The 144,179-nt window shown below is 40.9% G+C and overlaps 1 protein-coding gene and 3 pseudogenes across 1 annotated transcript; 3 read left to right on the forward strand and 1 right to left on the reverse strand.

The window, feature by feature from the left end:
• The first annotated feature begins 9,538 nt into the window (after positions 1-9,538).
• On the forward strand, positions 9,539-85,258 carry LOC126086264 (zinc finger protein 112-like). The gene is given in 12 exon segments (XM_049902426.1): positions 9,539-9,604; positions 10,556-10,764; positions 23,136-23,183; positions 26,451-26,577; positions 33,638-33,733; positions 41,802-44,319; positions 53,330-53,408; positions 56,040-56,102; positions 60,169-60,295; positions 61,015-61,110; positions 81,768-83,739; positions 83,741-85,258. Coding segments are annotated over 11 exon segments (5,268 nt in total). The 5' UTR covers positions 9,539-9,604; positions 10,556-10,698; the 3' UTR covers positions 83,817-85,258.
• LOC126085111 (Y-box-binding protein 2-like) lies at positions 31,700-32,781 on the reverse strand (annotated as a pseudogene).
• A 24,471-nt stretch (positions 85,259-109,729) lies between the features above and the next one.
• Positions 109,730-111,426, forward strand: LOC126086265 (tigger transposable element-derived protein 1-like; annotated as a pseudogene).
• A 19,553-nt stretch (positions 111,427-130,979) lies between these two features.
• LOC126086266 (vomeronasal type-1 receptor 4-like) lies at positions 130,980-132,486 on the forward strand (annotated as a pseudogene).
• Positions 132,487-144,179: the final 11,693 nt, after the last annotated feature.

The following is a 144,179-nucleotide window of genomic DNA, read 5'->3' on the forward strand; positions in this document are numbered from 1 at the left end:
TATGGGGCAGTTCTACTCTGTACTGTGGGGTTGCTATGAGTCAGAATTGACTCAGTGGCAATGAGGTTTTTTTTTTTTTTTCTGATATAGGCACCATTTTACAGATGGAGATATTGAAATGATGAAGGAATTGTTTGAGCAACTAGTAAGGGATGAAGCCTTGGAATTTTAACGAGGCAATCTGCCTTTTAACCTTGACACTGTGAATAGATAGATGAATGTGCCATGTGCCTTGAGAACACAGAGGACCAATTTCTTATCAGTCCTGGAGGAGTTAGTGATGTTGCAATAAAAAAAGGTATATTATTCAGAGCATGTTTGTGTTGGAGAGAGAAATGACAGGCAGTTATCAAACACTCTTGGAACTAAATTGATAAAACTTTTCTGGGGCATTTGACAACATCAGTCAAACTGTAAAATGTGTATAGCCCATGGCCTAACAATTACAGTTCTAGAGACTTACCTATAGGAATAATAACAAATGGCATCAATTAAAGTACAAGGATTTTTTTTTTTCCCCGATTGCTGTACTTTTGGTGTGAATGGAAAGTGAGGTGCAATGGATCACTTTTATATGGCCTTGTAACTCCCACCAAATGATTGGATGGGACTATGCAAATAAGGTGCTTGTGGCCCACTAAGGGGATTGGACAGCTTGCTAATAATGCAAATAAGGTGCATGGCACCCTTGTGGGGGTGGGTCCATGCAAATAAGGTGTATGGAATCCTAACGAGGGGGTTGGTCAGTTTTGCTATCCTGCTAGGCTTAAAATCAGTCCTCCCAGAGGCAGAAAGGGAGGATCTCACTACCACCAAGAAGAAGAGACAGAGGGAGAGCACGTTCTTTGATCTGGGGTCCCTGCGCTGAGAACCTCCAAAAACCCAGGAGACATAGAGCTGTAACACCAGAGACGGTGCATGATGGAGAGAAGCATCAGCAGAGAAACAGTGGCAGCAGAACCAGGAGACCAGCACAAGATGGTGTGGTGGGCTTCCCGGCTTATAGCAAGGTGGCTACAGTGGGTGTGCCAACCCAAGGACTGAGAGGGCAGGAGGCTTCCTGGAGGAGTGGAGTGCCTCCAGGCACTTGTCGGCAGAGCTAGGCTTGCCAACCCACGGAGCGAGAGAGCTGAGCACCTTTGGGCAGGAGGTTTACTGGCAGAGTGGGGTGCTTCTGGATACCTATTGGCAGCACTGAAGACTTTGTAACACTTGCCTAATCAGGGCAGAAGCCAGCCTGAGGGTAGAGGGCCAGAGAGAGGCCTTGCCTATGGGCATGGTTGAGAAGAAGCTGTCCTGATCAAAGAAATATATCCTGAGTCATTCCTGATCCTGAATTGTAACCTGCTGCTTCCCTAATAAACTCCATAACTATGAATATTGTCTGAGTTCTGTGTGGCCATTGCAACAAATTATTGGACCCATCAGAGAAGTAGAGAGTACTGTGGGAAGGACGGCTGGTATCAGAACTGGTAAAAAGTTTGGAAGTACGTTTGACCTCCACCTCATAGGAATCAGCCTTGGGCTGATGCTGATGATTCTTGCCTCCTCCTGAAAGTTAGAGAACCTCTGATGCCACTGTGCCATTTTACAGAAAGTCATTGTGTGGATTGGAAGTAAGGATTTTGCATTTGTTGTTTTAATTTGCATTTCTCTGACAACTAATAATGTTGAATATTTTTTTAATGTGCTCTTTGGCAATTCATATGTCTTCTATTTTTAAGTATATTTTGAATTTTTAACCTATTGTTTCCATTGTTTTCTTATTATTGAGTTGTAAGAGTTCTTTATATATTCTAGGTACAAGTCTTTAATCAGATATGTGTATTCAAATATTTTCTCTTATCTGGGGTTTTTGTTAAGTATTTCTGTTGCAGAGCAGAATTTTTTAATTTTAATTTTTAAATTATGTAGTCCTGTGTATCAATTTTTTGCAAATGGTTGCAGCAGTACATCGATAGGGAACTGCCAGAAATTCAAGCTGGTTCAGAAGAGGATGTGGAATGAGGGATATCATTGCTGATGTCAGATGGATCCTGGCTGAAAGCAGAGAATACCAGAAAGATGAGTACCTATGCTTTACTGACTATGCAAAGGCATTCAACTATGTCGATCATAATACGTTATGAGTAACATTGCAAAGAATGGGAATTCCATTCTTTGTGCAGAACCTGTACATAGACCAAGAGGCAGTCATTCAAACAGAACAAGGGGATACTGCATGGTTTAAAATAAGGAAAGATGTGTATCAGGGTTGTATCCTTTCATTGTACTTATACAATCTGTATGCTGAGCCAATAATCTGAGAAGCTGGACTGTATGAAGAACAGGACACCAGGATTGGAGGAAGAACCATTAACAACCTGAGATACGCAGATGACACAACCTTGCTTACTGAAAGCGAGGATGACTTGAAGCACAGGCTGATGAAGATCAAAGACCACAGCCTTCAGTATGGATTACACCTCAACATAAAGAAAACAAAAATCCTCACAACTGGACCAATAAGCAAATTCATGATAATCAGAGAAAGTGTTGAGTTGTCAAGGATTTCATTTTGCTTGGATCCATAGTCAGTGCCCATGGGAGCAGCAGTCAAGAAATCAAACGACGTATTGCATTGGGAAAATCTGCTGCAAAAGACCTGTTTAAAGTGTTAAAAAGCAAAGATGTCACTTTGAGGACTTAGGTGTGCCTGACCCAAGCCATGGTATTTTTCAGTTGTGTCATATCCATACGAAAGCTGATAATGAATAAGGAGGACCAAAGAATTGATGCCTTTGAATTATGATGTTGGCAAAGAATTTTGAATATATCATGGAGTGCCAGAAGAATCAATAAATCTGCCTTGGAAAAAGTACACCCAGAATGCTCCTTAGATGTGAGGATGGCAAGACTTTGTCTCACGTACCTAGAACATGTTATCAGGAGGGACCAGTCCTCAGAGAGTGACACATGCTTGATAAAGTAGGGGGTCACAGAAAGAGAGGAAGACCCTCAATGAGATGGATTGACATAGTGGCTACAGTGATAGGTTTAAGCATATCAACGATTGTAAGGATGGCACAGGACCGGGCAGTGTTTCGTTCTGTTGTACATAAGGTTGCTGTGAGTTGGAACTGAATCAGCTGCACCTATTCCAACAACAATCCATTGTCACTCTCCTTATTCTGTCATACTTATGAACAGGCGACAGCAGACTATTGTAAGGGCTTTGAGCCTGTGAGATGCATTGCTGTGTGATTTCCTGGTGCCCTCCTGGAAACCAGTCCTGCCTTATGTTTATTATTTTCTGGGGTTGAGGCAGCTCTCATCTAGCCCAACCCCCTAGAACCGGCTTTATATTAGTGGCCCTAGATCCAAGTGGAACTCTCCCAGTGTTGCTTTTAGAGGGCTGTGGTGTGATTAATTACGTTTGTGTGTGGCCTTTCTAGCAATGGTCTTGTAAATCCCACCCAGGTGATTGCGTGATAGGGTAATTGTGGCTTACCAAGGGGATTGGTCAGTTTTGCTTTAAAAGCCAATTCCAGAGTAGAGAGGAGGAGCCCACCACCACCAAGGAAGGAGAAACCAGCAGGAGAGACCCAGCAGCAGGAGACGGTGTGGTGGGCTTCCCGGCCCATGGAGAGAGAAAGCTGAGTGCCTTTGGGCAGAGGCCTAGGACCAAAGAGAGATGGGCCTTCGAGGATGATTGGGAGGAGGCTGTCCTGATGGAAAAACTGTATCCTTGACTGTTCCTGAGCCTGAATTATCTGTTACTTTCCTAACATGGCCTGTGAGTTCTGTGTGGCCATTTCAATGAATTATTGAACCCAGGAGAGAAATAGAGAGTGCTGTGTGTGGGATGGTTGGTGTCAGAATTAGTAAAGGTGGAAGAGAGAGGAGGCTTGTGTGGCCTCCACCTCATGGCAGTCAGCCTTGTGTTGTTGATCTAGGTTCTTCTTCCCCCTTGTGGAGTTGAGGGAGGTCAGACACTGCCCCTAGCCATTTTTAGAGTCCAGCCCTCACCACCTCACCTAATGAAAATCATGGTTTCACTGGTTTCAGCTGGTTGCCGTATTCCTAAAACCACTTGTCTGTCAGTTTGTCATACTGTGCTGGCTTGTGTGTTGCTGTGATGGTGGAATCTATGCCACAGGTATTTCAAATACCATCAGGGTCAACCACGGTGAACAGGTTTCAGTGGACAGGTTCCAGACTGAGGCAGATTAGGAAGAAGGAGGTCCACTTCTGGAAATATTGGCCAGTGAGTATCTTATGAATAGCAGTGGAACATTGTCTGATGTAGTGCTGGAAGACACTCAAAATACAACTAGGGAAGAACTGCCTTCACTAAGGCAGAAGTATAGTTGCCCTTAATGACATGGTTGGAGTCGAGCTTTCCAGACCTTCATTTGCTGATGTGGCACCACTCAAAATGAGAAGACACAGCTACAAACATACGTTAATATTCGGAACGCAGAAGATACGAAGTATGAATCTAGGAAAATTGGAAGTCATCAAAAATGAAATAGAATGCATAAAGATCGATACACTAGGCATTAGTGAGCAGAAATGGACTGGTATTGGCCATTTTGAATCAGACAGTCATATGGCATCGTATTCATCATCAAAAAGAACATCTTAAGATCTGTCCTAAAGTACAGTGCTGTCCGTAACAGGATATTATCCATATGCCCACAAGAGACACCAGTTAAAACGACTATTACTCAAATTTATGCACCAACAACTAAGGCCAAAGTTGAAGAAATTGAAGATTTTTACCAACTTCTGCAGTTTGAAATTGATTAAACGATACAATCAAGATGTATTGATAATGACTGGAGATTGGAATTTGAAAGTTGGAAGCAAAGGATTGGTAGTTGGAAAATATGGCCTTGATGATAGAAATGATGCTGGAGATCACATGATAGAATTTTGCAAGACTGACAACTTCTCCATTGTAAATACCTTTTTTCACCAATATAATGGCGACCATACACGTGGACCTTGCCAGATGGAATACGCAGGAATCAAATCGACTACATCTGTGGGAAGAGATAATGGAAAAGCTCAATATCGTCAGTCAAAACAAGGCCAGGGGCCAACTGTGGAACAGACAGCCAGTTACTCATAAAAAAAAAACCCAAAAAGTTACTCATATGCAAGTTCAAGTCGAAGTTGAAGAAAATTAGAACAAGTCGACAAGAGCCAAAGTACGACCTTGAGTATATCTCACCTGAATTTAGAAACCATCTCAAGAATAGATTTGACATGTTGAACACTAATGACTAAAGACCAGACGAGTTGTGGAATGACATCAAGGACATCATACATGGAGAAAGCAAGAGGTCATTAAAAAGATAGGAAAGAAAGAAAAGACCAAAATGGATGTCAGAAGAGACTCTGAAACTTGAACGTCAGGTAGCTAACACAAAAGGAAGAAATGATGAAGTAGAAAGGTTGAATAGAAGATTTCAAAGGGCAGCTCAAGAAGACAAAGTATTATAATGACATGCAAAGACCTGGAGATGGAAAACCAAAAGGGAAGAACACACTCTGCATTTCTCAAGTTGAAAGAGCTGAAGAAAAAATTCAAGCTTTGAGTTGCAGTATTGAAGGAGTCTATGGGGAAAATATTAAATGACTTGGGAAGCATGAAAAGAAGATGGAAGGAATACACAGAGTCACTATACCAAAAAGAATTGGTCAGGGTTGTATCCTTTCACCATACCTATACAATCTGTATGCTGAAGAAATAATCTGAGAAGCGGGACTATAGGAAGAAGAACGGGGTATCAGAATTGGAGGAAGACTCATTAACAACCTGTGTTACACAGATGACACAACCTTGCTTGCTGAAAGTGAAGAGGACAGAAGATCAAAGACCACAGCCTTCAGTATGGATTACAGCTCAACATAAAACAAAAATCCTCACAACTGGATAAATGGATAAAATATTGAGTTGTCAAAGATTTTGTTTTACTTGGATCCGCAAGCAACACCCGTGGAAGCAGCTGTCAAGAAATCAAAAGACGCGTTGCACTGAGCAAATCAGCTGCAAAAGACCTCGTTTATTTAAAGCGCTGAAATGCAAAAATATCACCTTGAGGACTAAGGTGTGCCTGACCCAAGCCATGCTGTTTAAATCACCTTATATGCATGTGAAAGCTGGACAATGAATAAGGAAGAGCAAAGAAGAATTGATGCCTTTGAATTATGGTGTTGGCAAAAAATATTGACTGTACCATGGACTGTCAAAAGAACAAACAAATCTATCTTGGAAGTTACATCTAACATACTTTGGACATATTATCAGGAGGGATCAGTCCCTGGAGAAGGACATCATGCTTGGTAAAGTACAGGGTCAGCAAAAAAGAGGAAGACCCTCAAGGAGATGGACTGACACGGTGGCTGCAACATATGGGCTCCAACATAACAACAACTGTGAGGATGGTGCAGGGCCACACAGTGTTTTGTTCTGTTATGCATAGGGTCGCTATGAGTTGGAACTGACTGGATGGCATCTAACAACAACAACAACCAACCACTAACCAACCACCACCACCAACAACCACCGACGACAGCCACCCACCACCCACCACCACCACCACCCACAGCCACCAACCACCCACCACCACCACCAACCACCACCACCAACAACAACCAACAACAACAACAGAGTGGAACAGAGGATTTCAAAGGGTGGCTCAAGAAGACAGAGTATTATAATGAAATGTGCAAAGAACTAGAGTTAGAAAACCAAAAGGAAAGAACATGCTCAGCATTTCTCAAGCTGGAAAAACTGAAGAAAAAATTCAAGCCTCAAGTTGTAATATTGAAGGAGATTATGGGCAGAATACTGAATGACACAATAAGCATAAGAAGATGGAAGGAATCCAGAGTCAATGTACCAAAAAGATTTGGTCGATGTTCAGCCATTTCAGGAGATAGCATATGATCAAGAATTGATGGTATTGAAGAAAGAAGTCCAACCTGCACCGAAAAAAAAAGCACCAAAGGCATTGACAAAAAACAAGGCTCCAGGAATTGACCAAGTACAAGTTGAGATGTTTCACCAAATAGATAAAGTGTCAGAAGTGCTCACTCATCTATGCCAAGAAATTTGGAAGACAGGTACCTTGCCAAGTGACTGGAAGAGATCCATATTTATTCCCATTCCAAAGAAAGGCGATTCAACAGAGTGCAGAAATTATTTAACAATATCATTAATATTACACAAGTAAAAATTTGCTGAAGGTAATTCAAATGTGTCGCAGTTGTAAATTGACAGGGAATTGCCAGAAATTCAAGCTGGATTCAGATGGATCTTGGCTGAAAGTGGAGAATACAATAAAGATATTTACCTGTGTTTTATTGACTATGCAGAGACATTCAACTGTGTGGATCGTAACAAATGATGGCTAACATTGTGAAGAATGGGAATTCCAGAACACTTAATTGTGCTCATGTGGAACCTGAACATAGACTAAGAGGCAGTTAGTTGTTCGAGCAGAACAAGGAGATACCGTGTGGTTTAAAATAAGCAAAGGTATACGTCACGGTTGTATCTTTCCCCATACTTATTAAATCTGTGTGCTGAGAAAATAATATGAGAAGCTGGAGTTACCAAGAAGAAGGTGGCATCAGGATTGGAAGAACACTCATTAACAACCTGCCATATGCAGATGATACAACCTTGCTTGCTTCAAAGAGGATTTGAAGCAGTTACTGATGAAGATCAAAGCATACAGCCTTCAGTATGGATTACACCTCAACATAAAGAAAAATCCTCACAACTGGACCAATAACCAACATCATGATAAATGGAGAAAAGATTGAAGTTGCCAAGAATTTCATTTTACTTGCATCCACAATCAATGCTCATTGCACCTGCACCAGCAGTCAGGAAATCAAATGACGTATTGCATTGGGCAACTCCGCTTCAAAAGACCTCTTTAAAGTGTTGAGAAGCAGAGATGTCACTTTGAAGGCTAAGGTGTGCCTGACTCAAGCCATGATATTTTCAGTAGCCTTGTATGCATCTGAAAGCTGGTAAATGAATAAGGAACACCGAAGAAGAATGAATACCTTTTCATTGTGGTGTTGGCAAAGAATATTGAACATACCATGGACTGCCAGAAGAATAAACGAGTCTGTCCTGGAAGAAGTACAGCCGGAGTACTCCTTAGAAGTGAGGATGGTGAAAATTGGTCTCAAGTACTTTCGGCATATTATCAGGAAGGACCAGTCCCTGGAGAAAGGTGTTGTGTTTGGTAAGGTAGAGGATCATCGAAAAAGAGGAATACATTCAACAAGCTGGATTGACACAGAAGCTGCAACGATGGCCTTAAGCATAGCAGTAATTGTGGCACAGGATAGGACAGTGTTTTGTTCTGTCATACATAGGGTAGTTATGAATTGGAACCCAATGGCACCTAAGACACTATTGTATCTAGAACAGGCTGGACATAGGTGATATAATGCCTGAATTGAACAAAAAGAATTTTGGTAATTTAGTTGTCTTTTTATATTAAAATTTTTTTGTGTGTCACTGCAGGTCCTTCCACTCGCCTAATGCGCCGCATTTCATAACGAGCAATTAAAGCCAAGGAAAAGCCAAAAGCTTTTGCTGCTTCACTTTATAATCTAATAAAGTTTGCATCACTTTTTGTGTGGCTTCTGGGGATCTTGGAATAACGGCTTATGCCAGGTAACACTAGTAGAGTTCTAGGTGCACACAGGCACATACTCAATAAAAGAGGAAATCCAGTCAAATGTTGTGATCCCCTTTTAAGATCTGCATTTTTGGCCCATGCTTACCTTCCCCTTTATAATGTTTTTAATTTTCATCTCATTTTTCAAGCTTCGTTCTTCTCTATTTTACATTGGTATTTATTCCTTTTGCCACATGTGAAAAAAAAATCATTGAGAAAAAGGAAAAGAAGGGCTGAGGCCCACTAGCTAGAGAGATTCAGAGTGAAACTGTTTGTCCAAAAGACGAAAAAGGAAAGGCCTGCCTGCAAAGGGTCCTGGGTACCCTTGTCAAAGGGATCTTAAGAGTCAGAGACATCTCTACTCCAGGAAAGGTGGCTTTAAGGTTCAGCCTGCTTGGGGGAACCCAAACCCAAACCCATTGCCATGGAGTGGATTCGGACTCATTGCGACCCTATAGGACAGAGTAGAACTGCCCCATAGAGTTTCCAAGGAGCGCCTGGTGGATCTGAACTGTCCACCTTTTGGTTAGCAGCCATAGCTCTTAACCATTACACCACGAGGCTTTCCGCTTGGGGTAATGTGAAGTATAAATTAGTGTCCCGGGCTTTTAGAAATGTTTCGCCTCAAAGAGGGGAAAACTATGGTATTTGTGTTCACACGAAAAAGTGTGAAATAGGATCAAAATAGTACCCAGCACTTCCGCCGTTGGAAGGCAGAATTTTTCGTGGGAATTCTGGGAAGCGTAGTCCGGGAGCACGGTGTAGTGGGAGAACTTCCGCTCCCAGGGGCCGAGGTTGTGGCCTGCTCCTATCGGGAATTCTGGGAAGCGTAGTCCGGGAGGTTTGGGTAGACAGAGTCACTTCCGCTTCAGGTACGCGAAGCCGCGGCCTTCGATTTTCTCAGAAAGGTGAGCCCTCCCCTTCTCTCAGAAAGGTGAGCCCTCCCCTTCTCTCAGAAAGGTGAGCCCTCCCTTCCCCCGTCCCTCTTCCCGCGCACAAACTGACCTTTTCTTCGCTTTCTGTGGATCAGTAGCCCCCAGGCTTTGGGGAGGAGAATCTTCGGCCAAAGGCAAAGGGGCTTATGTTCCCTCTGAGGCTTCTAGAGTGTGGGGTGGTTCACGCACCCCCGGCTTAGGGCCCGACCGGGTTCTGCATCGCTGGAAGTGAGGGTCTCCGGTTCTGCGCTCCCCTAACCCTTTTCCCAACCACCAGCCAGCACTGCCGCTACCTGGCAGTGTAATATTCGGCAGCATCTTAATCCCTCTGCCTGCGTTTCCTCTTCTTTAAAATGGTGCTAGTACCTACCTAATAGAGTTGTTTTGAGAGTTAAATGAGGTCGTACAAGTAAAATGGTTAGAACAGACTTGACATTTGGTAAAAGGTAGGTCTCTTGTTACTAACCAAAAAAAGTAGAACTGCCAGAGTGAAACTGCCCCATAGGGTTTTCAAGGCTGTAGTCTTCATGGAAGCAGACTGCCACATCTTTTGTGGAGCACAATTTGTCAGTGAAAACATCTAGGTTTGCATCTCCATCCGTCTGGTTAGCAAACCAGCGCTAACCACTGCACTACTGGGGGGGAGTCCTCTCTCCTTAGACTAGTTTCTGGAGAAGCACCCAGTGCCCTGAAAGCTGCCATAAACCGGGAATGAAGTCAGCTCCAGCAGTGTGAGCCCCTGGCTCTTGTCTGATGCCTGAAGGAAACAAGGGTGTACCTGGATTCCTAATGACTTTTTTTTTAACTAATTATTTTTTTAATTTTAGGAGTGGGTCACTCTCTATTCTTTTCTGGGAATGTCCACCGTAATTTTTGAAGGAAGGCAAGAGTTCTTATTTCTCCCAACCTTCTTTTCTTCCCCAGCCTTGACTCCTTGAAAAGCCTGTGTGTGACCCTTGACTCCTGACTGCAGAGATCTGAGTAGGATTCAGCATCCATCTTCCTCCTATGTCATCTCTGTTTTCACTGGAGATTATTTTTCCTTCAGCAAACCCTTCTGCCACAATATGTGCAAATACTTTTCAAATAAACAAAGGAGCGGGTGTGAGGAGTCCTTGCAAACGAATAATAATGTAAGAGTTAAACATTTAGTGCTAAATGCCATACTAAGGGTCTTATAAGAACTTACCTTCATTTTACAGACAAGGAAACAGTTTAATGAAAGTATCATACAGTAAAAATTGACTAGTTTTTCCCTTTTGATGTGCAATTTTATTACTTTCAAAGAGGTGTAAATTCATATCAGTAGCAGATAATCAGGACACAGAACAGTTTCATCACCCCAAAAAACTTTTCCTCTGCTTTTTCTTTGTAGTCACTCCTCTCTGCAGTTGTAACCACCAACAACCACTATAATCCTATAGTCTTGTCTTTTTGAGAATGTCATATTAATGAAAAAAAAAAAAAACAAACAACCCTGTTGCTGTCCAGTTGATTCTGACTCATAGCAACCCTATAGGTCAGAGTAGAACTGCCCCATACAGTTTCCAAGGAGCACCTGGTGGATTTGAACTGCCAACCTTTTGGTTAGCAGCCATAGCATTTAACCACTACACCACCAGGGTTTCCTATTACATTAATAGTCATACCATATGTGACATCTGAGACTGGATTCTTTCATTCAGCATAATGCCTTTGACATTCACTCAAGTTGTTGCATGTGTCAGTACTTCATTTTTTTTTAAATTGCTAGTTTATATTCCATTTTGTAGATCTAGCAGTTTATCCAGTTGCCCGTTGAAGGATATTTGAGTTGTTTCCAGTTTTGGCAGTTACAAAGAGAGCTGCCGTAAGCATTCATGTACAGATTTTGTGTTTATGCCTATAAGAGGGATTACTGGGTCATATGAGAAGTATATGTTTAGCCATATAAGAGACTGCCAAACCCTTCTCCCAAGCGGCTATACCACTTTGCCTTCCCACCAATGATGTACGAGAGTTCCAGTTGCTCCATATCCTCGTCAGCACTTAGTAATGTATATGTTGGATGCAATTTGCTAATATTTTGTTGACAAGTTCTGTAACTGTGTTCATGAGCAGTGCTGGCTCTAGTTTTCTATTTTTGTACTGTCTTTGGTTTTGGTATCAGGGTAATTCTGGTCTCATAAAATGAATTGGGAAGTGTTCCTTCCTCTTCTGTTTTTAGGGAGAAATTGTGAAGAATTAGTGTTATTTGTTTTTTAAATGTTTGGTAGAATTTGCTAGTGAGACCATCTGGGCTTGTTGTTGTTGTTAGGTGCCGTCAAGTCGGTTACAACTCATAGCAACTGTCTGTACAACAGAATGAAAGCCTGCCCAGTCCTGCGTCATCCTTAGAATCGTTGCTATGCTTTAGTCACAGTGGCTACTGTGTCAATCCACCTCGTTGAGGGTCTTCCTCTTTTCCGCTGACCCTGTGCTCTGCCAAGCATGATGTCCTTCTCCAGGGACTGATCCCTCCTGACAACATGTCCAAAGTATGTAAGACGCAGTCTCGCCATCCTTGCTTCTAAGGAGCATTCTGGTTGTACTTCCTCCAAGACAGATTTGTTCATTCTTTGGCGGTCCATGGCATATTCAATATTCTTCGCCAACACCACAATTCAAAGGTGTCAGTTCTTCGGTCTTTCTTATTCATTGTCCAGCTTTCACATGCATAGGATAAACCCCAGCCATTGCTGTCTGGTCGATTCTGACTCATAGTGATCCTATAGGACAGAGTAGAACTGCCCCATAGAGTTTCCAAGGAGCGCCCTGGTGGATTCGAACTGCCAACCTTTTGGTTAGCAACCATAACATTTAACCACTACGCCACCAGGGCTTTCGTGCATATGATGCAATTGAAAATACCATGGCTTGGGTCAGGCACACCTTAGTCTTCAAGGTGACATCTCTGCTTTTCAACACTTTAAAGAGGTCCTTGGCAGCAGATTTACCCAAAGCAATGTGTCGTTTGATTTCTTGACTCCTGTTTCCATGGCTGTTGATTGTGGATCCAAGTAAAATGAAATCCTTGAGAACTTCAGCCTTTTCTCCGTTTATCATGATGTTGTCCATTGGTCCAGTTTTGAGGATTTTTGTTTTCTTTACATTGAGGTGCAATCCATACTGAAGGCTGTGGTCTTTGATCTTTATTAGTGTTTTGAGTCCTTTTCACTTTCAGCAAGCAAGGTTGTGTCACCTGTGTAACGCATGTTGTTAACGAGTCTTGCTCCAATCCTGATGCTCCGTTCTTCTTCATATACTCCAGGTTCTCAGATTATTTGCTCAGCATACAGGTTGAATAGGTATGCTGAAAGGATACAACCCTACTGCACACCTTTCCTGACTTTAAACCTATCAATATCCCCTTGTTCCGTCTGAAGAACTGCCTCTTGATCTCTGTAAAGGTTCCTCATGAGCACAATTAAGTGTTCTGGAATTCCCATTCTTCTCGATGTTATCCATAATTTGTTATGATCCACATAGTCAAATGCCTTTGCATATTGTATATTTGAAAGATTTTAAAATATGAAATAAATTTCTTAAATAGTTATAGGACTATCTGCTTTATTTTATCTTGGGTACATTTTGGTAGTTTTAAGTTTCTAGGAATTGGCTTATTTCATTGCTGATTTCTGAATTTGTGTAGAGTTGTTCATGTTGTTGTTAGGTGCTGTCGAGTTGATTTAAACTCATAGCTACCCTATGTGTCAGAGTAGAACCGTCTCATAGGGTTTCCTGGGCTGTTACGGGAGCAGAGCACTAGGTCTTTTCTCCCATGGAGTCACTGGGTGAGTTTGAACTGGCAGCCTTTTGGTTAGCAGCCAATCACTTAACTGTTGCGCCACCAGGGCTCTCCTTATTATTCGTTCAATGTCCACATGTTCTGTGGTGATAAACACTTTTTCATTTCTAATATTGGTGATTTCGGCCATCTCTTTTGTTCTTTAAAAGCCTTACTAGAGGTTTATTAATGTTTTTGATCTTTTCAAAAAAACTTGGTTTCATTGATTTTCTCTACCATATTTCTATTTCATTGATTTCTACTCTTACGTTTATTTATTTTTTTCCCTTTGCTTGATTTGGGTTTATTTTACTCTCCTGATTTCTTAAGGTGGACTTACAGACTTCTTTTAAAAGGTTGATCAAGTCCCAAACAGGATAAACTCAAAGTGTTACATACCCAGACACATCATAATCAAGCTGCTGAAAAGTAAAGATGAAGAAACTTAGAATCAGCCAGAGAAAAACGATGTACAGTGAGACCTGTGAGAGCCAGAACTTGACAGGACTCCTTGGTTTTCCAGGTGTCACAAGTTTTCTGCCTTTGACAGGGTGCTTACTATCACTGTCTATTAAGAATCCTACCTCCTTTTAGTGCTGAGTTTTCCATCTCTGACAGGATCCCACTTTATACAGGTTCCGGCTTTCACAGGTTTTATTGTATTACTTTTATGTGCCGGTTGTCATATATTACATTTACATACATTGAAAACCCATCAAACAATGTTATAGTTTTTGCTGCCAACAAATATTTTAAATAACTCAAGAAAAGAACAACAAAAAAAAACAAAAACCAAACCCATTGCTGTTGAGTCGATTTTGAACTCATAGCGACCCTATAGGACAGAATAGAACTACTGTATAGGGTTTCCAGGAAACCCTGGTAGTGTAGTAGTTAAGAGCTACGGCTGCTAACCAAAAGGTCGGCAGTGTGAATCCACCAGGCACTCCTTGGAAACTCTATGGGGCAGTTCTACTTTGTCCTACAGGGTCACTTATGAGTTGGCCTTGACTCGATGGCAGTGGGTTTGGTTTGGTTTATAGGGTTTCCAAGGAGTGGCTGGTGGATTCACACTGCCGACCTTTTGGTTAGCAGCCTGAGCTCTTAACCACTGTACCACCAAGGCTCCACAATATTATACAAGATATAATTTTGTTGCTCCTTTTCCTTCCTGTTGTTCCAAGTTTCTTTCTACTATCATTTTCCTTCTGTGTGAAGATTTTCCTTTAGCAATTCTTTTAGAGGAGGTATGCGGACATGAATTCTCTTAGTAGATAGCCACTTTATTTCACTTTCATTCTTGAATGTTATTTTTGGCAAATATAAAATTCTAGATTTACAGTTCTTTCTACTTCTTTTTGGCCTCCATGGTTTCTGATGAGAAATCTGCAGTCTTTCCAATTGTTGTACCTCTGTAGGTAATGGATTGTTTTTCTCTGGCTATCTTCAAGCAGCATTATCGCCTGGAGATCAGTACAAAGGCAGATTCCTGGGTTCAGTCCCAAACATACTTACTTAAATTTTGGAAGTGGGCTCAAGAATTTTCATTTTAACAAGAGCCCCAAGTGATTATGTACTTGTACAACAGCCTCACTTACTTTCTTAACATTTATTGTTTAACTTTCTTAGTTATATAGTACAGCTGTAACAGAAATACCACAAGTGGATGGCTTTAACAAAAATTTATTCTCTCACAGTCTAGGAGGCTAGAAGTCTGAATTTCAGGGTGCCAGCTCCAGGGCAAGTCTTTCTCTGTCAGCTCTGGGGGAAGGTCTTTGTCATCAATCTTCGCCTGATCTAGGAGCTTCCTCAGCACAGGAACCCTGTGTCCAAAGGATGCGCTCATTTGCTGTTCTTGTTTCTTTGTGGTATGAGGTTCCCCTGTCTCTCTGCTGACTTCTTTCTTTTATATCTCAAAAGAGATTGACTTAAGACACAACCTTATTTTGTAGATTGAGTCCTGCCTCATTAACATCATAGAGGTAGGATTTACAACACACGGGAAAATCACATTAGATAACAAAATGCTGGACATTGACACAATACTGGGAATCATGTCCTAGCGAAGTTGAAAAATATTTTTGGAGAACATAATTCAATACATGACACTTACATACAGTAGAATTTATTCTTTTTGGTGTACAATTCTAAGTTTTGACAAATGTGTTGTCGTGTAACCACCACGATCAAAATATGAAACAGTTCCATCACCCTCCCCCCCCCAAAAAATTTCATGTTATCCTTTTGTAGTCAAACTCTTTCCCCACTCTTAACTCCAGGAAACCCCTGACCTATTCACCTTGCCTTTTTCATAATGTCGTATGAATGAAATTGATGCAGTATGTAGTAGTTTGAGTGTGGTTTTGAAATTTGACGATTTATCAGTTTTTCTCCTTTTCACGTTGTGCTTCTGATGTTGTATGTAAGATTTTCTTTTATAAGTTTTATAGTTTTACATTTATGTCTATGATATAATCCATTTTGAGGTAATTTTTATATAAAGTATGGAGTATAGGTCGATGTTCACTTTTTCTTTTTCCTTTCTTTTTTTAATTTGGTTATTCTATTCTTTCAGCTCCCTTTATTGAAAGGACTATCTTTTATCCATTGAATTGTTTTTGTATCTTTGTAAAAAATCAGTTGACCTCAGTTTATTTCTGGGCTCTGCTCTGTTCCATTGATCTGTGTGCCTGTTTATAGACGCCATGTGGTCTTGATTACTGTTACTTTATAGTAAGTCTTGAAATCATTGTTAATTCATCAAAGTTGTTTTTTATTTTTAAATTATTTTTACTGTTCTAGTTTCTTTGCCTGTGAATATAAATTTTAGAACCAGCTTAATATGTTAAAAAAAAAAGTCCTGCTGGGTGTTCCATCTAGTTGGGATTGTATTTAATTTATAGATATAGTTTGGGGAGAATTGATATTTTAACAATATTGAGTCTTTAAACCCAAGAAGTGTTACATCTTTCCACTTACGTGGGTGCTCTTTGATTTGACTCATCAATATTATATAGTTGTGTCATTTAAGGAATTAAGTTATTTTATCTACCATATTGAATTCATGAGTGTAGTTTCTTATAACATCCCCTTATTATTCTTTTAATATCTGTTAAGTCTGTAGTGATGTTCCCTCTTTCATTCTTGTTTTTGGTAATTTTTGTCCTGTATTTATCAGTCTGGCTAGAAGTTTACCAGTTTTATTGATATTTTTTAAAAAACTTGCTCTTTGTTTAATTGATTTTTGTCTAGGGGTCAGCAAACTTTTTTCTGTAAAGGACCAGATCGTAAATATTTTCAGCTTTGCCACACAAGTGGCAAAATAAGAAGTATTATTTAGGTACTTATGTAATAAGAGAAAACAGATGTCCACAAATTTTTATTGACAACATTTAAAATATAATGATTGAGTACAGCTTTTTTTTTAAATACAGGTGTGCTAATAAGAAGAATGAAATTCTTTTTGTGTGGATAACATTTTGCTTAATTGAAGATCAAGGTTAGTATTCCCTATCATCAAAACTGCCTGCAAATGTTCATCTGATCCGTAATGAGATTTTATGTATTTTATCTTTGAAAATGTCCTTTTACATGAATAAGTACTACAAGGATATGATTTTAATCAAGCATACAAATCAGTCAGAAGATGTGGAAGGCTGAATAATGGCTCCACAAAGATGTCCATGTCCTTAGTTCCCAGAACCTGTGAATATGTTATCTTACATGGTACAGGGGACTTTGCATATATGATTAAGTTATGGATCTTGAGGTGAGGAAATTATCCTGGATTATTTGGGTGGGCTTGATGTAATTACAAGTGTCCTTATAAGTGGAGGATGAGAGGATCAAAGTTAAGAGAAGCAATGTGATGACAGAAGCAGAGATTGGAGTGATATGGCCCAAGCTAAGGAATTCCAGAAGCCTTTACAATTTGAAAGAAGCAAGGGAATGGATTCTCCCCTAGATAGAACCAGCCCTGCAGATGCTTGACTTTATAGCCCAGAGAAACTAATTTCAGCTCTCTGAACTCCATAACTGTCAGATAATTGTCTTATTTTAAGCTACTAAGTTTTTAGTAATTTGTTACAACCAGCAATAGGAAAGTAATAACAGAATTCTCTTAGATTTTTCTCTTGATATGTGCCTTTTAGAATGTCATTACATTACCGATTAATCATTTCCAATTGCAAGTTAGGAGCAAGCTCTTCAACTGCACAGTTAGATGGATTTTGAAATATGGAAAATTGTTCTGCCCTTGCATCAGATGCTGTTTAAGTTCAGAAAATGTATACAGACAAATTTGTGTGTGAATACAGATCTCATTTGTTTTAGCTTTTGACAACATTGGAAATATAGAAAGTAGCTTGTCATTACTTGGAACTCAAACAGTGCTAGTTATTGTTTAAATGATTTTACCACAGTATAAGTTTCAAGTAAAGTACTCTTTTGCCTTGTAATTTTAGGTTGAATTCACTAAGAAACATTATCAAGTCTGCAGTAAAAAGCCAATTTCCAGAGCTATTCAGCATTCAGTAATAGTGGCTGAAGGCAGTTCTTCTCACTCAGAAATGGTTCATTCGCAGCCCTGCACAAAAAAATCACAATTAGACTTCACTGCTGCTAAGCCTTTGAACTGCTTTGTGGTAGGGCAGATCAGGATATTCAGCTTCTATTTCTGACAAAAATGCACAGAATTGATGATGGTTAAGTCCATAAGAGTGGATGAATGGTTCAGTAACACATGACAGATTGAAATATTTTCTACAGAGTATCTGCTGATAAATAATACAGTCAATAACCATAGGCTTTAAACACCTTACAGTTTCACAATCTGTATACACTTGTTCAACTAAGTTGCCTTTTTCTGCTCTACACACGTTTTTCCCACTATCAGTTATAGCACATCTTAGCAGATTCCACTTCAGATTTTACTGAGTTAGTGTTTTTTCAACCTCTTTGGAAGAGTTTCTGCCTGTATTATTCCATACAGACTATTCCCTGTGATTTGTATGGTGCTTAGCAGCAGTGCAAACAAATGGGAGTGCCATACAAGTCTCTTTCACAGCAACTCAGCTCTGCTGTTGTAGTGTGAAAACAGCCATAGATAATACATGAGCAAATAAGAGTGGCTGTGTTCCAGTAAAACTTTATGGACATTGAAATTTGAATTTCATGTTATTTTTATGGTTTATAAAATATTATTCTTTTGATCTTTTTTGACCACTTAAAAATGTAAAAATCATTCTTAGCTCACAGACTACAAAAAGAAGCAGTGGGCTGAATTTGGTCCATAGGCCACAATTTGCTAATCCCTGATGCTATCTAGTATTTTTGTGTTTTCAAGTTCAGTGATTTCTGGGTTATGTTTATTTTAAATTTCATTGATATCTTTCTTATGTTTATTATGTGCTCGCTTTAGGTTTAATTTGCCCTTTTTTCTAGTTCTTAAGTTGGAAGCTTAAATAATTGATTCAAGGCCTCTCTTCTAATATATACATCATTGCTATAAATGTCTCTATAAAATCTGCAGTAACTGTGTTGCATACATTTTGATGTTGCAGCTTAATTTTGATTCAATTCAAAATGTTCTGTAATCTCTTTTGTGACTTTCTACTTAACCATGGATTGCTTAGAAGTGTACAGTTTAATTTCCAAATGTTTAGAGATTGTCCAGGTATCTTTTTGTTACTGATTTCTTGTTTAATTCTATTATGGCCAGAGAAAATGCTTTATATGACTTCATTTCTTTTAAAATTATTAAGGTTTGTTAAAATGCAGTATCTAAAATAAAGAATTTCCAGTAGCAGATTAGAAATGGAAGAAGAAAGAATCAGTGAACTTGAAAATTATGCAGTCTGAACAACAGAGAGTAAAAAGCATTGAAAAAATGAGCAGAGCCTCGGGGACCTCTGGGACAATGTCAAAAAGTCTAATATCCATGTAATTGGAGTCTCAGAAGGAAAGGAGAGGAAGATTTGTGTGGAAGTAATGGCTGAAAACCTCCAAATTTGGTGAGAGACATTTACAGATTCACAAAGTTCAGTGAACACCAACTACAATAAACATGAAGAAAATCACTCCTGGCTAATCATAATCAAAGTTCTGAAAATCAAAGATAAACAAAAATTCTTGAACGTAGCTAGGGAAAAAATGACATATCTGGCAGAGCAATGAGTGAGATGTCCGCAGATTTCTTATAGGAAACCATGTTGTTGTTGTTAGGTGCCATCAAGTTGGTTCCGACTCATAGCGACCCTATGAACAACAGAATGAAACACTGCCCGGTCCTGAGCCATCCTTACAATTGTTGTTATGCTTGCGCTCATTGTTGCAGCCACTGTGTCAGTCCACCTCGTTGAGGGTCTTCCTCTTTTCCGCTGACCCTGTACTCTGCCAAGCATGATGTCCTTCTCCAGGGACTGATCCCTCCTGACAACATGTCCAAAGTATGTAAGACTCAGGCTCACCATCCTTGCTTCTAAGGAGCATTCTGGTTGTACTTCTTCCAAGATAGATTTGTTCATTCTTTTGGCAGTCCATGGTATATTCAATATTCTTCGCCAACGCCACAATTCAAAGGCGTCAATTCTTCTTCAGTCTTCCTTGTTCATTGTCCAGCTTTCACATGCATATGATGCGATTGAAAATACCATGGCTTGGGTCAGGTGCACCTTAGCCTTCAGGGCATTATCTTTGCTCTTCAATACTTTAAAGAGGTCTTTTGAAGCAGATTTACCCAATGCAATGCATCTTTTGATTTCTTGACTGCTGCTTCCATGGCTGTTGATTGTGGATCCAAGTAAAATGAAAACCTTGACAACTTCAATCTTTTCTCCATTTATCATGATGTTGCTCGTTGGTCCAGTTGTGAGGATTTTTGTTTTCTTTATGTTGAGGTGCAATCCATACTGAAAGCTGCTGTCCTTGATCTTGGAGTAGTGCCTGGCACATACGAACTTATAAGTAAGTGTTAACTTTACATGACAGAGGAGAGTGTATACATTGCACGAGAAAATTAAAACTCATTAATGTTGGGCATTCACAGATGTTTTAAGGTGGTCCACTTCCAGGTTTAATTTTTTTGTAATCTGTCAAACACATGAAGAAACATGAATGTTCTTTCTATAGGATGACCCCTGTTTAAATGCGTATTTAACATGAATTACCTTGTCTTCTGTATTCTCAAAGTCCCTTTGATGATCAGAGTGACCCCTGTTGCTGAATTAGACAGGTCTAAACTCGTAGCCCATGTTCATACTGAGTGTGTGCATACAAAGTCATCCACAATTTTTTCTTTCTTTTTTTGCTGCTCTTTCCTCTTAGAGACGGCTCTAGAAGCATCACAATGGAGAGGAGGGGGTAGCTGGGAATCAGGAAGCCTGGGTCCAGGCCCAGCCTTGCTCCTCATTGTGTGTCCTTCTGAGAATTCTCTTTACTCCTTGAGAGACTGAGTGGCCTAGTGGTTAATTTTATGGATTGTGAACTACCTCTGTTCCTCTAATGGTTTGTGGTTTTTATCCCTTCCTGAAAACTGTAACCACCTGGAAGGTGGTAATAAAACCCCTTCCTCCACAGAGCCTGACGTGTAGCTCTGGACAGGGACCTGGGCCTTAGTATTATTTTCTAAAACTCCCCAGTGAGACCAGTGAGCTGGCCGGTTGAGAGCTCCTATCCTAGTAGTTAAGAACATGGGCTCTGGGCTAATAATTCTGCCCGTTCTGCTGGCTGAATGGATAATCATGAGCAAGGAACTTAAAATCCCAATGACCCAATATTTTCTACCATCAAAAAGAACCCGCCCAAACCAAACCTGTTGCTGTTGAATCAATTCCAACTCATAGCGAACCTATAGGACAGGTTACGACTCCCCCATAGGCTTTTCAAGGAGCGGCTGATGGATTTGAATTGCCAACCTTTTGGTTAGCAGCCTGAGCTCTTAACCACTGCGCCACCAGGGCTCCCGACTGTCAAAAGGAGTTAAAAATTGTCCCAACTTTTTGGATCGTTGGGAAGGTGGGATAAAGTCATACCCCTGAAGCACATGGTTTGGCCCCTTGCTTTCTCACCACCTTTTCTGCTTCCTCTTTTGCCCTGGGTACCCTCTGATTCTCAAGCTGTTTCAGCGTTGTGCTGACTCCGCTCTTTTTAAGAACTGAGATCAGGCCCCATTTTCTCTGTTGGGCATGTCCGACTCACTTCCTCACCCGGTCTGCATTTTGGGACCCCTTTTTTCTGTGTACCCCCAGAGGACCCTGTGCAAACTCTAGCATTTATGAGCGTGTAGCCTAACTGCTGATTTTCTCATTGACCTCCCACACTGGGCTGTGAACAACTAGAGATCTGGAAACCTTATCCCTTTCAGGTGATCCGTAAATATTGGGTAAATGAAAGAAAACTTGACTCTTTCACTGCTGATTATGCAGCCAAGTCAACACTTGTTGGGATAGTTGTGCGTACATTCTGTGGAGTCTGTTACAGCAGCCCATGTGGCAGGGCCTTGGGAGGACACGAGGGCCCTACCAGAGTAGCAGGAGGCCCCTCTCTAAGATGGTGCTAAAAGGCTCTGTCTTATGTGAAGTCCATGCTTAGCCCTTATTTGAGTTCTTTCTCCTCCACGGATGACCTTGAAGTTGCTTGAGAATGTTAAACAAGGTAACAAACCTTGAGGAAGAACTCAAGAAATTAAACTTCTGGTATCCGGATCCTCTCAAGCATCAAGCAGGCAGCCAACACTTTACACGGATAAGTACACAATCTCCCAGCCAGTGAGTTGGGTGTGACTTCATTAAATTGAGACAGAGGGTTATACTTTTTTTTATATGTCCATTTGTTTTTCTTTTTTTTTAGGGTCATACTTTTTGTTTAACCTGAGATATATAGTAGCTTACAGTTTTCCTTGGTCTTTTCTTATGTCCATGTGCATGGGGGAAGTGGGATATGTTATTGAGCCTCTCTGGCTTCAGGAAGAATATTCACCAGCCGTTAGACTTTTTAGAAGAATGATCTCAATGTCTAAACAGAATTTATTACCAGGGCAACAACTTGTGAAGTAAGAAGCCAGAGTTGCGGACATTTCAGGAGTTCTAGGTGACTTGCCATGGGCAGAGCAATACTCTCTGCAGTCCAGACTTTTCACAACACGTATTTGCAAGGACAGTGTTAACGATGCAAAGTAGTACCTGCGTCTCTGCAGCTGCAAGGAAATAGAGAACCCAAGTATAGTTATAACAGCTTTCCCCCAGTCCTCACGCGTACAGCCCTTAACCCAAAACCCTATAATGTTGGCACTGTTACGACCCCAAGTTTGCAAATGACCCAACTGAAATATAGAGGTTAATTAACTTAACCAAGCCTACTCAGCAAGCTTAGCAGTGCCAGGTTTTGAACACAGGCGTTTTGTCTTGAGTCCACTCTTAGCCAGTACATTCTATTACCTTTCCTACCTCTTGCAGGACCAGAATGAGTACCCTGGGAGCGTCAAGGGGCATGGGGGCTGCTGGCACAACTGGACAGGTTGTTCCCAGGCACTAGGGCACCCAGCCAGAGTAGCCCAGTGGTAGCTGGAATCTAGCCACACTCTGCTCCATATGCCATGTGTGGCTGTGTCTGCCTGGGAGAAGCAGCACCGTTTCCTAGTTTGCATAAAGATTTGCCTTTCTCTCATGGCTTCTTTCTTATTTCCCTATTTTGCCTTCCCAGGTCTCTGCCTTTCCCTCGAAAAAGGACGAGAAAATGACTAAGTTCCAGGTGAGTTGGGTTTTTATTTCTGTCACTTAACATGTCATCTCATTTCTCAGTGAGTGGACACATCTTCTCCTTGCCAACGGTTAAGAATTTAATAGCATTTATGTGCCTGTCTCCTGCTTTTGTTTTTTTTAATTAGCTTTTTAATTTTTATTTGTTCTTAATCATTTTTATTTCTCAAGTAATAATCTGAAAGGAGTCCTGGTGGCACAGTGGTTAAGCGCTCGGCTGCTAACTGAAAGGTTGGCGGTTCAAACCCACCAACTGCTCTGCAAGAGAAAGATATGGCAATCCACTTCTATAAAGGTTTATAGCCTAGTAAAACCGATGAGGCAGTTCTGCTCTGTCCTGTAGGGCTGCTGTAAGTCCGAATCGACTTGACGGCAACGGGCTACGTTGGATTAATGTAAAAGAGAATAGAAATAAAAAATGAGAAAGACCCAGACATTGTTATCCCACTTACAAATCACTTGTTTTTTCCATGGTTGTTTTATTCTGTGCATTCGTAACTATACTTGTAATAATAGATACTATTTTTGTGCTCTTTTAAGAACTATCTACAAGGGATCAAATTGATAACAGCAACTCAAAAGATTAGATAGGAAACTTAGGGGGCAGTGAGTTTATGTTAACGGAGAACAGTTTGGAAAAGGAGAGTGAGAATGGTTGCACAACTCGCAGAATGTAATCCATGTCACTGAATTGTACATGAAGAAACTGTTGAATTGGTGTATTTTCTGTGGCGTATATTCTCAACAATGACAAAAAATAAAATAAAAAGCAAACCTGTAAAAAAATAATTTTGAATTTTTTTTTACTTAATGTTATAGTACTGAATCGTTATCACTTGATATTATATCAGTGAATTATTGTACCTTTTTATTTATTTGTTTGAAGAAGCCTTGGTGGCACAGTGGTTAAAGCGCTTGGCCGCTAACCGAAAGGTCAGCGGTTCGAACCCGCCAACTGCTCTGTGGGAGAAAGATGTGGCAGTCTGCTTTTGTGAAGATTTACAGTCTAGGAAACCCTATGGGGCAGTTCTACTCTGTCCTATAGGGTCGCTATGGGTTGGAATTGACTCAACAGCAATGGGTTAATTTTATTTCTGTGAATGATTTTACCTTTTTGTTTTCTTTACTATTCCATGTTCACAGGTTTGAGGATTCTTGCAGTTTTCCACTGTATATCCATTTTCCTATATAGAATCTTTACTCAAAAAGCAATTCTGAAATTATTTGTCTTTAATGTTCTATGGACTACAAACTGAAAAAATTTTTTTTTATTTTCTTAAGTGATGCCTTAAAGTACTTTGTAAAAAGAATATGTAAAATATGGTTTGTCTAATAGGATCAGACTGAAGCTGAACTCAGAAAAAACTAGTGTTAGATTTTTTATACAAGAAGTGCTAAAGTCTTTCTTCCTGAAGCTTTCAGTGTATATGTCTGTGTGTCTGTGTGTGTATTTCATTATTTGTGTTTTAATTTTTTATTAGAGTAATACATGTACTTAAAAATTTAAAATTTTTGGTCATGTTATAGGACATGCAGGCACTTTCCATCTGTGTCAGTATTCACTGCTCTGAACGGCTATCTGAGGGCGGACTGGAATCCTCTGCACTGTTAACGTGAAGATAAGAGGTTCATGTAGGTTCAAACCCTGCTCAAGTTCCTACAGGAAGACAAGTGTCCACCCAACACCAAAACCTTTGCTTTCTAGGTCAAGAATATCAGACACACCATTTGGGCAGAAAGAAAGCCAAAAAAAAAAACAAACAAAAAGCACCCATAGTTCTCCATTCAGACACCTGAGAATGTCATGCTCAGAGCTCCAGCCAGAGTAAATACAGCGTTGAACGGGTCTTCATTTGCAAATTTTAAATTTCCCTGCAGCAAAAAGTTACAAGACAAATGGCAAAAGTGCGATGAAAAATATTTACAAGATACATGGGAGAAAAAGCCTCAATAGCCCCCAAATAAATGTTATGAAAAAGCCTCAATAGCCCCCAAATAAATGTTATCACAAAACAAGAAGTAGAGATGTGCAGCAGGGAAAGAGGATGTTTGTTACACATCAGCTTTGGGAAATGTCTTAAACATAACTTGTTTTAACTTCTCAAATTTACTTCTAGATTATCAAAGATTTTAAAAAAGTGATTATGTCCAGTGTTGACCAGGGTGTAGAGGTTTAGGGATTTATACTTTCTTGGAACAATAAATTAGAAAAATCTTTTTTGGTGGGAAAAACCTGCCGTTATGATTACAAAACTTTAAAGATCAATATTCTTTGACATTGACATTCCTACATTTTGGAGTTTATTTTAAGGAGCTAAGCAGACAGAAGTGGGATGAAAGCGGCGATGATGGTGGTTATAATAATGCCTGATACTTACTGGGCACTTACTATGTGGCAGGTATTTTCCTGAGTGTTTTACATATAGTCACTCATTTTATTGCTGGTACTGTATGATACAGACAACTGGTTGCTGTTGAGTGGACTCCAACTCACGGTGACCCCATGTGTGTCCGAGTAGAACTGTGCTCCATAGGGTTTTCAATAGCCGATTTTTTAGAAGTAGATTGCTAGGCCATTTTTCTAAGGCACCTCTGGATGGACTCGAACCTCCAACCTTTTGGTTAGCAGCTGAGCTTAACTGCTTGCACCACCCAGGGACTCAAAGATACAGATCTCAACGTATAAATGAAAAGAGGATAAGGAGCTTGTCCAAAATCGCACAGCTACTACAGGGCAGAGTATTCAGATGTGAACACAGGTAGGCAGGCTCCAGAGCTGTGCCCGTACCATAACCCGTGAACACTGTAACGCACAGATGTAGCCCAGAGGATGAACCGCTACATACGTGAGCAGTTAGGGTGCCGGATAGCCTGTGAACGTGATAAGTAATAAGTGATGTGTGTGGGAAAGAGGGAAAACAGACAGCATCAGACACTGTTGGGAGTAAACTGAGAAAGCTTCTCTGGGATAAATGCCATTATTCATAAGATTTAAAATATTAGTAACCCAGGATGCAGTAGAGTTCCAGACCCTTACCTGTAGGCGTGCTAGCAAAAGGCAGCATTTTAAAGTGCAAGGATTTCTTTTCTCGCAGCCCTTTTGGAGAATGGAATTGGGAGTATGGAAGGCAAACAGAAGGCAGCTACTTAAATCCTCAGAACCCAGAGCAGCTTCCCATCCTTTAAACTCGCCCAGTGCTGCTCTTATTCCAGTAGATGTTGGTTGTAAGATTGAGGTTGTGTGTGTTTGATGTTGCAGGAAGCAGTGACGTTCAAGGACGTGGCTGTGGTCTTCACTGAGGAAGAGCTGGGGCTGCTGGACTCCACCCAGAGGACACTGTACCGAGACGTGATGCTAGAAAACTTCAGGAACCTGCTCTCAGTGGGTGAGGAAGGCGCCCTCTGTAACTCACTATGAGCCTCCTGGGGTATCTTTGTGTGCTCAGTTGTTCGAAGCTCTAACCCATTGCCATTGAGTCGATTCCAACTCATAGCGACCCTATAGGATAGAGCAGAACTCCCCAATAGGGTTTCCAGGGATGTAATCTTTATGGAAGAAGACTGCTACATCTTTCTCCCGCAGAGTGGCTGAAGGGTTCAAACCACCGACCTTTCGGTTAGCATCCAGAGCTCCTTTTATAAAGCTCTACCCACCCAGTGCTGTCGAGTTGATTGCGACGCATAGCGACCCTATCGGACAGAGTACAACTCGCCCCATAAAACTAAAACTAAAGCTCTAGGACTCATAAAATGGTGTTCTGAGCTTGGGCATCTGAGCATCCTAGCAAATCCTGTGCAACACAGACAAGATGTTTCAGGTGTTCTTCTCTAGAAGAGTCCATCTTTTTAGCTGTAAATGAGTAAACTGGGGTCCTTGGCTATTATTATGAAATCAAGTTAGTGAGTTACTCCAGGTTTTTTTGTTTTTCAGAATGACAATAACTGTTGAGTAACTTGATTTTTTTGTTTGTTTTTTAAGAATGTATTTGTAATTTCAAACTTACAGAAAAATTACAAAAGTAAAAGTATAATACAAAGAACACCCACAGGCACCTTTTATCCAGTTTCACCTATAATAACATATTATCCTATTTGCTTTACTGTATATGCTCATGCTTTCTCTTTCCACATGTATTTATGTGGATATAGGAAGGAAAAAGTGTGTGTGTATATGTACTCATACTTCTTCTGAACTGTTTAAGGGTAATTTCATACAACATGGCCCTTTACCCCTGGGAAAAAAAAAAAATGTTGCCATCGAGTCGATTCTGACTCATAGCGACCCTATAGGGCAGAGTAGAACTGCCCCATAGGGTTTCCCAGGAGTGCCTGGTGGATTTGAACTGCTTACCTTTTGGTTAGCAGCCATAGCACTTAACCACCACACCACCAGGGTTTCCTACCCCTAAATATTCACTGTATATTTCATAGGAATAAGAATATTCCGTTACATACTCATAGTACAGATATAATACTTTAATCTTTTGTTTGTATTCTGGTTTTCTCAATAGAGCCAGTTATATTCCTTATGGCATATATTCTCCCTCTAGAACAGGATCTAGTCTAGGATCTAGTTGTGTCTCTTTAGCCTCCTTTAATCTAGAACATTTCCATGGCCTTTCTCTGTATTTTACGACAATGACTTTTTTTTGATTGTGCTTTAAGTGGAAGTTTACAATTCAAGTCAGTTTCTCATTCAAAACCTTATACACACATTGTTATGTGACCTTAGTTGCTCTCCCTATGATGTAACAGCACACTGCTTCTCTCCACCCTGTGTTTCCCGTGTCCGTTCAACCCGCTTCTGTCCCCCTCTGCCTTCTCATCTTGCCTCTGGAGAGGAGCTGCCCATGTAGTCTCATGTGTCTACTTGAGCTAAGAAGCTCACTTCTCACCAGTATCATTCTATGTCTTATAGTCCAGTCTAATCTTTGTCCGAAGAGTTGGCTTTGGGGATGGTTTTAGTTTTAGGTTAACAGAGAGGACAATGACATTTTTTAAGAATATAGTTAGCCCCGCCTCCATCATTTTTAGTAGAATATTTCTAATGTTTCCTCATAGTTAGATTGAGATTACCCATTCTGACTGGAACACTTCATAGGTGGTGGTATGTCTTTCTGAGGGCATCACATCTACCCCATTGCCATTGGGTTGGTTCCAGCTGATAGCGACTTTATAGGAGAGATTACAGCTGCCCCACTGGGTCTCCTAGGCGGTAGTCTTTATTGCAGCAGATGACCAGGTCTTTTCAGCTGCAGACCTTTCGGTTAGCAGCTGAACCCTTAACCATTGCACCACCAGGGCTCCTTTGCATTACCTCTAGAGGCCCCAGTGTCCATCTGCCTCTCATTGGTGCTTTTAATTTTGATCGCTCAGTCAAGATGTCCAGTTTCTCCACTGTATAATTACTGTTTTTTTTCCCCCCCTTTGAAATCATGGGGCAACACTTTAAGACCAGCAAGTATCCTCATAAAAGTCTCCTTGTAGATTTAGCATCCCATGATGATTCTTGCCTTATCCAGTCATAACCAGGAAAATTACAAAATGATGATTTTCTAAATTAGTACTTCCTTCACATTTAGTAGAGCCCTGATGATGCAGTCCTTAAGAGTCGGAATTGACACAGTGGCAACAGGTTTGGTTTGGTTTCAGTTTGTCACATTTAGCAGTTAGTGTTTAGCATTCCATGGTAAGCAAGAGCCCTCTCTTCTCAGCCATTTATTTACTTATTTGTTACTTGTTGAGGTTTCTGAATTCTTTATACTTTATTACTGTAGTTAATTATCTTGGTGGTAAAGTTGTCCTAGATTTGGCCAGCATAAGCTTTAAGCTAGCTCCTGTATCTTTGTGACTGGACCCCAACATTTTTTTGGACCACTTCCTCATTTTATGGCACAACATGTTATATAATTATCTTTTATTTACTTTGCCCCAGCTCTGGAATCATCCATTTTTCTAAGGAGCCCTGATGGCTTTTATTAGGGAATGGTATTCAGCACCAAGGTTAGGTCTGTTTCAGGGTACAGAGCTAGGAGATCTCTGTCTCTCTGTTTCTCTTTCTCTGTATGTGTATATGAATGTATTTAGGTAGGTATACCCACAAAACCTGTTGCCATGGAGTCGATTCCGACTCATAGCAACCCTATAGGACAGAGTAGAACTGCCCCATAGGGTTTCCAAGGAGCACTTGGTGGTTTTGAACTGCTGACTTTTTGGTTAGCAGCCACAGGTCTTAGCCACTGTGCCACCAGTGTTTCCTAGGTAGGTATGTAAGTATATATTTTCATACATACATACATATATGCACACACATACGCACTATTATTATTATTACTTTGTACCCTACAGTAAGGTAAGGTAAATAAAAGGTACATCTACATAATTGGTATATATACATTCCTGCACAGATGTACATATAAATATGTATCTATATAAATAGATGTTCTGTTTCATTCAAAATAAGAGAAAGGTAAATTAAAATTACAGTGCAATATCATTTCTCACCCATGAGATCGACAGTATGCTATTTTGGCAAAGTGTGCGGGGAAAAGCACTTTTCTACATTGAAAGAAGGAATGCAAAATGACATATGTAGTTACCTTTCTCCAGCAATCCACTTTTAGGAGTTTTTTTCTAAAGATAGCAAAATACAAAAGAGCATTAATTGTATACTACATTTTGTGTAAGAAAGAAGGGGAAACAAATGAATATGTGTATATCCGAGGTGGATTTGAACTGCTGACCTTTTTGGTTAGCAGCTTAAGCTCTTAACCACTACGCCTCCAGGGTTTCCAGAAGAAGCACAGGAAGGATTAATTAGAAAATTATGAAGTCTTATAATGTTGTTAGGTGCTGCTGAATCAGTTCTGACTGATAGTAACCCTATATACAGTGGAATGAAACTGCCCAGTCCTGTGCCGTCCTCACAGTTGTCGGTATGCTTGAGCCCATTGTTGCAGCCACTGCGTCGGTCCATCTCACTGAGGGTCTTCCTCTTTTTCGCTGATCCTCCACCAAGCGTGATGTCCTTCTCCAGGGACTGGTCCCTCCTGATAACATGTCCAAAGTCTGTGAGACGAAGTCTCGCCATCCTTGCTTCTAAGGAGCGTTCTGGCTGTACTTCTTCCAAGACTGATTTGTTCTTTCTTCTGGCAGTCCATGGTATATTTAATATTCCTTGTCAATGCTATAATTCAAAGGCATCAATTCTTCTTTGGTCTTCCTTATTCACTGTCCAGCTTTCACGTGCATATGAGGCAATTCAAAACACCTTGGCTTGGGTCAGGTGCACCTCAGTCCTTTAAGTGGCATCTTTGCTTTTTAACATTTTAAAGAGGTCTTTTGCAGCAGATTTGGCCAAAGTAATATATTATTTGATTTCTTGACTGCTGTTTCCATGGGCATTGATTGTGGATCCAAGTAAAATGAAATCCTTGACAACTTCAGTATTTTCTCCATTTATCATGATGTTGCTTATTGCTTCATGTTGAGGTGCAATCCATACTGAAGGCTGTGGTCTTTGATCTTCATCAGTAAGTGCTTCAAGCCCTGTTCACTTTCAGCAAGCAAGGTTGTGTCATCTGCATAACACAGGTTAATGAGTTTCTCTAGTCCTGATGCCCCATTCTTCTTCATATAGCCTAGCTTCTCAAATTGTTTGCTGAACATACAGATTGAATAAGTATGTCGAAAGGATACAGCCCTGATGCACGCCTTTTCTGACTTTAAGCCATGCAGTATCCCCTTGTTCTGCTCAAATGATTGCTTCTTGGTCTATATTATAAAGGTTCCCCGTGAGCACAATTAAGTGTTCTGGAATTGCCATTCTTCGCAATGTTATCCATAATTTGTTATGAGCCACACAGTTGAATGCCTTGCATAGTCAGTAAAACACAGGTAAACTTCTTTCTGGTATTCTCTGCTTTCAGCCTAGATCCATCTGACATCAGCAATGACATCCCTCGTTCTACATCCTCTTCTTAATCCGGCCTGAATTTCTGGCAGTTCTCTGTTGATGTACTGCTTTTGAATGATCTTCAGCAAAATTTTACTTGCATGTGATATTAATGTTATTGTTCGATAATTTCCACATTCTGTTGGATCACCTGTCTTTTTTTTTTTGCCTGTTTTTGTTTTTACTGGAGGCTCAGGTGGCACATGAGAGTTCATAAAGTGGCTTCAGAGGTGGGTAGGTAGAGGGGAAACAAAAAATAAACCGGGGTGGGAAAGAAAAACAACCAGGAGGTGGTAAGAGCTGGCTGGTTCCTTCTCAGCCTGATTTAGGAGAGGGAGTTGGTACCTCTGAATGATGATGAATCCATTCCTTCAGCCCTTGGTAGGGGAGAGAAAAAAAAGCAAAAGGCTGTTGCTTTGGCCCCCCTGAGTCTCAAGGAAACCGGGAAATGCTGGTGTTTTGATGTCACAGATGATGGGAAAGGGGGAGGGAGAAGGGTGCAGGTCGGTTGGAAAAACTGGCAGATACCAGATGCTAGCTAGCTCTGGGTGTCCTTACTCCAGTTTGGTGGTGGGAGGATCCCCACTGTTGATGGGGGCTGAAGTTTCTGGGGCTGTGGGCTGGCGGCCAGGGGGCTGCTGCCGTCGCCGCTGAAAGTAGGGGCGGTTCTGTGGGCGCTGGGGCTCAGGCCGGGAACCATCAGCGGGGCCTTGGCTGGGCTTGGTCTCACCATCCCCACCTTCTGTCTGAGGCTGCTGGGGGGTTTTGGGGCGGAAAGGCCTTCGGTATCTGGGCCAGAATCTGGGTGGGAGGACCCGCTCATCCCCCTGCTGTTGGAACCCCTCCAGTGGGGCTGTCTCTTTGGGTTCTACGCCATCAGTGCCCTCTGTAGGCTGCTGCTAGTTGGGGGTCCGAGGGCCTCGCACAAATCGCTGTCGGTAGAAGAAGGGTGGTGGGCGCCGCCGTCTGGGCCGTTGCCCAGAGTTTTCGGCCCTGTTTCTTTGGCTGCCTGGTTCCGTCCCACCTGAAGGAGCCTCTGCCACCATGGGTGTTGGGGCAGCTGGGCAAGGCCGGGGGATGAATTGGCGGAACCTACGTCTTTGGGGGCATAGCGGCTGCCCTTCACTGGCACCCCCCCCGCCAGGCCCAGTGACGTTAGCAGCTTCTGCACCCTTCTCTCCATCCACGACGTTAAATTCCACAGTCTCTCTGTCGCCAACGCTGCGCAGAAACTTCCTGGGGTTGTTTCGTTTAATAGCTGTCTGGTGAACAAAGACATCCTCCTTGGTGTCATTCCTATTGATGAATCATAACCGTTCCGGACGTTGAACCATTGGACAGTGCCCAGGACTTGGATTGCTAGCACCTGCTTGTCCGCCTGACTCCGGGCCGGGGGCATGGGGGTCCCCGAGGCCGCCATCGCCGGGTTACCAGGAGTGCGGGCGTCCCGGCGCCAAGGGGGTCCCAGGAGCGGGGCCCGAGGCAGCTCCGCCCCCGCTGCCGCCCGCCCAGCCGCCTGCTTTCTGAGGCTCCCCCACGGGCACCAGTATCACCACCGCTACCACCCCTGCAGCCGTCACGGGCACGGTCGCTGCGGGGCCGCTGTCGCCACCAATGCCACCTCCGCCTCGCTCATCCCGCCAGGTCCAGTACCGGCCCCCGCCGCCGCCACCTCCTCCACTGCCGCCGCCGCCGCTGCCACCTCCGCCCCTGCCCCGGCCTCCCGGGCTCGCGAACCCGCCGCCCCACTCGGTCCTCAGGCCCGAGCCTAGTCACAAATAGTAGGAGGGAGGTAATAAGATGGAAGGAATGTGGGAGAGAGTCACACCTTTCGAGTATACCTTTTTATCTAGTTTGAACTTTTAGAAATATATTAGTTTAACACATTACAAAAATTATAAGAATGCAAAGGGATGATAAACTAAAACTTGAAGGAAAATGAAACAAATGAACTCAACTGTATTTGAAATTAATACCATAACTACATTGAGAGAAAAAGGAAAGAAAGAAATCAAGGAAGTAGCTAAGAAATACACAATATAACTGTATACCCTCAGTTTGGGGTACAGTGGTAGGGGGATGGGAACATGAATTGTTATCCTGGACACTTTTTAATAGATTTGTTTATTGAAGTGGTATGGAAGAAGCAGTCCTGAACTATTTCAGATGTACTAGAGGTGTCTAGGCAATTCAATGGAGAAGGTATAATCTTTTCAACAGATGGTTCTGGAACATTCAGTCATATACATGCAAAAAGGTGAACCTGGACCCATGCCTCACATCTTCCAAAAAATTAACTCAAAATGGATAATAGACCTAGTGTAAAAGGTAAAACTATGAAACTTCTAGAAGACAGTATAAGAGAAAGTCTTCATAACTTTGGTTTAGACAGAGTTCTGAGATATGGCAGCAAAAGCATGATTCAGAAAAGAAAAAAGTGAAAGCTGGACTTCATCAAAATTAAAACCATTTGGCCTCCTGCCTTTTTATAGGACATCAGCCCTTCAAACCAGACCTGATATCCCAGTTGGAGAGAGAGGAAAAGCTTTCAATGATGGAGCCAGAAACCCGAGGAGATAAGTGTTCCGGTGAGTACTGTGCAGAAATAACGCAGCAGCCAGAGGACCCCTTCTGACACACTTTGAGGCGTGTTACTTCTCTGTTTAAAACTCTCCAGTGGATTTCCATTTCATACTGTAAATTTTAGAGTAGTTAAAGTGGTCGTTTAGACCCCAAGTTGTCTGTCCCTTCAGCTCCATTATTGTTTTTGCTCAGTCAGTCTTTTCCAGCTGCACTGCCCCATTGCTGCCCTTCAGACCTGTCGCTTATGCTTCTGCTTCCAGTTCCTTGACTTGCCCTTCTCTTTGCCTAAAATAATGAATTGGTTAGTAGGTGCATGGACGTCCCTGTCTCCTGTCCTTCGAGAGATAGCTAATAGGTATAGAATAAACCAGTGTACTTGAAGAATACTCAAGATTGTTGTTTGTCATGTGATGAACGCCAGTTCTAATCCTTGGGCATTCATAGATAAAAACTAACCAAAAACCAAACTTGTTGCTGTCGAGTCGATTCTGACTCATAGTGACCCTGTGGTACAGAGTAGAACTACCCCATAGGGTTTCCAAGGAGCAGCTGATGGATTTGAACTGCTGACCTTTTGGTTAGCAGCCTTGCTCTTAACCACTGTGCCACCAGGGCTCCTAATAGATAAGAATAGCTAGTCATCTAAATTAAGTATCGAAAATGATCAATGCCAGCATTATAATTGACTGTTCTTATGCATCAGCCTCAAGTGAGACACTCTTGCGTTGGCAATGATTTCTGTATTCATATTCCCTGTTCTTTATCTTCCCATTCTTTCCTCTCTCCCTCTCATCCTTTAGTACCTAATCAATCTCTTTACCTGGGTATACTTGTGAAGTAGAATTTTTGAGTTGGATGTTTCTGTGAGTCCAAAAAAAAATTTTTTTTGTTATTATTTCTCATTTTTTTAATTGAACTTTAGACGAAGGTTTTCAGAACAAGCTAGTTTCTCATCAGACAGTACACGCATTGTTGTATGACATTGGTTAACAACCCCATGACATGTCAACACTCTCCCTTCTCAACCCTGGGTTCCCTATTATCAGCTTTCCTGTTCATTCCTGCCTTCCAGTCCCTGCCCCAGGGCTGGTACACCCCTTTTGTCTTGTTCCATGAGCCTGTTCAGTCTTTGGCTGAAGGATGAACCTCAGGAGTGGCCTCATTACTGAGCTGAAAGGGTATCCGAGGGCTATACTCTCAGGGTTTCTCCAGTCTCTGTCAGGCCAGCAAGTCTGGTCTTTCTTTTTGAGTTAGAATTTTGTTCCATATTTTTCTCCATCTCTGCTTGGGACCCTCTATTGTGATCCCTGTCAGAGCAGTCAGTGGTGGTAGCCAGGCACCATCTCGTTGTACTGGACTCAGTCTGGTAGAGACTGTGGTAGATGTGGTCCGTTAGCCCTTTGGACTAATCTTACTCTTGTGTCTTTAGTTTTCTTCATTCTTCCTTGCTCCTGAAGGGTGAGACCAGTGGAGTATCCTAGATGGCCGCTCACAGGCTTTTAAGACCCCGGACACTATTCACCAAAGTAGGATGTAGAACATTTTCTTTATAAACTCTGTTATGCCAATTGCGCTGGATGTTCCCTGAGAAGAATCCAAATATTTTGGTAATGTTTCTTGAGTCCTCAAGACTGACATCAAAGGCCACTGTCAACTGTGTAGATAAGGATGGTCCTGGGTGGGAAAAAAGAGGAACTAGAAAATGCCAAAGTAAATTAATTCTATAGTTTTTCTTTCCACCTCCATTAAGTTTCAGGTTCGTACATTGTACAGTACACCCTTCAGAGCAGGGGTTGGCACACTTATATTTTCAACCTACAATCCATGTAGGCATGAAACTAAGAGATACACACCTCCCTATTGACATTTTTCCAAATTTTCACATTTGAACTTTCCATTTGAACCTTATAATTGTCTTATAAAGATTTTACATCTTTCTGAACTATTTAACCTGTTGCTGTTGAGTCAATTCCAACTCCTAGCAGCCCTGTAGGACAGAGTAGAACCGCCCCATAGGGTTTCCAAGGCTGAAAATCTTCACAGAAGCAGACTGCCACATCTTCCTTGCTCAGAGCGGCTGGTGGATTCGAACTGCCGACCTTTCGGTTAGCAGCCAAATGCTTAACTACTGCACCACAGGGCTCCGTCCTGAACCATTAATCGAGTGGTTTTCATAGTCTTTTGGCCGTGACTGTCAGTATGTAGTGTACGCAGCCCAGTACAGATCTATGTATGTATACATATCTGTGCGCACCTGAAATAAGCGTTTCATGCAGCATGCCCTTACACACAATGCACTCTGATATTTTCTATCCTGTCTTTTTTAATTGCACATTACAGCCTACTGAATTGATTTCAAGCCTGACAAATGGTTCCTGTGCATAAACTATGCAGTGTTCTCTCGCTGTTACGGGTTATAAACTCATTGCCGTTGAGTTGATTCCGACCCATAGCAACCCTACAGGACAGAGTAGAACTGCCCTATAGGGTTTCTAAGGAGCGGCTGGTACATTTGAACTGCTGACCATTTGGTTAGCAGCTGAACGCTTACCCACTGTGGTACCAGGGCTCTGTTACAGGTTGTAAGTTTCAAGTTTTTTCGACCTAATGATATCATGTAATCTGTTTTCAGAAGTACAACCTTCACCAGTCACTAAATTTGTCTTCTATTTGGAAGATGATAGGAAAAATCACTTCACTTATGGTAAAACAGAGGCTTTGGAATCCATGTCTGCATAAAACCAACTAGTCAGTCCAGATAAGCAAACAAAGACGTGTTTTCATGGAACCGACTGGTTGCTTGATTCTGGCAGAAGTGCACGCTCAGCAGTGTGTTGGAGCCTTCCACAGCTGTTGCTGAGATGAGCCTCTCAAAAGTAATCCTTCACCAGTTTCACCTTAACACTGCATCCCTCTGAGACTCTTGGTTGTTACTGATGCAATCTAAAATTCCCAGCAGGAATGGAGAGAGAAATTTCTGGTCCATTGGACTAGGCAGGCACCTCTACACTGGAGGAAACATCATTGCTCCACAAACAAAGGGCTTCTGGGCTTTTCTTTTTTTCCCATAGCAAATCATTTATTTTTCTTTTCCAATGTCATCATCTCACTATATTGAAGTTATTGACTTCATTAACCAAGAGATACTTTCAGTAATCTCCATATTTCAAGTAATAAGGTGCCCTTTGCAAGTTATCTTGCTTTTTGTTCTATTTCCTTTTGGTAATTTGCTGGTTCCAGCTAGATATCTGAATCCACTCAAACTTTTCAGTAAAGTATTTGGCAATTTCGATTTTCTCCAGAGCAAGAGAATAGAAAGCAGCAACTCTCTGGCCTCAGTGAGCACGCAGTATAATCCTTGGAAGTCTCCCACAGAGAGCTAGTGCTGCCTCTCACCAGGGGTGCACATTCATGTTCTGATTAGCAAATCTTTGTGGCCCTGTGAAAATGGTCTAGTAGTAGCTGTGAGAACCTGTCTAACTTCAGGGGGGATAATGCAAATCAAGATCAGCCCAAGGCAGATCCCTTTGAGGTGGAGGTCAGGTATACCTCCACACTCCAAACTTTTTACCAGTTCTGACAACAGCTGTCCCTTCCACGGCACTCTCTACCTCTCTGCTGGGTTCGATAATTCATTGCAATGGCCGCACAGAACTCATAGACCGTACTTAGAGTTAAGTGGTTTGTTAAGCAATCAGCAGGTGCAACTTGAGATCAGGATCAATAGGCTACAGTCAGGATCAGGAAGCATGCAGGCAAAGCCTGGAAGGCTCCCCCGATGTGGAGAGCACATCCCTCCCACTTTCAGTGCAGGACAGTTCTCTCAGATCCTCTTTGACGTGCAGACAAGCAGGCCCTTCTTCCTGCTGTGCAGGCCTCCTCTCAGTTCCCTCAGGATAGGCTCGTCTCATCTCTCTCAGGACAGGCTTCTCTCAGCCTCCTCAGGACACGCCTTATTTTGGCTGTGCGTGCCCCCTCTCAGCCACGCAGGCCTCACCCCCTTCAGCTTCCCTGCCATTGGTCTCTCCACTGCGAACTGACCCAGCTCATAACTAGTGTAACGGTTTTGTTCAACTCTGTTAACTGCATTCCTAAGAGCAGGTTTCTATTGTTACCACCACCTCTGCCACAGGGCCTCTTCTGGGCCTCTTGTTGTCTTTGGTGTTACAGCCCTCAACCTGTGTTAGCTCTTTTAGGAGGTTCCTTGCCTCTTCTCTCTCTGCTTCTTCTCTTGTCTTTCTTCCTTATTTCTGCCCACCTCTGTGGTGTTGGCTGCATATATAAGCCAACTCTTCATCAATTTCAAGGCATGGCCCTGCCTCCAGGGCCATGAACTGACCAATCCCCTCGTGGTAGGCCGTAGACACTTCATTTGCGCAGTAGGCTATAGTCACTTCATTTGCATAAGTATAGTGACCAGTCCCTGCAAGGTGCGTACCCCTCAAGGGCAGTCTGCAGCCCAGGGGCAGACAAAATGTATCAAAAGCAAGTTTACAGCTTTACCCAAGAAATGTCAATCAACTTGGACAAAAGTGACAAACACTCTGAGGTGGAAAACTAGGGCAAAGGAAAGCCTCATGGCTTAAGGGAATAATGTTTCAAGCTGTTTTTCCAAAGAACAAAGACAAAAGACCACATAAAGGAACTCATGTCACCACAGGCCTGCATTTTCTTCTTCCTGAAGGAGCTGTAAGCTAATCTCAGTTCTCCTTCCCAGTGTATTCCTTTCTGCTGTCCCGACTCTTAGAAAGACTAAGTAAGTGCTAAAGCAGGATTACTAAGAAGATACAATAAACTCTCAACCTTCTTGCCTCACATGAGGTCTTTCAGTGGTCTTTTGCATTACCTGTTTTCTCCATCAAATACTGTATATTCGTAAACTTCATTTAGCACAGTTTCTCATCAGCATGGCTACCTTTGATAGTAAAGTACACCGTAAATATTGAGTTATGGAAAGAAAATAACAAATGTAGAATAAGATGTTTCTTTTTGTACCATTTACTAAAGGAAATCAAAGTTAATGTTAAATGTGTGATTTTTTTTTTTCCCCTAAGAACTTGAAACTAAGTGAAATGATCTTTTTTTCCTTCCTTAGTCTTCTTTTCACATTGTAAAAATCACTAGTGAATGGAAGAGTTTAATCTTTTCATGTATTTAAGATTATTGTGTCATAAATTATATGCTAATTTATATTAAAACAGTTGCTTTGTAAGAAATTGGACATTGACTAACATGCTGCCTTCATGTGTTCAAACTAGTAAGTTAGTCCCAAAAGACTCATACTTGTAACATTAGAATATATCTTTATGGGTGTATATTGAGTCTGCCTATAAGATATGTGCATATAAACTATAGGATTATGATTATCTAGCCAGGAGGCAGCCTTTACTTTATCTAACATACCTTCTATAGTATGTCCCTTCATTTCATTCTAGGTGATAAAATATTAATGTAATAACTGAAAACTTTGCTTGTCAGAAGTTAGAGACGTCACTAAACGTCTTTTTTTTTTTTTTTTTTCTTAATATTTTACTGTGTTTTTGGTGAAGGTTCACCCAGAAGTTTGGGTTCTCATTCAACAATTTCTATACAGGTTGTTCAGTGACATGGGTTACTTTCTTCACAATGCATGAACATTCTCATTACTTCTGTTCTGGTTGTTCTATTTTCATTAATCTAGCTCCCCTGCTCCCTTACATGCTTATCTTTGTTTTAAAGTAATTGTTGACTGTTTGGTCTCGTGTAGGTGATTTTTAAAAGGAACACAGTACTTACAGGTGATACTCATTATTTGTTGAGTCAATTTGTTATTTAGCTACAAGGTGACCTCGGGTTAGTTTCAGTTCAAGGTCTAAAGAATAGTATCTCAGGGCAATAGTTTTGGGGAGTCCTCTGGTTTGTACCAGTCCAGTAGGTCTAGTTCTTTTTTGGGAGGGTGGGAATTTGAGGTTTTCTTTCATGCTTTTCTCTCGTTCTATCAGAACCTATTGTGGCCCTGATCAGAATGGTCAGCAGTGGTAGTCGGGCACCATCTAGCTCTTCTGGTCTCAGTGTGGATGAGGCCGTGGTTCATGTAGACTGTCTTGTGGACTAGTTTCTTCTCTAAGTCTTTGGTTTCCTTCTTTCGCTTTTGCTCTGGCTGAGGAGAGACCAATAGTTGTACCTTAGATGGCCACTTGTAAGCTTTTAAGACCCCAGACACTACTCACCAAACTAGGATGTAGAATATAACTTTATGAACTATATATGCCAATTGACTGAGATGTCCCACAAGACTGTAGTCCTAATCCTTCAAACCCAGAAATTCAGTGCCACAAGATGTTTGGTTATGTCTATCTGTAACTGTGCCCCCATGTGCATTATTATACTGCATGTTTTTTAAGTCCAGGTGAGTACTGATGGGCATGTCTTAAGTGTCATCTCGCAATCAGTGCATTGCCACAAAGCCTAGTGAGGTAGTCATCAGTGTGGCCTTTTTTTTTTTTTTCCTTTTTGATTAAGTTGAAGATAGCATGAGGCTATAGGTAAGATTTTCTTAAAGAAAAAATAAACCATTTTTATTTTTAAAATTAAAAAGACTCAATCCATAGACCTGTGTGTGACCTTAGGTCTTATGCCTTTCAGTTCATCTACAAGAGGTTCTTGCCACCATTGTTTTTCTCATCAGCAGCAACACTTTTAGCGTGGCCTTGCTTCTTCCTCAGCCTTTCAACTTTCCAGCAAAATCGGCATTGCCAGTTCCTTTTCCATTAAAAATAGCTTACTTGTAAATGCCCTTATTCTGTGAGTAAGCTTAAGCTCTCACAAATGATTCAAACTGATTTATTTGTTATATGTTTATTGAACAACTGCTATTTACTAGACAGTGTTACAGGCAGCGAGGGTAATGCAGAGTACAAAACAAAGTGTTTCTCCTTATAGATATTACCGCCTAGTGTGGAGAGACACATAAACATAAATAAACAAGGAAGAATTATTATGTTAAAGGTTAGTATTCATGTTATGAAAAAAAAAATCCCCTTTTAATGCTTTGTTTTCTGGATACTATAGAGAATTGATGTACTACCAACTGTTAGAAGCATGTATGTCATTTCTTTAACTCTGTTTAAAACATTTGTCCTCATGGAGGATACTTCCCATCAGGATACGAAGATCTGTCTGCTTTTAATCTGAGCTTTAATAACTAGGTGATAAGCTGTTTCCACCCAAACATGCCTATCTTCAACTATTCTGGTGCCTCACATTCTCTAAACGTTGAAGTAATTGTCTAGCAGAATGACCCAGGCTAAAGTCAGGGTCCCTTGAGTTTTGTTCATGCTTGGTGAGTTGATGCAAAGGCCACCTACAGGTGCCTTGAAACAAGGCTGTGCTTACCCCTCCTCAGCCTTTTAAAATTTTTTTAGTGTTTTTTTGTTGTTGTTGAAGACCCTCACAAAGTTTCACATTCTGACCTATGCTGTGGCCCTTGGTAATTGTGAAACTGCTTTCGAAAGGAGTTAAAAACTGGTAACGACTTCTAGTGACTTAGGAGAGTTTATTATCCTTGTGAAGAGAAATTGCTCATTAGAGAGACGCTACATAATGCCTCAAACATATATTAAAGGCCTTTGTTTATTTTCTTTACAGCATTTAGCATTTGACATGCAACCTCCTTCAAACAAACTAAAAATCATGCCCATGTAGCAGAGAAAAAAGAAAAAGTTATTATCAGGACAAAAAGCATTTATCTATTTGCAATTACATTCTTTCCAACTTGAGAGGGTTTTCTTCTTGGGATCTCCAAGCAATCCGTGATAACCTGGGTACAGCTTTATTAGGCCTTTTAACCGGACCACCTGTCCAGGTTGTATAGCAGAGCCCTCATTTTGAAGCATACAGATAGCTTGAATTAAATAGATCCAACTTACATACCTGGTGCAGCCAAAGAAGATTCTTTAAGTATGCTTAGAGATCATGACATGAATTTTCCTGTGGTTCATTCAAGTTTCATGTTATGACTGAAGTATAAAATCTTGAAATCACTGAATAAAGCACTCACTTGTCCATATTTCTGAATTCTCTTTATTCCTACAGAAAGCAGGAGTCAACATACAGAAAGCAGGAGTCAACATAAGATGGAGAGTATTCAAGAATTGGGATTAAATTACCTTTCCCCCAAAGAGCTTTCCCCCTGGCAGACCTGGCAACAAGATGCAAGCAGATTAACCAGGTGTCAACATTCCACGAGAAAAATTCAAGGGAATAATTTTCACTTAAAAAAACAAGATGATTCCTCCTGCCAGGTTTGGGCAGGAATACCGATTCAGATCTCTGAAGATGAGAACTATATATTGACTCATAAAGGGAATGGTTTCAATTATATAAAAAGTCAAGACTTTCCATCTTGGAGAGCCCTGCATTCTTGGAGGAAAATGTATCTGACTGAATCACCCAATTATCAGTGTCGATGTCAGCAAATTCCTGTGAAAAATAATTTCTGTAAGTGTGACGGTATCAGTTGGATCCCATATTACAATGACAATCTGGGAATACACAAAACAGAAAAAAATTACAGCTGCCATGATTGTGGAAAAGACATCATGAAGGTATCATTACTTAATCAGGATTTAATTCAAACAGGATATAAGCCTTACTGGGGTAATGAGTATAAAAAAGCCTTCAGTGATGTCTCCAGCTCTGAAGTTCACCAGCCATTATACTTAGAAGGGAAGCCCCATATGTACAGCCCGTGTGGAAGGGGCTTCAGCTATAGCTCAGTTCTTCATATTCATCAAAGTGTTCATAGGGATGATCGTGTTGTTGAGAGTTCACATCTGCAGCCTCATCAGAGAGTCCAAACAGAAGACAAACCCTGCAAATGTGAAAATGGTAAGAACTTCAATCAGTATCCCTCTCTTAACACTTACGACCTTACTCACACAGGAGAGATGTCCCGTAGATGCAACATTTGTGATAAAACCTTCAGCCATAGCTTAGACCTTAATAGGATTTTTAGGGTCCATACTGGGAAGGAACCCCATGAATATGAAGAGAATGGGTATGTCTTTGATCAGAGCTCATGTCTTCAAGTTCATCAGAAAATCCACACCGAAGGGAAACTATACACAGGTGTGGAGTGTGGGAAGAGCTTCATTCGTAGTTCAAATCTTAACAGTCAGCACAGAGTTCACATGGGAGAGAATCTGTATAATTCTGAGGAGGCTGATAATGACTTCAGCCTGGCCTCACGTTTTCAGAACCTTCAGATAGTCCACACTAGGGAACAGCCATACAAACATTATGCATGTGGTAATAGCTTCAGTCGAATTTCGTATCTTCAGGGCCCTCAGAAAATCCACATTGGAGAGAAACCTTATACAGGATATGAGAATGGCCTCAGCTGGAGTTCAGAATTTAAAGATCATCGGAGAGTCGACGCTGGAGAGAAGCCATACAAATGCAGTGCATGTGGTAAAGGTTTCAGTCATAAATCAGTTCTTAAAGTTCATCAGAGAGTCCACACAGGGGAGAAGCCTTATAAATGTGAGGTGTGCAGTAAGGAATTCAGTCGGAGTTCATACCTTCAAGCTCATCAGAGAGTCCACACTGGAGAAAAGCCATATAAATGTGAGGAGTGTGGAAAGGGATTCAGTCGTAATTCATACCTGCAAGGCCATCAGAGAGTACACACTGGAGAAAAACCATACAAATGTGAGGAGTGTGGTAAAGGCTTCAGTCGGAGTTCACACCTTCAAGGCCACCAGAGAGTCCACACTGGAGAAAAACCCTACAAATGTGAGGAATGTGGGAAGGGATTCAGTTGGAACTTTAACCTTCAAATTCATCAGAGGGTTCACACAGGAGAGAAACCTTATAAATGTGGAGAATGTGGTAGGGGCTTCAGTAAGGCCTCAACTCTTATGGCCCATGAGAGAGTCCACACAGGAGAGAAGCCATACCAGTGCGATGAGTGTGGTAAGAGCTTCAGTCAGAGATCATACCTTCAAAGTCATCAGAGTGTTCATACTGGAGAGAGACCGTATGTATGTGAGGTATGTGGGAAGGGCTTCAGTCAGAGAGCATATCTTCAAGGCCATCAGAGAGTCCACACGAGGGTGAAACCATATAAATGTGAGATGTGTGGGAAGGGGTTTAGCCAGAGTTCACGCCTTGAAGCACATCGGAGGGTCCACACAGGAGGAAAACCATACAAATGTGAGGTATGTGCAAAGGGCTTCAGTGAGAGTTCACGCCTTCAAGCACATCAGAGGGTCCACACAGAAGGAAGACCCTATAAATGTGAACAATGTGGTAAGGGTTTCAGTGGGTATTCAAGTCTTCAAGCCCATCACAGAGTCCACACTGGGGAGAAACCATACAAATGTGAGGTATGTGGAAAGGGCTTCAGTCAGAGGTCCAACCTTCAAGCTCATCAGAGAGTCCACACAGGAGAGAAACCATTCGAATGTGAAGCATGTGGTAAGGGTTTCCGTTGGAGCTCAGGACTTCTAATTCATCAAAGAATCCATAGTAGTGATAAATTCTGTAAAAGTGAAGACAGCAATAAGGATTACCCCTCATCCGAGAATCCACAGTACAGGAATAAAATTCTGTAAAATCATGTTTTGTTGTGTTTTAAGCCTTCAAATGGGATCTGGAAATTTCTCATTTATAGTAAAAAAAAAATTTTCTACTTTTTCTATGTCATTCATTCTTCATTTTAATGAAAAATGTAATGTTTCTGCCCAACCTCATTAGTCACAATGGTCCGGAGACCACGCAGCAGAGAAGCCTAATGACAGGTGTTGCACAGGGATTTGGTCAAAACCTTACTATCAGTTACTACACAGGAGCTAGGATTTTTATAAGTACAGTGATGAACATGCCCAAATCCATGTCCACTAGAATGTAACTCTGTGAGGGAAGGCATTTTGTCCACTGCTAAGTCTACAAAACCATGTCATTGAGTAACTCATTGTAGATGCTCAGTACTTTCTGTTAAATGAGTACAAGTTTGCAAAACAGTGTTTGAAAATTTTATTAAGTTCATCCACCCCCCAAAATACATTTAAAAATGTATTTGGAGAAGGAATACTGTAAGTAACCTTCAAATAAATATTTGAAATGTAAAGTATCAAGCAATATTGCAACATGAAATAACATAAATTTGCTTGTGATTCTCTTGGGATCGGTTCTTGTCCTTTGTCCCATCCTCAGGGATGTGCTTAATTTCTTAACATTTGGTCTCTTTCTATACAGCGTGCCATCAGTTTACATTTAGATGTCTGTGTGTGTATATGCGTGTGTGTGCTTTAACTAACAGTAAAAACTGATAAACATTGTTTCTAGTTAACTTCTCAAAAGCAGAACATAACATTTTATGTGATTGAACTTTTACTTTTGTCCTGTGTTTTCAAGCAGGGTTTTACTATAATATTTGGAAAGTGTCAGAAATGGTTACAGATGACAAATACTTTATTAATAAATGTCAAAGATATAGTACTTGATTTTTCTCCATATTTCCATTGAAGTCCATTTGCGTGAACAGCTGGGGAATTTCAGCAGAGCATTGAAAATAATTCACAATAATTGTAAAAAATTACCATTTGTATCCAGTGGTTTTCTCTTGCAAGCAAAAAAAAAAGAATTTTTTTTGTACTTCGTTAAAAAATATTTATGATGAACATTTACCAATTTTATTAGAGCAATGTCTGTAAAATAGAATATAAACAACTACTGAGATACTAATCCTTTATCATGATATGATTCCTCTGACTGGATGAATGGGATGACCAAGGCAGTGTTTCTACCTGGCGTCCAAGGTTCTATTTCAAGATAGACACTGTTGTCTGAAATCCAGGGCCTTTAATACATATCTTTGCTGTTATCACTTCCAAGGCAAGGTAAAGAGAATGCAAGGAAACCTAACTCAAAGTTGCTTAACCAAAACAAAATAAAGTAGATTTCTTAGTAGACGTAAATGAAAAAACTGCAGGTAGGGCAAGAGTTAGGTCTGGGTGATTCAGGGCTCTATATGGATTTCCTTTAATTCTCTCACCTCAGTCCTCTTGTGTGAACTCTTGTCTTCAAATTGGTCACAAGATGGCAGCAGCATCTACTTTTTTTTGTTCACAACCAAGGGAAAGAGCTTGTTTCATTTTAGCGTTATGTCGTTCTAGCTCCTCACAGTGCATACAGTCTCTGATTTTATCTATCCCTGCTTGAGACTGAGCTTAAACCAAGACAACAGAGAACCTCTCTGATCCTCATCAACAAACTAGCTTGACCCTATTGACAAGCAACAGCAGGATACACTGGGAAAAGGGCAAGAATGTGGAGAGAGAATCCTTATGTGGCACAGGTACACAGGAATGGCCAAAAGCTGAGGGTGGAGCAGGACCAGAACAATCCTCCAGCACTCCAGCCCCTACCCTAAGTACAAGGTGATGCTAGACGTATTTGAAGCCAGTGGTGCACTGAAGATAACCGTTGCAACAACAAAGCCCAAATCCAGCTCGATTCCTGAGCAGATCAATTCAATGCCCCACCCTGACATCCTAGCAGAACAGATGCCCATTTCCAGGCAAAAAATACGATTTAGTCTCTACTAGTTATTTGGCATTCAGTAAAAAAAGATTAAAAAGAATCCTGCCAAGAGACAAAGGAATCAATAAAACCAAACTTAGATATGACCCAGATTTTGGAATTAATGGAGTTTTCTGTAACTGATTGACATGTTAAAGGCTATGGTGAACAGGGCAGAGAACAGATCTGCAATGGAAATTAAGAGTCAAATGAGGAATACTAGGACATGTATCATAAAGAATGCTTTTGAAAGGCTAATGAGTAAACTCAACACACCTGATGAATGTGTCAAAGACCTTGAATATCAGTCAGTAGAAATAACCTGAACTAAAACACAAAGAAAAAAGAGTGAAGAAAGCAGAACAGAGCATCCAAGAACTATGAGACATCCTATGGTTTAATACATATATAATTAGAAACCCAGGCATCGAGGACAGGGAGAATGGAGAGGAAATAGTACTTGAAGAGTACAATTTTCCAAAAATAATAAAAGACCTCAACCGTATCCAAGAACCTCAGAGTGCCCTGAGCAGAGTTTTAAAAACAAACTAGATGCATTATTGCCAAACAGCTGAAAATGAACAATATAGACAAACTATTGACAGCGGACTGAGACAAAGGACACATTATATACAAGGAACAAAGTTGGGGGACACAGTAGGCTTTTGATCAGAAAGTCTGCAAGTCAGGAGACAATGCAGGGACAACTTTAAAGCTCTCAATCAAAAAACCTTGTCAAAAATTCTAAGCCCAAGGGAGAAAAATCTTTCAAAAAAGTGTACAAAGTAAAGACATTTTCAGATGAACAGGAGCTGACAGAATTCATTACCAGCAGACCTGTGCTACAAGAAATATTAAAGGAATTTCTAGTGGCATAAAGAATATCATACAGAAATAGACTTGGATCTACCAAAAGAAATGAAAAATTTTGGAAATGATTAACCTGAAGGTAAATATACAATATTTTTTCTTATTTCTAATCAATCTGAAAGATAAAGCAAAAATAGGAGCAAGGTTTTGTGAGTTCATAGCATATATGAAAGTAAAGTGGGTTGCAACAATACCACAAAACACCCATAACCTATTGCCGTCAAGTGGATTCCGACTCATAGCAAACCTATAGGACAGAGTAGAACTGTCCCATAGAGTTCCCAAGGAGCGCCTGGTGGATTTGAACTGCCAACTTTTTGGTTAGCAGCCATAGCATTTAACCACTATGCCACCAGGGTTTCCACCACAAAACAGGTTAGAGAAAAACTGGAAGTATACTGCAATATACTACATAAATTCACGTACTATTATTTGTAGTTAGACTGTGAAAAGTTAGATGTATATGGTAAACCCTAGACCAACCACTTAAATTTTTTTAAAAGTGGTATAACTAATAAGCCATTAGTGGAGATAAAATGGAATCCTAGAAACAGTGCAAAGCAGAGAAATTAACACTTAACACATGCACAAATAGGAAACAATTGGCATGATGGTAGGTTCAAATAAAATTATTTCAGTAATTACATTTTAATGCTCTAAACATACCACTTAAGACATAGATTGTCAGATGGAATTAAAAAAAAAAAAAGCAACACCCAGCTATATACTATACGCCATCTAAAAGAAACTTTTTAAATACAGCAATATAGACAGGGTAAAAGATGAAGGATGAAAAAAAAAAAAAAACTAGGCCATGCTAAAACTAACCAAAAGAAATCTGGACTAGCTATATTAATATCAACAAAGAATTCAGAACAAGGAATACTATCAGGGATCAAAGATCAATTCACCAGGAAGACATACAATCCTAAATATTATGTACCTAACAATAGAGCTTCAAGATTCATGAAGCGGAAACTAGTAAAAAAGTTCTTGTTAGTGTTGGCGAACGTAATACTCTTCTCTAAAACAACATGCCAGAAAATTAGTAAGGATATAGAAGACCTGAGGGACACTCTCACTCAAATTGACTTATTTGGCATTTGTAGAACATTTCTTTTAACAATGGCCAGATACACATTCCTTTCAAGTGCATTTGGAACATTCATCAATATAGATTATATTCTGGGCCATAAAACAAACCATATCAAGTTTAAAAGAAGTATGCAGTGTCTTAGTCATCTAGTGCTGTTGTAACAGAAATACCACAAGTGGATGGCTTTAACAAAAAAAAAAAAAAAGAAGTTTATTTCTTCACAGTAAAGTAGGCTAAACGTCCAAATTCAGGGTGTCATCTCCAGGGGAAGGCTTCTTCTCCCTGTCAGCCTTCTCATCAGTCTTCCTCCAGACTAGGAGCTTGGCTGCGCAGGAACCCTGGGGTCCAAAGGACGTGCTCTGCTCCCAGTGCTGCTTTCCTGGTGGTATGAGGTCCCTGTCTCTCTGCTCACTTCTCTATTTTATATCTCAAGAGATTGCCTTGAGATGTCTCTCAGCTCACTTTTTTATATGTCAAGAGATTGCCTCGAGACACAGTCCAGTCTTCAGATTGAGTCTTGCCTCACTAACACAACTGCCACCCATCCTCCCTCATTAACATCATAGAGGCAGGATTTACGACATATAGGAAAATCACACAATACCCGAAATCATGGCCCAGCCAAATTGATACACACAGTTTTGGGGGGGGGGGGGACATAATTCAATCCATGTCAGCAGAGTATGTTTTTTGACCACAGTGGAATTAAACTAGATGTTTGAAAAATCCCCCCAAATTTTAAAGTTGAACAACCCATTTCTAAAGAACCCATGGGTCAAAGAGGAAAAATTAGAAAATAATTTGAATTAAATGAAAATGAGAACACAGAGTATCAGGGTTCATGGGATGGAGCTACCAAAGTGCTTAAAGGATATTGATAGCATTAAATGATTATATTAGAAAGCATGAAATTTTTGAAATCAACCATCTAAGCTGCCACCACAAGGAACCAGAGGAAGAGCAAATTAAACCCAAAGAAGAAGGCAAGAAATAACGAAGAGCAGAAATTCATAAAATTGAAAGCAGAATTTTAATAAAGAAGATCAACGAAGACAGACTGATTCTTTGAAAAGTTTAAACAAAGGGAGAAACTTCTAAGCAGACTGTTGAAGGAAAAAAAGGCCAAGAATCATTAATATTGAGAATAAAAGAAATTCTCTAACATAACAAGACAAGAATGCCTGTTTTAACCACTGCTATTCAACATTCTGGAAGCTCTAGGCAGAACAATTAGGTAAGAAAAAGAAGTAAAGTTGTCCAAATTGAAAAGGAGGAAGTAAAAGTATCTGTATTCACAGAGGACATGATCTTATACATAAAAAATCTCAAAGAATCCACACAAAAACTACTAGAAATAATAAGTGAATTCAGCAAAGTTGCCAGGTACAAGAGCAATACACAAATATCAGCTATGTTCCTATATGCCAACAATGAACAATCTGGAAAGGAAATGAAGAAAAAATTATTCCATTTACGGTCACATTTAAAAGAATAAAATAGGAACAAATTTAACTGGGGAGGTGAGACACTTAGGAATGAATTTAACCAGGGTGGTGAATCACTTGTATACTGAAAACTATAAAGCAGTGTTGAAAAAAATTAAAGCCCCAATTAAATGGAAAGGTATCCCATGATCACGGATTGGAAGACTTAATATTATTATGGTGTCAGTACTATCTAAAGTGGCCTGTAGATTTGACAGAATTCTTATCACAATTTGAAAAGCATTTTTTGCAGAAATAGAAAAGCCAATCTTCAAATTCATATAGAATTCCAAGGGGCCCCAAGTAGCCAAAACAACCTTGAAAAAGAAAAACAAGTAGGAGGGCTTACACTTCCCGATTTCAAAATTTACTATGACGCTTATCGAAACAGAGTAGTACTGGTATACGGGTAGATGTATAGATCAGTGGAATAGACCTGAGAGTCCAGAAAGAACTTCCTTTCCTTCCATTGACGGTCAATTGATTTTCGACAAGGATGCCAAGTCTATTCAATAGGGAAAATAGTTTCTTCAATAATGTGCTGGGATAACTAATCTCCACATGCAAGAGTGAATTTGCACCCAAACCTCACACCATACATAAAAACTAATTCAAAATGGATTGATAACATAAAAGAACTGAAACCAGATAACTCTTAGAAGAAAATGTAACGGTAAAGTGTTGGGATCTAGTTTTCAACAATAGGTTCTCAGATATGATACCAAGTACAAGCAGCAACAATAAAAAAGAAAAATTGGACTTCATGAAATAAAAATTTTTCTGCATCAAAGAACTTTATCAAAAAAATGAAGACATAACCCATAGAATGGGAGAAAATATTTGGAAACTGAATATCTGGTACCACCACATGCCTGTCAGTTTGTTGTACTGTGGTGGCTTGCATGTTGGTGTGATACTGGAAGCTTTGCCACCAGCATTTCAAATACCAGCAGAGTCATCCTTGGTGGACAGGTTTCAGACCAAGAGTAGGAGGAAGAACCTGGTAGTCTGCTTCTGAAAAAAGTGGCCAGTGAAAACCTTGTGAATAGCAGTAGAACATTATCTGATATAGTGCCGAAAGGTAAGCCCCTCAGGTTGGAAGGCACTCAAAAGACAACTGGGGAAGAGCTGCCTCCTCAAAATAGAGTCAACTGTAATGACATGGTTGGAAGCATCAAAAGAAGATGGAAGGAATATACGGAGTTGCTGTACCAAAAAAGAATTGGTTGATGTTCAACCATTTCAGGAGGTAGCATATGATCAGGAACTGATGGTACTGAAGAAAGAAGCCAAAGCTGCACTGAAGGCATTGGTGAAAAACAAGTCTCCTGAAACTGATGGAATACCAATTGAGATGTTCCAACATATGGATGCAATGCTGGAAGTGCTCATTCATCTATGCCAAAAAATTTGGAAGAAAGCTACCTGGCCAAGCCATTGGAAGAGATCCACATTTGTACTCATTCCAAAGAAAGGTGTTTCAACAGAATGTGGAAATTATCAAACAATATTGTTAATATCACACACAAGTAAAATTTTGCTGAAAATCATTCAAAAGCAGTTGCAGCAGTAGTACACCAACAGGGAACTGCCAGAAATTCAAGCTGGATTCAGAACATTTACTTTATAAACTATGTTATACCCATTGAGCTAGATGTCCCCTGAGACCACAGTCCCCAGCCCTCAGCCCAGTAATTCAGTCCCTCAGGGAGTTTAGATGTGTCTATGAAGCTTCCATGACTTTGCGTTGGTCAAGTTGTGCTGACTTTCCCAGTATTGTGTACTGTCTTACCCTTCACCAAAGTCACCAGTTATCTATTGTCCTAGTTGGTATTTTTCTATCCCTACCACTCCACTCCCTTATAACCATCAAAGATTGTTTCTTTCTGTGTGTAAACCTTTTTGTAAGTTTTTATAATAGTGGTCTCATACAGTATTTGTCCTTTTGTGATTGACTTCTTTCACTCAGCACAGTGCCCTCCAGATTCATCCACGCTGTGAGATATTTTGCAGATTCATCATTGTTCTTTATTGTTGTATAGTATTCCATTGTGTGTATGTACCATAGTTTGTTTATCCATTAATCTCTTGATGGGAACTTAGGTTGTTTCCGTCTTTGCACATGTCTTTACAATACTTTGTCTTCTCGAGTCGCCCTTTGAAATCTTCAGTTCTTTGACTTCATCATTTCTTCCTTTTGGTTTAGCTGCTTGATGATCGAGAGCAAGTTTCAGAGTCTCTTCTGACATCCATTTTGGTCTTTTCTTTCTTGTCTTTTTAATAACCTCTTACTTTCTTCATGAATGATGTGCTTGATGTCATTCCACAATTTTTCTGGTCTTCGGTCATCAGTGTGCAACATGTCAAATCTATTCTTGAGATGGTCTCTAAACTCAGGTGGAATGTACTAAAAGTCATACTTTGGCTGTCGTGGACTTGTTCTAATTTTCTTCAGTTTCAGCTTGAACTTGCAGACGAGCAATTGATGGTCTGTTCCGCAGTTGGCCCCCTGACCTTGTTCTGATGGATGATATTGAGCTTTTCCATCATCTGTTTCTACAGATGTAGTTGATTCAGTTCCTATGAGTTGGAATCAACTTGACAGATACGGGTTTGGTTTTTTTGTTTTGTTTTTCATTAGGTTACATGAGAAATCTCTGGTTTTCCAAATATGACACAGAAAAAACAAAACAAAACCCATCAGGGCTCCCTAGCTATCACACAGGAAAGCCGTAGTTATGCTTGCAAGCCTTATTTCACAGAAATAAAGGAAAAAATGCAAAAGTTGACAAAAATTTACAAAATGAATACATCCAGGAAGCATCACGTACTAGAATGCTCAACCTACACAACAATGAGGCTCCAGCTCCGGTCTGCTGAGCTTCATACATTTCAAAAGGGATCCACCTTGACCCTAGAAGCATTAGAAACAGAAATGACTACTACTTACAAGGTCCATGGGCATGAAAAGTGGCTGTTATATCGTTAAACCAGTAGTAACTAAAGAGTTAAGTTTGGTGTCCATTGCAGTTCGGCCTCACTTTTGTTGTTGTTAGGTGCCATCCAGTCGGTTCCAACCCGTAGCAAACCTATGTACAAGACAAACACTGCCCTGTCCTGCTCCATCTTCACAATAGTTAAGTTTCAGCCCATATGTTGCAGCACTGTGTCAATCCATCTCATGGAGGGTCTTCCTCTTTTTCGCTGACCCTCTACATTACTAGGCATGACTAGTCCCTCCTGATAACATGTCCAAAGCATGTGAGACGAAATCTTGCCATCCTTATGTCAATTTTAGGTTCTCCATTTTTCTCTTACGCTTTGCTTCCCCTAAGAAAAACTTTGCTCTTAATTTATTTTCGTAATGAAAGCTTCGCTTTTCCTTTTTAAAATTAGTAATTATTTTCTCATGAGTTTTAATAAATGAATAAAGCAAAATGGAACCAGAGAAGTGACTCAAACCCAACTTGGCTTTAGCGAAAACAGAGGCCAACTGGCAGGAAATGCTGGCCCGCAGAGGATTCTGGGACATGTAGTCCAGGAGGTTGGTGAGATTCAAGGCTTTCCTTCTTAGGGATTCTGGGAAGTGTAGTACGGGAGCTGTGTGTAATTGAGGTACTTCCGCTCCAGGAAGGCGAGGTCGGGGCCGTGATTGCTCCCAGGGAGGTGAGTCAGCCAGGAGCCCCGCCATCCTTCTGAGCCTTCTTGGCCTGGGCATGGGGCCAGCGGTGACCTGGTCCTCGGCCTCGGGCAAGAGAAGCCGCAGCCACCATCATATGACTGGGTTGGGAAGCAGAGGCTGCAGCATACTTGCGTCCCCTTGTTGGAGCCTTCCGTTTGGGGCAGGCTCACGTCGTGCCTCGGGTTTGAGGGTCTCTCGCTTTCTCTGCTTCCCAACCCTCTTCCCCGCCTAACAGCTACCTCTGCATCTTCGTCGTGGTAAAATATTGGGCGATTTACCGAATCTCTCCTTGCCGCAGTTTCTCATCGCCAAGAAGGATTCGTGCCGTCCTAATAGTGTTCTTGTGAAACTTAAATGAGATAAAATGTGTAAAGAGCTTAAAGCAGTGTCTAGTACGTGGTAAAATGCTGGCTGTTATACTTTTAATTCTTTCATAATACTCAGAGAGGCGCCCCGTGGCTTGGGAGCTCCTGTGAGCCTGGGATGGGGTCAGAGCGCCAGCTGCAGCGCCATCGGCCCTCCTTTCGGATCCTTACCCGACCCAGGACTGTGCCTGGATTCCCGGACTCCTTCTGACTCCTTGTTTAGGGCGGAGGAGAGGATTCACTCCTGCTGGATCTGGGGCATGTCCTCTGGATTGTCCCGAACAGAGAGACACAACAATTGTGATCACAGCTTTGCTGAGTGCCTGACATGTAGTAAGGTGTTAGTAAGTGCTTAGTGGTGGTGTGTTGTTATTACTAATAGCCCCATGTTACAATTTCTTAGTGTCTTAGTTTTTTATTTGTCATTGTTTACCTTCATGCATATAGGAGAAGAGGCTTTGTTGAGGCTCTTCCAGCTTAATAAAATTTGCAAGAGGGAAACAAATCCATGGGGATTTAACTATCATGAGAAAAGGAGCAATTACAATGAAACCTGTGAGAGCCAGAATTCCAAGGGGCTGCCTTGTTTTTCTGGGTCTCACAAGTTGTTCACCCTTGACGGGTGCAGTCTTACCACTTTTCTATTGCTCTTTTTAGTGAAAGGTATTTGAGTCTTCCTTCTCTGATAGGTTTCTACCTTACACAGGTTCCAGCTTTCACAATAAACTGTTTATGTGAGACAACCAGTCAGAATTAGACTTTTCTGAGGGTCGTTAACTTACAGTACAGAGCCATCACTTCTGAATTCTGAGTTTCTTAAAAGGTTTATTTTCTGGAAAGCACATTTCCAAGGATGGTGTTAGGAAGCATAACGTTAGTTGCCATCAAGTCAGCTCCAACTCCTGGCGACCCCAGGTACAACAGAACAAAACAAAATGTTGTCTAGTACTGTGCCATCTTTAGGATCCTTGGAATGCTCAAGTCCGTTGTTGCAGCCATTGTGCATTTTGAGTGCCTTCCAACTGCGGGGACTCATCTTTCCAGCACTATAAAAAAAAACAGACCTGTTGCTGTTGAGTCAATTCCAACTCATAGTGACTCTATAGGACAGTAGAACTGTCTCATAGGGTTTCCAAGGAGTGGCTGGTGGATTCGGACTACCGACCTTTTGGTTAGCAGCTGTAGCTCGCTGTAGCCACTGTGCCACCAGGGCCTCTCCAGCACTATATCAGACGGTATTCTGTTGTGAACCATAGGGTTTTCATTGATGAATTTTCAGAAGTAGATTGCCAGGCCTTTCTTTCCAGGTTTAGTCTGGAAGCTCCAGTGAAACCTGTTCACCATGGGTGAAATATTGGTGGTATAGTTTCCAGCACCATAGCAACCCGCAAGCCACCACAGTACAACAAACTAACAGTGGTAAATGAAGCATAATAACACCTACTTATCTGAAGCTGTGGAAACCCTGGTGGTGTAGTGGTTAAGTGCTACAGCTGCTAACCAGATGGTCGGCTGTTCGAATCCTCCAGGCGCTCCTTGGAAACTCTTTGGGGCAGTTCTACTCTGTCCTGTAGGGTTGCTATGAGTTGGAATTGACTCGACGGCACTGGGTCTGGTTTTTTTTGGGATCTGAAGCTGTAGGAAGTAGGGAATGCAGGCATTATTGTCTCTATTTACAAATGGCTGAATTGAGGCACAGAGAGGTTCATACCTTGCTCAAGGTTTGCACCGTTAGTAAGTAGAAAGTATTAAGTAGAACCAAAAAAAAAAAAAAAGGAAAACCAAACCCGTTACTGTCAGGTTGATTCCGACTCATAATGACTCTGCAGGACAGAGTAGAGCTGCCCCATAGGGTTTCCAAGGAGCAACTGATGGATTCCAACAGCCGACCTTTTGGTTAGCAGCCGTAGCTCACTGTAGCTCTTAACCACTATGCCACCAGGGCTAAAGTAAGTGGGAGTTAGATCCGGGCATTTTGGTCCTAATGCATTATACTGCCTGTCTGCTTCTTGTTTCCTCTGAGATCTAGGTAAAGGAGGAGTACTCTGGGACCTACAAGAAGCACTTGGGTTAAGGCTGTTATGAACGAAAACTGACTGATGGGTCTCAGTGGTAGCTAGAATCCAGCCTCTGTTCTCCTCATTAAGCTGTGGGTAACTAGAGAAAGGGACTTCTTTCTGTTTCCGTCAGGTGCCATATGGACTAGCAGGGCTTCTGGCGTAGCTCTCATACCATCTTTCCCTTTGACAGTTCTGCCTTCTCAGAGCTCTGGCTTTCCCCAAGAGGAAGAAGAGAAAAATGACAAAGCTCCAGGTAAGTTGAGTTTGCCTTTTGGTTTTCTAAAGTGACGTCTCATTTCACAAAGATTAGACACAGTTTTCTCCTGCTTGGGAAGATTAGAAGGTTCCAAAAGGCATTTGAGGGGTTGTTATATGCCAGGCTGTTGTTTTTGTTTATTTGCAAAAAAAAAAAAAAAAAAATGGCTGTGGAGTCAGTTCCAACTCATGGTGACCCCATGGGTGTCGGACTGGAACTGTGCTCCACAGGGTTTTCAGGGGTGGATTTTTCAGGGGTACATCACCAGGCCTTTCATCCAGGGCACCCCTGGGTAGACTGGAACCTCCAACCTTTGGATTAGCAGCCTAGCGCATTAACTGTTTTTGCACTCAGAAACTCCGTTGGCAAATAACAGTGTAAAAATTAATAGGATTAAAAAAAAAAATGAAATATATCTCCCACGTACATCATCAACATGTTTACGAATCAGCTGTTTACATTATTCACATTCCTTTTTATTTACCAGTATACATTTGTAATCAGGATTTTGAATTTTTTTAATTTGTTTTTGTATCCCCTACATTTTAAATGGCCACATCATTTTCCATAGTTTACCTAATTTTATTTTTCCCTTTTCGTAGATATTTCTGTTTTTTAAATTTCACCATTTTAAAAAACTTCGCAATGACAGTTTTCCTGTCAGAAATTCTAGTTCTGAGAATTCTGCAATTTTATTTTCCTTAAGGTTCTGAGGACTCAATTATTTTCTCACATAAATGGTGTCACATATTTTGTGGAAAGAATGTCCAGGGTATGGTTTGGTACATTAGGGTCCAACCGATACTGAACTGAGAGAAAATCCTTCTAGTTGTTTTCAAAGAAGAGCTAGATTCTTCCTTTAATTCTGAGTCAAACCACGTATGTGTTATAGTTAAATATCTATTTTAATCATTAACATGTTAATTATATTTTAACGAAGTATGTACTTAGTTTTAGAAGCCTAGTGGCACTAGGAGACTTGCCAGGCATATCCTCTGTGGAGCAGTTGTATGAGGATGTAGGTGGTCTTACCTGCTTTTAAACATAAAGAAAAAAGGTTTGTGAACCTGCAAATACTTCCTGAAGTCCTCTCAGTGTTCAGCTGACACTGAAGTTTTTATTGCCAAAGCCGGAGACTTGAGGTATTCCATCTGGGTGAGAGGAGAAACCCATGAAGAAAAGAGAGTGCTCCATTCAGGACCCATGGCAACGTTGTGCAAGGACGTGCTGTGTCCTAGCGAGTGGAGAATTCCAGGAAGAACATTGCCCTTCACTGGCTGTCCTTCTCATTGCCTGTCTCTTCTTTGTCAGACTAGTTGTAGTTATTCAGCACAGAGATGCTCAGTGCTGCAGCTAAAACAAATGCAGAGATGAGCAAAGCCTTCAGATAAAAATTTTAAATTTTCATACAAAAAAGCATTGGACACAAAGCTATGAGCCAAAAAGGAGATGGGGGGGGGGGTGTTAATAGATTATATAAGGTAAGAAAAAACTTAATATTCTCAATAGGAATCTTACTGATGCATGTTGTTGTTAGTGGTCATCGAGTCGATTCTGACTCATGGCAACCCCATGTGTGCAGAGTAGAACTGCTCTGTAGGGTTTTCTTGGTTGTAGTCTTAACAGAAGCAGATCTCCAGGCCTATCTTCTGTGGTACCACTGGGTGGGTTCAAACCACTAGCCTTTAGGTTAGCAGTCAAGCATAAACTGTTCATGCCACTGAGGAATCCCTTACTGATGCATAAGATACCCCAATAGGGTTATGAGCAAAGGACATGAACAGGCAGCATATGAGAAAACATATATAGCAAAAGAAGGTCTTTAAAAATACATTAACTAGAAATTTTTTTACAAAGAGCTCTCTTTTTAAAATGTTTATTGTGCTTTAAGTGAAAGTTTACAAATCAAGTCAGCCTCTCATACAAAAATTTATATACACCTTGCTATATACTCCTAGTTGCTCTCCCCCTAACGAGACAGCACACTCCTTTCCTCCATTCTCTATTTTCTTGTCCATTCGGCCAGCTTCTGATGCCCTCTGCCCTCTCATCTCCCTTCCAGACAGGAGCTGCCCACATAGTCTCATGTGTCTACTTGATCCAAGAAGCTCACTCCTCACCAGTATCATTTTCTTTCCCATAGTCCAGTCCAATCCGTTGGCTTCGGGAATGGTTCCTGCCTTGGGCTAACAGAAGGTCTGGGGACCATGACCTCTGGGGTCGTTCCAGTGTGTAGTCTTTGGTTTATGTGGCCCTTTCTGTCTCTTGGGCTCATAATTACCTTGTGTACAAAGAACTCTCTTTACCACTTATCCAATTGCCTAAAATTTAAAAATTAGGTGATATCCAGTTTTGGCCAGAATATGGACAAATAAGGACACTTATAATCTCTTGCAGGAAGAGTTAATTGGGAAGATCGCCATTATACTAGCAAAATTATGAAAGTGTTTATTTTTTGACAGTGAAGTTACCACTTGTGGGAATTTATTCTAAGACATTAACCAGACAGGTTGGCTGGGATCTATGTAAAAATATGTTTTTTGCAGCATTGTTTATAAATTTTCAAATATTTTAGTTGAACACATTTGGAATGGGTTATTAGATTATAGCTCATCAGGTTTATGTCATACATGCAGCCATGAAGGAGATGAAATAGATGATGGTAATAATAGTGATGGCTGACATTTATTGAGCAGTTACTGTATGCCAGGCACTGTTCTAAGTCCTCAACATATATTCACTCATTGAATTCTTTCACAGATACTGTGATGTAGGTACTATTATGAAGTGTTAAAAAGCAAAGATGCCACTTTGAGGACTAAGGTGCACCTGACCCAAGCCATGGTATTTTCAGTTGCCTCATATGCATGCGAAAACTGGACATTGAATAAGGAACACTGAAGAAGAATTGATGCCTTTGAATTATGGTGTTGGCAATGAATATTGAATATTCTTCTGCAATGGACTGCCAGAAGAATGAACAAGCCTGTCTTGGAAGAAGTGCAGCCAGAACACTCCTTAGAAGTGTGGATGTTGAGACTTCATCTCACATACTTTGGACATGTTATCAGGAGGAACCAGTCCCTGGAGAAGGACATCATGCTTGGTAAGGTGGAGGGTCAGTGAAAAAGAGGAAGACCCTCAACGAGATGAATTGACACAGTCGCTGCAACAGTGGGCTCAAACACAGCAATGATTGTGAGGATGGCACAAGACCGGGCACTGTTTCATTCTGTCATACTGGGGTCACTATGCGTCAAAACCTATTCAGTGGCACCTAACAACAGCATAAAGATGAGAAACTTGTCCAAGGTCACAGAGCTAGTAGTGGACAGAGCCTTGGGTTGTGAACTGAGGCAGTCAGTCCTCAAAGCCTGTGCTCTTAACCTTGACACTGAAATGCTGCTGCAGTTGAGATAAGGCTCGTTTCTTAAGAACACAGATAATTAACTTCATACCAGCCCTGGAAGGTTACTAAAGGCCTGTTAGGTTGGCAGGTATTAACAAAATAGTGGTAACACCCAGTGAGAGAAGGAGATAGGTACTACCAAACACTGTTGGGATGAAATTTGGCACTATCTGTCACAGTGGAAAATGTGTATAGGCCATGATTTGACAATTACAGCTGAGGGATTTAGCTGTACAAAGGACACCATGTTTATTGCACAAGGTATTTTTTTCTTTGATTTATTTATTTGGCAGCACGTTTGTTGTAGTTGTGGAATGAGAGTCCCTGGGTGGAGCAGATGGTTAAGCGCTCACTTGCTAACAGAAAAGTTGGAGGTTCTAGTCCACCCAGGGGTGCCTCAGAAGAAAGACCTGACAATCTACTTCTGAAAAATCAGCCATTGAAAACCCTGTGGAGCACAGTTCAGCTGTGACACATGCGGGGCCCGTAAGTTGGAATCGACTCCACAGCAGCTGGCTTTACTGGTTAAAGGGGACGGGGAAAAACTTTACTAAAAGTTAGCTCCTGCTGCTACACATCCTTTCCACCTCCTCAGTGCTGTCCTTCCAGGGACATCGGTTGTGAGATTGAGATTGTGTGTGTTTGATGTTGCAGGACGCAGTGACATTCAAGGACGTGGCTGTGGTCTTCACTGAGGAGGAGCTGGGGCTGCTGGACTCCACCCAGAGGACACTGTACCGAGACGTGATGCTGGAGAACTTCAGGAACCTGGTCTCTCTGGGTGAGGAAGGCGCCCTCTGTAACTTGGCATCAGCCCCTGGAATAGGGTTTCTCAGCCATGGCACTGTTGACATTTTGGGCCAGGTAGCTCTTTGTTACGGAGGGCTGTTCTATGCATTGTAGGATATTAGCAGCATCTCTGGCCTTCACCCACTATTTCAAGGCTTTGGGAAGTTCAGCGACCCAAGCTTTCCAATCCCTTTGGAGCATGAAGACATTTCTGGTCTTTGTCCCAAGGCAGAAGTTTATCTTTTATAAACAAACTGTAAATGAGCAATCGAGTTTGGCTGCTCCTGGCTCTTTATTTCATATATCCTTCAAAAAATGGTAGGTCATGATCCATTGCCAGGTCATGAAGTTTTTAAACTAAGTTGCATCAGCTTGTTTTTGATAAAATAGGATAGAATAGCAATATCAGAGCGCCTTAGGTAGAGCAGTGCACACTGTGGCAATAACTGTAGCTGCTTGCAAAGTAATGTGAAACTCTGGAAGGAATATGATGAAAGCAAAAAAGAAAAAATTAAATCTTTTATTTCTTTCATTTACATATATTTGTGTATATATATGTGTGTACTATATTTCTTACAATGGGTCACAATAAAAAATGTTTGAAAAACTCTTGATGGAGGGGAGCTTTAGATTATGGGATTGGAACCAAACATTTCAGTAATCTTTGCCATTAATGTTTTCATTTAAACATATCTCCTTGTCTGTTCACAGGACATCAGTCCTTCAAGCCAGATGTGATATCACAGTTAGAGAGAGAGGAGAAGCTTTGGACGAAGGAGCCCCAGACCCAAAGAGGCAGGCGTTCGGGTGAGAACTATGTGGCTGAGTGTCCTTGGAGGGAACAGCTCAGTATTCTGCCTTTATTCTGGGGAGTCTCTCCTCCACACAGCAACCGGAGAGACCCTGTGAAAACATCACGTCACTCCTCTGCTTCAAACCCTCCACTAGCTTCCCGTTTCACCAGAGTAAAATCCTGTCAGGCCCTATAATGTTTGCTCACTCACCTTGTTTGTTGTTTGCTGTTGATTCCAACTCATGGCGACCCCATGTGTTACAGAGTAGAACTGCTCCAAATGGTTGTCTTGGCTGTAATCTCAACTGAAGCAGATCATTAGGCCTTTTCTTACTCAGTACCGCTGGGTGGGTTCAAACTACCAATCTCTAGGTTAGCAGTTGAGTGCAAACCATTTGCGCCATCCAGGGACCTCACCTTGCTTGATCGTGCTACATTTTTTTTTTTTTTTAAGATTTCCTTTTCTTTTTTGGTGAAAATATACACAGCAAAATCCCCTTCCATTTCACAGTTTCTAGACATAATGATCATTGACATAGGTTACATTCTTTGCAGTGTGTCAACATTCTCATTATTCTGTCCTGGTTGTTTCACTTCCATTTATTTAATCTTCCTGCCTCCCAACCTTATCATCTGTTTTAAAATACTGTTGACCCATTGGTCTTATATGTGTGTGTGTGTGTATATATATATATATGCATTTTAAACAAACTACTCAAGGGTGGCAATCTTTACTCTTTGGGCTAGACTGTTACGGCGACTTCAGGGATAGTTTCAATTTAGGGTTTGAAGAGCAACTCAGGACCATAGCCTTGGGGACTCCTCCAGCCTCAATAGGTCTAGTAAGTCTGGATTCTTTAAGGCTTTGAAGTTACATCCCACATTTTTCTCCCTTTTTATCAGGATTCATCTGCTCTGTCCCTGATCAGAAAGTTCCGTGGTAGCTGGGCACCATCTAGTTCTTCTGGTCCCAGGGTGGAGGATGCAGGGGTTCATGGAGACAGTTAGCCCTGTAGTCCAATTTCTTCTCTGATTCTTGGATTTTCTTCTTTCTCTTTTGTTCCAGATGAATAAAGACCAATAGTTGTATCTTAGATGGGTACTCACAAACATTTAAGACCCCAGACACTACTCACCATTTTGGGAGGTAGAACCTAAACTTTAAGAGCTGTATTATGCCAGTTGACTGGATTGTCCCACAAGACCACGACCCTAAGCTTCCAAACCAAGAGAACTAATTCCATGAGATGATTGGTTATGTCTAATTAGTATCAGCATCTGTAGCTCCTCCCCACCCCCCCCGCTTTTTTTTGGTTGTTCTTATTGTTATAAAACTGTAGAACCTAGCATTTGCCCATTCATTCTTTTCCCTGTGTGCAGCTTATTGGCATCGTTTACATCAGTCATGCTGTGCGAACTTCACCCACAAATGGTGCCTTTCCGATTACTCTAAACAAAAAGTGACTACTACCTAGGGAGTACCTCTCCCTCTCTCCATCCCCACCTCATCCCTGGTAACCACAAAGAAACATTAGTTTCTGTATGTTTACCTATTTATGTCATTTCATAAACGTATGAAATGACAGTTGTCTTTCTGTGATTGGCATGTTTATTTTGCTCAACATAATGTCCTCCAGGTTCATCCGTGTTCCAAGATGTGGAAACTCATTTTCCTTTATCGTTGAGTAGTATTCCATTGTATGTATGTACCACATTTTATACTTATCTGTTCATCTGTTGATGGGCACCTAGGTCGTTTACAACTTTTTGCTATTGTGAATAGTGCTGTGATGAACATAGGTGTGCACATGTCTGTTTGTGTCATTTCCATTAGATCCCTAGGGTATGTACCTAGGAGTGGAATTGCTGGGTTATATGGCAGCTCTACCTCTAGTTTTTGAGGAATCACCAGACTGTTTTCCACAATGGCGCCGTTTTGCCTTTCCACCAGCAATGATGAGGGTTCCAGTTTTCCCACATACTCTCCAACACTTGTTATTTTCTGCTTTTTAATTTTGTTCTTAGCTATTCTAGTGGGAGTGAAATGGTATCTCAGTGGTTTTGATTTGTGTTTCTCTGCGCTTCATTCTACATTTTTCTCCTCTCGTGTCCCCCTTCCTTAGTCTGTCCTAGCCTCACCTGTTCCTCAGATATGCCAATTATGTTTCTGCATCAGAGCCTTTTACTGTCTTTTCTCCGTCTAGACTGGCCTATCCCTTAAACCTCCCAGCTCCCTTTCTTGTTTCATTCACGTCTCTGCTCAGAAGTCCTTTCGTAAGAGGCCTTTTCCTTCTTTTCTTTTAATTGTGGGTTAGACAAAGGTTTACAGAGCAAATTAGCTTCTCATTAAACAATTAATACACATATCATTTTGTGACATTGGTTGCCAACCCCACGACATGTCAACACTCTCCCCTTCTCAACCTTGGGTTCCTCATTTCCATTTGTCCAGCTTTCCTGTCCCCTTTTGCCATCTCATCCTTGCCTCTGGGCTGGTGTGCCTATTTAGTCTTGTTTTGTTTTATGGGCTGCCTAATCTTTGGCTGAAGGGTGAACATCAGGGGAGTGGCTTCAGTACTGAGTTAAAAGGGTGTCTGAGGGCCATACTCTTCGGGTTTCTCCAGTCTCCGTCAGACCAATAAGTCTGGTCTTTTTGTGTGTGTGTGTGTGAGTTAGAACTTTATTCTACGTTTTTCTCCAGCTCTGTCTGGGACCCTCTGTTCTAATCCCCGTCAGAGCAGTTGGTGGTATTCACTGGGCACCATCTAGTTGTGCTCAACTCACTCCATCAGAGTCCTTTCTTCACTGCCTTGTTTAAAATGTCATCTTCCCTTCATTCTCAACGTCTTTGTTGTTAGTTGCCATTGAGTCAATTCCGACTCATGACTTTGCAGAGTAGAACTGTTGCAAAGCAGAGCTGCTCCATAGGGTTTTCAAGGCTCTGACCTTTTGGAAGCAGGTTGCCAGGCCTTACTTCTGACTCATAGTGGCACATAAAAAACCTGTTGCTGTTGAGTTGATTCCATTGCCCCACAGGGTTTCCAAGGAGTGGCTGGGGGATTCGAACTGCTGACCTTTTGGTTAGTAGCTGAGGTCTTAACCACTGCACTAGCAGGGCTCCATAGCGACACATGGGTGATGTATTCTCTGTGTTTTATAAAATGAAGCTCATGCCTTGAAAAAGCCACATAGCTTGTAAGTGCGTGAATCAGGATTTGAAGCCTATTTGCCCTTGAATTTTTTTGTTGTTGTTTTGTTTTTGTTTCTAAATAGCAGTTTAATTTTCAATTTAGTTATGTGTTTTTTTTTTTTTTTTTAAACTGTTTGGTCTTACTAGATCCTTTGCTTAAATGCTTGCTAACATCTTTATGAACACCTGAACCACCAATCTGGCATTCTCTGAAAAGTGCGATATCTATTACAGAAGTGGAAGAATTTCAGAAATTTACAAAACAGAAAATGGGTTAATTCTAAAATTGTGTGTGTCCTCAGTTAAGTCAGGAGCCCCGGTGGTACAGTGGTTAAAGTGCTTGGCTGATAACTGAAAGGTCGGTGGTTTGAACCCACCAGCCGCTGCATGGGAGAAAGATGCGACAACCTGCATCCATAAAGATCACAGCCTTGGAAACCCTATGGGGTAGTTCTACTGTGTTGTGCAGGGTCGCTATGAGTTGGAATCTACCTGATTTTCAGTTAAGTTAATCATACAATAAATCACCGAACTAAAGGGCATATGTGATTAAAAAGGTTTGATGGGATACCATTTATAATCCCACAGTTCAGTTCAGTTTTCACCTTCATTCCCACATCTCTTTTTTTGTTACTGTACATTGAACTGGGAATTTAAAAGTTAATTTTTTGCTGTCCTACTTTACCCTAGCCTGGATGTTCTTTTTTTTTTTTCCTTTCTGTGACTTTAAACTTTTTATTGTAGAAATAGTAAAGTACACAGAAAAGTAGAGACAATAGTACAACAAACTCTATAAATATCCATTAAAAAATCCATTACCATGTGAATAATCATCAGCTTTCTGCAGTTCCTGTTTTATCTATTCTTCCACTTATTTTTGCTGGGGTATGTCATATCACCTACAAATACATCAGTTATCTGTCTATGACATTATCTCCTTATTGTTATTTAATGCCCTTTCGGTGATTAGCATGGACTCATATTTATTTTATACTTTGGGTGATACTGTACTTTTCTCAAATAGCGCAGTTATGTAAATAATATGCACACACATATGTTGTTAGGTGCCGTCGAGTAGGTTCTAACTCATAGCGACCCTGCATATAACAGAACGAAACACTGCCTGATCCTGCACCATTCTCACAAAAAATGTATAAAGCTTGCATTATTTGCATAAAAATACAGTAATCCAATACTGCATTGTTGATTTTGTTGCTCAAATTGTTCCCACTTTGACCATAAATGTATACAGTCATGTAACTAGTATCACAGTTGTGATAGTTACGATTGTGTGTCGGCTTGGCTGGGCCATGATTCTCAGTGTTTATATGTGATTCCTCCTATGATGAGATCTGCTGGGAGTAGCCAGTCAGTAGATGGGAGTTCCCTTGGAGGTGTGGCTTGCATCCAAATGTAAGCAGGTCTTCTGGCTTTTTGCTCACTCTGGATCCTTGGCTGCCTCCTGTTCATCTGATCTCCAGTTCTTGGGACTTGAGCTATCAGCTTATCTGCCAGTATTGGGTTTTGTGGATCTTTACAGCCTGCGAGTGGGAGCCCTGCCCCCCCACCTGCCAGCCTTGGATTTGCGAGCCCCTGCGACTACGTGAATCAGGAGAAGCTTGCAGTCTTGCCTGCCAGTCTTGGGATTCATTGATCTTCACAGCCTGTGAGCAAGAGCTCTGCTCTCTGACCTGCTGATCTTGGGTTCACCAGCCCTTGCAGTTACGTGAATCAAGAGAAGCCTCTATCCTGATCCACGGACTTGACAGGTTCCAGCCTCTACAATCACATGAGCCATTTCCTTGATATAAATCTCTCTCTGTTTATACTTACATGCTTTACTGGTTTTGCTTCTCTAGAGATCCCAGCCTAAGACAGCAGTCAAGATAAAGAGCATTTCTGTCACCCAGAAAAGTTCACTCATGCTCATTTGCTCTCAGTCCCTTCCACGCACCCTTGATGCAGCTACTGTTCTGCTCTCTGTCATTATTTCCCAGAAATTTATACAAAGAGAATCATACAGTGTTATAGATTGAATTGTGTTTGTGTAATCACCAAAATACCTGTGGATGTAATTCTATTTGGAAATAGGATTTCTTTGTTATGTTAATGAGGCCATATCAGTGTAAGGTGTGTCCTAGAGGTAATCACTTCTGAATTATAAGGAGCAGCATAGACACAGAGACTAAATGCATGCCACATGCAGATTGCCAAGGAATCCAGGAAAGCCAGAGCTCTGAAGCTGAGACAAGGTTCTTCCCCCAGAGCCGACAAACAGAGCCTTTCCCTAGAGCCTGTACCCTGAATTTGGACTTCTAGGCTCCCAACTCTGAGAAAATAAAGTTCTGTTCTTTAAAGCCGCTCAACTTGTGGTATTTCTGTATTGCAGCAGCACTAGGAAGCCAAGACACAGAGTGTGTTGTTTTTTTTTTATGTCTGGCTTCTTTCTCTTAAGAGCCCTGGTGGCACAGTGGTTAAGTGCTCAGAGGCTAAACAAAAGGTCAGTGGCTTGAGCCCACCATCTGCTTCGTGGGAAAAAGATGTGGCAGTCTGTTTCCATAAAGATTTACAGCCTTGAAAACCCCATGGGGCAGTTCTGCTCTAACCTATAGGGTCACTATGACTCGGAATCAACTCAACGGCTGTGGGTTACGGGCCTTTCTCTTACCATGATGTTTTTGGGATGAACAGTAGTTTGGGTATCAGCAGTTTGTTTCATTTTATTGCTGAGTGGTATTTCTTAGTTTGCATTTGGCATTTCCCTGTCCATTTGGGCAGTTCTACTCTGTCCTATAGGGTCGTTATGAGTCAGAATCGACTTGACGGCACTGGGGTACTGGGGGGCTGTCCATTTACCATATGAAGGATGTTTGGATTGTTTTCAGTTTTTAGCTACTGTCAGCAAACCTGCTATGAATTTGTGTAGAAGTCCTTGTGTAGACATATTTTTATTTCTTTTGGGGAAATATGTAGAAGTGGAATATGCTGGGTCATATGGTAAAAAAAAAAAAAAAAAATTCTTTTTTTTTTTTTTATGGTAGGTGCATGTTTAACTTAATGAACTGGCAAACTGTTTCTCAAAGTGTCTGTACCAGTTTGTATTCCCACGAGTAGTGTATGAGAATTCTAGCTGGTATAATCAGACTTTTTAATTTTAGCCATTCTAATGGATGTGTCGGCACTGGGTCTGGGTTTAATGGATGTGTAATGGTATCTTCTCATGGATTGAACTGTGTCCCCCCAAAATATGTGTTGTAAATCCTCTATGCCTGTGATTATAATCCCACTTGGGAATGGGTTTTCTTTGTTCTGTTAGTGAGGCGGGATTAGTGTAGGGTGTTGTTTTGAGTCAATCTCTTTTGAGACATAAAAGAAATTAAACACAAGCTAGCAAAAAGAGATAGAAGAGAAATGCCAAGCCACATAAAGATCGCCCAGGAGTAGAAGCTCAAAGAGACAAGGACCTTTGCCCAGAGCTGACAAGGGGAGAAAACCTTCCCCTAGAGCCAGTACCCTCAATTAAGACTTCTAGCCTCCTAAACTCTTAGAAAGTAAATTTCTGTTTGTTAACACTACTCACTTGTATTTCTGTTCTAGCAGCACAAGATAACTAAGACATATCTCATTGTAATTTTAATTACCATTTCTTTGATTATTTGTGATTTTAAACATAATTTCAGGTGTGGCCCGACTGTTTATTTTCTTTCGTGATATGTCTGTGTGCAAATCTTTGCCTGGTTTTTAAAAAATTGGTTTGTTTGCCTTCTTATTATCGGGTCGTAAGGGTTCTTTATGTATATTGGATACACACATGCATGTGTTGACAGGTATTTTTTCCCCAGTCTTTGCATGGCTTTTTAATTTTCTTAATACTGCCTTTGTAAGAGCAAGTGCTTTTACTTTTTATTAAGTTGAATTTCTCAGTTGGTTTTTTTTTTATTTTGTATGGCTTTTGTGTCCTAAGAAATCATTGCTCACCTGAAGATTGAAAAATTATACTATGTTTTTTTTTTCTTCCCTAAAAGTTATTTTGTGGTTTAAACTATGGTCTGTCTTGACTTAATATTAACGTATGGTATGAGGAAAGGGTTAAGGTTCATTTTTTTCCTTAGGGAGATCCAGTTTTCTAGCACCATTTTTTTGAAAAGATTATCTTTTCTTAATTGAATTGCCTTGGCAGCTGTTGAAAATTAATTGTCAATATATGTGGGAGTCTTTTTCTGGACTCTGATCTTTATGCCAATATCACACTGTCTTGATTGCTTGATTACTAGCTTTATAGTAATTCTTGAAATCAGGTAGAGTAAATCTTCCAACTTAAAAAAAAAAGTTTTAGATATTATAGGTCCTTCATGTTTATAAAAAAGTGAGACCATAAAATATTTGTTGTTTTGTGATTGGACTTATTTCAGTCATCATAATGTCCTCCAGATTCATCTACATTATAAGATGTTTTGCAGACTCCTCATTATTCTTTATAGTTGTGTAGTATTCCATTTTATGTAATTACCACAATTTGTTTATCCATTGATCGGTTGATGGGCGGTTAGGTTGTTTCCATCTGTTTGCTATTGTGAATAGTGCTGGAATCAACACAGGTGTGCATATGTCTATTTGTGTCACTGCACTTATATCTCTTGAATATATACCTAGGAGTGTGATTGCTGGATCATAGGGTATTTCTACTTCACGTTTTTGAGGAAGTTCCATACCATTTTCCATAGTGGTTGTACCATTTTTACAATCCCTCTAGCAGCGTATAATAGTTCCAGTCTCCCCACACCCTTGTCAGTATTTGTCATTTTCTGTTTTTTTGATCATTGGCATTTTTGTAGGGGTGGGTGAGATAGTATCTGTTACAGATTGAATTTTGTTCCCCCAAAATGTGTGTCAAGTTGGCTAGGCCATAATTCCCAATATTGTGTAATTGTGCACCATTTTGTCATCTGATGTGATTTTCCTGTGTGTTGTAAACCTGTCTCTATGATGTTAATGAGGTGGGATTAGCAGTGGTTATGTTAATGAAGCAGGACTCAATCTACAAGATTAGATTGTGTTTTAAGTCAATCTCTTTTGAGATATAAAAGAGAGAAGCAAACAGAGAGACATGGAGATCTCATACTACCAAGAAAGAGGTGCCGGGAGCAGAGCACGTCCTTTGTACCTGGGGTTCCTGTGCTGAGAAGCTCCTGGATCAGGGGAAAATTGATGACAAGGGTCTTTCTCCAGAGCCGACAGAGAGAAGCCTTCCCCTGGAGTTGATGCCCTTAATTTGGACTTGTAGCCTACTAGACTGTGAGATATATAATCTTCTCTTTGTTGAAGCCATCCACTTGTGATATTTCTGTTATAGCAGCACTAGATAACTAAGACACTTTCTCATTGTAGTTTTGATTTGCATCTCTCTCTCTATAATGGCTACTGATAATGAGCATATTTTCATGTATTTGTTGGCTACCTGAATGTCCTCGTTGGTGAAGTCTCTGTTCATGTCCTGTGCCCCCTTTTTGATTGGATTGCTTGTCTTTTTGTTGTTGTGTTGTTGAAGTTTTCTACATGTTTTAATCTCCAGTTATCTGATTTATCTTCTGTTGTTTGTGCTTTTCTAGCTGTGTTTGATAGGCTATTTATGATGAAAGTTAGGTCCCCTAGTTTTGTCCTTATGTTGTCTTCCAGGAACTTTATAGTTTTAGCTTTAACATTTAGGTCTTTGATCCATTTTGAGTTAGTTTTTGTGCATGTTATGAGGTATGCATTCTGTCTCATTTTTCTGCAAATGAATATCCAGTTTTGCCAGCACCGTTTGTCAAAGAGACTGTTTCATTCTCATTCAAAGAATTTCGACCCTTTAGCTGCCTGTATATGAACAGATTTACTTCTGGTTTCTCAATTCTATTCCATTGGTCTATATGCCTGCCATTGAACCAGTACCAAGCTGTTTTGATTACTGTGGCTGTATAGTAAGTTTTGAGATCGGTAAGTGTGAGGCCTCCTACATTGCTCTTCTTCTTCAGTATTGTTTTAGCTATTCGGGGCCTCTTTCCTTTCCATATAAAGTTAGAAATTAGTTTTTTCATTTCATTAAAGAATGTTTTTGGGATTTGGATTGGGATTGCATTATATCTATAGATTGCTTTGGGTTTTATTGACATTTTCACCAGTGTTAAATCTTCCAGTCCATGAGCATGTAATGTTTTTCCAGTTATGTAAGCCTCTTTTCCCCCCACGCGTCTGTCAGTTTGTCGTACTGTGGGGGCTTGTGTGTTGCTGTGATGCTGGAAGCTATGCCACCTGTATTCAAATACCAGCAGGGTCACCCATGGAGGACAGGTTTCAGCTGAGCTTCCAGACTAAGACAGACTAGGAAGAAGGACCTAGCAGCCTACTTCTGAAAATCATTAGCCAGTGAAAACCTTAATGAACAGCAGCGGAACATTGTCTGATACAGTGCTGGAAGATGAGCCCCCCAGGTTGGAAGGCACTCAAAAGATGACTGGGGAAGAGCTGCCTCCTCAAAGTAGAGTTGACCTTAATGATGTGGATGGAGTAAAGCTTTTGGGACCTTCATTTGTTGATGTGGCACAACTGAAAATGAGAAGAAACAGCTGCAAACATCCATTAATAATCGGACCCTGGAAGGTATGAAGTATGAATCTAGGAAAATTGGAAATCATCAGAAATGAAGTGGAACCCATAAAGATCGATATCCTAGGCATTAGTGAGCTGAAATGGACTGGTGTTGGTCATTTTGAATCAGACAGTCATATGGTCTACTATGCTGGGAGTGACAACAAGAAGAAGAATGGCATTGCATTGATGGATAAAAAGAACACTTCAAGATCTGTCCTGAAGTACGCTGTCAGTGATAGGATAATATCCACTCGCCTACAAGGAAGACCAGTTAATATGATTATTATTCAAATTCACACACCAACCACTAAGGCCAAAGATGAAGAAACTGAAGATTTTTACCAACTTCTATAGTCTGAAATTGATTGAACATGCAGTCAGGATGTACTGATAATTATTGGTGATTGGAATTCAAAAGTTGGAAACAAAGAAGGTAGTTGGAAAATATGGCCTTGGTAATAGAAATGATGCGGGAGATCCCATGATAGAATTTTGCAAGACCAATGACTTCTTCGTTGCAAGTACATTTTTTCACCAACATAAACGGCGACTGTACACATAGACCTCGCCAGATGGAACACACAGGAATCAAATCGACTGCATCTGTGGAAAGAGACGATGGAAAAGCTCAATATCATCAGGCAGAACAAGGCCAGGAACTGACTGCAGATCAGACGATCAATTACTCATATGCAAGTTCAAGTTGAAACTGAAGAAAATTAGAACAAGTCGATGAGAGCCAAAATACGACCTTGAGTATATCCCACCTGAATTTAGAGACCATCTCAAGAGTAGATTTGATGGCCTGAATACTAAAGACCGAAGACCAGACGAGTTATGGAATGACATCAAGGACATCATACATGAAGAAAGCAAGAGGTCATTAAAAAGACAGGAGAGAAAGAAAAGACCTAACTGGATGTCAGAAGAGACTCTGGAACTTGATCTTGAACATCGAGTAGCTAAAGCGAAAGGAAAAAATACTGAAGTAAAAGAACTGAACAGAAGATTTCAAAGGGTGACTCGAGAAGACAAAGTATTATGATGACATGTGCAAAGACCTGGAGAAGCTTTCTTCCAGCCCTGAATTCTGACCTCTGACACTTCAAACGGTGTGTGGGTTAAGTAATGCACTCAGTAGTCAAAAGAACATCAAACTCATAAATCTCACCCTGGGTAGTTAACAGTCAGCCAGGGATTTGGGTAGGATTTGTACTGAGATTGGTCCTTTCTATGGCACCCTTGCTTCCAGAATTTCTACCCTAAATTTCCAACTGCTCCATCTCCCTGAGCCCTTCCTTTTGCTGCCTTGAAGTTATAAGGTGGTGGCTTTTAGCTTTCAGATCTGAAAGGTTGGCAATTTGGGGAGCACCCTCAGGCAAAATAAAACGCTATAAATCCTACAAGATCCTCATCCTCCTTTGTAATTCCTCCCTTTCACCCACCCCTCCTGTCCCTCCTTGTTCCCAGCCCCTTCCACAGGCAACTACTAATCTTCTCGTAACTACAGGTTAGTTTTCATTTTTTAGAATTTTATATAAATAAAGTCATACAGTACGTATTCTTTTCTCTCTTACTACACTCAGGGTAATCTGAGATTCACCTGAGTTATCGCATCAATGTGTCATTCTTTTTAATTACTGAATAGTATTCCATTGTGCGGATCTACCATAATATGTTTATTCGTTCATCCGTTGATGGGCATTTATTTTCAGTTTTTGGTTATTACAAATGAAGCTGCTGTGAATATTCATATATAAGTGTTTGTATGGCCATAGGCTTTTGTTTGTCTTGGGTAAGTAGCAGGAGTGGAGTGGTTGGATCATGTAGTTGCTCCATGTTTAACTTTCGAAGAAACTACCAGTTTTCCAAAGCGTATGTGTCATTTCATATTCTCACTAGCAGCTTATCCCAGTTCCAGCTACTGTACATCTTCAACACTTTGTATGGTCAGTCTTTTTGAGATGTACATATTCTCAGAGGGGTGTAATCTATCTTGAGGTTTTATTGTGTATTTCCCTAATAATTAATGAAATTGAGCATCCATTTATGTGCTTATTTACCAGTTTTCTGTGCCTATTTACCAGTTTTCTTCCTTGGTGAAGTGCCTATTCAAATCTTTCCAAATTTTTTAAATTGGGTTTTTTGTTTTCTAATTAAGTTTTGAGAGTTCTTTATATATTTGAGACACCAGTCTGTTATCAGATGTATGATTTGCAAATATTTTCTCCTAGTCTGTGGTTTTCTTTGTGTTCGCTTAACATTGTCTTTGGGAGAGCAGAGTTTTTAATTTTAAGTCAGATTTATGAATTTTTTTGATAGATTATATTTTCAGCGTTGTGAGAAATCTTTGCCTACCCAACAGTTTTCTTCTAGAGGTTTTATAGTTTTAGTTTTTACAGCTAGGTCTGTGATCCACTTTCAGTTAATTTTTGTATAGTTTCGGGTATGAGTCAAAAGCTATGCTTAGCATTTAGATTTCCAGTTGTTCTGTCACCATTTGTTGATAAGACTATCTGTTTTCCACTGCATTCTCTTGCATGTTTTCCGAAAGCCGGTTGTCCATATTTGTGTGGTTCTGTTTGTGGACTCTGTTCTGTTGCTTTTGATCTATTTATCTAGATGCAATGCTGTTTTGATTACTGTAGCTTTATAAGAAGTCATGAAATCGGAGTGTTAGTTCTTCACCTTTGTTCTTCTTTTTCGAATTTGTTTTGGTTACTCTAGGTCCTTTGCATTTCTACATGAATTTTAGAATCAGCTTATCGATTTCTACCAAAAAAGCCTGCTGGGATATTAGTTGGGATTGCACTGAGTATATGGGTCAATGTAGGAAGAATTGATGTCTTAATAGTATTGACCTATAAATATAGTATACCTCTCCATTTATTCAGACCTTACTTTAGTTTCTCTCAGCAATATTTTATAGTTTTCAGTGTGTAGACCCTGTTCACCTTTTGTCAAATTTATCCCTAAGTATTTAATATTTTTTTATATTATAAATGGTATTGTTTCTTCCATTTCAACATCTAACTGTTCATTACTTACATGTAGAAATAAAATTAATTTTCATATTTCAACCTTGTATCCTGTAACCTTACTTATTGGTCCTAATAGCTTTTTTGTAGATTTTTTTGGATTTTCTACATAGGTGTCATATCCCTGACTAAAGACGGATTTCATTGTTTCCAGTCTATATCCCATTTATTTGTTTATTTTTTCATGCCTTATTGCCCTGGCTACAACTTTCAGTATAATGTGAAATAGAAGTGGTGAGAGTAGACATACTTGCCTTGTTCCTGGTCTTCAGGGAAAAGCGTTTAGTCTGATTTTAGAATGTTAAATCAACCTTGCATTCCTGAAGTATACACCACTTGGTCATAATTTATTATCCTTTTTAGACATTCTTGGATTTGATTTGGTAGAATTTTGTTAAGAATTTTTGTATCTATGCTCCTGAGGGATATTGGTTTCTGCTTGCCTTTCCTTGTAATGTCTTTTTTTTGGTTGTTGATTTATTTTTGTTGTTGAGAATATGCATGGTCGAACGTACACCAACCCAGCGATTTCTACATGTACAGTTCAGTGACATTGATTAATACATTCTTTGAATTGTGCAATCATTGTCACCCGCCTTTTCTAAGTTGTTCCTCCTCAATTAACGTAACTTCACTGCCCCCTAAGTTTCCTATCTCATCTTTTGAGTTGGCTGTTGTCAGTTTGATCCCATGTAGATAGATCTTAAAAAAGCACACACTCAAGGCAGAAGTTCTTCACTAGTACTAGTTAAGCTAAACCATTGTTTTTATTTTAAGAAGACTTCAGGGTATGCTTTTGGTTTAACGTTTAAAGATGATACATCTCAGAGCAGTAGTTTCAGGAGTTCCCCTAGCCTCCATGGCTCCAGAAATTGTGGATTCCATGAGAATTTGAAATTCTGATCTGCGTTTTCCCCTTTTTGATCAACATTCTTTTATAGAATCTTTGATAGAAATGTTCAGTAATGATAGCCAGGCAGCATCCAGTTCTGGTCTTATGACACAGAGGGCAGTTCATGGAGACAGTTAGCCACACAGTCCATTTCCTCCTCCTGCTCCTGAATTTCCTTCTTCCTCTGTTGCTGCAGGCATATAAACTAATTGTTGTACCTCGAATGGCCGCTTGCAAGCTATTAAGACCCCAAGCACTACACAGTGAACTAGGTGGTAGAACAACAGCGCTGAACACGTTATTAGGCCAGTTAACTGGGATGTCCAATGAGACCATGACCCTAAACCTCCAAACTAAAGAACCAAATCCCATGAGGTATTTGGTTGTACATAAGCAGCCTCAGCAGGTATATAATTATAGGCTCTTGTTGCTATACTTATATACCTGTCACACAACTTTTGGCCAATTCAACTTTTTACAGGTGTGTAACGTAGCGATAGCCATTACGTTAATTGGCTGTACAACCCTACCCTTAGTTAGTGTGATTTTTCCATCACAGTAAACTGAAACTTAGTACTCAATAACAATAACCCCCATTTACCCCTCCCTCTCACCCCTGGTAACCGCTAATAAACTTAGGTCTCTATACATTTACGTATTCTTATCTTTTTAAGTAAGTGAGGTTATACAATATTTGTCCTTTTGTGATTGACTCAATTCACTCAGCATAATGTCTTCAATATTGTATCATGTATATTGTAGCATGTATCAAGGCTTCATTTTTACTGGCTGAGTAGTATTCCGTTGTGTATATATATATATATATACCACATTTTTTTTTATCCATTCATCTGTTGATGGACGTTTAGGTTGTTTCTATCTTTTGGCTATTGTGAATAGTGCTGCATTGAACATTGGTGTACAAGTATCTGAGTCTCTGCTTTCAGATCTCTTGGCTATATATCCAGGAGTAGAATTGCTGAGTCATATGGTAGTTCTGGGACCCCTTGTGGTGCAGTCAACTGCTAACCAAAAAGGTCTCCGGTTGAAGACCACCAGCCACTCTGTGGGAGAAAGATGTGGCAGTCTGGTTTTGTAAAGACTTTTGGCCTTGGAAGCCCAATGGGGCAGTTCTACTCTGTCCTACAGGGTCGCTATGAGTCTGAATCAGTTTGATGGCAGTGGGTTTTCAGTTTATGGTAGTTCTATTTTAAGTTTTTTGAGGAACTGCCACACTTTTCCACAGGGACTGTACCATTTTGTATTCCCACCAGCAATGGATAAGTGTTCCACTGTCCCCCACATTCTCACCAATATTTGTTATTTTCTTTTTTTAATCTTAGCCATCGTAGTGGAATAATGTCACTGTTTTTGATATCCATGTTAATACTGGCCTTATAAAATGAGTTGGGGAGTATTCGCTCCTCTTCACTTCTTTGTAAGAGTTAGTCTAGCATTGGTGTTATTTCTTATTTAAACGCTTGGTAGGATTTGTGGGCAAAGCCTTCTAGGCCTGGAGTTTTCTCTGAGGAAAGGTTTTTAACTACAGGTTTTCTTTCTTTAGTAGATTTGGGGCTATTCAAATCATCCATATCTTCTTGGGTAAGCTTTGGTAGTTTCTCTCTTTAAAGGAATTTGTTTCATATGAGTCGCTGGATCTATTAGCTAAAGTTAATATTTCTTTAATGTTTTAATATCTGCAGAATCTATAGTGATGTCACTGCTCTCATTCTTGGTAATTTGTGTTTTTTTTCTCACCGTGCTTACTCTAGAGGTTTATCAATCTTATTGTTCTTTTCAGAGAGCCAGCTTTTGCTTCAATTCATTTCTGTTTTTTCTTTGCTATTGCATTGGTTTCTGCTCTGATATTTGTTTCCTTTCTTTTGCTTGCTTTGAGTTCAGTTTGCTCTTGTTTTTCTAGTTTCTTTGAGACCCTACTACATAAATTTCCCTTAAGTACTGTACTAGTGGTATCTCAGATTTTGATAGGTTGTATTTTCATTTTCATTCATTTCAGAATACTTCCTAATAGCTCTTGTTTGTTCATTGATCCTCAGTTTATTTAGAAGTTGTTTTTTATTTCCTGACAATTTGAGGATTTTCTAGAGCTCTTTCTGTCGTTGATTTCTGTTATGGTCAGAGAGTATACTTTGTGTGACTTGAATCCTTGTACATTTATTGAGACTTGTTTTATAGTCCAAAATACGGTCTTTCTTGGTGAATGTTCTTTTGTACCTGAAAAGAATGTTTTCTTCTGTGTTGGATATAAAACAAACAAACAAACAAAAACCCAAACCCGTCACTGTTGAGTCAATTCCATCTCAAAGCGACCCTGTAGGACAGAGTAGAACTGCCCCATAGGGTTTCCAAGGGGCAGCTGGTGGATTCAGACTGCCGACCTTTTGGTTAGCAGCTGAATTCTTAACCACTGAGCCACCGGGGCTGCATGTTGGATACAGTGTCCTATAAAGGCCAAGTAGACAAGAAAATAAGTACACTTAGTTTCTACTTGTTCTCCCAATTATTGGGAAGGGATACTGAAATCTCTAACTATAAATATGCACATGTCTGTTTTCCTTGCAGCCTTATCAGTCATGTTGAGCACTGTTACACAGATATGCACGTTGTACAGTGAGGCCTTGTAATTAAAGCATATATTTAGCCTGACGTGTGTCAGTGCTGCTTATGATTCAGCTGCTGTAGCCGTGAAAAAAGAGCCTTTTAATTGTAGATAACAAGGTTAATTCCTCCTTTCTTAGCAGTTTCTGAGATGTCTTTTTCTCTGCTTCAGATAAATTTAAACAAACCATTTCCTTTTGTTTTTATTAAATAAAACACAGAATGTTTAGCTGGAGAGTGGGCACTTACTTGGCAAATCAGTACACTGTTATTGTATGAACTAGCTTCTGTGGAGCATGAGAGACTTCCGTTATGGATTGATAAATTAGCAAAAGCTAGAAAGAAAAGAAATTGAATTGAATATAGTTTAAGGGAAAAAGGGTATCAAGCAGAGGAGAAATTACACATATAAAAGCATAAAAAATCAACTTGGTAACTGTAGATCTACTTAGCAGTTTAAAAAAAAAAAGTTACCATGAAACAAAAACCTAAATGCCAAAGAACAATTAAGCAAGTTTCCAAAAGGTGAAATACTTTGGTGGGATGTCACTTGGTAACACTGAGCTGGCAACTGTGCCTTAATTAATTTTGAAACTGTTTCTAATTAGTTAGTGCAGAAAACTAGCGGCTTCATGCTGCCTACGATTCAGTGTACTGATTTATCCACCTAAACTTTTCTTACAGAAGGAACATCCAAGCACCCACCATGAAGCATAATCAAAAAGAAAGAAGGTTCATCAGCCTTCTTAGTTACAGCCCTGTGATAAATTTAGATGACCAGAAGGATGTGAAACAACTTTCCAGGAAGGTTTAATAGAAATAACTTGAGAAGTTTGATTTGTTAACAAAATAATAAAAATATATTTAAATTTATTTTGCAAATATGTCTATAAACAATGCTTGTTTTTAAATTAAGCTATTTGGAGTATATAAATAATATAACCAACATTAAAGGGTTCAACTAATTTCACCTATTCATCATATTTGATATAGCCTGTATTTCCTAAAATAGCATTGGAAACAAATTTAGACATGAACAAAAGTCTAAAGTCATCTTATACTTTTATCCTATAGGAACTTTCTTATATTTCTTTCGTATTTAGTTTATCCTCTGTATGATCCAAGACTGACCTTTCTGCAATTACGGGTATGCATTGCTTAATGTCTGGGCTATGTTCTGTGAAATAGGACATCATGTGATTTGGATGTTGTGTGAACACCATATTATATACCGTATATAGCTCACCTTGAGGTGTGGCTGGTGGAAGTGATCTTCTGTCTGAGTGGAGAGCACATCCTGCATGTTGAGTGCATGTCACAGACCATCCTCCTAGTGAGTTGGTTGGACCCCACACATGAGGCCAAGATCTTGATGTCTGGGCAGCCTTATTACCAGAAGGACGTAGCCAAGATAATCATGAACTTGGCTGACTGTCACCGCCAGTACCAGGCACAAAGTTCAGAGAAGGGCCTGCCCCAGAGGCCAGTACCAAGCAAGTTCCAGAAGGGTGGCACCCAGCGGTTCCAGAGGCAGCCCTGGAGGCTGGAACTCAGCAGACTCTGTACATTGCACAGAGCTGGGTTACCAAGCTTTGAAGGTATTTTTGTGCCCCGGGGTGGCAGCCGTGCAGAGGTTAAAGTGGAGTCCCTGTCTTGAACCCTGTTCTTATTGATCCTGCTTCTACCCCATGAGTTAAGAATGATGATGAGTTTTTTTTTCCCCTCTGTTAAATGTTTTTTGGTTAAATGTTTGCAAACGTTAAGTTTAAAGAGTTCTAAAATAGAATCGAATTTCAAAAAATAAAAATAAAAAATATAACCAGTCATATATATGGTAGGATGTTGCCTGAATGGATGTCATGTATGCATGACTATAAATGCTTTAAGTGGTTTTTTAAAAAATTACAAAACATAACATGAAAAAGAGCCCAAGTAACTAGCTCACTTTTATTATAAAATTGGTGTCTGCCTAACTCAAAAATTTTATTAAATCACAGAGTTATAATACAGGCAACTATCTTTTAAAAATAGTTTAGAAATGCTTTCGGATTAGGAGACTGGGTAGAAGACCAGAGAAAGAGGAAAGAAAGACCACTCCCTTCCTGGGAAAACAAAGACAATCGTCTCTTCAGGAAATGGAATCTAGGAGAGGGGCTACCCCATAGGCCACAACCAGTTTTGATATCCTGGAGAGCCTCGAGGATCCAGTGAGAGAAGTCAAGATTTGCACTCAGTTCCCAAACCTTACCACCAAGAGATCCATTGTGCTATAGATACCGACATGTGATGTTTTAATGCCCTGTGACACAGAGGAGCCTGTGGTGGTATAGCAGTTAAGCACACAGCTGCTAACCAGAAGGTCGGCGGTTTGAACTCACCAGCTGCTCTGCAAGAGAAAGACGTGCAGTCTGCTTCTGCAAATATTACAGCCTTGGAAACCCTAAGGGACAGCTCTACTCTGTCCTGTGAGATTGCCGGGAATCAGAATCAACTCGGCAGCAACGGGCATAATACAAAGATAAATTAGTTAGAAAATAAAGAAATGAAGAGGGGAAGGGAAAGAAGGTGGCAATAAAAAAAATGGCAATAAAGAGAGGAATAAAAAGTATGTAATGAAAGTGATAAGATTATTACTGAAAACACAGGACATAAGTTAGGGCATAAGCTACTTATGTCCTAAGATAAAGTCAGGTCAAAAATTTAATTGAGTTTCCTAGAAGCCACTGCAAAGAGCTACCTGAGCAGTTGCATCATTTACCATATCCGTAAAAAATTAAACACACACACAGGCTTATACATACAAATCCTAGCTCAAAATAAATTCTCCTAGTACTGCACCTTGACAAAAAATTTCCTTTCAGCCCTTATAAAAGAAGTCACAGTAAACTACCTCCTCCTCCATCCTTAAAGGAAACACAATAATGAGTTTCAAAGCTGTGTCACTTTCAGTAGCCTTCAATATAGGCAAAGCACAGTTTAGTAAAACCAACTCTAGGAGTACTAAATGATATGGTCCAAGTACAGTGCAGTACTTCATAAATTTTATTTCCCTCCAACTTTTTATAGGTATTGGTAGCAGAGAATTCAAAGTCATAATCTAATACAAGAACCAGGTGTATAGCTATTTTATGTTTTTGCTAAGAACAGGTCTGTATACCTTAACCTGTTCAAAGCAGTAAGTAAGCTAAGTGCTAAATGTGGTTGACATACACATATGAAATCTAATGAGCCTACTGAGATTATCTGCCTGAATTAAACAAGTGCTTGCTAGGTTCCACCACGTAAAAGATAATATACTTACTGGGGATGCAATGGTGAACTTGTACCTCACCCTTCCAGTGCTTAGAGCAATTGGGGACCACATGTAATAGATAATTACAGCAATAATAAAGACAATACACCTACTTACTTATTGACTATCTCATTATCTGACATTTCACATTTACGACAATAGTAAAAAAATCTATTTTTGTGTGTTAACGACGTACACCTGGCAGCAGTGAACGCTGAGATGCAAGGTGAGAGTGACGCTGGTTGTGATGGTTAAAGTTATGTGTCAGCTTGGCCGGGCCATGATTCTCAGTTGTTTGGCTGTTATATAATGATGTAGTTTGGCATTTATGCAATAATATAGTTATCCTCCATTTTGTGATCTGGTTGTGGTCATCCTCCATTTTTACATAATGCCAATTTTCATATAATGACCTGGTCTTTGGAACCTAATCATGTCTATAAGTGAGGAGTGGGCGTAACGACTGCCTGCTGGAGAAGAATGTAACCTGCAAATGGAGTGTCAGGAAAGGCTTGAGGGTAAGCTGAGGACTGAAGCAGGAGTTAGCTCAGAGTTTCCAGGCAGAAGTCCGCAGTGATCCTCAGTCTCCTCTGGGCTCATCTTCCTTAACCCAGCCATTAAGTGATGGAGCTACTCAAGGATCAGGACACCCTTTCATCTACTCAGTGACAAGGCAAAACAATCTAAGCCCATGGCTTCAATTTTTACTTACATGCTGATAACCGGGTAACGTGACAAAAATCGTTAATGTGTCACCGTTCCTAAAAGTGTTCCCTAACTTTTCCTAAGCCATCGAAAAAATACCTGCTTGGTTTTGGGGTGGTGACTAGGAGCCCAAAGACCACCTTTTTGCTTCTACAGGCTGATAAAACCCAAGAACATCCAATATAATGGTAAAGATGAAGATTCCCTTCATGAATTAAAGACTAATATGGAGACCTATGTGTGAAATTTATATCTGGGCAAAGTATGCAGTTGTCCTCAATTTTTTGTTTTCTTTATCCTTTCAGGAGACAGGAATCAAAATGAAATGGAGACTCTTCAAGAAGCAGGATTAAGGTGCCTTTCATTGGGAGAGCTTTCATGCTGGCGTATCAGGAGACATGTGAGCAAATTAACTAGAAGCCAAGGCTCCATGATGAATATTCAAGGAAAGAGTGCTCAATTTCCCAAGCAGCTTGATTCCCTCTGCCAAGCAGGGGCAGGAGTTTCTGAAGATGACAAGTATATAATGAATTTTATAGGGGGTGATTCCAGTGTTATTGAAAATCAAGAATTTCCAACTAGGAGAACTCAGAATTCTTGGAGTAAAATATATCTGAATGAGACCCAGAATTACCAGGGAAACTGTAAGCAAACTCAAATGAAAAACAAATTATGTATATTTACTCCATGTGTTAACATTTTCAATTGCATTTCACACCATCATGACAATGTAGTCTACCAACGAGAGAAGACTTATAGCAACAATATTTATGGTAATGACATCTTAAAGATACCGCCTCTTAACCAACGTAGTATAATTCTCACAGGACAGAAAACTTACCAGTGTAACGAATGTGAAAATACTTTCAGTGATCACTTAAGTCTTGAACTTCATCAGCAGGCACACTTGGGAAAGAAGTCCCCTACATGTAGTACACATAGAAAGGACATCAGTTATGGCTCAGGTATTCCGTGTCAACAAAGTGTTCACACAGGGAAAAAACGCTATTGGTGTCATGAGTGTGGTAAGGGTTTTAGTCAGAGCTCAAATCTGCAAACTCATCAGAGAGTGCACACAGGAGAGAAACCCTATACGTGCCATGAATGTGGTAAGAGTTTTAATCAGAGCTCACATCTGTATGCTCATCTGCCTATTCACACAGGAGAGAAGCCTTACAGATGTGACAGTTGTGGGAAGGGCTTCAGTCGTAGCACAGATCTTAATATTCATTGCAGAGTCCACACGGGAGAAAAACCTTATAAATGTGAGGTTTGTGGGAAGGGTTTCACTCAGAGATCACATCTTCAAGCCCATCAAAGAATTCACACTGGAGAGAAACCATATAAATGTGGGGATTGTGGTAAACGCTTTAGCTGTAGCTCAAATCTTCACACCCATCAGAGAGTCCACACTGAAGAAAAGCCATACAAATGTGACGAATGTGGTAAGTGCTTTAGTTTGAGCTTTAATCTTCATAGTCATCAGCGGGTCCACACAGGGGAGAAACCCTATAAGTGTGAAGAGTGTGGTAAGGGTTTTAGTTCAGCATCAAGTTTTCAGAGCCATCAGAGGGTCCACACAGGAGAGAAGCCATTTCGATGCAACGTGTGTGGGAAGGGCTTCAGTCAGAGTTCATATTTTCAAGCCCATCAGAGAGTCCACACTGGAGAAAAACCATACAAGTGTGAGGTATGTGGGAAGCGCTTCAATTGGAGTTTAAATCTCCACAATCATCAAAGAGTCCACACAGGAGAGAAGCCCTATAAATGTGAGGAATGTGGTAAGGGTTTCAGTCAGGCCTCAAATCTCCAAGCTCATCAGAGTGTCCACACTGGGGAAAAACCATTCAAGTGTGATGCATGTCAGAAACGATTCAGCCAAGCCTCACATCTTCAAGCCCATCAGAGAGTCCACACTGGAGAAAAACCATATAAATGTGATACATGTGGTAAGGCCTTTAGCCAGAGATCAAATCTTCAAGTGCATCAGATAATTCACACTGGAGAGAAACCATTTAAGTGTGAGGAATGTGGAAAGGAATTCAGTTGGAGTGCTGGTCTCAGTGCTCATCAGAGGGTCCACACGGGAGAGAAACCATATACATGTCAGCAGTGTGGTAAGGGCTTCAGTCAGGCCTCACATTTTCACACACATCAGAGGGTACACACTGGAGAGAAGCCATACATATGTGATGTCTGTTGTAAGGGTTTCAGCCAGAGGTCACATCTTGTATACCATCAGAGAGTCCATAGTGGAGGTAATACATAGAAGTGTGAGGTGTGGCATAGCCTTCAGTTAAAGCTCACATCTTCATCTCCACTGGAGAATCCATGCCGGTGATTGTGGAAAGTGATCCACTGAGAGCTTAGAAGCTTCATCAAAGAATCTTCATAGAAGAGAAACTCTATATTGTGTTTTAAGAACTCGCTTGGAAGATGATTCCTTTATAAACATCAGATTCCACAAACAAGAAAAAACCTATTTCATAAATATGGTCAGTCTTTATGCCAGAGTTCAAGATGCCCGGATTCTCAAATTAGAGTCTACTCAGGAGAGAGGACATAAAAATGAACAGTATGGGAAGGGCTTATACAAAAGTACAGTGATGGACAAAATGGTACTAGAATGTAACCCCCATTTAGGAAATAAAATTTTCCACTATGTAGAACAGTGCCTGGCTTGGTGATGGGCACCCAGGAATTAAGTGGAGAAACACCCCAAAATTAACACAAATATTTGAAATTTTTAGTTCCCTACCCTAAATTCATATTAAATTATACCTAAAAGGAATCCTGCAAGTATCCTTAACATTAATTCCAAGAGATAAACAGCTGAAATAGAAGTCATATAATACTGCTATCCACAATAATACAAATTGGAGCAAAAGACTTGTGAATGTCTTCCTTTGTCCAGTTTCACTTCTGTGTACTGTATGATCAATTGTGTATAATTTTTAATATCATTAGTTTGTATTTTATAGACTTTCTTACTGACTGCAATAATATGATACTGCAGTTTACACAGTTGAAGTTTTGGACTCTAATTCATTAAGGTAGGGTTTGAATTGTAACTCTTTGAAAGTGTTAAAAGTAGTTAATGACAAAAAGTTTCTTAGTAAACTTGCATTGATAATAATTGGTTTCTTCTCATTATTTATATTCAGGCTTAGGTCAGGTTGCCCTCAAGTTGTCACATACTTCATCCCCATTGCCAGCCCTCCAGTTGAAAAAAAGAAAGTTGTCAAATTTTGGTTAAAATTTTATTAAGTATAAATCCATTTATATAGGATTCCATGATGAGCATCTTCTTTGGTAGGAGTGAACAACATGAGCTTTTTGAGATTACTCGGTCAATATGTATCAAAATACTCCCCTGACCTGGTAATCCTAGTACTAGAACTTTTGCTTAGAAGTTAATAGCAAAAGTAAGAAAGACTGTATGCAAAGATACCCTAAAATTAGGGAGGTAAATATTCATCAGTCAGTAAAAGATTAGATAAATTTTTGTATATTCCAGTAACATGCAAACATTAAAATGATGGTAATAGACTGAAAATGACAGGAAAGGAACTCACATATTTATGAGAAAACAAGGTTAGAGCATTCCTAGTACAATCTAAAAAGTATACCTAAAGCTGTGATTGTGCGTGTAGAGATAATGTGTAGCATTGTCATTAGTAATGCTAACAGTAGTTTCCTCTGGCAGGGAGGGTTTTGGAAGGTTTTTTCTTTAACTTGTCAAAGAATTGTTTACAATGAACATTATCAATTTTACCAAAGCAGTAAGACAGACAAAATTACTGAATAAATGAAAATCCCTTGTAGTAAACAGTTCTTGATTGCTTTATTATTGTATGACAGGTAAATCTGTATTATGGAAATACAAAAAAAGGATGTTTATTGTTGCATTGTTTGTAATAACAAACTCCGCATTCATAGTATTCCACTGAAGAGAAACCGTATTTTGTCAGTCTGTGACAAAATACGGTTTCTCTTCAGTGGAATACTATGCAGAATCAATTGAGAAGGTAAATTTATAGTTGTTATTGGTAGATACCCTGAATATATATTTAGAAAAGGGAACAGAGACATGGGATTTCATGTATGTTATGATTACATATATATGTAATATTTATTTCTGGACCAAAAAGGATCTAGTTACCTTTAGAAGGGATATAGAATTCTGGGAAGATGGTGGTATGTGAAGATCTAAGATCCCAACTCCCACACACAAGAAAAGCAAGTAGAAATCTGTAATCCCAACTCTAAGAATTCTGAAAAATATAGACAGAGGATCGCAGAAACTAACCTCACACTGAAACAAGAAAAAAGTGACTTCTAAACAGTGGGTAAACCTCCTTACAGCCCTCCTCCCAGTACAGTACCTGGGTGGCTGCAGTGGAGGTGAAGCATAGCTCTTGCTTTCACAACGAAGGTGTTTGGGTGTCGGGCTCTGAGTGAAGAGGGCAGATTTTACTGGTGTTCTGTTCAGGATGTCTGGTCTGTCCGGGAACTGCCTGAAGGCTTGAAGTTTGGCCTGAATCAGAGCTCTCTCAGAGCAGGGGAGGGAGCAGTGAGCAAAGGCAAGGCTGTGCCTGCCTGAGAATTTCTTGGAGAAATCTGCACTTTTGAAAGCACTGTACACAGGGTAAGTGAGAAAGTTAACACATTGTAATATTCTAATGTTCTGTCTTCAACAACAAAAAATACGAGGAAAGTAGAAACAATGGCCCATTTAAAGACCAAGAGAGAGAAATTGTCTTTACGGAAGCTTGGATAATGGACAGTTTAGAAGACTTTAAAACACTATAAACCAGCTAGACCTGGCAGAAATGTATAGAATTCTCCACCCAACAGTACCACAGTACACGTTCTTCTCCAGTGCACATGGATCATTTTCTGGAAAAGACCATATATATCTAGGTCAAAAAACAAGCGTTAATATATTTAAGAAGATTGAAATCATACAAAGTATCTTCTCTGACCACAGTGAAACTAGCAATTAATGACAAGGAAAACAAATATACATAAATATGTGGAAATTAAACAATGCAATATTAAACAACCAATGAATGGGTTGAGAGAGAAACAAGAAACTACTTAGAGTCAAAAGAAAATGAAAGCACAAATACAAAAATTTATGGAATGTAGCAAAGGTGGTGCTAAGAATGAAATTTATCACGGTAAACACCTAAACATACATTTAAGAAGATCTCAAATCAATAACTTTACAACTTGAGGAACTAGAAAAAGAAGAGCAAACTAAGCCCAATGCTACAAAAAATAAAAACCCATTGCCATCGAGTCGATGCCAACTCGTGACCCTAAAGGACAGAGTAGAACTGCCCTATGGGGTTTCCAAGGAACACCTGGAGAATTCAAAGTGCCGACCTTTTGGTTAGCAGCCGGAGCTCTTAACCACTATGCCGTCAGGGTTTCCAGTGCCACCAGAGTAAGGAAATGACAGAGATCAGAATGGAAATAAAAAAGAGAATAGAAAATCAATGGGTAAAATCAATGAAAAGAGTAGTTTGGATTTTTTTTTTTTTTTAAGATCAGTGAAATTGTAAAAGAGAAGATACAAATAACTATAATCAGAAACGAGAAAGTGGGGACATTACAACTGATCCTACAGGAAAAAAAGATGGTAAGAGAATAAATATGAACAATTGTATGCCAACAGATTAGATAACTGGTGAAGTGAACACATTCGTGGAAACGCTAACTAAATTAGCTCAAGAAGAAATAGAAAATCCCAAGTGAGGTGGCCTCTAAATTCAGGTGGAATATACTCAATTTACAGACAACTTCAAGAATAGATTTGACACAGAGGATGCAAAGACCAAAGACCAGATGAGTTGTGGGATGACATCAAGGACATCATACATGAAGAAATAAAAAGGAGGTCATTAAAGACACAAGAAAGAAAGAAAAGACCAAAATGGTTTTCACAAGAAACTCTGAAAATTGCTCTTGAACATCGAATAGCTAAAGTGAATAGAAGACATGATGAAGTAAAAAGCTGAGCAGAAGATTTCAAAAGGTGGCTCAGACAGAAAGGGCACATGAACCAGAGACTACATCATCCTGAGACCAGAAGAACTAGATGGTGCCTGACTACAACCGATGACTGCCCTGACAGGGAACACAACAGAGAACCCCTGAGGGAGCAGGAGAGCAGTGGGATGCAGACCCCAAATTCTCATAAGACCAGACTTAATGGCATGACTGACACTAGAAGGACCCCAGTGGTCATGGACCCTAGACCTTCTGTTGGCCCAGAACAGGAACCATTCCTGAAGCCAACTCTTCAGACATGGATTGGACTGGACAATGGGTTGGAGAGGGATGCTGGTGAGGAGTGAGCTTCTTGGATCAGGTGGACACTTGAGACTATGTTGGCATCTCCTGCCTGGAGGGGAGACGAGAGGGTGGAGGGGGTTAGAAACAGGCGAAATGGACACGAAAAGAGAGAGTGGAGGGAGAGAGTGGGCTGTCTCATTAGGGGGAGAGTAATTGGGAGTGTGTAGCAGGGTGTGTATGAGTTTTTGTGTGAGAGACTAACTTGATTTGTAAACTTTCACTTAAAGCACAATAAAAATTATTAAAAAAAAAGCACAGAAGACAAAGTACAGTATGATAATAAGATGTGCAAAGACCTGAAGTTAGAAGGCCAAAAGGGAAGAACACGCTAGAAATTTCTTAAGTGAAAAAACTGAAGAAAAAAATTCAAGCCTCGAGTTGCAGTACTGAAGAAATCTATGGACAAAATGTTGAACGATGCAGGAAACATCAAAAGCAGATGGAAAGAATGCACAGAGTCACTGTACCAAAAAGAATCGATCAACATTCAACCATTTCAGGAGGTAGCATATGATCAAGAAGAACCCATGGCACCGAAGGAAGAAGTCCAAGCTGCACTGAAGGCATTGACAGGAAACAAGGCTCCAGGCATTGACGGGATACCATTGATATGTTTCAGCAAACGAATGCAGCACTGCAGTTGCTCATTCATCTCTGCCAAGGAATTTGGAAGAGAGCTACCTGGCCAACTGACTGGAAGAGATCCATATATGTGCCCATTCCAAAGAAAGGTGATCCAATGGAATGTGGGAATTACCATTAATATCACGTGGAAGTAAAATTTTGCTGAAGACCCTTCAAAAACAGTTGAAGCAGTGCATCAACAGGAAACTGCCAGAAACCCCGCTGCATTCAGAAGAGATTGTGGAACGGGGTATCACTGCTGATATCAGATGAATCTTGGCTAAAGCAGAAAATACCAGAACTGTATTTACTTGTGTTTTATTGACTATCAAAGGCATTCAACTCTGTGGGTAATAACAAATTATGGATAACATTGCAAAGAATGGGAATTCCGGAACACTTAATTGTGCTCATGCAGCAGCTGAGGAACCTGTATATAGACCAAGAGCAGTTGTTCAGACAGAACAAGGGGATACAGCACGGTTTAAATCAGGAAAGGTGTGCATCAGCGTTGTGTCCTTTCACCATACTTATTCAGTCTGTATGCTGAGCAAATAATCGGAGAAGCTGGACTACATGAAGAAGAACGGGGCATCAGGTTTGGAGGAAGACTCATTAACAACCTGCGTTATGCAGATGACACAACTTTGCTTGCTGAAAGTGAAGAGGACTCGAAGCACTTACTGATGCCGATCAGAGACCACAGCCTTCAGTATGGATTACGCGTCAACAAAAAGAAAACAAAAATTCTCACAATTGGACTAATAAACAACATCAAGGTAAATGGAGAAAATATTGATGTTGTCAAGGATTTCATTTTACTTGGATCCACAATCAACAGCCATGGAAACAGCAGTCAAGAAATCAAACAATGTATTGCATTGGGCAAATCTGCTGCAGAAGATTTCTTTAAAGTGTTAAAAAGCAAATACGTCACTTTGAGGACCAAGGTGCGCCTGATCCAAACCATGGTATTTTCAAACCCTAATATGCATGTGAAAGCTGGACAATGTATAAGAAAGACTAAGGAAAAAGAAATACCTTTGAATTATGGTGTTTACAATATTTAATATACCACGGACTTCCAGAAGAACAAACATACCTGTCTTGGAAGAAGTACAGCCAAAATACGCCTTAGAAGCAAGGATGGTGAGACTTTGTCTCACGTACTTTGGACACGTTATCAGGAGGGACCAGTCCCCATAGAAGGACATCATGCCTGATAAAGTACAGGGTCAGTGAAAAAGTGGAAGACCCTCAACAAAATGGATTGACACAGTGGCTGCAACAATGGGCTCAAACATAGCAACAATTACGAGCATGGTGCAGGAGTGGGCAGTGTTTCATTCTGTTTTACCTAGAGTTGCTATGAGTTGGAACTGAGTTGACAGCAACAACAGCAACAATGTAGGAAGTGAAGAGATTGAATCAGCAAAAAAAAAAAAAAAATCTCTGAACAACAAAAAGTCCTAGACCAGATGACTTCACAGAGGAATTCTACTAAACATTTATAGAAGTGACACCAATCCTTCTTAAATGCTTTCATAAAGCAAAAGAGGAGGAATACTTCCTAACTCATTCTATGAGACCAGCATTACCCTGATACCAAAGCCAGACAAAAACACCACAAGAAAATTACAGACCAATATTCCATCTGATTATAGATGTAAAAATATTTAACAAAAACTAGCAAGCCAAACCAACAACATATTAAAAGAATTATTTCTACACCGTGACCAAATAGTATATATCCCAGGAGTGCAAGGGTGGTTTGACATTAGAAAATCAATGTAATACACCACATTAACAACAAAAGAAAGCAACTACATGATCATCTCAATCAATTGCTGGTTGTCACCAAGTCAATTTTCAATTCATAGCGACTAGCACAGATTGTTAGGTGAGCCTAAACCAAAAAAACGAAACCCATTGCCATTGAATAAATTTTGCCCTATAGGGTTTCCAGGGAGATGCTGATGGATTCAAACTGCAGATCTTTTGGTTAGCAGTCATAGCTATTAACCATTGTGCTAACAGGGGTCCCAGGGAAGCCTAAACCTAAAATCAAACCTGTTGCTGTTGAGTAGATTCCGACTCAGAGCAACCCTATAAGACAGATTAGGACTACCCTACAGGGTAGTCCTAAATTTGAACTATCGGCCATTTGGTTAGCAGTCAAGTTCTTACCCAGTGTGCCACCAGGACTCCAAGGTAAAATCAAACCACTGGAGTTGGTCTTTTCCATAACTGAGGCCACCTGTTGTTACCAAAGGGAATATAACCTCTGTCCACGATTTGCTTAAAACAAGTTGACACATAACACATTGAGATTAATCCTTCATAACAAAGAATCAATGAAACTACAACTCAAGAAAAGTCACAGAAATGTGAAAGCATTGTAAAAGTAGTTCTAAAACAAATTTAACTCATTAATATAATAAGATAAAAAGTTAAGATTCCACAGAAAAAGTGAAAAGCAAGCAAGCAAACAAAAAACACCAAACAAGTTGCCTTTAAGTTAATTCCAAATTATGGTGACCCCTGTGTGTCAGAATAGAACTGTGCTGTACAGGGTTTTTAATGCCTGGTTTTCAGAAAGGGATCACCAGACCTTTTTCCAAGGTGCTTTTGGGGGCTCCAACCTCCAACCTTTCAGTTAGCAGCTAAGCACTTAAACCATTTGCACTGTCCAGGAACTCTTCATAGATAGATAGATAGATCGATAGGTGGGTAGGTAGGTAGGTAGATGATAGAGATAGATTAGATAGATGATAGATTGATGGAGGATCGATGGAGGATGGATGGATGGGATGGGTGGGATGGATGGATGGATGGATGGATGGATGGATGGATGGATGGATGGATGGATGGATGGATGGATGGATGGATGGATGGATGATGGATGGATGATGGATGGATGAGCACATGGCTACTAACTGAAAGGTCTGTGGTTCAAATCCACCAGCTGCTCCACAGGAGAAAGATATGGCAGTCTGCTTTTGTAAAGATTTACAGCCTTGAAAACCCTATGGGACAGTTTTATCCTGTTTTTTAGGGTCATTACGAGTTAGCAGCCAATCACGTTAACCATTTGCACATTCACCATTTGCACCACTCAGGGACTCTACATTTATATAGCATCATTGTAGCTCCTAATCGATACAAGGAGCCCTGCTGGAACAGTTATTAATAGCTCAGCTGCTAACCAAAAAGTCGGCAGTTGGAATCCATCAGCCACCCCACAGAAACCCTATGGGGCAGTTCTTCTCTGCCGTATAGGGTAGCTATGAGTTGAAATTGACTCTACAACAACAGATTTCTCGTTTTTGAATCAATCAAAAAATGCAATGTGAAAGGATTTCCAATAAAATATTACACAAAAGTTTTAGGATGTGTGCTTTTCAGTTTAACTTAAAAGGACAACGGTGCCTGAGAGCTGGGAATGTCTTTGCTTTGGATTTGAATTTATTGGAATATCCAGAAAAAAACAGCAAAGATTATCATGGCAATGCAAGTTATTTAAATGAATCACAATTTAATTTAATCAGCTAAATGTAGTCTCATCTCTCCTCAGGACCCCCTTGCCATCTCCCAATTTTTCATTCTCACCCTTCAAACTCTGATCATCTGTGTCATCGTTGTTGCTATCAAGTCAATGCCGACTCATGGCAACCCCATGGTGCAGAGCGGAACTATTCCATAGGGTTTTCAGGGCTGTCTTCTGAGGCACCTCTGGGTGGGTTTGGGCTGCCAACGTTTCTAATTGTAGTTGAGTGCCACCTGGTGACTTCCTGATGACCTATAAAACACCTAAAACCAAAAGGAAACTTTAGTTGAAGATTTTTCTTTAAAAGAATTGTATCTCAATTTTTTGAAGTTGTGATGTTAAGGGAAATAGTAAAATTATAAAAATATCTTCAGTATTGATACTGTAACTAGCAAACCACAGGACGTTCACTAGGTGAGTTTAGGGGACCGTTGTGGTGTTTATTTACCAAACCGCTTAACATAGATCTTCACAATCATGGACGAAAAGTCCTTTTGAAGAATGACTGTGATCTAGGGACTGTGATTTTTCAAAGACTTCTGTGTAGGTTTAATTTATTTTCTTGGTTTAAATACGAGGTTTTGTTTTTGTGAGCAAAAGGTATTTCAAACTAGCCCCACTCATGAGGTTGAATATTGATGCCAAATATTTTGTTTTTAAAATCTAAATCAACAGACATAATACTCATGATCTAATCCAGATGATAGTATGGCGATATTTGTCCATATGTATAATAAATCACTCTCAAGATGAAATGATCTACTTTACTGGTAGTAACATCTCTATGTCATCAGTAAAAACCCCATTTATGCCAGGATGAAATCAGTCAGAGTGAATGAAAGAGAGGCAGGGAGTGACCAGGTGGTTGAATGGACCCTGTATATAAAAGCCCCACATCTGTGGATTTCAGTCCAGACCTGAGCGGCCAGTGGAAGCAGCTAGAGCCAGAGGAGAAGCTAGCAGAGGTGAGTGCCATCCTATATAGTTTCCTTTTTACTTCTCAGATTTCTACAAAGAGCACATGGGAGAAAGCAAGGTCTGGGGAATACAGTAATTTATTAACTCAGCAAGTGTTGTTCTGCAACTAACTCCACGCCAGGCCCATTGTGTGCACTTGTAGACACTGGGCCCTCTGTTGTAGGAGCACTCAGCAGAACTTGGATTTCCAATACACAGGATGAAGAATGGCATAGCCTTCAATTTCCTTCATCAAATCATAGTTTTCCATCTCTACCAGATGGTAAACTGAGTTTCCCCAATATACTTCTTCAACCTCTCAGCAACTACTATGGATTTGTGTCCTTTCTGCCCTGTGGTCTCTTAGAAGAATGACATCAGGTCCAATTGCCAGCTGAGGAAATTGATTTCCAAGATCAAGAAACTGGAGCCCCACCTGAGAACTGGTCTGCACCTGAACCCAAGCATACTGAAGTTCCAAAGTAAAGACTCCATACAATGCAACCCCAACATAAAAAGGCCCCGGGAAAGGCAAGTGGCCAAAACATTCACCATTAATGATAGAAATTAACTGAATTATGGCACCTAAAGTGTTTATGATCCCCAAGCAACAGTTGTTCTCAACCCTAAGTATAGATGAGAAAGACCGATCTGTGATCCCATCCTGATAATTAGGGCTAGATAGAGATGTGAATTGGAATTGACATGATGACACACAACAACAACAAGTTACCTGCCTCTCTGAGCACTACTCTGTGTGAGTTCTGGGACTCAGTTACTGCTGAGATCCGAACACATCCCGACTCAAACCCACAGGAACACAATCTTCTACCTTGACTCTCCAGAGATAGGCATCTTGTCTCAGGTCTCCTAGCATGGAATACAAGTGCTAGTCTACAACAATAATTGGCAAAGGAAATTGCAAAGCAAATCCAAACATAATTTCAATATTATTCTAAAATCAGTAAAATTACTTTTTCTGTCATTCAAATTATCTAAGATATTTCTATATTTTGATGGGTTTTGTGCTAATTGAAAGAATGATTTTGAGAACCAACACCAGTCACGATTTTTGCCCTTAGGGATCTTACACACTAAACAGAAGAAAACTCCTTGATTAAATATAAAAAGAAGTCCTACTAGGAAAAAGAAGCACTTGTAGTTGCAATTACATTCATTCATTCCATGTATAGAAATTTCCCTAGTCAGGAAGACAGGGAAGTTTCCCTAGCAATATTCTGAGTAGAATTAAAGACATGAAAATGAATAAGGTATTTGGACCTTTGTGGTAGAAATGGAGGGCCTATATTCTGTTGAGTTTGCTGAGATACTTATATATCTCTCCAGAGTGGATGTAACCTTAGATGTTGGCATAGTCAACAATCACCTCATCATTTCTGAAGACCTGAGATGCATTTGATGTGGGTATTTCAAACAAAATCAGAAAAAGTTTACTGAGAGATTCAAATAATGTGTGTCCTGGGCTCTGCTGGTTCACCTCTGGCCACCATTTCTGGGAGGTGAACGTGGGAACAAGCCAAAAATGGGGTTTGGGTATTTGCAGAGAATCTGGTAGTTGACAAGGGACTATTCTACTGTCTTTGGAACTTAGCTTCTGGACTGTGAATATAAGAATGGAGAGGTTTACTCTGCCAGTAAGATGGCTCTGAACCCAGTTACATCAAGGCGAGATCTTCCTGGATATGGATATAGGAAGTTTTGGGTTTTGTTTGTGTGTCTGTGTGTGTGTGACATTAGCCATGGATTCTTTATCTTCACATTCACAAAAATGTCTGCTGCAGAACCCTGTGTCAATTTTTCAATTCTTTAAATCCAATTAGCAATGATCGGACTTCTGGCCAACCCCGTGCCATAGACAGAAGCATCACACCGTCCCTCCACGGTAAAGACCTGAAAACCTAAGTAAAACAGAGACAAACATCATTCCTGGCACCCAAAGTGTCAACTGAAGAGAAAAAGAACTCCGCCAAACACCGAATGGAGTAAGAAACTGACAGATGACTTAGAGCAAGAAGAGATATGTGCCAAGGTTCCTTATCAGCTAAGGCAGCACAGATTCACCATCTTGGACTCCTTTCAGAGATCAGCTTACAAGGAGCATGGGAAAGCAGCTTCATGGAGCTCCCCACAGGAGACAAAGCACTGGTAACCAGAAATACACCCTTTCCCATCCTCTCCTATGTGCCCTACCTCCGAGCTTCCTGGCTGACTGCTGTGGCTCAGATGGCTGGGAAGTGCAGGATCTGTGCAGCTTGGATTTGTCCCACCAACATCGCAGATCCGCGGACAGGGAATACGGGAAAGCAGCTTCACGGAGTTCCCAGCAGAAGACAGAGCACCCAGTAATGAACAATATATGCTTTCTTAAGCCCCACCGTCCTTCCCCTCCCCCTTTGGACTCTTCTGCTTCCCACTAGCCACGGTCTCTTGGCCAGGAGGAAACTGCTTTTGCCCTAGGCCACTTGAATTCACCCTGTTCACTCTGGCCTGAGCTAGTGTTACTTTTTTCCCTCTCTTTTGGGTTCTTCCGTGCCTCCTACCACCCCCCTTCTCTTAAACACCTGGCCTTATGTGCCATCTTTGCTTTTTCTTGAAAGGCTGTGAAGCCACGCTTGACCGAGGATCCACTCCCCCAGCCCACGACACCTCGCTGGTGGGATCCCTGGGGCTTTTTTTTTTCTTGTTTTGTTTTCCTTTGTTCTGTTTGTATGCTTGTTTTCTTTCTCTTTTCACACTTGGGAACCCTTTCTACTGGGCTGCACTGCATGGCCAAGGAGGCACTCCCCTAGTCTGCGCAGCCACGTAGGCTGGATCCCTGGGTGCATTTCTTTCCTTTGTTTTTCTTTTTTCCTTTTCAGTCTTTCTTCATTTCTCAGTTCTCATCTGTCTGTACTTCTTTTTCTGTCTCCTGAATACCTGGTGCTGTGTGACATCGATACCACCTCAAGTCTGGCTATGCTGCACAACCTGGAAAACTTCCCTGGTCTTCTCGGCTGCACTGGTGAAACCCCTGGGGGATTTTCTTCTTTTTTTTTCAAATTTTTATCAATTCTCCCCCTCCCCCCTTTTTCCTTTTTGCTTCTCTCCATTTCTCAGGCTCTCATCTCTCCACTCCAATGGCAAGCTCCATTTGCGTTCTTTTTTGTTTGTTTTCCTTTTTGGCTCCTGGTTCTCTCTCCTCTTTCCCATACCTGTACCAGCTCCATACATGACAACCTCCCCCTTCTTTCCTGCATACCTGCACTGTGTGCTGAACATCGCACCTCTGAGCACCACAGGCATGGCCTACAAGAACCTGCCCAGCACAGATTCCTGTCCTGCCCTGTCAGCCCTAGTATGTGCCACAATCAACCCATCCCAGCCCCTCCCTTTCAGCTGGCCCAGCCCTGCTGCACCATAGCTGAGTGACTGGCCCCAACCATTAGACAAGGAGGTGAAAAGTATCACAACCACACATGAGCAAACAACAAAGAATGCACAACCTGCCAGCTCAGATGTAACCAAATAAAGCAAAAAAGCAAGATGAAACAAACAAATCTACAATTAAGAAATGAGGAAAGAACTACTGAATATCCCAAAGACAGCAGACAATATCAAAACATAAAAAAAGGACAGGACAGTTCCAGTAAGTCTCTGAAATAAAACACTAGATGGCTTTCCAGTAGAAGAAAAGGCACTAGAATTCCCTGACAGGGAATTCAAATCTCTAATATTCAGAGCTATCCAAGAGTCGAAGCAAAAAGCAGACAAAATTGAGGAAAAAAATACACAAATTTATGGAAAAAGCAGACAAATTCATGGAAAATGTAGACAAAAAATGGAAAAATTCAGGAAAATAATACAGGAACAAAATGCCAAAATAAATTTACAACTAGAAATCATACAAAAACAATTGGAAATCCAAAAAAAAAAAAAAAAAAAAAAAACAAGATTTCAGAAGGGCTGAGGAGCAGGTTTGAAATGAGGGAAGACAGGATCAGTGAAATTGAAGACAAACACTTGGATACAACTCTCTTTGAGGAAAAATCAGAAAAAAGAACAAAGAAAAATGAGGACACCCTGAGAATTATGTGGGATACAATCAAAATAAAAAATTTGCTAGTGATCGGAGTTTCAGAACAGGGAGAGAAAAGAGAAAACAGAGAGGATCATTGAAGAATTGCTGACAGAAAAACTTCTCGAAGATCATGAATGATGAAAAACTGACCATCCAAGAAGCTCAACGAACTCCATATAGGATAGATGCCAAAAGAAAAATAACAAGGCATATCATAATCACGCTCACTAAAACCAAAGACAAAGAAAAAAATCCTGTGAGCATTTCAAGAAAAACAAAAAGTCACATAAGGAGGAGAAACGATAAGACTGAATTTTGATTATTCAGCAGAAACCATGCAGGCAAGAAGGCAATGGGATGAGATATTTACATATTTTAAAAAAATACACACATATATATATATAAAACCATGAAAGAAAAACATTGCCAACCACAAATAATACATCCTGCAAAACTTTCATTCAAATATGATGGTGAAATTGGGGCATTTCCAGATAAACAGAAATTAAGGGAATGTGGAAAAACAAAACCAAATCTACAAGAATTATTAAAGGGAATCCTTTGGTCTGGGAACAAACAACATCAGACCACAGCCTGAAACTAGGACACAAGATTGTACCAGCCAGATACCAATGTAGGAAATGAACTCTCAAGATCTAACCAAAACCAAAAGAACTGCAACAGGGAACCAGAGAGGTTAATCTGTAAATGACAAGACCATCACAACAATAAAGGAGGGAATAAATGATATAGGTATGGAACTTTCTAATGGAGAGGAAGGCATGGCGATACCAAGTAATAGTAGGCTGATTCAAACCAGGAAGATAAGGGTAAATTTCAAGGTAACCACAAAGGAGATTAACAAACCGACACATCAAAATGAAGAAAAACATAAAGTCTTGATAAAAACAAAATCTACAAAAAAAAGAAAAACAAACCCCCAAAAAGGAGCTCAGCACAAGAGAGTAAGAGGAGCAAAGAAAACATTAGCACCACAAAAAAAAGCACTACAAAATGACAACAATAAACCCACACCTATCAATAATTATATTGAATGTAAATGGCCTAAATGCACCCATAAAGAGACACAGAGTGACAGAATGGATTAAAAAAACATGATCCATTGATATGCTGTCTACAAGAGACACACCTTAGAAACAAAGATATAAATTTCTTAAAAATCAAAGGATAGAAAAAATATATCAAGCAAATAACTACCAAAGAAGAGCAGGAGTGGCAATACTAATCTCAGATAAAATAGACTTTAGAAAAAATCCACCATAAAAGACAAAGAAGGGCACTATATAATTATTAAAGGGATGATCCATCATGAAGACTTAACCATAATAAATATCTACATGCCTAATGACAGGGCTCCAAAATACATAAAACAAATTCTAACAGCACTGAAAAGAGACATCGACAGTTCCACAATAATAGTAGGAAACTTCCTGAATATCATGAATGTCCACTCTCAGTAAAGGACAGGACATCTAGGAAGAAACTCAACAAAGATTCAGAAGAGCTAAAGAGCACAATCAGCCAACTTGACCTCATAGACATATATAGAACACGTCACCCAACAGCTGCAAAGTACACATTCTTTTCCAAGGCACGTGGAATGTTCTCCAGAATAGACCACATCTTACGCCACAGAGAAATCCTCAACAAAATAAAAAATATTGAGATAATACAAAGTATCTTCTCTGACCACAATGCCATCAAAGTAGAAATTAACAACAGGAACAGTAAGGAAAAAAAATAATAAATTTCATGGAAACTGAGTAACACCCTGCTTAAAAACCACTGGGTAACAGCAGAAATCAGAAATGGAATAAAAAAAATCCTAGAATCAAGTGAGAATGAAAACACATCATACCAAAACCTTTTGGACACAGCAAAGGCAGTCTTCAGAGGTCCATTTATAGCAATACGCACATCAAAAAAGAAGAAAGGGACAAAATCAACCATTAGCTACACAACTTGAACAAATAGAAAGAGAACAGCAAAAGAAGCCCAGAGCCACCAGAAGAAAGGAAATAATAAAGATCAGAGCAGAAATAAATGAAATAGAGAATACAAAAACAACAGAAAGAATCAACAAAATCAAAAGTTAGTCTTTGAAAGGATCAACAAAATCAACAAACCACTGGCCAAACTGACAAAAGAAAAACAGGGGAGGATGCAAATAACCCAAATGAGAAACGAAATGGAGGACATTACAACAAACCCAACTGAAATAAAAAGGATCATAACAGAGTATTATGAAAAACTATACTCCAAGAAATTTGAAAACCTAGAGGAAATGGACAAATTTCTAGAAACATGCTACCTACCCAAGCTAACACAAAATGATGTTGAAAATCTGAACAGATCCATAACAAGAGAAGAGATTGAAAAGGTAATTAAAAAAAAAAAAAACTCCCAACAAAAAAAAGCCGTGGCCCAGATGGCTTTACTGGAGAATTCTACCAAACATTCAGAGAAGAGCTTACACTGGTACTATTCAAAACATTTCAGATCTGTGATGGTTAAGATTGTGGGTTAACTTGGCTGGGCCATGATTCTCAGTGTTTTGGCAGTTGTGTAATGTTGTGATCACTTTCTGTTGAAATTTAATATGTGATCACCCCCATGATGGAATCTGCTGAGTGGTACCGGTGGGGGTGGGGGCTGTGGCAGCTCACCTCAGCCTTCATCTCTCTACCTTCCACTGCCTACTTCCTTTCTGCTTGCCTTGCGAAAGTTGTTGGCTTGTTCTGGATCCAGCAGCTGTCTCTTGTCTGACCTCTGGTTCTTGGTACTTGAGCTAGCAGCTTACATGTTCATCTTGGGATTCACTGATTTTCATGGCCTGTGAGCAAGAGACCTACTCCCCAACCTACCTATCTTGGGTTTGCCAGCCCCTGCAGCTAAGTGACTCAGGAGAAACCTTGTGGTCTTGCCTGCCGACCTTGGGGATTCCTTGACTGTCACAGCCTATGAGCATGAAACCTGCTCTCCAACCTGCTCATCTTGGGTTCACCAGCTTCTGCGGTTCCATGAATTGGGAAAGGACTCTACCTTGATTCAAGGACTTGGGATGTTCCGACCCCTACAATCATGTGAGCTGTTTCCTTAATATAAATCTCTCTATAAATGTTTATACACATCACTGGTTTTCCTTCTTTAGAGAACGCAGGCTAAGACAAGAACATAGATAAGGAAGTGATACTTCTGAATTCATTCTATGAAGCCAGAATAACCCTCATACTAGAGCCAGGCAAAGACACTATAAAAAAAGAAAATTACAGACCAATATCTCTCATGAATATAGGTGCAAAAATTCTGAACAAAATTCTAGCCAATAGAATTCAGAAGCATATCAAAAAAATAGTACACCATGACCAAGTAGGATTCATACCAGGTATGCAAGGATGGTTCGACATTAGAAAATCAATCAATGTAATCCGCCACACAAATAAAAAGAAAGACTCACATGATCATCTCTATCTATGCAGACAAGGCATTTGACAAAGTCCAACACCCATTCCTGATGAAAACTCTCAATAAAATAGGTATAGAAGGAAAATTTCTCAACATAATAAAGGGCATCTATGCAAAACCAACAGCCAACATCGTTCTTAATGGAGAGAGGCTGAAAACATTCCCCTTGAGAACAGGAAGAAGACAAGGATGCCCTTTATCACCACTCCTATTTAACATTGTGTTGGAAGTCCTAGCTAGAGCAATAAGGCCAGAAGCAGAAATAAAAGGCATCCAAATTGGTAATGAAGAAGTTAAACTCTCCCTATTTGCGGATGATATGATACTGTATGTAGAAAGCCCCAAAGGCTTCAAGAGAAAACTACTGGAACTAATAGAAAGATTCAGCAGAGTGGCAGGATACAAGATAAACATACAAAAATCAGTTGGCTTCCTATACACCAATAAAGAGAATGATGAAAAGGAAACCAGGAAAATGATACCATTTATAATAGCCCCTAAAAAAGATAAAATACTTGGGAATAAATCTAACCAGGGTTGTAAAAGACCTATTCAAAGAAAACTGCAAAACGCTACTGCAGGAAACCAAAAGAGATCTACATAAATGGAAAAAATACCATGCTCATGGATAGGTAGACTCAACATTGTGAAAATGACAGTTCTACCTGAAGTGATTTACAAATGCAATGCAATCCCGATCCAAATACCAATAACATTCTTTAAAGAGATGGAAAAACTTATCATTAACTTTATATGAAAAGGGAAGAAGGCTGGGATAAATAAGGCACTGTTGAAGAAGAATAAAGTAGGAGAAGTGTACTACCTGACCTCAGAACCTACTATACAGTTACAGTAGTCAAAACAGCCTTGTACTGGTACAATAACAGATACATTGACCAATGGAACAGAATTGAGAACTCGGGTGGAAATCCATCCATCTATGGTCACCTGATCTTCAACAAGGGCCCAAAGTCCATCAAACAGGAAAAAGACAGTCTTTTTAACAAATGGTGCTAGCTAAACTGGATGTCCATCCGCAAAAAAAAATGAAACAGGACCCATACCTCACACCATATAAAAAATTAACTCAAAATGGATCAAAGACCTAAATATAAAGCCAAAAACTATGAAGTTCATTGATGAAAAAAATAGGATCAATGCTAGAGGCCCTAATACATAGCACTAACAGGATACAAACCACAACCAACAACACACAAGCCCCAGAGGATAAGCTAGATAACTGGGATTTTCTAAAAATTAAACACTTCTGCTCATCCAAAGACTTCACCAAAAAAGTAAAAAGAGAACCTACAGACTGGGAAAAAATGTTGGCTATTACAAATCAGACAAATGTCTAATCTCTAAAATCTACAAAAAATCTGGCACCTCTAGAACAAAAGACAAATAATCCAAATAAAAATGGGCAAAGAAAACGAGCAGACACCTCACCAAAGAAGACATTCAAGTGGCTAACAGACACATGAGGAAATGCTCACGATCTCCAGCCATTAGAGAAATACAAATCAAAACCACACTGTGATACCATCTCATACTGGCATTACTGGCATGAATCAATAAAACAGGAAATAACAAATGTTGGAGAGGCTGCGGGGAGATTGGAACACTTATGCTGTGCTGGCGGGAATGCAAAATGATACAACCATTTTGGAAAATGATATGGCGCTTCCTTAGAAAGCCAGAAATAGAAATACCATATGATCTAGCAATCCCACTCCTAGGAATACATCCTAGAGAAATAACAGTCATCACATGAATAGACATATGCACACCAGTGTTCACTGCAACATTGTTCACAGTAGCAAAAAGATGGAAACAACCTAGATGCCCATCAACAGATGAATGGATAGACAAACTGTAGTACATACACACAATGGAGTATAAAGAACATCAATGAATCTGTGAAGCATCACATAACATGGATCAATCTGGAGGGCATTATGTTGAGTGAAATAAGTCAATTACAAAAGGACAAATATTGTATGAGACCACTACTGTAAATACTCATAAAAAGGTTTACATAAAAAAACAAAAAAACAATCTTTGATGGTTATGAGGGAGGGAAGGGGTGGGGATGGAAAAGCACTTAATAGACAATAGATAAGTGGAAACTTTGGTGAAGGCTAAGACAGTATGCAATACTGCAGAAGCCAGCACAACCTGTACAAGGCAAGGTCATGGTAGCTCCATAGACACATCCAGACTCCCAGAGGGACTGAATTGCTGGGCTGAGGGTTGTGGACCACCATCTCAGGGAATATCTAGCTCAACTGGCGTAACATAGTTTGTAAAGAATATGTTCTACATTGTACTTTGGTGAGTAGAGTCTGGGGTCTTAAAAGCCTGTGAGCGGCCATTTAGGATACTCCAATGGTCTCACCTTTTCGGGAGCAAGGAATAGTGAAGGAAACTAAAGATACATGGGAAAGATTAGTCCAAAGGACTAATGGACCACGTCTACCACGGCCTCCAACAGACTGAGTCCAGTACAATGAGATGGTGCCTGGCTACCACGACTGACTGGTCTGACAGGGATCGCAATAGAGGGTCCTGGACAGAGCTGGAGAAAAAATGTAGCATGAAACTCTAACTCAAAAAGAAAGACCAGACTTGCTGGCCTGACAGAGACTGGAGGCCTCCTGAGAGTATGGCCACCAGACACCCCTTCATCTCAGTAATGAGGCCACTCCTGAGCACGTGGTCATGATGCTTGAGCCTGAGTGAGTAGTCTTGTGGTGGCTCACCAGGTGCTCGTGCCAGTAGGAGGTCTTACTGCACTTGCAGCAGGCATGCTGGCAGTTGTGTGTGGGCAGCTGGTGCAGGGCAAGACCAGTATCACTAGAGTGACTGCGTGATGGTGCTGCAGGGGCTCCTTGTGCTGGAAGGCTTTGCTATGCTTGGGACACTTATGTAGTTTGTTGGCCTGGTGGTTGTGCATCAGGTGTGTGAGCTTTGCCACCCTCTTGCCGCACCCTGGCAGGACTCAGTGCCCCAGGGCTCCAGGAAGCCAGGCAGGCTGGTGGCCTGCAAGTCCCATTTATCCAGCACCTTGGGCTCTAGCACTGTGTTTTCTGCTGGGCAAAGGCACAGAATCATGCTGGGTAGCTCCGGGCAGGCTCAGGTGGGGCACAAGCTGGTCAGGAATTCCAATAGGTCACAGTTGGGAAGAAAATCCAGATGGTGTCAGGAACAGGGCAGGGGTAGGTGGGAATAGTTACAGCCAGGGGGCTGTTGGAGTGGGAAGAGTATTGGGTTGTGAGCTCCACATGGGAAGGCTCTGGAGGCTTTCTGTTCATCCCTGTATCCCCTGTAGCTAACCACGCAGGGCATAAAGTAAATGACAAATAGTGGGTGGAGGGATGGATGGATAGATGGATGGGTGAGTGTACTGGGGAAGTGGGTAGACAGATGGATAGATGGGTGGAAGTGTAGACTGATATATGAATGGCAGGTGCATAGGTGGATGAATGGGTGGATGGATGGATGTGTGGGTGGGTGGGTAGAGGGAGTAAGTAGATGATTATATTAGCGGGAAGGTAGAGTGATGGATGAATGGCAGGTAAATAGATGGATAGGTGAGGGGATGGATGGGTGGATGTAGAGGGTAAGTGGCAGAAAGGTAGAGTGTTGGATGAAAGGCAGGTAGACCGGTGGGTTGGTTGGTGTATAATGTATGAGAGGGCAGGTAGGTGTTTGACTAGGCATCTGGGTAGACAGATGGTGAGTGCATGGATGGGTGGATGGAAGGGGTAAGCAGATAGATGATTAGATCTTCAGAATGGAAAAATGATGGATGGTTGGGCTGATGGTATGATAAGTGGGCAGGGAGGTGTCTGAGTGGCTATCTGGGTAAACACATGGGGGGTGGGTAGGTGAAATGGACAGATGGCCAGACAGGTGGGAGGTTAGAGTGGTGGATGGATGCATGGGTAGATGAATGGGTCGGGGGGTGGTTTAAGGCTGTAAGTGGCTAGCTAAGTAGATGTGGGGAAGGTAAAGTGATGGATGAATGGAGGGATGGATTGATGACAGATGGAAGAATGGAGGGATGGATGAATGGATGAATCAATGAATGAACAGTAGGATGGATGGTTGGCTGCATGGATGGGTGGGTGAATAGGCTGGTGGTATGATGAGTGTCTCAGTGAGTATTTGGTAGACACATGGGTGGGTTGGTAGGTGAGATGGACAGATGAATAGGTGGGTGGGAGGGTAAAGTGATGGATGAATGGCAGGTGGATGAATGGATGGATGGATTGGTTGGTGGTATGATACATGAGTGTGTGGGTAGGTGTCTGAGTGGGTATCTGGGTAGACACATAGGTAGGTGAGCACGTGCAATGAAGAGATGATTGGGAGCGTAGTGTTATAAATGAATAGCATGTGGATGGAAGGATGGATGAGTGGGCTGCTGTTGTATGGGTGGGTGGTATGATGTACAAATGGGCAGGCAGGTGTCAGGGGTGGGTATCTGGGTAGACACACGGGTAACTGTGTAGGTGCAATGAACAGATGGATACATGTGTGGGACGATAGAGTGATGGGTGAATGGAAGGGAGATGGATGGATGGATGGGTGAGTGGATGGATGGGTTGGTAGTAAGATGTATGAGTGTGCAGATAGGTGTCTGAGTGGGTATGTGGGTATACACATGAGTGGTGGATAGATGGAATATGCAAATGAATAGATGGGTGAGAGGATAGAGTGATGGATGAATGGAGGGGTAGATGAATGGCACAGATGGATGAATGGGTGGGATGAATGGATGGGTTGGTGGCATGAAGTAAGAGTGTGGGGACAGGTGTCAGAGTGGGTATCTGGATAGACACTTGGTGGGTGAGTAGGTGCAATGGACAGATGCATAGAAGGGTGGGTGGGTAGAGTGATGCATGAATGGAGGGAGAAATCGGATGGATGCATGGGTGGGTGGGTGGGTGGAAGTGTTGGTGGGTAGGTGGTATGATGAGTGGGCAGGCAGGAGTGTGAGTAGGTATCTGGGTGGACACATGGATGGGTGGGTAGGTGAGATAGATGAATAGATGGGTGGGAGGGTACAGTGATAGATGAATGGCAGGTGGATGGATGAGTTGGTGGTATGATGTATGAGTGGGTGGATATATGTCTGAGTGGGTACCTGGGTGATGCATGGTCTGTGTGTAAGTGCTATGGACAGGTAACTACCTATATCCCTGTTCCATTGGTTTTCAAACTGCCCGATGGAAGTCCAGGGAGGTAAGCCATCTTTGTTTTTACCTGTTTTACCTCAAGAGCTTCTGCTCATGGTGCAGTCTGAGAAGGAGGTTACTAGTACAACCAGAACTTGAACTCACACACACACACACACACTCACACTCACACATACTGTCACTCAGATCCCAAGCTGCGGAAATCCTGGCCTTCACTGACCTATCCGAGGCGGGGAGGTGCTGATATGGTTGGAAAGATAGCCTGGGCAGAGACATCCATCTCACGCCTGGGCTCTGGCCTTTGCTTCCTGTGTGACCCCAGGAGAACTGCTGAACTCCCTGGGCCTCAGTTTCTGCCTCTGTGATACCTAAGCCTGAAGAAAGCAGAGTTGCCCTCTGGCGGCCAAAAGATGTAAAACAGCATCTTTACAACTTTTTAAAAATGTGAAAAATATTTTAAAATTAGGCAATTTCACATTTTAAAAATCCACCTTTGTGAATATTCTTAAGGAAAAATAGTAGATGTAGTGGGATCACATTCTCCTATGACAACCTGGGCTGGAGGAGAGCAGGGGCAGCCTCTCTTGAGCCGTCCCATTTCCTAATTCACAACCAGCTCCCACTCCCTGACCTGCCTGGTCCCCGCGGGTACCTGCATTTGAGAACCCCGGTCTAAGACATGTTCAGCTCTGGCCTGTGTGTTAGATGCCATCAAGTTGATTTCAACTCATAGCGATACCTGTGACAGAGTACAACTGCTCTGTAGGGTTTTCTAGGCTGTAATCTTTACCAGAGCAGATCATGGAGACGCTGGGTAGGTTGGAATCACCAACCTGTCAGTTAGCAGCTGAGCATGTAACAGTTGCGCCACCATGGTTCCTTTCTGAACTAACTCTCAATGGGTTTCCAAGGGCTTGTCACAGGCACTGCTGCTGTTACATAGAGGCTGACCTCTCTCAGCACCCTTGCTTCTGAAGCCCCACTCTGGCCATTCAGACGCACACATCTGTGATATACATACATGCTCTGTGCTGGTTTTAAAATAGGTCCACCGATTTGTAGACACTTCTCCTTTCAAGAGGTGAAGCTAACTATCCTTCCCTTGAACGTGAGCTATATATATTGAATAACTTCTAAGGAATAGACTATTGAGGAAATAACGGTGAGTGTCGATGAAAGGCATTGAAAAATAGTGAACAATTACTTTAAAACAAAAGTGAGACTGTAAAGGGACAGGGAAGCTAGGCTAATGGTAACAGAACAACCAGAACTGAAATAATAAGTCTGTTCACACATTGTAAAGATTGTAACTAATGTCACTGAAAAATTTGTGTAGACATTCTCCAAAGAAATCTAAACATTCATGGAAAACACAATGAAGAATTATTTAAAAAAAAGAAGCAGCAGCAGAAAGTCACTGCAGCTTCACCTTGCTCTCTTGGATCACTCCCTCCAGGAGCAACTGACAGCAATATTGTGAGGAAACTCAAGCAGACTTGAGGGCTCCCACCACAGCTTGATGGTCATGCAAGTGCACCACGTTGGAGGTAAACCCTCCAGCCCCAGTCTAGTCCTAAGATGACTACAGGCGTGGCTGACGTCTTGACTGCAAACTCATGAAAACCCCAAGACAGAACTACCCAGGTAAGCTACTCCCAAACTCCTACCCAAAGAAACCATGAGAGATTATGTTTATTGTTTTAAGATTCCAAATTTTGGCATAATTTGTTTTCATAACTCAGTAAATGCTTACTGTCTCAAGCACCTTAATTTTGGTGTAAACCCAGCAATAGATAGCTAATACTCCACCCATGCTCCCCTCCCTCAACCACTCTCACAGCATCCATATCAATAAAGCAAACCAAACCAAAACAAAACACCTCAAACCCGTTGCCATTGGGTTGATTCTGACTCATAGTGACCCTACAGGACAGAGTAGATCTACCAAATACGATCTTCAAAGCTGTAGTCTTTGCAGAAGCTGATTGCTACGTCTTTCTCCCTTGGAGTGGCTTGTGAGTTTGAACTACTAACCTTTTGGATAACAGCCAAGTGCATCTCCACTGTGCCACCAGGGCTTCTTTACTATGTACTCTAAGCACCTAGGACATATCGGTAAACCAGAAAGGCAAGTCCTGCCCTCATTGGGTCTACACTGTAGTTATGAGTATTAGTTTCTGCAGAGTGGATTCCAAGGCCTACGGGTATCATCAAAAATAAGAAACAACCTCTGCTTTCAGTTCAGAGTTGGCCTACATGCAACTTTCTTCAGTTGTCCAGCATCTGGTTCATCCAACACCCACTGCCCTTGCAATGGACCACAAGTTTGACCCCAATGCAATCACAGTTTTGGACCTGAGGTGCACAGGTGGGACTGGCCCCCAATACCAGTCCCCTGAGTCCCTCTCAAAATAAGGTAGTGATGACATCAAAAAGTAAAGAATATCACCCATGTGTACTGTGCTCCTTAAAAAAAAAATCACATGAAAACCAGTCGACAATTACTTTTAAAAAAAAAAAAAAAGGATGAGAATGTAAGGGAGCAGGGAAGCTAGGTTTATGGAAACAGAAAAACCAGACGAAGATAATGAGAATGGTCATGCATTGTGAAAAATGTGAACAATGTCACTGAACAACTTATGCAGAAATTGTTGAATGGGAACCCAGACTACTATATAAATCTTCAATGAAAACACAATAAAATATTATTTAAAAACCAAAAAAAGAAACATAAGACATTGCCAAAGCAACAGGTGACTGGAAGGGTCTGAAGTTTACTGTGAAGCTGACCATTCAGAACAGACAGGCCCAGGTTGAGATGGCATCTTCTCATCCACCCTGATCATCAAAGTCATCAAGGAATTACCCAGAGACAGGAAGAAGTAGAAAAATATTAAGCACAGTAGAAATAGAACATTGATGAGATTGTCAATGTTGGCTGACACACGAGACACCAATTTTTAGCCAGAGAACTGCCTGGAACTATTAAAGAGACTCTGAGGATTTCCCAGTCTGTGGGCTGCAATGTTGATGGCCACCACCCTCATGATGTCATAGATGGCATTGACAGTGGTTCAGTGGAATGCCCAGCTAGCTAAGAATACAAAGGAAAATATTTCAATAAATATCCTTTGAGAACCAAAAAAAAAAAAAAAAGAAAGAAACAAACTCAGCAAGGCCTGTTTAACCATTAAGGAATGTGTAAGGGAATTTTAAAAGTTGAGGTACCTGAGAAGGTCTGAAGTGGCCAACTTGAGGTTTGAGTGTGATCCTCTGTGACTAGTTCAATTTCCATCCCAGCAACAGCAATTTCCCACGTAGACATAATCATGAAACTAAGCAATGTCCAGCAATGTCGACGTAACTATGCTGCAACCCACCTGAGAAAGAATGTCCAGTAATGATGACATAGCTACATTGGGAAACACCTCCATCACATATTCTTATGAACACCGCATTGCAACCAATCTAAGACAAGTATACCCTTTTAAGCCAACCACTTTCTGAGCTTCAGCTACAGGACATCCTACCTTAGGAGTTCCTGACACAGGAAATCCCACCTCAAAACGATCTACTACCAATCTGGTACTGGCATACCTCATTTTATTGTGCTTTGCTTTATTGTGCTTCACAGACATTGTAGTTTTACAAACTAAATGTTCTGGAAACCCTGCTTTGAGCAAGTCTATAGGCTCCATTTTTTCAACAACACATACTCACTTTGTGTCTCTGTATCACGTTTTGGTAATTCTTGCAATGTTTCAAACTTTTTCATTAGTATTATATCTGTTATGAGGATCTGTGATCGGTGATCTTTGGTGTCACTACTGTAATTGTTTTAGGGCAGGACGAACCATGCTTATATAAGACAAAACTTAATCAGTAAATGTTACGTGTGTACCCATTACTCCACAGACTGGCCATTCCCGCATCTCTCTCCCTTTCCTCGGGCCTGTCTATTCCCTGGGACATGACAATATTGAAATTATGCCAATGAATTACCCTACAATGGCCTCTAAGTGTTCAACTGAAAGGAAGAGTTGCATGTCTCTCACCTTGAATCAAAGCTGGAAATGATTAAGCTTGTTAAGGAAGGCATGTCGAAAGCCCAGATAGGCCAAAATCTAGTGCCAGTTACCCAAGCTGTGAATGCAAAGAAGTTCTTGAAGGAAATTGAAAGTGCTACTCCAGTGAACACAAGAATAAGAAAGCACAACAGCCTCATTGCTGATACGGAGAAAGTTTTAGTGGTCTGGATAGAAGACCAAACCAGCCACAACATTCTCTTAAGCCAAAGCCTAATCCAGAACAAGGCCCTAACTCTCTTCAACACTACGAAGGCTGAGAGAGGTAAGGAAGCTGCAGAAGAAAAGTATGAAGCTAACAGGGGTTGGTTCTTGAGGTTTAAGGAAAAAAGTCCTCTCCATAACATAAAAGTGGAGGGTGAGGCAGCAAGTGTTGACGTAGCTGCAGCAAGTTATCCAGAAGATCTCGCTAAGATAATTGATAAGGTGACTACTCTAAACAACAGATTTTCAGTGTAGACAAAACGTCCTTATACTGGAAGAAGATGTCATCCAGGACTTTCATAGCTGGAACGAATTCAATGCCTGGCTTCAAAGCTCCAAAGGACAGGCTGACTCTCTTGTTAGGGGGCTAATGCAGCTGGTGACTTTAAGTTGAAGCCAACAGTCACTTACCATTCCAAAAATCCTAAGGCCCTTAAGAATTATGCTAAATCTACTCTGCCTGTGCTTTATAAATGGAACACAAAGCCTGAATGACAGCACATCTGTTTGCAACAAGGTTTGCTGAATATCTTAAGCCCACTGTTGAGACCTACTACTCAGAAAAAAAAATTCTTTAAAAATATTACTGCTCATTGATAATGCACCTGGTCACCCAAGAGCTCTGATGGAGATATATGTGGAGATCAAAGTTGTTTTCATGCCTGCTAATACAGCATCTACTCTACAGCCCATGGATCAAGAAGTAATTTTGATTTTCAAGTCTTATTATCTAAGAAATTCATTTTGGAAGGCTATAGCTGCCATAAATAGTGATTCTTCTGGTGGATCTGGGCAAAGTAAATTAAAAACTTTCTGGAAAGGATTCACCATTATAGATGACATTAAGAACATTTGTGATTCACGGGAGGAGGTAAAAATATCAGCATTAACAGGAGTTTGGAAGAAGCTGATTCCTACCCTCACAGATGATTTTGAGGAGGTCAAGACTTCAGTGGAGGAAGTAACTGCAGATGTCATGGAAATAGCAAGAGAATTAGAAGTGAAGCCTAAAGATGTGACTGAATTGCTGCAACCTCATGACAGAACTTTAACAGGTATGGAGATGGTTCTTTTGGATGAGCAAAGAAAGTGGTTCTTTGAGATGGAATCTACTCTTGGTGAAGATGCTCTGATCATTGTTGAAATGACAAAAAAGGATTTAGAATATTACATCAACTGAGTTCATAAAGCAGCTTCAAGGCTTGAGAGGATTGACTCCAATTTTGAAAGTTCTACTGTGGGTAAAATGCTATCAAACAGCATTGAATGCTATGATACAACAAACTTCACTGTTGTCTTAAGAAATTGTCACAGCCAACCCAACCTTTGGCTACCACCACCCTGATCAGTCAGCAGCCATCAACATCAAGGCAAGAACCTACACCAACAAAAAGATTACAAGCTGCTGAAGTCTAAAATGGTGGTTAGCATTTTTTAGAAATGAAGTATTTTTAATTAAGCTATGTAAGTTTTTTTTTTAGATATAATACTATTGCACACTTAATAGACTGCAGTACAGCGTAAACATAACTTTCATATGCACTTGGAAACCAAAAAATTTATGTGATTCACTTTATTGCAGTGGTCTGAAACCTAACCACCAATATCTCCAAGGTGTGCCTGTAATGTCCTCCAATGGTCAAAGCCTGTAATTACCAATCAAGGTATGTCTTTCAATGATCTAAGTTTGTAAATACCAATCAAGTACTGTGCTTCATGTCCTTTGTTTCCCCCTTATAAAATGTCTCTGCTGAGTCACCATATTTTATGGAATTCAGTCAATCTCCTTCTCCAGCTCTCTCTTTGCTTTCTATAAATCTCTCAGTTTTATATTAACCAGGGTATATGGATGGTTACTCTAAGGCAGAGTTTCTCTAGTTCCCCTGGTAGCACAAATAGCTAAGCAATTGACTACTAACATGGGGCGGGCAGTGCAACCCACCCAGAGGTGCTTCGGAAGACATGCTTGAAAAATCTGCCACTGAAAATCCTATGGAGCACAGTTCTACCCTGCCACATACGGGGTCACCATGAGTGGGAATCGGATGGACGGCAACTAACAACCACGAATGCATTTGTTTGCATGTGGGCTGCATTTTCCACCTTTGACAGCAGACCATGAAATTGCCAAGGACAGACAGTGTCTGACCCTGCTGGCGTGGCACAGAAGTGCCTACATGTCTTCCAGTAGGGCCATGGCCTCCACCCAGCTGTAGGACCACCGGCCAGACACCAGGCCTGAACGGCAGAGGATATGACACCCAGGAACTTCTCAGTTACCAGAAGCTCCGGCATCTGCTTGTTGGTGTGCACCTTGCGGCACAGCCAGGAGCAGCACAGGGTGGGAGCAGGCCCAGCGCATCCCAGGGAGCAGGTACATCGCCGAGGTGGAACTGGCAGAAGCAGAATCAGGGTGAGTCTAGGGCCAGGCCTTTTGTGGTTGCTGGGTACTCCAGCTTTACTATCTGGGCCCCAAGACCTGCTGGGGGGACAGGATCTCCATGGGGGCTGGAGTGTTGGCAGATGAGCCCATGCAGGCTGGAACATGGGCCTGTGGAGGGGTGGCTGCACCTGTGGGGAGAAAGGTCAGTGTGTTCATTCTAAAAACAATCACTGCGGCTCATTGTGGAAGAGGTAAGAGGTTGGTGGTTAAGGAGTCAGGGTCTGGAGAGTCGAACTAAAGACCTGTGGCAGTGTGTAATTTGCTGATGTCATTATCCTTAGATATTCACTTGCAGTTGTTTAGTGTTATCTATCATTCACTGTTCAAAACACTGATGTATAGCAGGTGTTGCAATAATAATGAAAACCAACAAACAAAAAAGAAGTATTAGACTTAAGTCAGAACTGACTTACAACGGTCGTTGGAAAGGAATCCATAGTAAGTAGGGGAATACCTGTAGTACCTGTAGTGTGTATGTGTATGTATATATAACCCAAATGTGTAGCCATCGAGTTGATTCCAACTCATAACACCCCTACGGAGCAGAGTAGAACTGCCCCACAGTGTTCCCAAGGAGCAGCTGGTGGATTTGAACTGCTGACCTTTTGGTTAACAGCTGAACTCTTAACCACTGCACTGCCCAGGATTCCATATATATACACAGTATGTGCATATATATAGTATATATATGTGTGTGTGTATGTATGTATATATATGTGTATAGTATGTGCGTATATATATATACAGTATATGTATATTTATATGTATGTGTGTATATATGTATGTATATATATATGTGTGTGTGTATCAATGAGATGGATTGACACAGTGGCTACAAGGGCTTAAACATAGCAGCAAGTATGCAGATGGTGCAGGACAAGGCAGTGTTTCATTCTGTTGTACATAGGGTTGCTTTGAGTCACAACTAACTCAACAGCACCTAACAACAACAATATGTTTGTGAGTATATATATATATATATATATATACACACACATGTATATTAAAAAAAAACCCATTGCTGTCGAGTCTACTCCTAGTCACAGCGACCCTATAGGACAGAGTAAAACTGCCCTGTAGGGATTCCAAGGAGCAGCTGGTGGATTTGAACTGCCAAGCTTTTGGTTAACCAGCAAACACTTAATCACTGTACCACCAGGGCTCCCAAGATGATGCAAACAGTTTGTGCTCCACTGCTAACCTAAAGGTTGGTGGTTCAAACACATCCAGTGGCACCTCAGAAGAAAAACCTTGTGATCTCCTCTACAAAGATCAAAGCCAAGAAAACCCCATGGAACATACGTCTACTCTGTAACACAAGGAGTCACCTGGAGTCAGAATATATACATATATATTCTCTTATTTGGATTATGCTAAAGGGAAGGCTCAGAAGGCTCACCCACTCTCCAAATCAGGACACGTTTAGATGTGCAGGTGAGACATAAACTTGGACAGCAAATTGATCAGTATAAAAATGGGAAAGAATGTGAAATGTTAGGTCGGGAAGGGAACCTGAGAGACAGCAGAGAGTGACCAGTCAGGTGGGACATTGACTGAATGGGGAAGGAGGAGAGCTGAGAGGCCTCATGGACAGAGCATCTAGAAAGGTTTTGGGAGAACCATTACTCTAAGAGTTTATTATTTTCTATGGGCGTCCTGCCACCTCTTCCCTGTGTAACCCTACAGTGAATTTAACAAATGCCACATGGTTCACTGAGAATTCTTTATTTCTTAAACTGGATTCTTTGGGAGATAATAAAGGGAAAACTGAGTTCTGTGGTTGGGGTTGGTATGAGCAAAAACAGATTTTGCAGGGAAGTCTAAAGTGAGTAAAATGGAGTCCTGGTAATGTCAATGCCCGGGAATTAGAAGAAAATCCTGGGAAAACATCGAACTTCCAAGGCCTTGGAAATTATAGGGGTCAGAACTGAGGTTTCTAAGGAGTTGAAGATACACACAGTTGATATTTTGGTTCTGCTAGGAACAACATACTTGAAATATTCCAAAGATTTTCCAAAGTATACTTAAGATGGGATAAGAGGATGGAGGTGGAAATAGACAGGCCCAGAGATGAGTGGAGGATCAAGCTGGGCCAGGATGGATGTAGCATCAGACTAGAAGGTACAGGAGAGGCCATGGGTTCATGTCCTTTTTCCTGTCCCAGCATTAAGAAGTCTTTGTGCCCATCAATACATGAATGGATAAACAAAATGTGGTCTATATACACAATGGAATAGTACTCAACCATAAAGAGAAATGAAGTCCTGATGTGTGCCACAACATTGATGAATCTTGAAAATATTATGCTGAAGGAAATAAGCCAGTGACAAAGGACAAATACTGTATGGTCTCTCTTATATGAAATAAGTAAGAGCCTAGACACTAAAGATCATTAGTGGTTACCAGATGTGGAAAAGAGGGGAAAAGGGAAGTTTTTGCTTAGGTGGCATTAAGTTTAGATTAATAGTGGTAGGAATGGTTTGGAAAACAATAGCAAGAATGGGTGCATAACACAAGAATGCAATCAGTGTTACTGAACTGTACAAGTAGGCCTTGTAGAGACGGCATATTGTCCTAGTTATCTACTGCTGCTATAACAGAAATACCACAATCAGATGGATTTAACAAAGGGAAATTCATTCTTTCAAGTCCAGAGAGTCCACTTATATTTGATGCCCAAGGAATCTCCCAAGGAAGTGATCACAACATTGCATAACTGCCAAACTACATCTTAAGTGCCAAAACACTGAGAATCTTGGCCCAGCTTAGTTGACACACAACCTTAACCAACATAGTCCACCACTGGTCCATTTTGCATCTGTATACATCTCCTTAAGCCAAACACGATCTCTGAATAAAGAAAATTATAAAGTCATATGTGTAACTAACACGATACAACGAACACACATGCAATCAAAAGTGCACTAGCCCTGTTTACATCTTATATAAGTGAAGAAAACAAAAAAATTATTATTATGCTTTAAGTGAAGCTTCACTAAATAAAGTCTGTCTTTCATACAGAAATTTTTATACACCTTGCTATGTACTCCTAGTTGCTCTCCCCCTAATGAGACAGCACACTTCTCTCCACCCTGTATTCCCCATGTCCATTCAGACAGCTCTGTCCCCCTCTGCCTTCTCATCTCCCCTCCAGACAGGAGCTGCCCACGTAGTCTTACGTGTCTACTTCAGCCAAGAAGCTCACTCCTCACATGTATCATTTTCTATCTTATAGTCCACTCCAATCCCTGTCTGAAGAGTTGGCTATGGGAGTGGATTTAGCCTTGGGCTAACAAAAGGTCTGGGGACCATGACCTCCAGGGTCCTTCTAGACTCAGTCAGACCGTTAAGTCTGGTCTTTTTAATGAGAATTTGAGGTCTGCAACCCACTTCTTTCCTGCTCCATCAGGGATTCTCTGTTGTGTTCCCTGTCAGGGCAGTCATCAGTTAAAACAAAAATATTTGATGCACACATATAAAGCAGAAATACTGATAACAATTACATTTCTTGTTTCTGCAATGGGTCACATGGCTGCCACTGGTATTTAGAACTCCTTTCTTCCACAACCCATTCTGTGTTCTCCTTGCCCTCAGCAAGCACCTTAGCTGGTGGTGGTTCTTTACCTGGTGGGGTGACCCAAACCTTCATTCCTAAAGGGTCTGGGCCATTAGTAGTCATGTCAGAATTGGGTTGCTGTAGTTTTCCACTGACTTTAATCATAGGGCATGGTAGTACTAAGAGACGTCCAAAGGGATCTCCTGCATTCCAGACATACTCTTCTTTCCCTCCATTATGTAATATCAACTCAATTTCCTCTTGGTAATAAGGATAAATTACACCAGCCTGATGGTAACTCCATTCTTTGCCTGATGATCCAGAGGCATAAGGAGACCAAAGTGGCCAGGTGGCTTTCTTAGGTTCCAGTTTAATGGAATCAGTGATCAGTGCCCAGGTGGGAGCATTCCTGCCTTTGGGTTTAAGAACTCTAGACCTGCAGAGCATACGTTTGTGAGGACAGGAAGCAAAAATCTTGCAAATAGGCCACTAGGGGTAATAGTGAGTGGTGCTACTCCCATTTTCACCCCTTCATTCCTGGACCCATGAATCTTGGCTATGGGAGAAACAGCACCATATACTGGATGCTGATTTAGAGCATATACAGCCTCCTGGAGAGCATCGCCCCAACCCTGCAAGGTATTGCCACCTACCTGATGTTGTAATTGTGTCTTTAGAAGGCCATTCCATTCTTCTATCAAGCCAGCTACTTCAGGATGATGGGGACGTGGTAAGACCAGTGAATTCCATGAACATGGGCCCACTATTGCACTTCATTTTCTGTGAAGTGAGTCCCTTGATCCAAGGCAATGCTGTGTGGCATACAATGATGCTGGATAAGACATTCCATATGTCCATGGATGGTAGTTTTGACAGAAGCACTGCATGCAGAGAAGGCAAATCCATATCCAGAGTGTCTATTCCCTTTCCATGATGGAAGTGGTCAAGTGTGATAAACCTGCCATGGGTTGCTTGTGATCACCTCAAGAGATGGTGATGTATCAGGGGCTCTGTGCTGAACTCTGCTACTGGCATATTGGACAGTCAGCAATGGCTGTAGCCAAGTCAGCCTTGGTGAGTGGAAGGTTATCCTGAGCCCATGCATAACCTTCACCCTGCCACCAGGGTCACTTTGTTCATGAGCCCATTGAGCAATGACAAGAGTAGCTGGGGAAAGAGGATGACAGGTTTCTACAGAACAGGTCACCCTATCCACTTGATTTTTAAAACCCTCCTCTGCTGAAGTCACTCTTTGGTCAGCATTCACATGAGACACAAATATCTTCACTACTTTGGACCATTTAGAGAGGTCTATCCATACACCTCTTCCTCATACCTCCTCGTCCCCAGTTTTCCAATCATGTTCTTTCCAAGTCCCTGATCATTCAGCCAAACCATTGGCCACAGCCCATGAATCAGTATACAATCGCATATCTGGCTATTTCTCCTTCCAAGTTAAGTGAACAGCCAGGTGCACTGCTCGAAGTTCTGCCCATTGGGAGGATTTCCCTCCACCACTGTCCTTCAGGGAAGTCCCAGAAGGAGGCTGGAGTACTGCTGCTGCAAACTTTCAAGGGGTGACTGCATATCAAACAGAACCATCTGTAAACCAAGCACTAGTTTTCTCTTCCTCTGTGAACTGATCATAAGGAACTCTCCATGAGGCATGTGTGCACACTGGGGTATGGAAGGTAATGTGACAGGAGTGGAGACCCTGGGCATTTGGGCCACTTCCTCATGCAACTTACCTGCACATTCAGGTCCTGTTTGGGCCTGATCTCGAATATTCCACTTCCACTTAAAGATGCAGTGCTGCTGTGCACATCCAAATTTATGATTCTGTGGGTCAGACAACACTCAGTTCATGATGACCAGCTCAGGCTGCACAGTGACTTGGTGTTCCACGGTTAAGCATTCAGAGTCTACTAAGACCTAGTAACAAGCCAAAAGCTATTTCTCAAAAGTAGTCATATGCACAGGATACCAGGGCTTTGCTCCAAAATCCTAAGGGTCTGCTCTGTGATTCACCAATAGGGGCCTGCCAGAGTCTCCAAGCAGCATAACTATCTGCCAGTGACACTTCAAGCACCATTGGGTTAGCTGGTTCACATGGCCCAGTGGGCAGAGCTGCTTGCATGGCGTCCTAAATCTGTTGCAGAGCTTTCTTTTATTCTGGGCCCCACTCAAAACTAGCAGCTTTTTTTTTTTTTTTATTAACTTTTATTAAGCTGCAAGTGAACGTTTACAAATCCAATCAGTCTGTCACATATAAGTTTACATACATCTTACTCCGTACTCCCACTTGCTCTCCCCCTATTGAGCCAGCCCTTTCAGTCTCTCCTTTCGTGACAACTTTGCCAGCTTCCCTCTCTCTCTATCCTCCCATCCCCCCTCCAGACAAGAGTTGCCAACACAATCTCAAGTGTCCACCTGATATAATTAGCTCACTCTTCATCAGCATCTCTCTCCCACGTGCTGACCAGTCCCTTTCCTGTCTGATGAGTTGTCTTCGGGGATAGTTCCTGTCCTGTGCCAACAGAGGGTCTGGGGACCATGGCCGCCGGGATTCCTCTAGTCTCAGTCAGACCATTAAGTCTGGTCTTTTTATGAGAATTTGGGGTCTGCATCCCACTGATCTCCTGCTCCCTCAGGGGTTCTCTGTTGTGCTCCCTGTCAGGGCAGTCATCGATTGTGGCCAGGCACCAACTAGTTCTTCTGGTCTCAGGATGATGTAGGTCTCTGGTTCATGTGGCCCTTTCTGTCTCTTGGGCTCTTAGTTGTCGTGTGACCTTGGTGTTCTTCATTTTCCTTTGCTCCAGGTGGGTTGAGACTAATTGATGCATCTTAGATGGCCGCTTGTTAGCATTTAAGACCCCAGACGCCACATTTCAAAGTGGGATGCAGAATGTTTTCATAATAGAATTATTTTGCCAATTGACTTAGAAGTCCCCTCAAACCATGTTCCCCAGACCCCCGCCCCTGCTCCGCTGACCTTTGAAGCATTCATTTTATCCCAGAAACTTCTTTGCTTTTGGTCCAGTCCAATTGAGCTGACCTTCCATGTATTGAGTGTTGTCTTTCCCTTCACCCAAAGCAGTTCTTATCTACTGATTAATCAATAAAAAACCCTCTCCCTCCCTCCCTCCCTCCCCCCTTTGTAACCACAAAAGTATGTGTTCTTCTCAGTTTATACTATTTCTCAAGATCTTATAATAGTGGTCTTATACAATATTTGTCCTTTTGCCTCTGACTAATTTCGCTCAGCATAATGCCTTCCAGGTTCCTCCATGTTATGAAATGTTTCACAGATTCGTCACTGTTCTTTATCGATGCGTAGTATTCCATTGTGTGAATATACCACAATTTATTTAACCATTCATCCGTTGATGAACACCTTGGTTGCTTCCAGCTTTTTGCTCTTGTAAACAGAGCTCAAAACTAGCAGCTTTTTGAGTTACTTCATAAATAGGCCAGAGTAGCACACCCAAATGAGGAATATGTTCCCTCCAAAATTCAAAGAGGCCCACTAGACATTGTCCTTCCTTTTTAGTTGTGGGAGGAGCCAGATGCAGTACCTTATCTTCACTTACAAAGGAATATCTCTACAAGCCCCATACCACTGCACCCCTAGAAACTTCTCTGAGGTGGAAGATACCCAAATTTTTGTGGAATTGATTTCCCACCCTCTAGCAGACAAATCCCCCACGTGTCTGTCAGTTTGTCGTACTGTGGGGTCTTGCGTGTTGCTGTGATGCTGGAAGCTATGCCACAGGTATTCAGATACCAGCAGGGCCACCCATGGAGGATAGGTTTCAGCTGAGCTTCCAGACTAAGACAGACTAGGAAGAAGGACCTGGCAGTTTACTTCTGAAAAGCATTAGCCAGTGAAAACCTTATGAATAGCAGTGGAACATTGTCTGATATAGTGCTGGAAGATGAGCCCCCCAGGTTGGAAGGCACTCAAAAGATGACTGGGGAAGAGCTGCCTCCTCAAAGTAGAGATGACCTTAATGACGTGGATGGAGTAAAGCTTTTGGGACCTACATTTGCTGATGTGGCACGATTCAAAATGAGAATAAACAGCTGCAAACATCCATTAATAATCAGAACCTGGAATGTACGAAGTATGAATCTAGGAAAATTGGAAATCATCAAAAATGAAATGGAACACATAAACATCAATATCCTAGGCATTAGTGAGCTGAAATGGACTAGTATTGGCCATTTTGAATCAGACAATCATATAGTCTATGCTGGGAATGAAAACTCAAAGAGGAATGGTGTCGCATTCATTGTCGAAAAGAACATTTCAAGATCTATCCTGAAGAACAACGCTGTCAGTGATAGGATAATAACCATACGCCTACAAGGAAGACCGGTTAGTACAATTATTATTCAAATTTACGCACCAACCACTAGGGCCAAAGAAGAAGAAATAGAAGATTTTTATCAGCTGCTGCAGTCTGAAATTGATCCAACATACAATCAAGATGCATTGATAATTACTGGTGATTGGAATGCGAAAGTTGGAAACAAAGAAGACGGATCACTAGTTGGAAAATATGGTCTTGGTAACAGAAACAATGCCGGAGATAGAATGATAGAATTTTGCAAGACCAACAACTTCTTCGTTGCAAATACCTTCTTTCACCAACATAAACAGAGACTATACACATGGACCTCACCAGATGGAACACACAGAAATCAAATTGACTACATCTGTGGAAAGAGATGATGGAAAAGCTCAATACCATCAGTCGGAACAAGGCCAGGGCCAACTGTGGAACAGACCAGCAATTGTTCATATGCAAGCTCAAGCTGAAACTGAAGAAAATCAGAGCAAGTCCACGAGAGCCAAAATATGACCTTGAATATATCCCACCTGAATTTAGAGACCATCTCAAGAATAGATTTGACGCATTGAACACTAGTGACCAAAGACCAGGCGAGTTGTGGAATGACATCAAGGACATCATCCATGAAGAAAGCAAGAGGTCACTGAAAAGACAGGAAACAAAGAAAAGACCAAGGTGGATGTCAGAGGAGACTCTGAAACTTGCTCTTGAGCGTCGAGCAGCTAAAGCAAAAGGAAGAATTGATGAAGTAAAAGAACTGAACAGAAGATTTCAAAGGGCCTCTCAAGAAGACAAAATAAAGTATTATAATGACATGTGTAAAGAGCTGGAGATGGAAAACCAAAAGGGAAGAACACACTCGGCGTATCTCAAGTTGAAAGAACTGAAGAAAAAATTCAAGCCTGTAGTTGCAATAGTGAAGGATTACATGGGGAAAATATTAAATGATTCAGGAAGCATCAAAAGAAGATGGAAGGAATACACAGAGTCATTATACCAAAAAGAATTAGTCGATACTCAAGCATTTCAAGAGGTGGCATATGATCAGGAACCGATGGTACTGAAGGAAGAAGTCCAAGCTGCTCTGAAGGCATTGGAGAAAAACAAGGCTCCAGAAATTGATGGAATATCAATTGAGATGTTTCAACAAACAGATGCAGCACTGGAGGTGCTCACTTGTCTATGCCAAGAGATATGGAAGACAGCTTCCTGGCCAACTGACTGGAAGAGATCCATATTTATGCCTATTCCCAAGAAAGGTGATCCAACTGTATGGGGAAATTATAGAACAATATCATTAATATCATAAGCAAGCAAAATTCTGCTGAAGATCATTCAAAAATGGCTGCAGCAGTTTATCGACCGGGAACTGCCAGAAATTCATGCCGGTTTCAGAAGAGGACATGGAGCCAGGGATATCATTGCTGATGTCAGATGGATTCTGGTTGAAAGTAGAGAGTACCAGAAGGATATTTACCTGTGTTTTATTGATTATACCAAGGCATTCGACTGTGTGGAGCATAACAAACTATGGATAACACTGCGAAGAATGGGAATTCCTGAACACTTAATTGTGCTCATGAGGAACCTTTGCATAGATCAAGAGGCAGTTGTTTGGACAGAACAAGGGGATACTGATTGGTTTAAAGTCAGGAAAGGTGAGCGTCAGGGTTGTATTCTTTCACCATACCTATTTAATCTGTATGCTGAACAAATAATACGAGAAGACTATATGAAGAAGAACAGGGCACCAAGATTGGAGGACAACTCATTAACAACCTGCATTATGCAGATGACACAACTTTGCTTGCAGAAAGTGAAGAGGACTTGAAGCACTTACTAATGAAGATCAAAGACCACAACCTTCAGTATGGATTACTCATCAACATAAAGAAAACAAAAATCCTCCCAACTGGACCAATGAGCAACATCATGATAAATGGAGAAAAGATTGAAGTTGTCAAGGATTCCATTTGACTTGGAGCCACAATCAACAGCCATGGAAGCAGTAGTCAAGAAATCAAAAGATGCATTGCATTGGGCAAATCTGCTGCAAAGGACCTCTTCAAAGTGTTGAAGAGCAAAGATGTCACCCTGAAGACTAAGGTATGCCTGACCTAAGCCATGGTATTTTCAATTGCATCATATGCATGTGAAAGCTGGACAATGAATAAGGAAGACCGAAGAAGAGTCGACGCCTTTGAATTGTGGTGTTGGCAAAGAATATCGAACATACCATGGACTGCCAAAAGAACGAACAAACCTGTCTTAGAAGAAGTACAACCAGAATGCTCCTTAGAAGCAAGGATGGCGAAACTGACCCTTACATACTTTGGACACGTTGTCAGGAGGGATCAGTCCCTGCAGAAGGACATCATGCTTGGCAGAGTACAGGGTCAGCAGAAAAGAGGAAGACCCTCAGCGAGGTGGATTGATTGACACAGTGGCTGCAACAATGAGCTCAAACATAACAACGATTGTAAGGATGGCGCAGGACCGGGCAATGTTTCATTCTGTTGTGCATAGGGTTGCTATGAGTTGGAACTGAGTCGATGGCACCTAACAACAACAGCAGGCAAATGAATCAGAATCGACTTGACAGCAATGGGTTTTCTTTCTTTTTGTTAAGCAAGCAAATGTTTTACTGATAAATCCAGAATCCTTGAAACTTCTTCCTTACTAGGCCAAATCAGCCTAATAGCATCAATGTGATGGACCAGTGTGACATCTTGTGTAAGGGAAAGGCAATCAAGGTCCCTGAGGACTAAATTATGACATAGGGTTGTAGAGTTGAAGTAGATGAGAGGTAGACAACTGAAGGTGTGTTGCTGGTCCTGCCACCTGAAGGTACACTGCTTGTGATGGTCCTTTGAAACAAGTACGGAAAAAAAGACATTAGCCAGATCAAGAGCTGCATACCAGGTACCATCAGATGTATTAATTTGCTCAAAGAATGAAACTACATCTGGAACAACAGCTGCAATTGTAATCAACACCTGGTTAAGTTTTCAATATTCCACTGTCATTCTCTAAGATCCATCTTTTTTTTGCACAGGCCAAATAGGCTAGTTGAATGAGGATGTGGTGGGAATCATCACCCCTGCATCCTTCAAGTTCTCGATGGTGACAGTAATCCCACCATCCCTCCAGGAATGTGATATTACTATTTTCCTAGGTAGGTGAAGTTCTAACGGCTTCCACTTGGCTTTTCCTACCATAATAGCCCTTACTGTATTTGTCAGGGGTCCAGTGTGGAGGTTCTTCCAGTTGTTGAGCATATCTATTCCAATTATGCATTCCTGAGCTGGGGAACTCACTACAGGATGGGTTTAGGTACCCATTTGGCCTGTGGTGAGATGGACATAAGCTAAGACTCCATTAATAACTTGACCTCCATATGCACCCACTCTGCCTGGTGGGCCACAGTGACGTTTTGAGTCTCCTGGAATTAATGTCAGTTCAGAGCCAGTTATCCAGTAATCCCTGATAAGTCTGATTATTTCCTTTTCCCTAATTAATAGCCACTCTCAAAAAAAAAACAAAAATTTTTTTTTTTTTTTTTTCTCGTAATAGGCCCTAGATCCCTTTGAAGAAGGTTGGGAGAAATATTAACAGTATAAGCTTTTGACAGTGTATTGCAATCTTTCCTCAAGGGGACCCAGCCTTCCCTTCATTCAAGGTATTGTGGGTCTTTAAACTCTGTCAAGCGTAGGAATTGATTAGAGGCCGTGACTCTGTATTCTGGTGATTTCAATTACACTGCTGTTCATTTGACCTAGAATTCTTCTACTTATATATATCAAGTAAATATTTATTAGGTTTTGTATCTATTTCACTCCTAGGGACACCATGAGTAAGTAGCCAATGCCATAAATCCATACAAGTCAGACTCTTTTGAGGACTGCTTTGACTCCTCTGTCCATTACAGTAACCACGCCCCTTTTATCTTTGTTGATTGAATGCCGCCACTTGGCCCCATTGAAATTAGGTGTCTTAATTCAGTTAGGGCCGTTCCTACTGTCAAATCTGACTTACATAAAATAGCAATCACAGCAATTTTCAAGGATATTTGGGCTCCCTTCACAATTTCATTCCTCTCCATTGTGGTACAAGGTATGTCCTCTGGGCACTCCATGTGTGGGTTTGCGGACCTAATCTGATAAATCCACTGTAACATGCCTATTTTCCTAAGCCTTTGGATGCCTTATTCTACAGTACATCAGGAAAGTCTGCTACTTCAACATGATTTAGTGTAGGCCACCTTGTAATTCATGGTTCAGCAACCCAACCAAATAAACTATTAGATCCTTTCCTAACTTCTCAAGCTGAAACATTGAATGAAGAATTTTTGCTTAGTGGGCACATATCAATAAACTCAGTCTGATCCATCTTTATGTTCCTGGCACCATTATCCCACAGTCTTAAAAGCCATTCCCACACATATTCCCCAAGTTTATGTTTGTACATATTTGAAAAATCAAGCAGTTCTTTTGGAGTGTAGCATACCTCCTCCTGGGTCACACTTTGTACTTCACCTTTTGGGGCTCACTGGGACTTAAGTCTAATTATAGGTCTAGAAGCCAAAAAGAAGTGGTAGAGAAATGTTTTGGGAACATTCTGCATTGTCTGGTAAAGCATCTCTGCCTCAGGTGATGCCCTATGCAATGACTCAGACAAAGGCTCTTTAGAGGCAGCTGGGTTAATCTCATTAGGTGAAGGTGGAAAGGCTAATGGCTTTTTTTGGGTAGGGTGGCTTAGCAGACAAAGATGGAGTAATCTCTTCAGAGAGGAATGAGAGGGCTGGTTCTGTTGGCAGGAGAGATTCAACAGAATTTAAGGGCAGAGAGTCTCTAGCTTCCTGATTATGTGCCCATATGTCTCCATCCCAAGTTTCAGGATCCCATTTCTTACCAACCAATGCCCTCACTTTAACTTCAGACTCCTCTAGATGTTGGCAATTGAGTTAGTATTGTAATTCAGCTGCTCTTATAATAAGATTCTGGGTTTGGTTTTCAGCAATATCATCTCTGTTACCGCAAAAAATAAGGCTTTCTTTCAAGGCACAAGAGGAAATTTTGAGGTTATTATGCAGAACTTGAGATTTGACTCTGAAGCCCTGAGCTCGTGTCTTCCACAAGTTTGTCTAGTGAAAGCATGACCAGCCAATCAGCCTCCTTATACTTCTCATTATGACAAAGCTGGAGAAAGGTGTCACACATGCAGTCACCTAGAGCCTCACTTTTCACCAATACCTGATCTGTTGGTGGTGATATTGTGAGTATTTCTATTGCTACCTTTTGCCATGGATTAGCATTGCCCTCTTTGCTACTGGAAGCAGAGTTGTCAATATCTTTAAGACTAACCAGACTTGAGAACTAATTTGAAAACCCACCCTTAAAATTTTGCTTCTCTAGAACCACTTTCGGTACCAAACGTCTTAGGCTGGGCTGTCTAGAGAAGCAAAACCAGTAAAGTGTATAAATAGATATAGAAAGAGATTTATATCAAGGAAATGGCTCACATGGTTGCTGAGACTGGAACATCCCATATCAATGGGTCAGTATAGAGGCTTCTCCTGATTCTTGTAGCCACAAGGGTTGGTGAACACATGATTGGCAAGTCAAACCACAGATAAAGTGTTAGCTCAAGTCCCAAAAAATGAGGGTCAGATGAACAGGGGCCAGCTACAGGACCCAGAAAGACCAAAAGCCCATGAGCCTTGCCAGAATGTCCACTTTACTTGTATCTCTTTAAGAATCCTTCGGTATTTTGTTTGATTCCATTTTCTCTTCATCACTTAAATGGTGATGCAGCTCATGGGCTGAAGACGAGAAAAGATTTTAGGTAGGATAACTTCTCAGGAGAGCAGAGAATCCAGGCCAAATCATTCACCCCACATGTCAGACTTTTCTTTTTCCATCCATGGCATATGTCAGACATGTCAGCATTTCTTTTTCCCTCCATGGGAGACCTTGTCTGTCTCCAGAATCTGGACAAGAAAGAGCCTCTCACAAACACTTCCATGGTCTCTTTGGAGATACTTGCTAGAAACTCATAATTGGTTTTGGTAATTAGCAACTGGGAAAACATTTTCCAGAAATGTCATCAGCTCCCCAAGCCTGCACTGCCAATGCCACTGGTGGCGAAAAGGTAATTTCCATTTTATGGGGAGAGGAGAACACAGAATCAAATACCTGGACCTCAGGTTCTGGTTATCTCCCTGAGACATTTGCCCTGGATGTCATGACCATCACACTGAGCCCACTGTCCTGGCAGCGGGAAGGTCTTGGGTGAGTATCTCATATTTCAGTCCGAGAGGCAGAACCTGTAAGGGAAGGAGGCATATCAGGGTGTAGGTAAGAAATCATACTGAAATAAGGAATTTCTCTGTGTTCAAAACTGGTCCAGTGTCACAGAGGAAGCAGACTAAGTCTTCACATTGATCTATATTAGAACAGAGAGATGGGGCCACACACCCTGCCCCAGTCCCTAATGCCTTCTAGTGTCATTTAGTATCATACTCAAGAATACTGATTTTTGGTGTCTAATTATAATTTTTTTTTTTTTAATTATAATGGTCATGAAACCTGATTTTGAAGGAGCTTAAAAGCTGTTGTTCTGAATCAATCTGGTGTTCAGCCTACTGTACAGGAATCATAAGAATTGTCAGGATAACTAGAGGTGTGTCCATAACACCTCCATATCTGTAATACAGAGCAGGATGAATCTACACTAATCCTTGAATCCTATGCAGAAATAGTATATCTTAGTGGTTGTTGCTAGAATAGAAATGTTTTCTCTGATTCTGGTGTATGCCACATTAATGGAGACAGTAATTGTGTCTCTCCTGGAAACATTCATGGCTTGTTGATCATTGGGAGAAAATTTTCCCTCCAGAAGTCAGGGAAGTGGCATTTAAGGAAAAAGTAACTTAATAATGCATTTCACATAGCAGCTGCCAAGCTCAAGTGTATCTTCTGCTCTTTGCTCTGGCTGAAAAGTATTATACTATCAAACAAAAAATCAACCATTTCAATTTATAAAATGCACAAGATGTCATGCCTTGCAGGTTTCATTTTCCACATGTGTCTTATATGCCAGTATCTGTCACAAAACTCACCTCACTGCCTGTAGTTTTACTTAACTTATGCATTCACTAATTGATGAGTATATGAAATAAAAGCAGCAATGGTTTAGTTTCCACTCTACACTATTTTGTCACTTAGTAATGCTTCTTGCCCTATAGTTTAGGGCATGATAAGAGATCATTCAATAAAAGCTAATGTACGATTCTGTGGCCATCCTAATATTGAGCCAATCTTGGATTCATTAAATCCCACTTGCATATGAGGTGGGTTCTTGTTGTACTCTACTGCCATTACTGAATCTATATTTTACTTAAATTTGTAAAGTTTATTTATAATTGATTTTGGCCTCTGGGACAAATTTTTATACACCAGTGAATGCTTGTTACAAGCCACATTGTAAGATATAATATCACCAATGTAAATTAAAATGACAGGGTGTCAATGCAAAACTAAACACAAAACTGAATTATTGGAAGAACACAGCTGACTAGCTTGGTGCAGTGCAATGTATAATTTTATATGGCCTTTATCACCATGGTCTTTTAACTCTTGCTATGATTGTGTAGGATTGTGCAAATAAGATGCTTGTAGTCCACCAAGAGGATTGGACACCTTTCTACTAATGCAAATAAGGTGCATGGAAACTTTGTTGGGGTGGCTAATGCAAATAAGGCGTATGGAACACTTGTAGAGGATTGGTCAGTTTTACCTTCCCTCTAAGTTTAAAGGGAACTAATTCCAGAGGCTTGCTGGGATATCACTACCCTTCACAATAGAAGAGCCAGGAGTGGAGTGTGTCTTTTGCTCAAGATCTGTGCACTGAGACCTCCTAGACCTGGTAGACAGAGAGAGCTGGAACACCAGAAATGACAAGAAGCCTCAGGAAGCATGGCAGAATCCAGTAGCAGAGAACAGGCAGGTGACCCAAGGAGAGCTGAGCACCTCTGGGCAGGAGGCTTGCTGGTAGAGTGAAGTACCTCCAGACACTTACAGGCAGAGCTTAAAGAGATTTGAAACACTTGCCCAAGCAAGGAAGAGGCCAGGCCAAGGGCCAAGGGCTGAGAGGAGCCTGTCATGAGGGGGCCAAGAGAAGCCTGTCTTGAGGGGGGTGAGAGGAGCTGGGAGAGCCAAACTGCACTGAAGAAGGGAGATTTTGCCTATATGTTTCCTGATCCTGATCCAGAGTTGTAGCCTCCCTAATAAACCCCATAACTCTGAGCACGGTCTGTGAGTTCGGTGTGGCCATTGCAATGAATTATCAAACCCACTAGAGAAGTAGAGAGTGCTATGGGCAGGATGAATGGTGTCAGAATTGGTAAAGAGGTTGAAGAGAGGAGGTATTTCTAACCTACACCTCAGAGGAATTAGCCTTGGGCTCATGCTGATGGTATTCTCTTCCCTTGTGAAGTTAGAGGAGGTCAGATGCCTCCACCACCATGCCATTTCTCACTTGGTTAGTAGAGAATTGTGGTTAAATGCCCTGTCTTTTAAAATAGCTCAGTCAGGTTCAAGTCACCACTCTGCCCTTATCCAGCATGTGAATTTAGACAAATCACTTAACCTGACTGTGCCTAAATTCTTCTTTTCATGATAATGAATGTAGCAGTAGTCCCTGCCTCATAGATGGGTGAAGAATAAAAAAAGTTGTCCATGTACTATCTTCATAGCATACATTCCAAGTGCTCTTTAAAGGTTATACATTCAACTCCTGAAAACCTCTTTTTTTAAATCTATGTTAGATGAAGGTTTACAGAGTAAATTAGTTTCTCATTAAACAATTAACACACATATTGTTTTGTGGCATTGGTTGCCTACCCACCACATGTCAACAGTCTCTCCTTCTCCACCTTGTGTTCCCCATTACCAGTTTTCCTGACCCCTCCTGCCTTCTCATCCTTGCCCCTGGTATCGTGTCCATTTAGCCTTGTTTTGTTTTATGGGCCTATCTAATCTTGGGCTGAAGGGTGAACCTCAGGATTGACTTCAGTACCGAGCTATAAGGATGTCTGGGGCCATACCCTCAGGGTTTCTTCAGTCTCTGTCAGACCAGTGAGCCTGGTCTTGTGTGTGTGTGTGTGTGTGTGTGTGTGTGTGAGTTAGAATTTCATTCTACATTTTTCTCCGGCTCTGTCTGGGACCCTCTGTTGTGATCCATGTCACAGCAATCAGTGGTAGTAGCCGGATTCCATCCAGTTGTGCTGGACTCAGTCTGGTGGAGGCAGTGGTACTTGTATTCCATTAGTCTTTTGGACTAATCTTTCCCTTGCGTCTTTGGTATTTTTCATTCTGTCTTGCTCCAGATGGGATGAGACCAGTGGAATGTCTTAGATGGCCGCTTACAAGCTTTTAAGACCCCAGACAATTCTTACCAAAGTAGGACGTAGAACATTTTGTTTATAAACTGTGTTATGCCAATTGAGCTAGATGATCACTGAGACCTTTGTCCCCAGTCCTCAGACCAGTAATTTGGTCCTCAGTTTGGTTGTGTCTATGGAGCTTCCATGACATTGCCTTGGTCAAGTTGTGTTGGCATCCCCAGTATTGCGTATTGTCTTACCTTCTCCGAAGTTACCACTTATCTATTGTCTATTTAGTATTTTTCCCTCCTCATTCCTCCCTTCCCTTGTAACCATCAAAGATTTTTTCTTTTTGAGTGTAAACCTTTTCTTGAGTTTTTATAATAGTGGTCTCATACAACATTTGTCGTTTTGTGATTGACTTATTTCAGTCAGCATAATGCCCTCCAGATTTATCCATGTTGTGAGATGTTTCACAGATTCATCAGTGTTCTTTAATGTTTTGTAGTATGCATTGTGTGTATGTAACATAGTTTGTTATCCACTCATCTGTTGATGGGCACTTAGGTTGTTTGCATCTTCTTGCTACTATGAGTAATGCTGCAAAGAACATGAGTGTGGATATGTCTATTCGTGTGACAGATCTTATTTTTCTAGGATATATTCCTAGGAGTGTGGTTTCTGGATCTTACGGTATTTCTATTTCTAGATTTTTAAGGAAGCACCATATCATTTTCCAAAATGGTAATGCCATTTTGGATTCCCACCAGCAGTGCATCAGAGTCCCAATCTTCCCATAGCCTCTCCAAAATTTGTTATTTTCTGGGTTTGTGTGTGTGTGTGTGTGTATATGTATGCCAGTTATGTCAGGGTGAGATAGTATCTCATTGTGGTTTTTGTTTGCATTTCTGTAATGACTAGTGATCACGAGCGTTTCCTCATGTGTCTGGTAGCTCCCTGAATGTCTTCTTCGGTGACGTATCTGTTCATATCCTTTGCCCATTTTTAACTGGATATTTGTCTTTTTGTTGTAGAGGTGTTAAGATTTTCCTGTACCTTGGAAACCTCTTAATGAAAAAAAAGCTCTAAATCAATGTTCCTAAGTGGGAATAAAGGGTAGGTGGAGAATAGTGGATTTCAATTGACATAATACATGTGGCCCATGTCTCACTTTCCCATGCAGGACCCTCTGATTCTGAAGATAAATATCAGTCATTGAGAAATGATGGAATGGCCTCCAGTGATTTCACAATAGGAATGATCTTCTTATCACAGACTACAGTTGGTATTGTGGGGAATTTCTCTCTTCTTTGCCATTATATCTCCTTTTATTTCACTGGGTGGAGGTTAAGGTCCACAGACTTGATTCTCAGGCACCTGACTGTAGCCAACTCCATGGTCATTCTGTCTAGAGGAATCCCAGGGACCATGGCAGCTTTTGGGTGGACAAATTTCCTCAATGATTGTGGATGCAAACTTGTTTTCTATGTTCAGAGAGTGGGCAGAGGTGTGTCCATTGGCAGCACCTGCCTCTTGAGTATCTTCCAGGCCATCACCATCAGCCCCAGGAATTCTAGGTGGGCAGAGCTTAAGGTGAAAGTTCCCAAGTACATTGGCTTCTCCAATATTCTCTGCTGGATGCTGCACATGCTGGTAAATATCATTTTTCCTATGTATGTGACTAAAAATTCGGGCAATAAAACCATCACAAACAAAGCTATGGATACTGTTCTGTGCGTCATGACAAAACCGCAGACTCAATGTACACTTTATTGTTGTCATTCCCTGGTGTTGTGTCTTTGGGACTCATGCTCTGGTTCAGCAGCTTCATGGTTTACATCCTGCAGAGACACAAGCAGCAGACCCAATACATTCATAGGAACAAGGTCACTCCCAGACCCTCTCCTGAGACCAGAGCCACCCAAAACATCCTTGTCCTGGTGAGCACATTTGTGTCTTTGTACACCCTCTCCTCCATCTTGAACATTTTGATGTCTCTTTTTAATTATCCCAGTTGGTGGTTGTTGAACAGGAGTGCACTAACTGCTATGTGTTTCCCAACAGTCAGCCCCTTTGTCCTCATGAGCCGTGACACCAGCGTTTCCAGGCTCTGCTTTGCTTGGATAAGGAAGACAAAATCCCCTCATTTATCAGAAATACCTAATTATATTTTTTGCCCAAGGTTCAGTTGTTTATTCATCACACAGAATCCAAGCACATATGAAGCAATTATATTACAAAAGAGTGGTGGTAAACACACACAAGCACGCATTTGGATATACATAAATGTGTGTGTGTGCATGTGTGTGTTTGTGTGGGCATGTATGCATAGTGGCCAGATTGTTTCTAATTCATTGAGCAATGTTGGAAAAGTGTCCAGTAAGAAATGTAAAAATCATACTAATTGCAACAATAATAAACTGCTTTACCACTAACCAAACCAACCAAATCAAACCAAACCAAACCCATTGCCACAGAATCGATTCCTACTCTTGATGACCCTATAGACAGAGTAGAACTGTTCCATAGATTTTCCGAGGGTTGGCTGATGTATTTGAGCTGCTGACTTTTTGGTTAGCAGCTAGGCTGTTAATCACTGCCCCACCAACTTTACCACTAAAGCCTTTTTTGTCTGACATTTATACTGCCATGCTATCTGATCGGTTGGTTAAAATTACACAGGATACATTTTTCATTTTTATACATTAATCTTTCTGTTTTAGCTGTATTGTATTAGTTGAAAAATATATTGGATTGAATATGGTCAAGAAATATTTGACACTGACAGGATCAATTAGTATATTTATGTTCAATGTTGTAATGGATATATTTTAGATTGGATTTATCAGCTTATTTTGTACTCTTCAGGATACCTGCTCTATTTTATTATTTTTTCACCTTCTGCTTTTTTTGACCCACTGCTTTTCTATGTTTTCAACTATTTTTTAAAATAATTCTATGTGTTACCCTTTTATTTGGAAGTTAAATATTAATTTTCTCTTAGATTTTAACCTAGCAATTACAGTATACTTTAAAAAAACTGATCACAGTGTCAAGATATTTAATACCTTTAACCTCCACCTTGAAAACATAGGAACCATATTATAACACTGATCTTTTCACCTTCTCTCAACCTAAAATAAAATTTTGGTATATAATTAAAATATTTAAATGCGTATATTAAATATTAAAGATACATTAAATTTACCTCCTTGTTCCCCATTGTAGTCACTGCTCTCAAGGGTAACATCTGTTCTCATATCTAACAGCATAGATCATTTTCAATTCTTAGTGTCTTATTTTTTTAATATTAATGAAATTGTACAGTATGAAACCTTTTTAATTTTTTTTTAATTTCATGTATTATTTTGACTGTATCTGTACCTTGTGTGTATGTGGGAGGAGGGGGGTAGATATATGGATAACAAAACACTGGCCATTTCAATGTTCTTCACATGTACAACAGTTCAGGTATATTAAATACGTTCACCATGTTGTTCAACCATCACCTGAACCATTTCCAAATTTTTCAAACTTCCTTAACAGAAGTTCAGTCTCCCGTAAGCATTTTGTCTTCCTTTACTCCCACTCAGCCCTGGTAACCACTAATAAACTTTGGTCTCTATCCTCTTACCTAGTGTAGATAGTTTGTATAATTGGGATCATACAATACGTTTCTGTTTGTCACTGACTTATTTCACTCAGCATAATGGGCACTTTTTTAAAATTTTTCTTTTGATTAATACTTTATTTTGATAATACTATCTTTTTGCTAAAATCTGCCATCAAAAAAGTTATGTTGCTTGTGTACACTGTGGGGAAGTAGAATTCTAGTGGGTGGTGCAAATGGTTTAAGCTCAACTGGTAATCTAAATGTTGGTGGTTCAAGCCCACATAGTGGAACCATGGGAGAAAGCCGTGTTGATCTGCTTCCATAAAGATTACTGCCAAGAAAGGGGAGAAGGGTGGGGGCAGCAAAGTGAGGATGGCCAAACATGTTGAAGTTTACCCAAAAGCAACCAAGATGTTAGGAGAAATGCTTACAGGGTGTGAGTAGGAGTTAGGCATTAAACCCATTGCTGTCGAGCCGATTCTGACTCACATCGACCTTATAGGACAGTAGAACTGCCCTATTGGGTTTCCTAGGCTGTAATCTTTACAGAAGCAGACTACCACATCTTTCTCCTTCACAGTGGCTGATGGGTTCATACTGCCGACCTTTCAGTTACCAGCCAAGAACTGAACCACTGTGCACCAGGACTCCTTTGAAACATAGTAGGAATATGATAATGCAAAAGTAGGGAAGGGTTAGATCATGAATGAGCTTACTGGGCAACTGGTTTTTAAAAGAAGATGCACTAGTCATAATGATGAAAAAGAGTAGGACAGGAAACAGGTGAAATTATACCCAAATTGCAAAGTCATCTTTCATTTGCTGCACCTAATTGAAATCTTCACAGTCAGATTCTTCTTCATTTTTATTGAATCCAGCTAATTTCCAGGAAACTCCATGTGTTGGTGTCTATCTGGACAGAATGGAAAGGAAGAATTTTGGAAAATATAACCAGTATCACAGAATAATTTGTGTATAAAATTGTTAAATAGGAATGGAATTTGTTGTGTAAACTTTCACCTTAAACACAATATTATTTTAAAAAAAAGAAAGAAACCAGAGTCAAAGAGACAAACCGAGTTCTTTGTCCCACACATCCATTTACAGAGGCGAAGAGCTTAACTCAGAGAGGTTAGGGATCTGGCCCCTGCCACAGAATATACACATTTTGGCAACTGGTTTTGATTAGTCTGACTTATTGATCCAATTGCAAAGAGTAGAGAAGGAACAAAAGTGAAGTTAATCTCATGCATTCTGTTCTGGTTGTTCTGTTTCCAGTATGCTAGATTCTCTGCCCCCCTTGCCTTCGCATCTTTGTTTTAGAGCAAATTTTGACCATTTGGTCTCATGTAGGTGATTTTTTAAAGGAGCTTATTACTCACCTGTGGTATCCTGTATGTTATGAGCCAATCTGTTATTCTGCTAATAGGTGACCTCAAGAGATAATTTGGCTTCAGGTTTAAAGAGTACCTCAGGGTGATAGCCTTGGGGAGTCCTCTAGTCTCAGCTGGTGTATAAATCTGGACCTTTTAAGAAGTCAATTTACATTTCATATATTTCTCCCATTCTATAAGGATCCATCTATTGTGGCCCTGATCAGAATGGTCAGTAATGGTAGCTAGGAACCATCTAGTTTTTCTGGTCTTAGGACAGGTGAGACCTTGGTTCCTGTAGATTATTAGAAGACTACCTTCTTCTCTTAGTCTTTGGCTTTCTTCTTTCTCTTTTGCTCCAGATGAGTAGAGACCAAAAAAGTATCTTAGATGGCTGTTCACAAGTTTTTAAGACCCCAGGCACTACTCAACACATTTGGATGTAGAACATATACTTAATAAACTATATTATGCCAATTGACTGAGTTGTCCCGTGAGGCTATGATCCTAAGCCTTCAAATCCAGAGGACCAAACTTTCTGACACTGGTTTCTGAAAATGACTTGAGCAATCAAGATACCTTTGTTTTCCAAAATAACCAGGCAAGTAAGGGCTACACAGGACCAGCACCTGGCCAAAAGACTTCAGGAAAGCAAGGGTGGGGCCTAATGCAGTCATGCATATCCATTGATTAATCAATCGTAACCATGCCTTAAGGCCCCAGTCATGCATATTCACTGAGGTCCCGTTGACTAGGGAACCGAAGATGCTGGAGCAATCTCTCTGGGGCTTCCAGGATTGCTGAGAATATCCATACACGGAAGACAGAGTGGCAAGGCCCTGGGGATAATAGGAACCTCTTGGCAGGACCACTTCCAGACCTTTCCTGATGTGTTTCTTTACTTATATTCTTTCTAATTATAATAAATGGGTAACTGTAAGTACAGACAACAGTCTCCAAAGATTTTGTGATGCATTACAGAGAATTAACAAACACACAGGGTCAGTGAGCCAGAAGGAGCTGCCAGGACAGAGTCAATGTGTATAGACCCAGCAGTGTGTGGCTGGTGGTAGGGGAAAGGCTGCGTGGGCGCTCCATGAAGGAGGACAGAGTCCTCAAAACTACCCTCTGAAGTTATCTTTGTGTTAAATAACAGACTGGATCACAAAATAAAGAATATAACTAGTGAGGGCTGTGCTCCATTAAAAAAATTATCTGTATGAGACAGTCAACAATTACTGTAAAAAAAAAATATGAGAAGGTAAGGGGCCATGGAAGCTAGATTAACAGAAACAGAAAAATTGGAACAGAAATAATGAGAATGTTCACGCCTCGTGCAGAAAGTAACCACTGTCACTGAATACTTTGTTTAGAAATTGTTGAACGGAAATCTAAACTGCTATGTACACTTTCACCAAAACGCAATTACAATATTATTAAAAACAAACAAACAAAAGAACAATAGAGTCCTAGTTTGTGACTTAGTCCCAGAGGAATAGAGAGAAAGAGAGACAGAGCAGGAGAGGAGGACCAACTGACCTGAAGTACAGGGAGTTGTGCAGACTCCTGAGCCTATGGCTGTGACCCGATGACCTGGCTTCAGGTGAGCAGGGATGTTGTGACCCAGCTGAGGATAGATGGGGATGAGGTCTGATCTAACTCTGGGTGATTAGGGTCAGAGAGAGTAAGTACCAAGAAGCGGCTGCCATCAAGAAAATGGAGATGTGGGAGGGTGAGGACTGGATCCACTTCCAGCTAGAAGTTGGTTTCGTGTTGATCATTGCCATGAGGTGACAAAGATGGAGTTTGCTCACTTTACCCCTTTCATAGGGCAGTTGGTGGTGATGTTGTTACAGATGACATGAAGTTCTGGGAAAAGTAGTAGATGATAACCCACAGAAAGAATGTGTCAGAGATGGTACATCTTCTCTCTGTAAATCCACCTCGACCCTTGTGTCTTAGGCCTCAACTGGATTGTACCCAACAGAAATTCTATCCCTTCTGCCATTTTCCCAGATGAACTGGTCTTCCTTCTCAAATTATCCTTAATATTTGTGTGATGGTTAAGATTGTCTGTTAACTTGGCTGGGCCATGATTCTCAGTGTTTTGGCAGTTGTATAATGTTGTGATGATCACTTCCCTGTTGAGATTTGATATGTGATCATATCCCATGGTGGGATCTGCTGTGAGTAGCCAATCAGTTGAAAAGGAGTTTCCTTAAGTGCGTGGTCTGCATTGAATATAAGCAGGCATTCTGGGAGGACATGGGACTTTTGGCTCATGCTGGATCCGGTAGCTGGTTCTTACTCATCTGACCTCTGGTTCTTGGGACTTGAACTAGCAGCTTACTTGCAGTCTTGACAGCAGACCTTGGGATTCATTGATCTTCCCAGCCTGTGAGCAAGAAGCCTGCTCTCTGACCTGCCAATCTTGGCTTTGCCAGCCCCTGAGGTTACCTGAGGCAGGAGAAATCTCTATCCTAACCTAAAAACGTGGAACATTCCAGCCTCTACAACTGTGTGAACCATTTCCATGATATAAATCTCTCTCTCTCTCTATGTATATATCTATATTTATATGCTTTAGTGGTTTTGCTTCTTTAGAGAACCAAGCCTAAGATATTTGTTACCGAACGTGGTTCTAGAGAAACAAAATTGTAAGGATGAGTTTTCGAAATTGGTTCTCAAGTCTGGTTAGCCTTAAAAATGTTGATGACTCTGCTTCCAGTAGTAAAAAGGACACTGCTAGTCCATGGCAAGAGGTGGTAATACAAATGCACAACAGATTAGGTATTGGTGAAAGGTGAGGCTCTGGGTGATTGCATGTGTGATACCTTTCTACAATTTTGTCATAATGAGAAGTATAAGAAAGCTGGTTGGTTAGACCTACTTTTGCTAGACAAACTGGTAAAAAAGAAGAGATGTACTCAGGACTTCAGCGTTGAATCTCAAGTGCAACATAAATGACCTCAAAGTTTCTACTTGAGCTTTGAAAGGAAGCCTTATTTCTTGTAATTACAGAGTTGATATTGCCAAAAACCAAACCCAGAGTCTTATAAGAGTGGCTGAATTACAATGCCAACTCAATTGTTAACATCAAGAGGTGTCTGAAGTTAAAGTGAGCGTGTTGATTGGGAAGAAATTGGATCCTGCACCTTGGCATGGGGACATACGGGCAGATAAACAGGAAGTTGAAGACATTGAGCCCCTAAATTCCACTGAATCACTCCTGCCAACAGAACCACTCCCTCTGAAGAGATTACTCAGTGTTTGTCTCCTAAACCACACTCCCCAGTTAAACCAATAACCTCTCCACTCATCTAATGAGATTAACCCAGCTGTGCCTAAAGAGCCATTGTCTGAGTCATTGCCTGGAGCATCCTTAAGGCAGATACTTTACACAACAATGCTGAATGTTCTCAAAACACTTCCCCATTGCTGAGTTTGTCTTCTAGACCTATAACTAGACTTAAGCCCCAGCAAGCCACAAAAGGTGAAGTACAAAATGTGATCCAAGAGGAGGTACACCACACTCCAAAAGAACTGCTTGACTTTTCTAATATGTACAAACAGAAACTTGTGGAATACATGTGGGAATGGCTACAAAAGGGTGTGGAATAATGATGCAAGGAACGTAAAGAGGAATCAGTCTGAGTTTATTAATATGGGCCCACTAAGCACAGATTCTTCATTCAGTGTTTCAACTCTAGTAGTTAGGACAGGATCTAATAGTTTATTTGGTTGGATTACTGAAGCATGAATTATAATGTGGTAGCCTACACTAAATCAAACTGAAGTACAGACATGCCTTGACATACTGTAGAAGATACCCAAGGCTCATTTAAGGGAATTAGCATGCTAGAGTGGATTTATTAGGTTAGACCCACAGACCCACACATAGAGTGCCCAGAGGACAACTTTTACAACAACTGTGAGGAACAAATTTGTGAAGGCAGCCTCAACATCCTTGAAACCTGCTGTGATTGCTATTTTATGTAAGTCAGTAGGAACTGCCCTAACTGAATTAAGACACATAATTACAATGGGGATGATCGGACCCTGTGGTAGTAGGAGCCAAGTGGCTGCATTCGATAAACAAAGACATGTGGGCATGGCTACAGTAATGGACAGGGGTGTCAAAGCAGTAATCAGAAGAGCCTGACTTGTATGGACTTACGGCATTGGCTACTTAGTCATGGTGTCCCTAGGAGTGAAATAGGAAATTTACTATTTACTTGATTTGTGTAAGTGGATGAATTTTAGGTCAAGTGAGCAGCAGTCTAACTCAAATCACCAGAATAGAGAGTCATGGACCCTCAATCAATTCCCAGACTTGAGTGACTTGAATGACTCACAACCCCTTGAATGAAGGGGAGGCTGGGTCCCCATGAGGAAGGACTCCAATACACTGCCAAAAATTTATGCTGTTAATCATTCTCTCAGCCTTCCCTAGAGGGTTCTGCGGCCTTTTGGAGAGTGACTGTACACTGGGGAAGAGGAAATAGTCAGAATTTTGGGGGATTACTGGATACTGGTTCTGAACTGACACTAATCCCAGGAGACCCAAAACATCACTGCGGCCCACCAGTCAGAGTGACGGCGTATGGAGGTCAGGTTACTAATGGAGCCTTAGCTCATGTTTGTCTCACAGTTGGTCCAGAGTGTACCCCAAACTATTGTGTACTGATTTCTCCAGTTCCAGAATGTATAACTGGAATAGATATACTCAGCAACTGGCAGGACCCCCACACTGGATCCCTGACAAATGGAGTAAGGGCTATTATGGTAGGAAAAGCCAAGTGGAAGCCATTAGAGCTGCTCCGACCTAGGAAAATAGTAAACCAAACACAATACTGCATTCCTGGAGGGATTTCAGAGATTACTGACACCATCTAGGACTTAAAGGATGCAGGGGTGGTGATTCCCGCCACATCCCAATTCAACTCATTGATTTGGCTTGTGCAAAAAATCTTGGAGAATGACAGTGAATTATAGAAAACTTAACCAGGTGGGGAGATAAAACTATTGCCTGGATTACAGATGGCTCTGCGTGATATGCAGTCACCACTCAAAAGTGGACAGCAGCAGCACTATTGCCCCTTCCTGGGACCTCACTGATGGACAGTGGTGAAGTGAAATCCCCCCAGTAGGCAGAACTTCAAGCAATGCACCTCATTGTTCATTTTGCTTGGAAGGAGAATGGCCAGAGGTGCAATTTTATACTGATTTATTTGGCTGGATGGGCAAGGATTTGGAAGGAACAGGATCAGAAAATTGGAGATGAGGATTTATGGGGAAGAGATGTGTGGAGAGACCTCTCTGAATGGGCCAAAGATGTGAAGATATTTGTGTTCATGTGAAGGTTCACCAAAGGGTGACCTCAGCAGAGGAGGATTTTAACAATCAAGTGGAAAGAATGACGCATTCTGTGGGAACCAGTCATCCTCTGTCTTAGCTACTCGTCGTTGTTCAATGGGGCCATGAACAAAGAGGCCATGGTGTCAGGGATGGAAGTTAGGCATGGGTTCAGCAACATGGACTTCCACTCACCAAGGCTGACTTGGCTACAGCCACTGCTGAGTGCCCAAACTGTCAGCAGCAGAGACCAACACTGAGTCCCCGATATGGCACCATCCCTCGAGGTGATCAGCCAGAAACCTGGTGGCAAGTTGATTACATTGGGCCACTTCCATCATGGAAAGCACAGCGTTTTGTTCTTACTGGTATAGACACTTACGCTGGGTATGGATTTGCCTTCCCTGCACACAATATTTCTGCCAAAACTAACATCGATGGACTTACGGAATGCCTTTTCCACCGCCATGTTATCCTACACAGCATTGTCTTGGATCAGCAGGCTCAGTTCACAGCAAATGAAATGCAGCAATGGGCCTATGCTCATGAAATTCACTGATCTTACCACGTTCCTCATCATCCTGAAGTAGCTGACTTGATAAATGATGGAATGGCCTTCTAAAGACAAAATTATGGTGCCAGCTAGGTGACCATACCTTGCAGGGTTGGGGCGATGTTCTGCAGGAGTCTGTATATACTCTAACCAGCATCCACTATATGGTGCTGTTTCTCCCATAGCCAAGATTCATGGGTCCAGGAATGAGGTGGTGGAAATAAGAGTGGCACCACTCACTATTATCCCTAGTGACTCATTTGCAAGATTTTTACTTCCTATCCCCACAACCTTACACTCTCCAGGTCTAGAGGTCTTAGTTCCAAAGGGAGGAATGCTCCCACTTGGAGACACATCACTGATTCCGTTGAACTGGAACCTAAGAGTGCCATCTGGCCACTTTGTGCTCATTACGCTTCTGGATCAACAGGCAAAGAAAGGAGTTACTGTATTGACTGGTGTGATTGATCCTGATTACCCAAAGGAAATTGAATTTATATTATGTTTTTAATGGGGGTAAAGAAGAATATGTCTGGAATGTAGGAGATCCCTCAGGGTGTCCTTAGTACTACTATGCCCTGTGATTAAAGTCAAAGGAAAACTACAGCAACCCAATTCCAACATGACTACTAATGACCCAGACCCTTCAGGAATGAAGGTTTAGGTAACCTCAGCAGTTTTACGGCCATTTGACCAGTTGTAGAAACAAAGACTGTAATCGCTGTGTTTCTGCTTTGTATGTATGCATCAAAATTTTTTGTTTTCTTTATTTATAAAATATAAGATGTAATGAGGGCTAGTGCATTTTTGGTTGTATGTGTGTTCATTTTATAATGTTAGGAACAAATGTAACTTTATAATTATCTTTATTCAGAGATTTTGTATGGTTTCAGGAGATATATATAGAATAGGTGCTAAGTTGACAAAGGGTAGACTCTGAGGTTAAGATTGTGTTTCAATCTGGCTGGGACATGATTTTCAGTGTTTTGGCAGTCATATAATGTTGTGATCATTTCTCTCTTGAGATTTGGTATGTGATCACCCCCATGATAGGATCTGCTGTGAGTAGCCAATCAGTTGAAAGGGAGTTTTCTAGGACATGTGGCCTGCATAGAATATAAGCAGACATTCTGGCAGGGTTTGGTAGCTTTTTCTTATACTGGATCCTGCAGCTGGCTCCTATTCGTCTGACCTCCGGTTCTTGGGACTTGAGCTAGCAGCTTACCTGTGGTCTTGCCGGTTGATCTTGGGATTCATTGATCTTCCTAGCCTGTGAACAAGAGGCCTATTCTCTGACCTGCCGAACTGGGGTTCACCAGCCCCTGTGGCTACATGACTCAGGAGAAGCCTCTACCCTGACCCACAGACTTGGGGCATTCCAGCCTCTACAACCACATGAGCCATTTCCTTGATATAAATCTCTCTCTCTCTCTCTATACATTTTACTGGTTTTTCTTCTCTAGAGAACCCAGCCTAAGATAATTTTGAAACCCCCCCCTTTTTTTTTCAAATCTGTGGTAAACACCATCCCTGGTGATATAGTAAAAGATTGTAGCCTGTGCAAAAATAGTGATTTTTCATTTCCATAGTTACATATACTTTTCAAGTGTATTAGTAGAAATAGAATGTATGTACGCTACAGGTAGTCCCCAACTTCTGATGGGATTCTGTTCCAAGGAAGAGTCCATCATAGCTCAGTTCTGACATAAATCAAATACGTCTAATTTTTTTTTCTTAGTTTTCATTGTTATAACCTTATATAACAGAATTTTTACAAATTTGTTCTTTGCCTTTGAGGGTTGGCATGAGAATGATAAAAACAACAAATTACATTTTGCAGCATTGTATGTAGTACATATTGCTAGTAAGATTAAAAAAACACACACAGTCGCAAGTCCTGTATACGTATTATATATGTATACACATATATACATGCATATGTGTATATGTATACATGAGAAGCGCTGGTGGAGTAGTGCTTAAAAGTTTGCCTGATAACCAAAAAGTTGGCGGTTTCAATCCATCAGCCAATCCTTGGAAGCCCTAGAGGACAGTTCTACTCTGTCTTATAGGATTGTTATGAGTCAGAAACCACTCGACAGCAATGGTTTTTACGTATATATGTGTTTTGACATATGTATGTACCCAAATAGCACCACAATATCAATGAATTTTTTTTGTTAGAACAAACCAAAACTCGTCATCAAGTGAATTCCAACTCCTAGCAACCCTGTAGGACAGAGTAAAAGTGCCCCACAGGGTTTCTAAGCCTGTAATCTTTTTATTTTTTTTTATTGTGCTTTATGTGAATGTTTACAGAGCAAATTAGTTTCTCATTAAACAATTAATACACATATTGTTTTGCAACATTGGTTGTGACCACCTCCCCCTCCGAGGCAATGTGTCAACACTCTTTCCTTCTCAACTTTGGGTTCCCCATTTCCATTTGTCCAGCTTTTCTGTCCCCTCCTGCTTTCTCGTCCTTGCCACTGGGCTGGTGTGCCCAACAAAACCTGTAATCTTTGCAGAAGCAGACTGCCACATCTTTCTCCTGCAGAGTGGCTGGTGTGTGAAAACTCCTAACTTTTGGGTTATCAGTCATGGGCTTAACCATTGCACCACCAGGGCTCCTTGTTGTTAGAACAAGATGAAGTAAAATAAATACTAAATACACTCAAAGAAAAACATTGATCAACTATTTCAGACAGTTTGCAACATACCAAAAACCAAAACCAACATATATGATTTAAAAAAAAAAATTAAGGTGGTATATGAATGACTAAAACTTTAGACATTACCCTAGAATATCTTAGAATGGTGTTCTTTGTTTTTAGTTGTAGTCAAGTCGATTCTGACTTATGACCACCCCTCCACCACATGTGTTGTAGAGTAGAACTGCTCCATAGGGTTTTCTTGGCTGTAACCTTTACAGAGAAGTACATCACAAGATCTTTCAACAGCACCTCTGGGTGGGTTCAAATAGCCAACTTTTAGGTTAGCAGTCAGGCACAGGCCATTTGTGCCACCCAGGGACATTGTTTTGATAATAATGAAGGCCAAATTACATGCATTATCTCATTTAATACACAAAATGAGTCAAGCAAGCAAGACAGATAGGTAGGTAAGTAGGTAGGCAGGTAGATAGATGATGGATGGATGGATGGATGGATGGATGGATGGATGGATGGATGGATGGATGGATGGATGGATGGATGGATGGATGGATGGATGGATGGGTGGGTGGGTGGGTGGATGGGTGGGTGGATGGATGCATGGATGGATGGGTAGATGGATGCATGCATGGATGGATGGATGGGTGGATAGATGGGTGGATAGGTAGATGGGCAGAGGGATAGATAGCTGCTGTCGAGTCTACTCCAACTCAAGGCAGCTTATGTATAACAGAATGAAACATTGCCCAGTCCGGCATCATCCTCACATTTGCTGGCATGTTCTAGTCCATTATTTCAGCTGTTATAAAATCTTACCAAGAGTGTCCCCAGCCCTTGCTCGTCTGCTACTGCACCAACCATGAT

The sequence above is a fragment of the Elephas maximus genome, chromosome 11 (assembly GCF_024166365.1).
Source record: "Elephas maximus indicus isolate mEleMax1 chromosome 11, mEleMax1 primary haplotype, whole genome shotgun sequence".
Lineage (NCBI taxonomy): Eukaryota > Metazoa > Chordata > Mammalia > Proboscidea > Elephantidae > Elephas > Elephas maximus.